This window comes from Puma concolor, chromosome A3, assembly GCF_028749965.1.
Source record: "Puma concolor isolate L17-30 chromosome A3, mPumCon1.1.hap2, whole genome shotgun sequence".
Lineage (NCBI taxonomy): Eukaryota > Metazoa > Chordata > Mammalia > Carnivora > Felidae > Puma > Puma concolor.
Window position 1 is genome coordinate 113577539 of NC_141669.1, and position 132175 is coordinate 113709713.

The following is a 132175-nucleotide window of genomic DNA, read 5'->3' on the forward strand; positions in this document are numbered from 1 at the left end:
TCGTCCACTGGGGCGACTCGTCAGCTGGGTGAAGTGCGGGAAACATAGGGACCGCCATCTTAGCTTGGGGCAAACCAACTGTACACGTACGGGAGTTTCGTCTTCTTTCTGTCGTCAGTTCCTAACAGGTGCTGAGACAAAACGCGCTTAATCGCTGCAAATCTCGTTAGTATGCTTTCTGGCGACAGTTTCTCCCACGTTGCGCCCCCAGTCCGGAACGGCACCTGCAGGCACTCCTTAGCACATCCCAGCATGGCCGCACTCAGCCGGATTCTGCGGGGGGCGGAGTCGGAAGCGGTCCCGCCCCGCCTCCTGGTAGGAAGGGGGTTTCCGCTTCCGGCAGCGGCGGCTGCAGCCTCGCTCTGGTCCCTGCGGCTGGCGGCCGAGCCGTGTGTCTCCTCCTCCGCCGCCGCCATATTGTCTGTGTGAGGAGAGGGGAGAGCGGCCGCCGCCGCTGCCGCTTCCACCACAGGTACTGTGGGAGCCGCCAGGCGAGGTCGTTGGTGTGTGGAGGTGGGCCCGGGATAGGACAACGGGTCGCGGTCGGCCCTCGCGCTCCCAGCGGACTCCCAAACGGCCCATCGCCTTCCCCTGCCCCCCCCCCCCCCTTACACACACCAGCCGAGGCCCCTGCAGCCCATCGGGGAGGCCTGGGGCCACCCTTCAGGACCGCGAGCGAGGCTTGCGGGGCGGAGGCTGATGGGAGGGTGGGAACTGGCTTTCTGGAGTCCCGCTTGTGGCGGGGGAGAGGGCTGGACTGGGGCGGGGACTAGGGGGCAACTTGGAGGAGGGGGTCGCCCGAGGGGGAAGGGAGCTTGAGGGGTGGGGCCACAGGGGGATGCTGGGGGAGGGTGCCTAGGGGAGTGATGCTTGATGGGTAGGGTGGGGTGAACCCTCCCGGGAAGCGGAGCAGCTGGAGTGGGGGCCTTCCAAGGGTCCCTGTGGGCCGGGCCGGGCTTCCCACCTGCAGACTGGGGTGCAAACAGGAGGGAACCCCGCGCGAGGTCGCTGGGAAGAAAGGGGGGAAGGGACCGCGAAGTGGGGCAGAATGGGTGGAGTTGGGAGTTCAGCGTTAGTTGGGAGCCTGGGTGGTAGAGAAGTATGTAGAATGGAAGGTTGGCCAGCAGTGTCCAGCCTAGTTTGTGACCTTTCGAAAGAGTAGGACTTCTATTTTGTTTTTTTTTTTTTTTGCTGCTGCTGTTGTTGTTGTTTGTTGTTTTGCAGCGTCGGAACGTTTCTAGTCTAAGCAGGTGATGGGTGGAGCTTCGGTAGTTTGTTTTTGGGAAGCGAAGTCAGGGTGGGAAGAAGTCGCTTCTTGACTCTTGGCTATTGTGGGGAGGGAAGAGTTCCGAAACGAAGGTGGTGCATTGACTTGGGAAGGACTCGGTTGTCTTGAAGCTGCTGAGGTCTGTGGGAAGGGGGGCACGGGGAGAAGACGTGCAAAGAAAACGGGAAGGGGACGATTTCAGCAGGAGTTAGGAGGCTGCATTACACCTAAGGAGTGGCGGTGTCGGCCAGGGCTAAGGAGCCAGAGGGCCTGGGTTCTCAAATGTCTGTGCCTTTGCTACTTAGCTGTGCGCCCTGATCTCTGTAAGCCTTGGTTTTCCTATCTGTAAAGTGCGGGCCGTAGTATTTCCTAGGTCGTACGTTTGCGGTGAGCGGTAAAAAGGATACTTTGTGTCGAGTGCTTACCACAGTACCTGGCAGGTAGTAAGCGCTTGATAGGTTAAAGGGACCAGCTGCTATATTTAGGGGTCCTCTGTTCTACGTAAAATGTGTGGTCGGGAACCAAACGGTGGGCGAGACTTCAGAATATTACCCTTGTGGAAATTGCTGCAGTGTTTTGTTTCGTTGTAAGTCGATTTGGCGTAACTGGCTTGGTGGGCCCTTGAAAGACCAGGGCCAATAGCAGGTCTCCCTCGTGCCATTTAAAAAGCCAAAAACCAAAAAACGTCAACTGCTGTTTGACCTGGGCACCCTCATCCTTCTGTGACTTTGAAATACTTGACTTTCATTTGCTATTGGGGGAGGGTGTACAACTTGAAGAAAGAAAAGATTTGAAGTTTGCTTGGGTTGATTTATCCACTGATTACAAAGTTAGGTCACCCTGGGGCAACTTTTTTTCTTTTTTTTTTTTTAAACCCCGACATGCCCGGTTATGTCCTCCTGTATGGAATACAGTAGCGAAGAGAAGCACACGTTGAAGGGGAACGTTAGGTTAGTTTCTGTGTAATGGGTTTCTTGCCTTGCTGTTTGGGGATGAAACAAGTGGCAGCTTCTTTTCCACAGTGTATTTTTAGTTCTCCTGTTGCCTAGCCACTGTTACAGGCTGAGTCTTTGATTTTACTGTTGTCTCTGTCTCTGAACAGATACCTTTACTTCACATACTCCTTTGGAGAAAGGGGAAATTTTCTCCAGGAACTGAGTTGAAAGCCTTCCCTTAGGGTTTGGGTGTGGGGTAGACAGAATGATACCCTCCCCAACAAAGATGTCCATACTCTAATTCCCAGAATCTGTGAATGTGTTACGTGGTAAAAGGGACTTTGCAGATCTCCTTAGAGTCAAGAATCTGAAAATAGGAAGATGATTCTGCATTTCATGGATGGACCCAATCTACTGACACAAGACGTTGAAAGCAGAGAACTTGACCCCACCTGGGAGTCAAGGGAGGGCAGAAGGGTGAACACAGAGATTGCGACCGTGAGAAGGACTCCGTTTGCTGTTGCTAGAGGGGGCCACAGGGAAAGCATGAGAAGGAATATGGTCGGCTCCAGTGGCAAAGACCAGCCCCAGCTGACAGCCGGCACTAGGAAATGGAGACCTCAGTCCTACAACCACCAGAAACTGATTGTGACCAACAGCCAGAATGAGCTAGGAAGTGGATTCTTCCCCTAGAGTTTCCAGCAAGGAATATACCTTGATTCTGGCCTCGTGCCCTAAGCAGAAGACTTAGCCAGAGCCCGCGTAACTTCTGACCTACAGAAACTTCTGTGACCTGAGATAATAAATTTCTGTTGTTTGAAGCCACTCCTGTTTGTGGCAGTTTGTTACCGCGGCAGTAGAACATTGTATCGACTTTTGGTACCTGGAGTGGGGTACTGTTACCTAAAAATGTGGAAGTGGATGAAGGCCAGAAAATTTTTGAGGAGCATGGTAGAAAAGACCTACAACAGATGGTAGAAATATGGATGTTGACTCCTAGTGAGGGCTCAGGGGGAAATGAGGCAGGTATTAGAAACTGGAGGAAAGAGGATCCTTGTTACTTAGTGGCAAGTAAGTTTAGAATTGTATCCTGTGGTTATGTGGAAAAGAGAACTAGTAAGTCATAAACCTGGCTATCCAGTGGAGATTTCCAAGCAAAGTGTGGAAGGTGGAGCCTGATGTATTTGTGCCTGTGAGTCTGACTAACAACAGGGAACCCCTATGAAATTTACGTAAAGTCCATGAGGTCCTTGAGGATTTTATACTGACAGAAACGATGCCAGCTTGGATTGAAAGACATAGTATGAAAGTTAAAGAGGTCTGTTAAAACCCCCCAGAGTCTAGGCAGGAAACGGGCTGGAAAACTCAGGTGTGAGTGTGCTGCTTTTTGTTAAAATGTGGGTGACTCAGAAGCTGGAACCAAGAGCCCGGAGAGGTGGAGCTGAAAGCTACAGAGGGTTTTTCCCTGCCTTTGAAATGGAATGGAGTTTGTCCAGATTTTGAAACTGCTTTGGACCAATGGATCTGTTTTCTCTTCCATTTTCCTTTTTTGGACTGGGAATTCTATAACTGTTGCCCTATACCTGTCCCACCCTTGTGTATTGGAAGCAAGTAGCTTGGTTTTTGTTTTCAGAAATTGTGCCCCAGGAGTTCTTATTGTATTATACACAAAGCCTCATCCACATCTGATTTAGATGATGAGATTTGGGACTTTTTAATTGATGACCTTTAGGTGAGATTTTTGGATTTTGAGTTGATGCTATAACGGAATGAGACCTTAGGATGCGATGGATGTATTTTGCATTTGGGAAAGATATGAATCAATGGAGGTCAGAGGGTGGGCTGTGGTAGATGAAATGACCTGCCTTCCCTCTCCCCCCAAAGGTGTCTGTACCTTAATCCTGGAATCTGAATATGTTAACATTATATGGCAAAAGGGACTTTGCAAATGTAATTATGGTTTAAGTATCTTAAGATAGGAAGATTATCCTGGATTTTCTGAGTGGGGCCAATCTAACATGAAGGCAAAGAACTTTCTCCAGCTGGAGTCAGAGAGATGGGTCAGAAGTTAGAGATTTGAAACATGAGGGGAACTCAACCCGCCATTACTGGAGGGGGCGTCATGGAAAGCATGTGGACAGCCCCTTGCTGACCGCTAGCAAGGAAATGGGGGCATCCATCATAACAACCACAAGAAACTGAACTCAGCCAGCAGTCTAAATGAGCTTGGAAGCAGATTCCTGTCCCTGCCCCAAGTGTCAGCAAGGAACAGAGCAAGGTGGACATCTTGAGGGTTTTTTTTTTTTTTTTTGTTTTTTCTTTTGGTCTTGGGAGACCCTAAGCAGAAGATCCAGCCAAGTGCACCTGATTTCTGGCCTATAGAAACTGTGAGATAATAAATTTGTGTTGTTTTATGTTTGTGGTAATTTGTACAGCAACAGTAGAAAACAAATAGAGGCCTTTTGCTGGTTTTATTTAAAACTTTCGGGGGGATAGGGGTGCCTGGGTGGCTCAGTTGGTTGAGGGTCTGACTTCCACACAGGTCATGATCTCACAGTTGTGAGTTCGAGCCCCACTTTGGGCTCTGTGCTGACATCTCAGAGCCTGGAGCCTGCTTCCAATTCTGTGTCTCCCTTTCTTTCTGCCTCTCCCCACTCATGCTCTGTTTCTCTCTCACAAATAAATAAACATTAAAAAAATAAATAAAAAAAGAAAATTTCAGGGGGATTTTCTAAAGAACAGAAGTAGCAAAGATTATTCTGCAAAGTGATTCGGTTCTAGAAGACTTCACAGAGTAATTGTGTTGAGTAGAACCTATGCCTTTTCCTTAGTGTTTAAATATCCTGTTACTGCCCTTAAATACAATTGGAATTGGCTAGATGACTAGCATTGAAAAATGTGGATTCTAGAGCTCTAGGCCATTTTGGTAGGATTTCTATAAATTGATGACTTTTCCTTGCCTATAATAAATGTCTTGAATAAATGACATAATTTCTTCATTAATTTTTATTGGCTGAATAAAGCAATAAGTTTATATGACAGCCTTTTAAAGACTTACTTCTAACTTTTTAGAGGAGATGGAAATGGGTGATCTTTTTTTGTGAATTGATAACCACCTATACACAGTAGTCTGTTCTTTTTACCCTTCCTACCCCAACCCGAAGTTGTTGTAACGTCTTTTCTCCCTGTCTTTGTCATTTGAGGTTAAGAGTCACATTTGGGAATTATAATTGCAGTATGGAGTTCTAACTTTTAAGAAAGGCTGTCCTGCCGCAGTATCCTGCTGATTTGATTCATAAAATGTAGACTCTCAACTTTAGTGGGGACTTCAGAGGATGGAGGAAAGGAGACCACTTCTTTTCAATTTAGTTACCTGAATAGAAAGATGATTACAAAATTAGAACATTTCAGGGTATGAAGGCCTTTTTAAGATTATGTATTTGACTTTTGGGTTTAGAGTAAAGGAAATTGGGCCACATGAAGGTTAAGTAGCTCAACCTGGTATCAGCCCTGGAGCTGGCCTAGAATCCTGGTCCAGGCAGTGGAGATACATGGCTTTTGAACTGTATTCCTTGTGCACTCCCTGCCTTGCCCTTTTTCTAGGTTTTACCTTGGACAGATTCTCTCTGCCTCACCTTCCTTGTGGAGTCATTGTGAGGATTGAGATAGTGTAACACATTTAACAGTACCTACCATATGAAGTGCCCCAAGGATGTTAACTGTTGTAACATTTATGATAGTTGTTTTGGCAACTATATGACAACTTCTGCATAATCCCGTTAGTTTGTATAAATTTAGAAACAGAACTGGTGAAGTTTAGCACTGGATTAGGTATAAGGTTTTAGCACTTTAAGGGAATGATAATGTTTGTGATACTTGATTTAAAATGAGAAACTGGTTGGGGTGCCTGGCTGGCTCAGCCGGTAGAGCATGCAACTCTTCATCTCAGGGTTGTGAGTTGGAGCTCCACATTGGGTGTAGCATACTTATAAATAAAATCTTAAAAAAAGAAATGAGAAACTGGATTTGATCCTTGGTCTGTTAAATTCATTGAGTGACCTGGGCCAAGTTTGTTTCCCAAGAGTATTAGTGTGTTTGTACACCTAAATTTTTTTGAACTCCTAAGATGGATAATTTCAAAAGTGGTATATATCATTTAGCTATTTTTTAATAGAAATCTGGGCCAGCTAGCTTTTCAAACAAAGAAATTCCTTCAGGATTAAGGAAAAGGAATTGCTGTCATTGTAACAAAGGGTATAGGGTTATAGACATTTGGTATAGTATTGGGTTATAGACAATTGGTAGTTTTTCTTAAATATTTGATATGCTCTGGGATAGATTTCAACAGACCTAGTTGTTGACCAGATACCCTTCTTTTCCCACATAGAAATCAAGGATTGAGTCTTTTTAAAAGTTTAAGGTGAAAGCATTCACAGAACCCTGCTAGGAGCGGTATTTCATTGGTTTCTACAAATTCTGTGTCATTCAGCCTTAGACATGAGAAGCCTGCTTAGCAACAGTTGCTATGGTGGGCAAGCTTTTTTTTTACATTAGTGGTAATAGTGTTTTCTTGCATAGAAGATACCGGGTTATCTGAAGTGAGGGTTTTAGCATTAAATACCAAGATACATTTAGAATAATCTTTTATAATTTATATGTGTCACATCTTAAATGCCCTTGTATTGGCTACTTTTTTCTTTTCCTTTTATACTTTCTGATCTTGTGGATTATTCTGACAGGTTTTTACTAGCTGAAACATTTTAATCTGCTTGGAAAAGTGAACACTTGGAATTTTTCTGAAGTTATGACTAATGCACTAATGGGCATTTCTCAGTTTAGCTATCTCATTAATGTGCTATAAATTTTAAGAAAGCAACCCTGTGAAAAATGAGTGGGTAAATTATTTTCCTAAAAAATTGAATCATGTCATATCAGAAAATATAAAATAGCCATTTTAGGCTATTGAATTTATAACCAGTGAAAAGGTGTTACTTGTTCAGCAGATCCTGAATGCCTGCTACATGTCTGGTAGGTGCTATCATAAGGATTTCTAAAATTAAAAAAAAAAAAAAAAACTTGAGTATTTTATTTATTTTTGAGAGAGAGACAGAGTGTGAGCAAGGGAGGGGCAGAGAGAGAGGGAGACACAATCCCAAGTAGGCTCCAGGCTTCAAGCTGTCAGCACAGAGCCCCATGTAGGGCTTGAACCCACAAACAGTGAAATCATGACCTGAGCCAAAGTCAGATGCTTAACCGACTGAGCCACCCACGTGCCCCTAAGAATTTCTAGATTGTCCCTGTTCCCAAGCTTACAGTTGAATGACATTTTGTAATCCTATATCATTCCACAATGTAGTACCTTTCTGAAATGTTTTCTTGTGAAAACTCCTACTGGCTTTGTGTCTTAGGTATAGACACAGAAATCTGGGTGGGGGAGGGATTGAGAATTTCTCATTCTTAATGGAATTCTTTAACTGAGACTGCTGGAGGGGGTGGGGGGGGCGCAACAGGATAGCTGGAAAGAACTCCATCTTTGGAGTGAGATGACCGTATTTGGAGGTTACTTAACCTCTCAAACCTGGATTTTGCTATCCAATTAGGGTAGCAGCTACCTTGAGCCATTTATTAACCTTCAGTTTTTTCATCTTTAAATGGGGGTTAGTAGTACTTACCTTAGATGTTCTTGTGAGGATTAATAACTAAAGTACCAGCTAATGTTTTCTCTGAGTTACTGTGAGGATGAAGAGTTATTTTATAAAATACTGGATGCCTGACTAATGTGAGTTCTTTCTCTTTGCTGTCAGTGAAGACCATGTGTTCATTGCAGTGCTACTGCTCTTTATTTTCATTTTCTGCTGCCAGGAGTTCTTATTTTTTAATGAGGCCTTTTGACCCGTACTTCCTGTTTCTGGTGTGTCCTGCTGGGTGAGTGAGGTACTGAATTGCTATTTAGGGGTGGGTCGGGTATGTAAGTTACACCCAGTGCAGATTGCCTCGGTTGCTCGGGTACAGCATACATTGCCAGAGTGGTTATCGGGTCTTGGTGAATCTAGGGTTCTCTTCTAGGTAGAGAAGTGAATCTGCCTAGGTCATACTCAGGCAAAGTTCAAGGTTTGCTCACCTGTAGCCTTGTGGACCTGGATCAGAGGTCTTATTCCCCAGTGGTTTGATCACGGTTTACTTGTACTTGCGTATTATGCGTTAGGAATATGTTTGGAGAACTTTTTCCCGTGTTAACATTTTCTCTATGTCCTATTCTCTCAGGTATGATCTTAACTTTCTTGTTTGCTCTGAATTTTGCAATCAGACACTTGGTAGGCAAAGCAGGAACCTATCTTTATCAGTACTTTAAAGTACATAAATCATTCTACGTATTTATGACTATATAGACTGAATATATATATATAGCCATCTGCTTTGGAGTTGGTCTTATATCTTCGAGCCGGAGAGAGGGAGAGAAAGAACCTTAAGATCTTAAGCGGGCTCCACACCCAGTGGAGAGCCTGACCCGAGGTTCCATCTCACGACCTGAGCCAAATCAAGAATTGGACACCTGACCGAGCCACCCAGGTGCCTCTTCCATCTTTTAAAACCCGATTTTTATACCATTGTCTCCTGGTGACCATCCCATTCAGATAAGAGACTAATGAAGGCTCCTGATTGTTAAAACTCACATCCTCCACCCTTCACCTTGCCTCCAAATTTAAAGCAACCCATTTCGTTGTAGTATGTATCGTAGGCTGTTATTAAATCAGTGTGCAGAATTAGGGAAATAGTGTTTAATTAGTGAAAATAACCTATTTACGCTTTGAATCCTAAACAGAGTAGGATTAAAATCTGGCCTCCTTCACCTAGTAATCCTTTGATCTTTGGCAGGTCATATAACCTCTGAACCTGTTTCTTTTTTCTTTCTTCTTCTTCTTCTTTTTTTTAATGTTTAATTATTTTTGAGAGAGCACAAGCAGGGAGGGGCAGGGGAGGGGGGCAGAGGATATGAAGCAGGCTCCGTGCTGACAGCAGAGAGCCCGATGTGGGGCTCAAACTCATGAACTGTGAGTTGGTGACCTGAGCCGAAGTCAGATGTTTAACCGACTGAGCCACCCAGGCACCCCTGAACCTGTTTATTTCTAAAATGGGAGTTAACATTTCCTCCCATGCTTGGTTTATAAGAGGCATTCAAATGGAAAGCAGTAGTTATTATTACATACATAAATGCTGGATTATACTTTAGATCTCAAATGAAGTTTTCTGTCTTTGGGTTCCAGAGGGTTGTGGCCAGTGGAACAAAGTTTCAGATTGTGACTTTATTTTGATTGTGTTGCCTAGTAAAATGATATACAGATGAAGACTTCTTTGCCCATCATTTATTCTGTATTATTGGAGACAGTACTGGACTTCAAATTTATGTCAGATGTTTGAGGTAGAGCTGCCTTAATTCAAGTAAGTCAAACTGCTTGGGTTTTCTTATGATACTTCCCTTCATTGGAAGACCTCCCACTGTTGCTATGTTATTTATGTAACATTGACACTTTGATTCTTTTTCTGGCTTAAAGGTAGAGAAATGAAATTCACACAGAGCCCAAATGCTAATGTTTTTTGTTATTTCATACTTGCTGGTTTGCTTTATGGGAAAGCTTGAGTGTGTTGCCTTTTAAAACAGAAATGTTGTAAATTTTGTAGATGGGAATAAAGACAGGAGGCCCCATACTGTGTTAGGATTGTAATGTCTTAAATATCCTGCAGGTTTATGTAAGCAATAACTATGTGAGTTATCGAGTATTATTGTGAATATTTATATTTCAAATTTGGATCCTTAACAGGGCCAGAAGAAACTTAGGCTGTTGACTTTGAATGGGTAGTTCTTGCTTATTCGGTGTGTACTTGGAGTCTTAGGATTTGAAGGTCAGAGTGGGTTAAGGGAACTGTCAAGGAGCTAATTGTTAACCTTGTGTATATTTCCCCCAATTTAAGAAACAAAACACCACTACTTATATGGCATTAGCTTGATAGATGAGAGAGAATATTGTCCATGACTTTGAGATAAGAAAGTAGAATCATTATAAAGTGGAGCTGGAAAGGTAACTTCATTTAATCTTACATTCATGTTTACCATTAACCTGTTTGTTTGTTTATTTTGGCTTATTCTTCCAAGTTAGGGTTATGAAGCTTACGTTATTTTATTTTATTTTATTTTATTAATCTCTGCACCCAGAATGGGGCTCAAACTCACAACTCTGAGTTCAAGAGTTGCACGCTCTTCTGACTGATCCAGCCAGGTGACTCAGATTAGGAGGTTTAGTTTGTGTTTGTTTTTGTTTTTTGTGCCAATGACCTACATACAAGTAGATGGTCTCTCAGAAGTCATTGTTCATTAATGGTTATATCTGGATTAAGAGGTTGGAAAAGATGATTATATGTATATCCCTTGAAACAAGGGGAGTTATGAAATAGTTTTTTTCAATTTACTGCATGGATTCTGACAGTTTCAGCTTGTGATCTCTGTATGTTATTTAAACTTGGATTTTTCAGCCAATGTGCTATATTAGCCTGTATTAGCGTGAGTTAACAGATGCGCTGAGGTACTGGTCCCCTCAGCCCTCTGGCCATTTGTGCAGGCTACATACAGGGCATCCAAGCCAATGTCTTTAGGTCCAAAAGTCTTGATCACTCATCCCAGTGTGCCATACAAATACTACTTTCTCTTGGTGTTTTGAATTTTAAAAAGGCAATAAGCACTGATTTAGAAGTTTGGTAATTGAGTTTTTTAACACTTTTAAGACGCAAAAGGCCGCCAATCTTAAGATAATCTTGGCTTTAAATTTAGAAAAGACTATTTTAAAGTATCTCTCAGATCTAAAGTAATTCTCTTTCCACATACAATTGAAGAGATACACTTTTAAAAGTTAGGGGTGCCTGGGTGGCTCCGTCTGTTAAGCATTTGACTACTGGTTTTGGCTCAGGTCATGAGCTCATGGTACGTGTGTCCCATGCGTTCTGGCCCCACCTTGGGCTCTGCACTGATAGCCTGCTTGGGATTCTCTCCCTCTCCTGCTGGCATACTTTTCTCTCTCTCTCTCTCTCTCTCTCTCTCTCTCTCTTTCTCTGAATGAATGAACAAATGAACAACCATAAACGATTCAAATTTAGACATTTGAAAGAAATTCAGGTTCTGGGGCACCTGGGTTAAGCTTCCGACTGAATTCAGCTCAGATCATGATCTCACGATTCGTGGGTTCAAGCCCCACATTGGACTCTGTGCTTACAGCTCAGACCCTGGAGCCTACTTGGAATTCTGTGTCTCCCTCTCTGCCCCTCCCCTGATTGCACTGTCTCTCAAAAATAAATAAACATTAAGAATTAAAAAAAAAAAAAATTCAGGTTCTTACTTTTTTATACAGTGAAGCGAAACTAAAGTGTCCTTGCTTAGAACTGTTGTCCTCACCTGACTCTGAATACCACCTTATCTTTTCTGAAACTGACAGTTTGTTAATCATTCATCAAGCATAGGTCTCCTGCTAGAACATAAATTGGAGCCTAGGATACATTGTCTTCCTCTCTCCCTTCAGGAAAGAGTGGGATAATATATTGTACTTAGTTTGAGAAATTTAATGGTTTAATACTTATGAAAATTATCAAGTTAACCTTTTTAAATGTATATTTTACAATGTTTAAAGGGGACATTACCTTTTGTCTCTGATTTTTTTTTTTTTTAAGTTTTATTTATTTATTTGAGAGACAGTGAGTAGGGGAGGGGCAGAGCAAGAGGGAGAGAGAGGATCCCAAGCTGATAGCACAGAGCCCTACATGGAGCTTGATGTCATGAACCGTGAGACCATGACCTGAGCCGAAATCAGGAGTCAGGACGCTCAACCCACTGAGCCACCCAGGGCCCCTAACTCAGAAATTATTAATTCTACTGGGGTTTACAGATTCCTCTGGGCCTGTGATAGAAACTACAGACCTTTTCTTCACAAAAATATACCTGCACATGCTATTTTGTATATACTTTTAGGAGTTTCATTTACCTCTGATCTCATTGATGGACTCCATTTTCAAGGCCATAATTTATGTAGCCCAAATAAGTTTTGCCTTTTCATTCATTATTTTTAGTACTGTAACCAATTAACCTGATTTATCATTTGTCACACTATTAGTCTTTCAACAAATATTTCTAGACCATATGTCAGCTTTAGTGTTAGATTCCTGAGGATACAGAAGCACTATTCTCTGCCCTTGGAGTTTTGTTTAGCTAAAAAGATGTGTACGATGACCATGCTAGATGGAAGGGGTAAGCAAAGAGTGCTGTTGAAGTGCAGAGGAAGGGCGTCGACCATTAGAATTTTTCTGTAAATCCATGTTTGGTTCTGCATTTCTTTTTTTCTTTTTTTTAATGTTTATTTTTGAAGTGGGGGTCAGAGAGGAGGGAGATGCAGAATTAGAAGCAGGCTCCAGGCTGGGGCGCCTGGGTGGCGCAGTCGGTTAAGTGTCCGACTTCAGCCAGGTCACGATCTCGCGGTCCGTGAGTTCGAGCCCCGCGTCAGGCTCTGGGCTGATGGCTCGGAGCCTGGAGCCTGTTTCCGATTCTGTGTCTCCCTCTCTCTCTGCCCCTCCCCTGTTCATGCTCTGTCTCTCTCTGTCCCAAAAATAAAAATAAAAACGTTGAAAAAAAAAAAAAAAAAAAAAGAAGCAGGCTCCAGGCTCTGAGCTGCCAGCACAGAGCCCAACATGGGGTTAGATCATGACCTGAACAGAAGTTGGGTGCTTAACCAACTGAGCCACCCAGGCGCCCTGGTTCTGCATTTCTTAATTGGCAAAAAGCGTCTCGTGAATTGGAATTCTAAATGGTCTGAAATTGAGAAAGTAAATGTGCTTGCCATTGCATGTAATAATGCTGAACGTTTTCTTTGTCTGTTCCCCCCCCCCCAGTTACCTTTGTAAAATACGTAGTATTAATTAATTTTCTAATCTTATATATGTATTTAGTATAGAGCAGGGATTGCTAACTCAAATTCCTACAGGAATCAGACCAGTAAGATAAATGAATAGAGTTGTCCAGGTTTACCTGTGGCATCTCTAATGGTTGGGTTTAGATCCCATTGTTGGATAATGTAGCTGAGGCAAGTGATTTTTTTTTTTTTTTAATTTTAAAAAATTATTTTTTATTTTTTTTTTTTAAATTTGTTTTTTTTCAACGTTTATTTTATTTTTGGGACAGAGAGAGACAGAGCATGAACGGGGGAGGGGCAGAGAGAGAGGGAGACACAGAATCGGAAACAGGCTCCAGGCTCCGAGCCATCAGCCCAGAGCCCGACGCGGGGCTCGAACTCACGGACCGCGAGATCGTGACCTGGCTGAAGTCGGACGCTTAACCGACTGCGCCACCCAGGCGCCCCTAAAAATTTTTAAAATTAAAAAAATTTTTAATTTTATTTATTTTTATTATTTATTTTTTTGAGAGAGAGAGACAGAAACTGAAGCAGGCTCCAGGCTCTGAGTTGTCAGCACAGAGTCTGACGTGGGACATGAACCCACTAACCGTGAGATCACGACCTAAGCCGAAGTCAGCTGCTTAACCGACTGAGCCATCCAAGCGTCGCTAGCCAAGTGATTTTATCAGCGCGGGAATACAGGATTATTGTTATCAGACAGATCTATCTACCTTTTCATCTTCCTTCTTTTGAGAAATTGAAGGTTAATGTGTGTGTGTGTGTGTGTGTGTGTGCGCGCGCGTGTGTTGGCAGTCAAGTCACACTTAAGTATTTATAATGAAAAATTTTAACACATACTTAAACTCGATAGCTAATTGCTTTTTTAAAACACTGTGTGAAAAACTTGCACATGAATGTTCATAGCAGCATTGTTCATAGTGGCCAAAAAGAGGAAACAACCCAAATGTCTATTAGCTGATAAATGGATAAACAAAATGTAGTGCTTCCATACGGTGGATTTAGCCATAAAAAGTAATAAATTACTATGACAGAAACTACAACATGGATGAACTTGGAAACATACTAAATGAAAGAAGCCAGACACATAAGATCCCATTATAGGATCAATTCCATTTATATGAAATGTCCAGGATAGGCAAATCCATAGAGATAGAAAACAGATTAGTTGGGAGGTGGGCATCAGGAATGACTGCTATGGGGTATTGGGTTTCTTTTTGATGTGATAGAAATGTTCTGCAATCAGATAGTAGTGATAGTTGCACATTGTGAATTTACTAAAAACCACTGAATTGTGCACTTTAAAATGGTGACCTTTGTCATGTGGATTTTATATCAGTTTTTAAAATTGGGGAAAAAAATACTGTGTGAGTCAAATGGGACATCGTTTGCTATAGAACAGAATGAGTAGGCTGTGAATCTAGACAATAAATCCCCATCTCTTTGTGACTTTATAGAGATTATTCTGACTTGCCTTCTGTAAAATGGGGAAGATATTACCTAGGTCTTGGACTTGTTAGGTTTAAAGTGACAAATATAAATTCCAAGAAACAGCATTCACATATCTTGAGAGTTGGAGGCCAGCCAGTGTTCTTCCTTACATTCTGCACCTTCCTTCCTGAAATTAGGTAAGTTAAATGATAGATCCAAGGTCATATTTAGTGTTAGTGGTTCCAGTGTTCTCGCTCTTTCTGTAACCTCATGGTGCCTTGTAAATCCATAGTTCGGGTCTTTCAGTAATAACTATTTCCATGGCTCCATCACAGATTGTCAGGCACTGTGCTCATCACATGGGTAACACACAGCCTCATAAAAGCTTGTGGTTCCAAAGAAACATCTCTCACACATGTTGACTGGTTTCATATCTCATTGGGAAATAATAGTATTACTATTTTACCTTTGGTGTTGGTGATGGATGTGATTTCTGTAAGACTAAAGAGCGTCTTTAAAATTAGCTGTAGCGGTGCCTGGGTCGCTCAGTCGGTTAAGTATCTGGCTCTTTTCTTCGGCTCAAGTCATGATGTTCGTGGGATCAAGCCCCATGGCAGGCTGTGTGCCGACAGCTTTGGACCTGCTTGGGATATATATATTCTCTCTTTTTCTCTCTCTCTCTCTCTTTCTCTGCCCTTCCCCCACTCACATGCTCTCTCTTCCTCTCTCTCAAAATAAATAAACAAACATTTAAAAAATAAAATTAGCTGTAGATCAGATACTCATATTTGATGAGCCAAACTTCTTTCCTCGATTTTGAGCATGAACAGGTCCATACGCAAGCAAAGTTGATTTTTGACAAAATATTGTTTGTTACTGTCCTAATATTCAGTCTGCCAAACATGTATGGAATACATTACTATGCTAGGCATTTTGATAAATATAAGGCGTATACCAAGAGAAATAAATTATGGTCTAGGTTCTTGGTTTTATAATTCGTTGAGGAGAGGGAATTGCGTAAACAAAACGTGATAATGTAATGAGTATATGGGGGTGCTTTGGTCAATAGAGGAACATTTGGCTTGTTTGGGAGAGGCATGGAAAGGCTTCATCGTGGATATAAAACTTGGCTGATTGTTGAAGGGTGAGTAGAGTTTCTCCTAGCCGGCATTATTGGAGGTCATAAAATTACAGGCACAGAGAAGGAGGAAAAAGCATATTCAGTACGCATTTGCTTAACATTTTTAAAGTTTTTTAACTTAAAAAAAATTTTTTTAACGTTTATTTATTATTGAAAGACAGAGTCAGAGTGTGAGCAGGGGAGGGGCAGAGGGAGAGGGAGACACAGAATCTGAAGCAGGCTCCAGGCTCTGAGCTGTCAGCACAGAGCCTGATGCGGGGCTCAAACTCATAAACCGCGAGATCATGACCTGAGCTGAAGTCGGCGCTCAAGTTTTTTTAACTTTTTAAAAGTGTTAGAAATGTTAAACAATAGTAAAAAAGACGTTAGAACAGAGGTTGTAAACTGATACCAGTTACAGTTACAGTACTGATTAAACTGGTTATGGAACTACTTGGGGTTTTCGTTTCTTCTTGTATTAGTTTTAGTAACTCTTTTTCCTCTAGAATTTCAAATTTACTGGCATAAAGTTGTTCATACTAATGCTATGTTAAATATTTTTTTAGTATACAGCATATGATATTTTACCCATTAAAAATTTTTATTTTTAATATCAGTATAAGTAAAATTGATCCCTTTTTGTGCATACAGTTTCAATGGATTTTAACACACACAGAGATTCAGGTAACCACCATCACAACCAAGACATAGAGCAGTTCTATCACTTCCGTCATGTACCCTCAGTAGTCACTCCCAGCCACCCCCCTGTATTCTCTGGCAGCCACTATTCTGTTCTCAGTCACTATAGTTTTATCTTCTCAGGAATGTTATATAAATGTATCTGTGTGGCTCAGTGGCTAAGCGTCCGACTTTGGCTCAGGTCATGATCTCATGGTTCATGAGTTCAAGCCCCATGTTGGGCTCTGTATTAACTGCTCAGAGCCTGGAGCCTACTTCAGATTCTGTGTCTCCTTCTCCCTCTATCCCTCCCCACTCATGCTCTGTCTCTCTCTTAAAAATAAACAAACATTTGTAAAAATTATTTTAAAAATTTAGAAAAGGAATGTTACATAAATGGAATCAAACAATGTATAATATTTTGAAACTGGATTATTTTGTTTGTTTGTTTTTTACACAACATTGTTGCTTTTGAGTTTCATTGAAGTTGGATCAATGGTTCCTTTCTGTTGCTGAGTAGTAGTATTCCATCGTATGGATGGACCACAGTTTATCCATTTAGTTAACATTTTTTGCTGATTATGAATAGAGCTGCTGTAAATGTACATGTATGGGCTATTATGACCATAAGTTTGTATTTATCTAGGGTAAATATCTATGATTGGGATTGGTGGGTCATCTGAAAAATGTAATTTTAACTTGATAAGAAACTGCCAAATAGTTTTCCGGAACAACTATACCATTTTGCATTCCCATCAGCATTTCTGAGAGTGGTTGTTTCACCTCCTTTCTAACATCAAGTATTGTCAGTATTTAACTTAAAAAAAAATTTTTTTTTAATGTTTATTTTTGAGAGAGAGAGAAACACACACACAGAGTATGAGCAGGGGAGGGACAGAGAGAGGGAGACACAGAAGCCGGAGGGGGGCTCCAGGCTCTGAGCTGTTAGCACAGAGCCCAGTGCGAGGCTCGAACTCACAAAAGGCGAGATCATGACCTGAGCTGAAGTCAGACGCCCAACCGACTGAGCCACCCAGGCACCCCAGTATTTAACTTTTTTGATTTTGAAATAATTTTAGATTTACAGAAGAGTTGCCAGTTCCCCCTAGTGTTAACATTTCACACAACTGTGACACTTTATTAAAACTAAGACGTTAACAAGGGGCACCTAGGTGGTTCAGTTGAGCAAGTGTCCAACTCTTGATTTTTGGCTAAGGTCATGATCTCATGATTCGTGAGATCAAGCCCTGTGTCAGGCTCCATGGTGCTTTGGGATTCTCTCTCTGCCTCTCCCTGTGCCCCTCCCTTGCTGGTGTATGCACACTCAAATAAATAAACTTAAAAAAATTAACTACAGTACAGTACTACTAACTAAACGACTTTATTTGGATTTTACCAGCTATGTGCTTTTTCTGTCCAGGATCCAATCCAGAATACCACATTACATTTAGTTGTCATGTCTCCTTAGTCTTCTCCAGTCTGTGACAGTTTTTCAGTCTTTCCTTGATTTTCAAGACTGACACTTTTGGAAAAGACTGGTAAAATTGTAGAATGTCCTTCAGTCTAGGTTTGACTAATGTTTTCTCATGATTAGATTATGGTTATGAATTTTTAAGAATACCACAGAGACGGCATGTCTTTCTTATCACATTGCATCAAGGTTATATGATGCCAGCGTAACTTATCTTTAGTGATGTTTATGTCGTGTCTGCCATGTTTCTCTACTCTAGAGTTATTATTTCTCCTTCTACATACTTCTTCATTAGAAGGTCTTTTCTAAGTCCAACCCAACTTCCAGGGGAGAAACATTAAGTTCCAGTTCTTTGAGGGAATATTTGTGGACTATGTTAAAACCACCAGAGAGATTAATGAGGAGGTACTTAGAGGCTATGCAGATAATCCTGTTTCTCCTAAAAGTTTTGCTCCCCAAGTTAAGCATCTGTCAGTGGATCTTGGCCGCAGTAATTACTGTTCCTGGTCCTAATGGTGATTTTCTATTTCTTCCTGAATGTATATGTAAGTTGGAATTCTTATGTAGGGAAGATTTTCAAAATTTATTTAATTATTTATATAGGGCGGACTCATGGATATTTATTTTACTCTTTAGGGTTATGATTGAATTCCATCGTTCTATCATTCAAGCTTTGGCAATGATGCTCTTTCACATTGGTTTTCATGTCCCTTCGACTACAAGATTTGCCAGGCTATCTTGTATTTTTCCTGCCCCATTCTTGAATCAGCCATTTCTCCAAGGAGCTGTCATTTCTTTTATTGGAGAAAATTATTGAGAAACCCAAGATTGGGCGTAGTCATTGTCATTGCTACTTGTTGACACTGCTTCTAGGTGCTGTCAGTGGACAGAGCTAGGAATTTGCATTCAGTATTCACTCTTTTGTGGTGTGCAGTTCGGTGGGTTTTGACAATGCTTAGAGCAATAAATCCACCTGTACAGTATTACAAAGAATAATTTTGTTGCTTGGGGCAATCACTGCTCTGTTCTCTGTCTTTATGGCTTGCCTTTTCTAGAATGCCCTACAAATGGAAATATATATTATGTAGCTTTTTGGATATGGCTTCTTCACATAGAAACATATATTTAAAATTCATCCATGTTGCTTAAATCATAGTTTGTTTTCCACTGTGTGCTTGTACCACCATTCGTTTATCCATTCACCTGTTAGACATCTTGGTTGTTTCAATTTTTTCGCAATTATGAATAAAGCTGCTATCAGCTTTTCACCTGTAGGTTTTTGTGTGAACATTGGTTTTCACTTGAATAAAATACCTAAGAGTGGGAATACCTAAGAGAATGTATGGTACGTGTTTAATTTTATAAGAAACAACCAAACTGTTTTCCCAAATGGCTATGTAGTGTGTTGTGTTCCCATCAGGAATGAATTAGTTTCTGTTATTCTGCATCCTCACCAGCTTTTGGTATTCTCAGTTTTTTATTTGAACCATTTTAGTAGGTCTGTAGTGTATTTAATTTTTACTTTAATTTGACTTTCCCTAATGACTAACAGTATTGTGTATCTTTTCATATGCTTATCCGTAGATCTTCTTTTGCAAAATGTCTGTTCAGATCTTTTGCCTGTTTGTTAATTGGGTTGTTCTCTTATTGTTGAATTCTTTATATATTATGCATATAAGTCCTTTGTCATATATGTGATTTGCAAATGTATTTTCCCCATCTGGCTTATTTTTCCATTAACAGTGCTTCTCACAGAGGAGAAATACTTTAATGTTAATAAAGTCCAGTTTATCAATTTTTATTTTTATGGGTTGTGTTTTGCTGTTACGTTTTAAGACCTCTGCCTAATCCTAATTCCTGGCCACTGGATCACAATATTTTCTTCTAAAGTTTTGAAAATGTTTCATTTTGTATTTAGATCCACCATCTATTATGAATTATTTTTAATGTTTATTTTTGAGAGAGTGAGCAAGTGCCCACAAACAGGGGAGGGGCAGAGAGGGAGGGAGACAGAGGATCTGAAGCAGGCTCTGCGTTATCATCACGAAGCCCTACCTGGAGCTCACCTGAGCCCAAGTCGGATGCTCAACCAACTGAGCCACTCGGGTGCCTTTATTATGAATTGTTTTTTGTATAAGGTGTGTGAGGTTTAGAGTCAAATTCATGATTTTGCATATGGATGTTAAAATGTTCTAAAACCTTTTAGAGAAAAGATTACCCTTTTCCCATTGACCTGCTTTTGTACCATTGTCAAAAGTCAATTGGCCATATTTGTAGGGATTTATTTCTGCACTTTCATTCTGCTCCACTGTTTTATCCTTTTGTCATTACCACACTTTTAATAACTGTAGCTTTGTAGTAAATAACTTAAATAGTGTGATTCCTCCAGCTTTATTTTTCTTTCTCAGAACTGTTTTCGTTATTCTAGTTCATTTGGATGTATTTTTTTTATTAGTCTGACAGTCTTTATTTTTTTCTGGATAATTTATTTCATTTATATTGAATATAATTAGTCATATTTCAGTTTAACTTTTCTCTGTTTATGTTCTGGGGTTTTTCTTCTTTTTTCTTCCCTTTTTTTTTTTTTTTTTTTTTTGGTTCTTTTTATCATTCCATTTCCCCCCTCTTTCTAGTTTTGAAATACATGGTATTTTTGTTATATAAGTAGATACCATTGTAGGTATTAAACTTGGAGCCATAATTGACCAAAGTCTAATATTAATAGTCAAAGGTTGCTTGAACTTTTTCATAGTTTTTCTCTTTTTTTGCTCTTTCTCCTTCAACACAGACCTTCCAAATGGGATGGATGTATGTATGTGTGTGTGTGTGTGTGTGTGTATATATATATGTATATATATATATATGTATATATATATATATACACACACACACACACACACACACACATATATATACTTATATATACCCATTTTTTTTTTTAACGTTTAATTTTGAGAGAGAGAGACAGAGCATGAGTCGGGAGGGGCAGAGAGAGAGGGAGACACAGAATCCCAAGCAGGCTCCAGGCTCCAAGCTGTAAACACAGTGCCCGACGCAGGGCACAAACTCATGAACTATGAGATCATGACCTGAGCCGAAGTTGGATGCTCAACCAACTGAGCCACGCGGACTTCCCGGGATTATTTTTTATCTTCTTTCTTTAGAGATCTTTGCTGGATGTAGAATTTTAATTTGGCAGATATTTTCCCTTAGGCACGCTGAAGGTATTAAACTGTCTTAGGCTTCATTGTTGCTTTTGGAAAATCAGCTGTTCTGCTGTTGCTTCTTTGAATGTAATCTAACGTCTCTGTTTGCTTTTCAGATTTGTCTTTGTCTTTGCTGTTTTATTATTGTATGTTTAGTTGTGGATTTCTTTTTATTTATTGTCTGGAATTTGTTGGCTTCTGGAGTGTGTTTGTGTCTGATTGCTTCTGGGAAATTTTCAGCTGTTACACCTCTTTCAAATATGTATTGCCCTTGCTGTCTCCCATTTTCTCAATTTCTTCTGGTACTGATCAAAAGTATATTAAACCATTTCACAGTATTATTCCTTTCTTGCTTTTCCATAGTTTTGACTTTTCTGCTATATTTTGGATAATTACTGGCCTATTTTCCAATTTCTTAGTTTTGTCTTCAACTTTGTTGAATTTACTCTTAATTCACTTGTTATTTTTTATTTCTTCCTAAACATTCTATTTTGTTCTTTTCACTTTTTGAAATCTGTTACTTTCTAGAGTATCCTGTTCCCTGCTAGCATTCTGAAGCTTATCTCATATTTCTATAAGCATAATCAACATGTTTTTTTAATTTTTAAAAAACTTTTTTTAATGTTTATTTTTGAGAGAGAGAACACGCAAGCAAGATGGAGGCAGAGAATCTGAAGCAAGCTTTGTGTGTTCAGTGCAAAGCCTGATGTGGGGCTCAAACTCATCATCAAACCGTGAGATCATCAACGTGGTTGGTTTGAGTTTGATAAGATCAGAAGTCTCTGTATGTCTTTTCTCGTTTTTTTTCTGCCAGGTCTTACCCTTGTAGTCTTTTCCGTCGATACCTAGTTATCTTTGAGTACAGGCTGTGTATTCTATTTGAAAAATTATTTGTAGGAATCATTCGAGGCCTATAATAGCAAGGTGCTTCCCCCCCCCACAGAGAGCTTGTTCATGTCAGGTATCTGGACATTACAGGTCCAGGAACCACCTGAAAACAATTTTTTTAATCTGATATTCCCTCCATAGAATTGTATTTCTTTCCTGGATCTTCCACTTCTCATTCACTCTCACCCTAAAGTTTTAATCCTCTGAAGTCAGCTTATTATGAAGGTCTCCTATTAGACTTCCACCCTTTGAGGGCCCTGTGCTCTGGTTCCTGTCAGAACAAAATTCTAATTTTCAGGGATCAACAAAGACCCTTTGGGCTTGCTTGCTTGCTTCTCTGGGTTCTCATTTTCTCTTCACTGTAGGCTATAATTGTTTATCTGTTTTATTTAAGAGAGAGAAAACAAGGATGTGTATATATATATATGTGTGTGTGAGAGAGAGAGAGTGTTTTGTGTGTGTGTTTAATCCGTTCTCTTTAGCTGTTCTCAGTGGAAAGATTGACCCAAATAACCTAGCCCACCATTACTGAAGACGGGGAAATTACCTGCAAAAATCTGGGTTTCTTACTTTGAGAAGCTCCAATTACACTTTCGTGGATCTACACCCGCTAGCTCTTTATTTGTCCTTTCTAGGCATTTTGCTTTGTGACCTCTGTAGTAGAACTTATTTGTATGAGTGGAGAAAGGAAGAGAATGAGATCTGAACTGCAGTGGTTATGAGTTAATAATTTTTTGTTAAGGCACACATAGTAATAGTCGAGTAGAGTGTTCTCTAGTGTTCTTCAAACCAGATATAAAAGGATTGCTGAGGGGTGCCTGGGTGGCTCAGTCAGTTGAGCATCCAACTCTTGATTTTGGCTCAGATCACTATCCCAGGGTCATGGAATCCAGCCCTGCGTTGGGCTGTGTTGGGCTCTGCGCTGAGTGTGGAGCTTGTTTAAGATTCATTTTCTCTCTCTCTCTCTCTCTCTCTCTTTCTCTCTCTCTCTTTCTTTCTCTCTCTCTCTTTCTTTCTCTCTCTCTCTCTCTCTCTCTGCCCTTCCCCCGCTCGCCCTCCCGCCCCCACCCCCACCCCCACCCCCAGAATAAATTAAAAAAAAAAAAGGAATGCCGATCTGGTGTGCTTCTTACAGGGAATGACAAGGTATGCCAGCCTTTGGTAATTTTAGGGTATAACGTTACAGGTCGTTAAAATTCTTAACTTGTTTAAAGTCTTGTGCTTTTCAATTTCTTGTTTTACTGTTTTTCATCTGAGTAATTTCTGTGCATCCTTTAAAACTAAGCTTAGATGTTATTTTTTCCCTGGCAGCTTTCCCCAGACTTTGAGGTACTCCATAAATATTTGTTGAATGAATGACACTGGGTTGGTGGGTGACTTAAATTCCCTTCAATTCCTGCAGAGCATCTTAGACTTCATTCTTTCAAGCACTAATTGCTTGAGAGTGTGATGGTCTGTTTTCTTGGTCAAGGGTAGAGATAGTTTCTCTTTATTCTCCAAGGCCTAGAGAAATAATCCCTTCCCAGCAATAGGCACACATTTCCTGATACATAAAAAGTGTTTAATAAATGCTTGCTGAGTGGACATTCTGCTCTTGATTTGAAAGGAAGAGAGAATGGGAAATTAAGGGGAACTATGGACATACGAAACAAGTAATTCCGATTGTATTAACTCCTGCTTTTTTGTGTTCATTTCATAGCCACTTTGAAAGGGGAAAAGGCAAGTTTCTATGATTGTTTGTCTTTGCTTCTGCAAGTCACAAGTATCTAGTTGTGTTCTTCCTGAGTTTGTTCCACAAATCATCTCTTTGCAGTGTATGCTGCCTGATTGCTAGGAAGAAGAGTTGATTCTCTGCAGCAGTGCTGAAAAGGTGTTGTTTTCCTTATACAACTGCTTTTCTTCTGAACAAGCATTCTTAAATCATGCAGTCAGTGCAATATAAGCACATTCCTCATTTTTTACCAAAGAAATCTTTGCCGTCTAGATGATTATGAGATATTACTCATTCACTATGGCTTATCTAGGGTTGGGAGGGTTTATTTTGTTTTGTTTTTAAGATGGAGACCCTCATAAACATTAGGGTTAAAAGAACTAGTGAAACTGTATTGAAGTTTGAAAATGGACTTAACTTTTTAAATTTAAGGTTCCAGAATAATCTTTTCCAGTTCTGCTGGGAAATTTATTTATAAAAATAACATTGGTACGATGATTAATCAGAAATGCAGTTTTCTGGTTTGGGATCATTTACTAAGCCTCCAGTTTTCTTTTTAGTTGCCAGATTGAAAAACAGAAATCACATGGAGTAGAAGAGATTAGAGGGAGAGATTGAGGAAGGCGAGAGGAGTTTTTAATAGAAATTAATTAGTTCTATATTCCATTTATGTTGATAAACCTATGATTTTGGCAGTACATGTTTTAGCCTCATAGTTAGATGGAGTTTTCATTGACTTGCATTTTATTAAAGAATAGGTCAAACAGAGCCATATAACTGGCTTTGGTTGTAGGTGTGGTCTGACTTTAATAGAGAAAATTTTACCAACAGGATAATTTTTCAGTTGATTAATTGGCTTCTGTTAGGCTAAGCATGAACAAACAAAACATAGCCATGTATTCAGAGTCATTCTGAAGGCTTTTTAGTCCTATGAAATTGTTATCAGCTAAAATTACACCTCCTTTTATGCAATCATATGAGACAGTAAGGATGAAGTTAGGTCATTTAAAATGGAATTATTAAGAAAGTTAATACTTTTTCTTCAAGTCAGATTTTCTTAGGATATGCTTGTATTATGAACACTAGGTAGGACGATTGATCATCAGGATATCTAGGACTCAGGTACTTTCACCAATTTCTAAACAAGCTGTTGTAAAAATTGCTAACATCAAGTTTCTCCAATATTCTCTTAATTTTAACTGTGGCCCTGTTATGAACAGAGGAAACTATAATACTGAGAGAGAGAGAACGTGCATGCAAAGGGAACAGCAACTCAGGAACCCTTGAGTTGGTCTCCCGATTCTCCTAGCTTTGTACCAGATAGCCAGAATGGGCTACCCTACCTTTTGGAGGCAAATTTCATTTTCATTACATTTCATTTTTTGAAAAGAAACAGCCTTGATTTGGTCAACAAATAATATTTCATGAACACCCTACAAAATGCAGAGCCTTGAACTGGCTACTGTAAAGTCAAAAGATAAATCAGACATGCATCTTGACTTCAGAGAGCTAAGTGTCTAATAAGGAAGTTAAGGTTTTTTTGTTTGTTTGTAATGTTTGTTTATTTTTGAAAGAGAGAGAGCTCAAGTGAGGTAGGAGCAGAGAGCGAGGGAGACACAGAATCTGAAGCAGGCTTCAGTCTCTGAGCTGTCAGCACAGAGCCCGACATGGGGCTCAAACCCACAAACTCTGAGATCATGATCTGAGCCAAAGTCAGATGCTTAAACGACTGAGCCACCCAGGTGCCCCAAGGAAGTTAAGGTTTGAAGACTATTGTATATGAGATACGAAGTGACCAGTTCTATGGGAATGAAAACACTTGAACCTTGTAGGTCGGCCACCTTCGCTTTGAATCCCAACTCTCCTGGATATTTATGGCCAAGCTACTAAACTTACTTAGGCTGTTTTCCTATCTGTAGATTAGGGAGAGAAATGCCTGCCTCATAGAATTGCTGGGAGGGTTAGATATTTAAAGCTGAGAGGCTCTTTTAGCTCCAGACTTGGAATATCTAATTGCTTGTTCAGTATCCTTTTTAATGTCTCCTCCATTTTAACCTTAAGTCCAAAACCTGATGAATGAGCTCTCTTCCAGAATGTTTTCTGTCTCCATAAGTGGTATCAACAGAAATCTAAAAGTCACCTCCCACTTTTTTTTTAATTTTTTTTTTTAACGTTTATTTATTTTTTTGGGACAGAGAGATACAGAGCATGAACGGGGGAGGGGCAGAGAGAGAGGGAGACACAGAATCGGAAACAGGCTCCAGGCTCTGAGCCATCAGCCCAGAGCTTGACGCGGGGCTCAAACTCACGGACCGCGAGATCGTGACCTGGCTGAAGTCGGACGCTTAACCGACTGCGCCACCCAGGTGCCCCACCCCCCACTTTTTACCCCATTATCTAGACGACCCTGAACTATTGATTTTACACCACAAATTTTGTTCCTCAAATTTGTGCACTTATCTCCATTGCTACCACAATTGGGCAAGCTTTCGTCATTGCTCCTGCATAAGTCACTGTTAACAGTCTTCTTTCTCCCTAAATCTGTTCCTCTGCTTGTCCCACATCCAGCCAGAGTGAACTCTTCAAAATGTACACATGGGTCACTTTTCTGCTTAAAACTCAACAGTGAGGGGTGTGTGGGTGGTTTGGTCAGTTAAATGTCTGACTCTTGATCTCAGCTTGGGTCTCGATCTTGGGGTCTTGAGTTCAGGTCCTGCATTGGGCATGAATGTAACCTACTTAAAAAACAACCCCTCAATGAGTTTCCATTATCCTTAGTTTGCAGATAAAATCTTAAAGGCATTTTTGTCTCACCCTTGTTCTTCCTTGCTTGTTATTCTATTTCCAAGGACTAGCAGGATGTTTTTTCATAGTTGATGCTCATATACTTAAGGGATGGACAAAGGAAGGAATGTATGAAAGAACCAATCAGTAATTGAGAAAATTAGGCTGTCCCTTTATTTCTTTCTTGTTAGGCTGTATATGAACATACATACATATTTACAGAGGTTGCAAGTGAAATACTATTTCTAAATAAAATGTTTATCTTTAATGAGCTCTCCTATCTTTTCACTTCCCCTCTGTATCCCCAGCCTGTCACTGATCTTCTGTCCCTCTTTGTGCCATTTTATTTATCTGAGGTTGCTGAGGTACAGTTCAAGGACTCTCTCTTTTCTTCTCCCTATATAGTTCATGAAAGCCAACCATTTGAAATTCCTGTGAATGACTGTCTTACTATAAACAGATTATTTGGTATGCATGATAGTAAAGTGAAGCACCTGTTCCCGGTGTTGCAAAACTGCAAGCAGTCCTCCCACTGGAGAATCAAGTCCGCCGTTTCATTAATTAGGTCCCAACTGATGAGGACAAAGCTGCAAGGGTCAGACAAGTACTTGAGAATCTCAGGAGTTTCATTAGTGAGTAGTCTTGCTCTCCTCTTCACAGAGAATGCCAAGGCCTTAAGAAAGCAGAGGAAGACTGGGTGATAAGACTGATAGATACATGGACTAGTAAATGGGAACTAGGGAATGTTTTCCACGTGACTCAGGTGATTTCCCAGAGAAAAAAATGAGGTCTCATTTTGTAATGTCATGTCCGCCCATGATTGGCCCTCTGAGGCTGGGAGTTAACTATACCTCCTGCAATTCTTGTATTTTTTTTTTAAAGAAAACATGGTTAAATTGGTAAATTTTATGTTATGTGTATTTTACCAGTTTTTATAAATCACGTTATTTCAACAAAAAACAAAAGTGGTACAAAGAACATCTGTATCCCCTTTACTCAGATTTACCTATTGTAATATTTTTTTACCCCATTTGCTTTATTATGTGACTGTACTCTTGTGCACACGTAATCTACCATCTAAATGTTTTTATCATTTGATTTCATAGTATTGTTTTTTTATACCATTTCTCCCGCTCCAGTACAGGATACAGTCTAGGGGTAGGACATTGTATATAGTCATGTCTCTTTAGCCTTCTTTTTTTTTTCTTTTATAGTATTGACATTTTTGAGGATATAGTGTATCTCCCCCTTTTTTTAAATTTTTTAAATATTTATTTTTGAGAAAGAGAGAGAGTGCAAGCAGGGGTGGGGCAGAGAGAGAGGGAGACACAGAATCCGAAGCAGGCTCCAGGTTCTGAGCTGTCAGTACAGAGCCTGACATGGGGCTCAAACTCAAGAACCCATCTCATGAACTGTGAGATCATGACCTGAGCTGAGCGGAAGTAAGGTGCTTAACCCACTGAGCCACCCAAGTGTTCCTCCCCCCACCTTTGTAAAGTAGGCTTCACGTCCAGCATGGGGCTTGAACGCATGACCCTGAAATCAAGAGTCTGACCCTTTACCAACTGAGCCATCCAGGTGCCCCATTCCCTCACTGCCCCTTTTTAATAGAAGCTTCCTCATTTTCGGTTTGTCCAATGTTTCCTTGTAGTTGAGTTGAGGTTACACAACCTTAGCCAGAAACTTACATAAGTGATACGTTCTCAGGTTATAAAATCTGGAGACTCAATACATTTTTAATTAAATGCAGAGTAAAGGGGATCAGCAAATGCTGTAGGATTCTCTGAAAAGATAAATAGATTGGAATGGTCAGGGGAAGACATCACAGTTTACCTATTATGTAGACTTAGTTTACTGATTTGGTAGAAAGCGTGTTTCTAAATGTTTACCACTTTTCCCTTTATGTCAAATTTTGCATTAGTTCAGGTAACATATATTACTGTCTTCTACCAGTTTCTATTAAGTTTCCTCCTGTGTTAAATAAATCAGGAGGAAATTATTTGTTTTAAAATTTTTTTTTTTAATTTTTTTTTAACGTTTATTTATTTTTGAGACAGAGAGAGACAGAGCATGAACGGGGGAGGGTCAGAGAGAGGGAGACACAGAATCTGAAACAGGCTCCAGTCTCCGAGCTGTCAGCACAGAGCCCGACATGGGGCTCGAACTCACGGACCGCGAGATCATGACCTGAGCCGAAGTCAGCCACCCAACCGACTGGGCCATGCAGGCGCCCCTATTTGTTTTTAAATTTAATGAAATCAGGTATGACTTTCAAATGGCACAATTTGAAGGATTAAGGATCTATAATTAAGGATCTACTGATTATTATGCAAGATTCCTGAATGATTTGGATTGTTACAAAAAGACATTGAACTTTGATGTATGTCTTTATTCCCTTCCTGGTTTCATAACCATTAGAGTCAGGCTAACAGTTGGTACTCCCGGCTTTGCCACTGTTCTATCTAGTCTTTTAGCACTCCTACTTGAGCTATGGAAAGCTACTCTTGCCAATGATTTCTGTGGAATGTATAAATGGTAGTAATGTTGATAGGTCTGTCCTCAATGCCATTTTTCCCTTCCAGGCTGTCTTATAAAGAGCATCCAGGGGCGCCTGGGTGGCGCAGTCGGTTAAGCGTCCGACTTCAGCCAGGTCACGATCTCGCGGTCCGTGAGTTCGAGCCCCGCGTCGGGCTCTGGGCTGATGGCTCAGAGCCTGGAGCCTGTTTCCGATTCTGTGTCTCCCTCTCTCTCTGTCCCTCCCCCGTTCATGCTCTGTCTCTCTCTGTCCCAAAAATAAATAAACGTTGAAAAAAAAATTAAAAAAAAAAAAAAAAAAAAAGAGCATCCAAACTTTAGATGATGCAGAATAGAATTAGGGCCAGCATGGTTTTAAGTATGTTTCTTGTTTTTTGTTTTTGTTTTCTTTCTCTTTTTTTCTTTTTCTTTTACTTTCTGGGTAATAGGAAACACTGTGGTTGACACAGTTGGGATCTAGTCATTGGTTAATAGGTAGAAGAGTCAGAGGTATATATTTTTTTTATTTTAGCTTGTATTTTTTATTTTTCTTTTAATTTACATCCAAATTAGCATATAGTGCCGCAATGATTTCAGGCATAGTTTCCCTTAGTGCCCCTTAACCATTTAGCCCATCCCCCCTCCCACAACCCCTCCCGTAACCCTCAGTTTGTTCTCCAGATTTATGAGTCTCTTCTGTTTTGTCCCCCTCTCTTTTTCTATATTATTTTTGTTTCCCTCCCCTTATGTTCATCTGTTTTGTCTCTTAAAGTCCTTATATGAGTGAAGTCATATGATTTTTGTCTTTCTCTGACCAATTTCACTTAGCATAATACCTATTCTCCAGTTCCATCCATGTAGTTGCAAATGGCAAGGTTTCATTCTTTTTGATGGCCGAGTAATACTCCATTGTGTGTGTGTGTGTGTGTGTGTGTGTGTGTGTGTGTGTGTGTACACACATACACATATATACCACATCTTCTTTATCCATTCATCCATCGATGGACATTTGGGCTCTTTCCATACTTTGGCTATTGTTGATAGTGCTACTATAAACATGGGGGTACACGTGTCCCTTCGAAACAGCACACCTACATCCCATGGATAAATGCCTAGTAGTGCAATTGCTGGGTCGTAGGGTAGTTCGATTTTTAGTGTTTTGAGGAACCGCCATACTGTTTTCCAGAGTGGCTGCACCAGCTTGCATTCCCAGAGTCAGAGGTATATTTGAGGCCATTATTATAACATGTTTTTTTTTTTTCTTCACACATGCTTTTTAAAAATAATTCCTTGGACTTTATGCATTTTGTGTTTGCAGTTTGAAGAAAACAGGTCTGAAACAAGGTCATACCCCCAGCTGCTTCTGAACACATTGACTGCCAGATCTCCAAACATCAAGTCCACCTTCATTCGCCAACCTGTCTGACATGTCGGGACCCGTGCCAAGCAGGGCCAGAGTTTACACAGATGTTAATACGCACAGACCCCGAGAGTACTGGGATTATGAGTCACATGTGGTGGAGTGGGGGTAATTATTTCCTCTTACTTCACTGTCCTCACTCATAGGGTTGATTCTTGTGTACTTGTTGAGTAATTTGTGTTAGGAATCCTTCCTGACTGCATTTATAAACCTCAAGATTAAAACCTGATTTGTGTTTTCTTTTGCAGTGAAGAAGCAACGTATTGCTTTGGCAAATTAACAGTTTTGTTGGGCTTACCATTTAAAAATTACTTCTGTCTCTTATTCTTTTCTTGGACTTACATATTCTGGATAAAAGGCTGGTAACAAAGAGTTACATGTCAGCTTGTCTCACCTAAGGGCTTTGTAGTTAGGTGAGAATTAATACTTGAGAGATTTTAAAAACCATACTCTTATGTAAAGTATTTTTGAGGTCAGAGAATGTTGTCCCATGATGATACTGAAGGATGAAACAGTTCTCCAGAAAGATGTCCTCTTTCTGATAGAAACAAAATTAAACCCTTATCAGCGTTTACTCTTACCATGAAGCAAGCCATGTGTAACGTGGATTTAAGCCCCAATTCCATTTTGAACAGTTGCAGTCTACCTCCGTAGTTGTGTTTGCCCCTATTCTCTCTGCAGTCTCATTTGGATGTTTGTATCTCTTGTCCCAACATGTAGGTATTTAACTGATCAGGTCATACTAACTGTGACAAAAGCATTTTGACATCCAGTGCAAAAGAAAGCAATTTGGAAATGCATAAAGCAGTAGCTCCCACATGCTACATTTTATATCTATTCACATGTGGTGTATATAACCTGTAAGTGGTTAAAGATAGTCTCCCAATATTGACATAAGGGGGTATGTAATCCTGATTGGGCCATGATTCTTAACAGTAAATGCATTGCCTGTGCACAAGGAGTTACAGTGTGCTTCATAGATACCATCAAGAACCAGTGGTACAATATCAGTAAATGTTGTTATTGATAACCGAACAATTCCTCACTTGTCACAGGCTTCAAATTCTAGGAATACTTGTGTTTTGCTAACAAAATTTGAACCACTGTCTTTGAATTGAGTGCTTTGCACTTAGTTCTGCTTAAATAACACTAAACAGCCCTTCCGAGGTTTGGCATGGCACTCTTGGCTCACATGCATTTGTTTTCTGTGTCTGCCACAGGAGAACTCCACCAGAATTAAGAGCCTCCTCCCCCAGACCTGCCTTAATACAGTGTCCCTTGTCCTTAGTACCATCTGCCTTGTCTGTTCATTTCACTTTCTTTTTGGCTGCTTGAGGACAATGGATGGCTAATTTGTTACATGTTGGATTTTCAGTGCCCCCAGCAGGAGTAAATAGAATTTTGACTTACTCTTTAAAGCAAAGTCATCTAAATTGTAATCAGAGGCAGGGATAAAATGTTGGCATTTCCCTTATTTTTTACCTCTGATGTTGCTAGTGGTCATGGAATATGGGTAAAAATAGAGGAAGGGGCCCCTAACTATGATTCATGATCTGTAGTGTGATTTGCAAACTTTTTACATGGACTGTCCTCAGAGTTTGCCTTGGAGGGCAAGTGGGAAGTCAAGCCTATATGTTTGAAAGCCACTTACCTGCAAAAAGGTCCATGAAAAATCTGCTTCTAATGTGTGGCTGAATTGAAATATTCTTACAACATGAATTGACTTCCTGCTAGGTGCCAACACCGGGCCAGGCACGAGAGGACAGAGATATATAAAAATTATCCTCCAAGGGAAAGCTGTCTGTTGTTGGATATAAACACATAACAAACCCTAATATAAGGTAGCTATGTGTGGCATGCCAGTAGAAATGTAAACAGTGTGGGATTTGAAAGAATAATTGAAAGGCTTAAACTTTTCTAATTCTAGGATTTAGAACACACATTTTTAATTAATGGCCCGATTTTTAAAATACAGAGAAACCAATTTGGGAATTATTTGAAATGCCTTTTATTTCTTTTACTCCTACTGGTAGTAGAGTTTTTAAAGTTAATTAGTGCCTTATAGTTTGAACTTTTAAAATCATTGTGACTTTGACTTTTTTTGTTCACAGTAATCAAGATGACTACCAACTCGTTCGAAAATTAGGCCGGGGTAAATACAGTGAAGTATTTGAAGCCATCAACATCACAAATAATGAAAAAGTTGTTGTTAAAATTCTCAAGGTGAGTATAAGAAGAAAGAGATGATAATTTCAGAAGTATTTGGGATTTAGATTTTTAAGTAATAGTGATACCTTTTTTTTAAAGTAGCGTTTGAAAAGGTTTTTGTAATGCTTTAACGCTTGTATACTGTATTCTCTGAAGTTGATAGACGAGGTTATCTGTTGTTGTTGTGAAAGAGGGCTCAAGTGAGCAAGAGGCAGAGAGGGAGAGAAAGAAGTGGGGCTCTCCCGAAGCGGGATTCGAACTCACTAACTGTGAGATCGTGACCTGACCTGAAGTCAGGTGCTTAACCAACTGAGCCACCCAGGCGCCCAGAAGAGGTTGTCTTTATTTGACAGATCAGGAAATTGAAGCAAAAGAAGCAATTTGGCTCAAGTCATACAGCTCAGCGAGTTTGTGTCAGAGGAAGGGAGTAAAGGTTCAATCTTCTCTCTCCTAGGTCTTGCCTAATACTGATTTCCTATATTTTCAGTTATATTCTATCCTTTTGTTTTCAATAAGTTGTTACCTTTTCTGTGTGAGGATAAGGAGTCCAAATGCAGGCCTTTAAATGGCAGGCAGTTGCCGTCTGTGCAGCTAGTGTGATGTAAGTGCCTGCGACGGGTACTGCTGTGTGTGCTCCAGCTCCGGCTGGTAATTACTTCGCAGTAGTGCAGGTCCAGTGTTGCTTTGATACTCTTCTCCAAAAAGAAAGTAAAACTTTGTATTTATATATGAATTCCCCTGATTTTTAAGTGTTGGCTCAAGAGTTTTTAAAAACACTACAGGAGTGCCTGGGTGGCTCAGTCGGTTAAGCATCTGACTCTTGATATTGGCTCAGGTCATGATCTCTTGGTCCGTGAGGTCGAGCTGACAGCACTGAGCCTGCTCGTTATTCTCTCTCTCCCTCTCTCTCTGCCCCTCCCCCACTTGCTCTTTTCCATTCTAAAATAAATATATAAACAAATACATACATACACACACTGTGTAGGCCAGGTTTGGCCAGTGGGCTACCAACATGCAACTTGGAAGTTACTTACGACTGTACTGTGCACTGTCATATGCCAGGAACTTAGCATATAGTTCCTTGCTATAGGAACTTTCCCATATTTGATACTAAGAAGCAAAGGTTCCCAGACTTCATCAATTTATAACCACCCATATTGTGTCAGTAACTTTTAAGTAGTTAAGTCCAAAAAACAAAAAAATGTTTAACTTGGGTGCCATTTCAAATGTTATACACTGGGGCACCTGGATGGTTCAGTCATTTAAGTGTCCAACTCTTGATTTCGGCTCAGGTTATGGTTTCACAGTTCATGAGATCAAGCCCCAAGTTAGGCTCTGCACTGACAGCACAGAGTCTGCTTGGGATTCTCTCCCTCTCTCTCACTCGAGCACATGTGCACACCCTGGCTCGCTCGCTCGCTCTCTCTGTAAGTAAATAAATAACTTTATAAAAATTTTAAAAACTAAACTGTTATACACAGAAATTGAAAGAAAATATAACTTATTTTATGCTTATATGACCATAATTGATGAGCTTTGGGATATATACATCTGTTGATCACTGCACAGCTTCTCGAATGTTGGAATCATTTGGACACTAATAGACTCATTTCCTTTCCAACATTGGTTTTTCTGTAGTACTTACTTTTTGTCACAGGAAGGGCTGAAAACCCAGCTTTGCAAAAATACACCATCAAAAGGAATGTAGTGCAATCTAATGTTGAAACTAAGAACAACCTCAGGTTGGTAGTATACTCTTTCCCTGGCGGATTTGGATATTAATTGATATTTCCCTCAAAACTTAAAAATCTCACAGAACCCCTATGAATTTGTGGGGGATGCCTTGGCATACCTTTTGGGAACCGGAAAGTTTATCTGTCTTATGTCACATGTAGGAACAGAACTAAGCCCGAAATTAGAACATGTGGATTCTAACCCAAACTCTAAAAGTAATTAACCTTGGTAATCCTTTTAACCTAAGATGTTTTGTTCATCTGTGCATATGAGATAATCTTGCTTTCTCTGTCTTTCTCAGTTGTTATGGGGATCAAATAAAAAATTATATAGAGGGTACTTGGGTGGCTCAGTAGGTTAAGTGTCCAACTCTTGGTTTTGGCTCAGGTCATGATCTCATGGTTTGTGCGTTTGAGCCCCGCATTGAGCTCTGCTGACAGTGCGGAGTCTGCTTGGGATTCTCTCTTCCCCTGTTTCTCTGCCCCTCCCCCCGTCTCAAAAATAAATAAGTAAACTTAAAAAAAAATTTGTATATAGAAATATACTTTAGAGGTTGAAATTCTGTGTAAATTGTAGGATGATATGTATGTGGAAAGGGATATGGTAAAATAAAGTGAGGTGTTATCTAGTGTCATAAAAGGCACAAATAGTTGGTCTCACAGTTCAGAAGAAGCTGGTGGTTAGGGAAAGCTCCCAGGAGCTGTTTTCAGGCTCTGAATGGGGGGAGGATTTGGATAGGTGTGGGTGGGAGTAGAGAAGGGAAGAATCCACAAGATAAGAAAAGAGGAAGAAATAAGTGAGAGAAATGTTTCCTGTGGAAGATGTTGAGTGACCATGCATGGAAGGTGAACTTGGAAAGGAAAGTTAAATTGGTGGTCAGCTGGAAAAGATAATCTCTGCATTTCCTTCAAGTCTTAAAAGGTAGCTCAGTAGGTTGGGCTTCAGACTCTTAATTTCCGCTAAGGCCATGATCTCACGGTCTTGGGATTGAGCCCTGCCTCAGGCTCCATGGAGCCTGCTTGGGATTCTCTCTCTCCCTTTGCCTCTCCTTCTGCCTCCTCCTCTGCTCCTGTGCATGCTCTCGCTCTTTCTTTAAAAAAAAAAAAAAAAAAAGGTAACGTGATTTTTCTCTCTTCTAGGTTGTTGGGAGTCATTGATGATTTTGAGTGAAGGGGGGTTTGGAAAGATTTTTTTTTTTTTTGTACTCCAGTCTTTTCCTAACTGTACTGTATATTTCACTGTAATTATATAGAAAGATGGTTGTAAATATAGATGAAGTTCGTTCATAAAGTCTATTTAAAATTTTTGATCTCTCCTACCTATTTATTAAGACAAAATAGTTGCATTGATCACATTAGAGTTTAAGTCACCCACCTGGTCTATCACAAACCAGCTGTGTAAGTTCACAGATTTTAAGGATTCTGTAGGAAAAAAATTTCATTAACCAGTAGCCTTAGCTATAAGTTTAGCTATAAGCCTTAGCTATAGCTGGCAGTTGGGAAATAGTGATTTAGTGGAAAACAGGTGATAGATTGATGGGTTAGTCCCTGGAAAGTAGATCTCCCAGATACTCTAGCAGATCACAAAGATCTGGTAGTTGAAGCAAAAAGAGGAAACTTCTGATCAGCTTGCTTCCCAGTCAGTGTACTGAGTTCTAACAGAAGCAAGGCTAAAAGCTGTGGATTGAATTAAATGTAGACCATGGGAGTCTCTACTAGTAACAGTTTCCGTATATTGTCTACTTTGCATTGGGCCCTATTCTATCTGTGATATTTACATTACAACAGTTCTACAAGGCAAGTTATAAATTCAGATACATTTGGGGTGCCTGGGTGGCTCAGTTGGTTAAGCATCCTACTTTGGCTTAGGTCGTGATCTCTAGGTTCGTGGGTTCGAGCCCCATGTGGGGCTCTGTGCTGACAGCTCGGAGCCTAGAACCAGCTTCAGATCTGTGTGTGTGTGTGTGTGTGTGTGTGTGTGTGTGTGTGTGTGTCTGTCTGTCTGTCTGTCTCTCTCTCTCTCTCTCTCTCTCTGCCCCTCCCCTGCTTGCACTCTGTCTCTCTCTCTCAAGAAGTAAATAAACATTAAAAAAAAAAAATTCAGATACATTTAAGTGCTTTTCCCAAAGCTGCATAACTACAAAGCTGGATTTTGAGGATGGTCTGTTTCCAAGACTTGCTTGTTTCTGTAGCTCCTGCTTAGAACTTAAGACAAGGTTAATTTACAGTATGGTTTGGTAGTTCCTAGACCTGGATTATCAACCTAGGAAGTATCTAAGAATAGCTCTCTAACTCCATTCTCAAGATTCTGATTCAGCAGATCTAAGTGGGACCTGGGAATCTGTATATTTAAGAACGCAGGTAACTATTAGGGACACCTGGGTGGCTCAGTCAGTTAAACGTCTGACTCTTGGGGCGCCTGGGTGGCTTGGTCGGTTAAGCGTCCGACTTCGGCTCAGGTCATGATCTCACGGTCCGTGGGTTCGAGCCCCGCGTCGGGCTGTGTGCTGACAGCTCAGAGCCTGGAGCCTGTTTCAGATTCTGTGTTTCCCTCTCTCTCTTCCCCTCCCCTGTTCATGCTCTGTCTCTCTCTGTCTCAAAAATAAATAAACGTTTAAAAAAAAAAAAAAAAAGTCTGACTCTTGATTTTGTCTCAGGTCACGATCTCCCCATTTGTGAGTTCGAGGCCCGTAATGGGCTCTGTGCTGGCAGTGCGGGGTCTCCTTGGGATTCTTTCTCCCTCTTTCCATCCCTCCTCTTCTTGCTCTCTTTCTCTCAAACTTAAAAAAAAAAAAAAATCCAGGTGACTGTTGATCATGAAGTTTGGTAACCACTGATCTTGTTGATGAAGAGACAAAACGTACTTAAAACAATTTCTAAGAATTCTATGCAGAATATTAATAGTCTGAGGTGACCGATGCCCTGCGAAAAACCTTGTGGTCCAGTGTAGCAGATACGGGCTACGTGTGGCTTTTGAGCATTTGAAATGTGGCTAGTACAAATGGAGATATGCTGTGAGGATAAAATATAATTGATTCCAGAGGTTTAGCACAAAAAAAATATAAATTATTTATTAGAATTTTTATGTTGATTTACAGGTTGAAATGATAAGATTTTGGATATATTTTGTTAAATATATTAAAATTAACGTGGTCTGTTTCTTTTTACTTTTTTAATGTGGGTACTAGAACATTTAAAATACACATGTGGCTTGTATTGTATTCCTTTTGGACTATCACTGTTTTAGACTATTTAGAAGGAAGGCTTTGTGGAGGAAGTGCAGTTGGACCAAAGCCCTCCCCAGAAAAATGAAAAGGATTTCTGTACGGGAACCGATGTAGAAATGATGGGTGAGGACAAAGGCACATGGGAGATATACTCAAGGGACTCTGCAGAGTGGTCTTTTTAAAATGGACGCAGCAGCTCATTTATAGGAATATGCGTGATAAAGCTAGGCAGATACTATGGGTTGTGTCCCAGCCATATTCTGAGATATGTGCTCTTGTCGATCATTTTTACCCATAATGAAAGGCTTACAGAACTTAGGTAATTTGCCCCTAGTCACACAGCCAGCAATGAATGTAAGATTCACGTTACGTAGTCTGATTCCAAGTCCCACATTTAACCATAAAGTTATGCTGCGCAAAGATGATTTGGTCATCCTTGCTGTTGGTCCTGACTTCCTCTCTGTAGGGTGGGGGAAGTCAATAGACTTAAAGGAAGGAATGGAAAGAGCCCATGTTTCATCCTAATTGTCAGAGACTTTTACAAGCTATGTCTTAGTATTACTAACAACTTACAGTCCTAGTTTGTATAGTTTTAAAAAGTTAACATGCGGGGCGCCTGGGTGGTTCAGTTGGTTGAGCGACCGACTTCGGCTCAGGTCATGGTTTCACAGTTTGTGAGTTCAAGCCCCGCGTCGGGCTCTGTGCTGACAGCTCAGAGCCTGAAACCTGCTTCAGATTCTGTGTCTCCCTCTCTCTCTGCCCCTTCCCTGCTCACACTCTGTCTCTCTCTCAAAATAAAATAAAAACATTAAAAAAAAATTTTTTTTTTTTAATTAAAAAAAATAAAAAGTTAACATGCTATGATTGATGACGAATTAAATGCTAGTTCTGCAGAGGTTTGCTCTTTGGGATGAACTCTTTTTTCTTTCAACTCAACATTTGCTGAGCCCCTGCAGAATCCCTGGCACAGGGCTAGGAGAAGGGGATTCAGAGAGGAGATGGACACATACCCTTTCCTTCAAAGAGCTCCTAAATAGCCATTTATGTATTACATTTGCATGTTGAAATACTCTGAAATAATTTCACTGATGTACTTTTACCCTTTCAGCCAGTAAAGAAGAAGAAAATCAAGCGTGAAATAAAGATTTTGGAGAATTTACGAGGCGGTCCCAATATCATCACACTGGCAGACATTGTAAAAGACCCTGTGGTGAGTATGGTAGGCGCTGGCAAGGCCCACCAGGGCTGAGGTGGTGTTTGACCTGGAGCACAACTGGCCTCTTTATTTTCCCCCTCTACCGTTAAGTCCTGCTTTAAAAGTGCTTAATCAGTTATACCATTTAACTAGCTTGGGTCTTTCTTTCAAAGAGACCTCCACCCACAGACTATTTCTTATTCTTCTAGGCTAAGAGACTGATAGCACTGGAAACTGAAATGTGTTAATCCATTTTGCAAACTCAGGTCCGATGCCGATGGGCGATGGGCGCATTGTCGGGCTGCCTAGAGCCTGGTGAGACTTCAGCTCCATGTCTTCTGTTTGAAATCCATCCCAAAAATGACCTAAGTGTGGTGGTGATCAGAGTGGGGAGGGCTCGTAGCAATAGAGGGTTTCCTACTACTGAGGCAAGGACTACCAAATTCACCACGTAGTATCTGCGAACATTGTGCCTACTAAAGCTGCCAGGGCTATTGCTAATGTGTGTTTTCTTTTTCTTTCCCCTAGTCACGAACCCCTGCCTTGGTTTTTGAACACGTAAACAACACAGACTTCAAGGTATAATATATAACCAACCATTTCAAGGTGTTGGGTTTTTAGACCACATAGAAAGCCTTTTAGCAATGTTACTATTAGAAGAGCTTCCTTCTAACATGCTTAAAAAGAGCTTTTCATCCTTACTTTAGAGAATTTATCCTTATTTTAAGATAGAGAAACTCACGTAGAAGCAATGTCTACTTTTCACATCTTGGTATTTCACTCTTTTGTTTGTTTTGTGCTCTTTTTAATTACCAATACATTTACTTCTCACCACCTTTACCATTCATTTGACAGTTTCTACAGATGTCAAACCTAATAAAAGCCACAGCACGTGTTCAGTCAGGATCTGGCTGTAGGGCATTTCACGTTAAAACAACTGTATTCAAGAAGGAATACATTGTATGTGTACAAGCAAGGACTGCTTATACATTGGGATCCCTCAGAAATTCTGGGCTATAGATCTTAAAAAGGGGGTGGGTAGAGAAGCGTGGTACAAACTCTGGTATAATACAGACCTCTACAACAGATCTCTGACTTCCAGCCCATCTGGTAGCCTCCTTATTTCAAACAGTTCTCAATTCGAGTACAGCAGAGGAATGTGGGCACTCTCTTGGGTTACAAGTGTAAAGGTACTTGACTTGCCTTTTCACAGTCCTGTAGTAAGAATGTTATGTATCAGTAAATGGGTGAATCCTGTGAACCCTTTGCTGGGAGGATGAAAAAAAGGAAAGTAAGTATTTTAGAAGCAGAATGATAACTTCAAGGAAAACTGTCGGGATATCACTAACAGCTGAATGATACGTAGATTTAAAAAAAAAAAATCTGCAGCTTCTTGGAACCTGGAAAGGATACACAACAGTTCAGAGTTTACTTTCAACTTGGGATGGGAATAGTTCTGTCAAATTGACAGATTTGGCGGGAAGCCATCTTGCATACCAGCTGGTGACCCATAGTGCCTATATAACTCTATACATCAAAGGTGGGTTAGTTCCCTACTAAGGAAGGTGTGTATTTGCCAAAATGCCTTATATTGGAAGGTCTGGAGGTAAATGCAAAGCAGACTAAACTTCAAATGTATGGTATCAGTGCATGTTACATATGTAAATTGGTACATTCCCAACAGTGGGTTATAGCTTAAGCAATACAAGTTTAACTAAGTCTTCACTTTTGCATATAGAGTTAAATACCCAAAGTATCTCTTTTAAAAAGTAAGTTTCTGTTGGAGAAGTAGAGACTGATGAACAGACACATCCCGGAACTGTAGCAAACGAGCCAAGTCTTGGTTTGAATTACTACAAACAAAGATGAGAAATTGCCTTCCTATCAGCATTATTTCACAGCTTATATGTTGCATTTGTCTTTAACAGCAATTGTACCAGACGTTAACAGACTATGATATTCGATTTTACATGTATGAGATTCTGAAGGTAAGGGAACCTGGGATACTAAATATCTTTAGTTTGCTCTTCCTTTTGTTAAATGGTCCAGTTAACTGTGGAGAAGCCAGTGAATTAACTTTGGAAAGTATGTTGAAAGAAGGGGCCTCTTCATGTAAGTGTTTAGTTAGTTAATAGCATCAGAACCCTGTGCTAATGAAAGCATTACGGAATAGAGTCTAGTAGGAACGTAATTTAGAATGCTTTGGAAATGGTATTTGGAAGTGAGCTGGGGCCCCTTTAAAAAATACTTGTAATCTCCATCGTACTCCTATGAAAGTTACAATTAGATTGTCAAAACTCAACAAAAATAACTTCTGATATGCTGGCTTGTGGTATACTTTATTTTACTTAAAATTCTACAAGTAAAACAGTAAACTTCAACTCAGCCCTCAAAGGGTCATCGTCCTAAGGATTATGTAAATCTCTGCTCAAAGATTGCTGATTTAGAGTGGACTTTGATTTCTAACATGAGATCACCAATTGTCTTGCTCCTAGTAAGCATTAAGATCATCTCTATAGATGAGAAAATTGTGAAGAGGTGGCTAAAGATTCTTACTAAATGAGGGTTGCTATAAAGCCTGCATTTGAATTTTAGTAGTACCCTAAAGAGGCTGTCCCAACAGAGATATTTGATCTCTCCATTGGCTCCTGCAGTATTGTGACAAGCGTGACTTCACAAAGTTAAAGGATATACTTGTCTAGCCCTGGAAACCATAGGAACCGAAGTTGCCCTTCAGGAAGGACAAGAACTTAGCCAATGACATCAGCTGGCTTAAAGGCTCGGATTAGCAAACCCCAAAGGTTATGCTACTCAGTTCACCTTAGTTTGAGATTGGACATGGTTTTCAAATCGGATTTGATGTAATAAATCAGGTACAGGACAAACAATAAAATTTTTGGCTTTGTGGGCCATAGGTTCTTTCTCACACTATCCCTGTGGTAACACAAAAGCAGCTAGAGATGACACATAAACAAATTGGTGTGGCCGTGTTCCAATAAAACATTCACGAAAAGAGGCAGCAGGCCGTATTTGGTCCGTGGGCTGTGATTTGCCAACCTCTGTTGTGTGCTCTTAGCTGCTAGAAGATTATTGTTCTTTGAATGAGAGGTTTGTAGAACAGACCGGTTTTCTTGTTTTGAGGGGTCTGTGTTTCTGAAAATGATCCAGCCTTTGGGTAAGGGGGAGATACTGGAAGTGTTGCAATTGGTATATACTTTTGGTGTTTTTCAACAGAAAGGATGTTGAAACAACAGTGTAGGGACAGAACTTGAAGTTCAGAGGCTCTGAGTTTTCTTGACTATGGGATCTTGGGGAAGTCTCTGAAGAAGAGCTGTGGGAGTGATTGTCCTGTTCTTGACTCACAGGGGTTTTGTGAGGCTACAAGGAAACCTCTGGTAAAAAAAGTAGACGACTTTAAGAAAGTCACTCTTAAGCAGGCTAACTCTTTCTTTCTTATCTGTTCCTCCTACAGGCCCTGGATTATTGTCACAGCATGGGAATTATGCACAGAGATGTGAAGCCCCATAATGTCATGATTGATCACGAGCACAGAAAGGTAAAGCGATAGACCAACAAGTCTTATTTATCAACATGATAGAGTTTAGGCACTTGATAAATGTTTGGTAAATGAATGAACTCATTAACAAATCATAATGTTGAAACCACTATCATATTCCTAAGAATACTATCAAGAAGGAAATAGATTTGGGGCGCCTGGCTGAGTCAGTAGGTGGAGCATGCAGTTCTTGATCTCAGGGTCGTGAGTTCAAACCCCATGTTGGGTGCAGAGATTACTTTTAAAAAAGGAGGGGGACGCCTGGGTGGCTCAGTCGGTTAAACGTCCGACTTTGGCTCAGGTCGTAATCTCATGGTTCATGGTTTTGGTCCTCATGGGGCTGTGTGCTGACAGCTCAGAGCCTGGAGCCTGCTTTGGATTCTGTGTCTCCCTCTCTCTCTGACCCTCCCCAGCTTGCACTCTGTCTTTCTATGTCTCAAAAAGAAATAAACATTAGAAAAACAACAACAACAGATTAGTGGGCAAAACATTAACTTTGGGCAGGGAAGCTGGCTTCTAGTTTCATTTATTAAATAATTAATCTCTTGGGAAACTCATTTACCTCCTTTTTCTTTTATAATGGGTATAATAATAATTGCTCTGCATGCCACTAGACGATTATGAGAGTTAAGTATACACGACTGTGACATAGATAAAATATTCAGAAAATGCTGCTGCTTATTAGCAAGTGTCATGAGGCCCCCGAACTTTACAAATGCTTTTAATGAGAGCTGCACTGACCACATGACTTTATAATCAGTTTCTTAAGGTGACCAAGCTCACCTTTTATAGGCAGTAATAGCTATCTGTTGTATACTTTGGGGACATAGTTGATTTATTCATTCAACTAATATTCATTTAGACTCACACTGTTTAATAAGTATTGTTCTAGAGGCTGGGGATATATGTGTGAGACAAATAGACAAAAAAATTCTTGTCTGTAGGGAGCTTGCATTTGCAGGAGGCTGGTGGGATAGAAAGTTAATAGTGATGTTCCTGGAAGAGGGACACCTGGGTGGCCCAGCTGGTGCTGACTTTGGCTCAGGTCATAATCTCACGGTTTAGTTCATGAGTTCGAGCCCTGCCTCAGGCTCACTACTTGTCAACGTAGAAACCGCTTCGGATCCTCTGTTTCCTCTGATCCTCTCTCTGCCCCTCCCCTGCTGATGGTCTCTGTGGTGATGTGGAAGAGAAATCATAAATAGGGAATCGTAAAGGGTGTTAGGGTTTTAAATAAGGTTGTAAAAGAGAAGGTTTCATTGGGAAGGTGACACTTGAATGACATTTGGAGGGAACAAGCCATGTAATCTCAAAAACAAATGTGTCCCAGATAGAGGAAATGGCAGGTGCAAAGGCCCTGAGGCAAGAATGTGCCTGGCATGTTGGATAGATAGAGCTAGATAGAATGAACAAGGGGGAGCGAAACAAAATGAGATCAAAGAGATAGAGAACCACATCATGTAAAACCTTAAAGATCGTTGTCAGGCCTTTTCTCTGAAGATGCAGAGCTTTTTTTGCAGGGTTTGAGCAGAGGGTTGACATGCTGTCACTTAAATTTTTAAAAATTCATTACACATCTTTTAGAACAATTAAAAATAGTGACAATACCACATGCTGGCAGGGATGCAGAGAAACTCCATCTCTAATGCACTGCCAGCAGGAACATGGAGTGGCCCAGCCATTTTGGAAAATATCAGACTATTGTTTCTTAGTTTGTTGGTTTCTTTTTTTTTTTTTTAACGTTTATTTATTTTTGAAAGAGTGCAAGCAGGGGAGGGGCAGAGAGAGGGGGACAGAGGATCTGAAGCAGGCTCTGCACTGACAGCAACAAGCCTGATGTGGGTCTTCAACTCACAAACTGCGAGATCATGACCTGAGCCGAAGTCGGCCACTCAACCAACTGAGCCAGCCAGATGCCCCTACTTTGCTGGTTTCTTAAAAAGCTAAACGTATGCCTACCAAACAGTCCGGGAGTATGGCGTTTATCCCAAAGAAACAAAAAACTTAGGTCCACCCAAAAACCTATATATGAACATAGCTTTATTTGTAATAGCTCAAAATGGAGAAAAACCCAAATGTCCTTCAGTGGGTGAATGGGTAATTGAACTGTGGCATTATGTGGTAGTATTACTAAATAGTATTCTTCAGCATTAAAAAGGAAAGAACTAGGCGCTCCTGGGGCTGGCTTAGTTGGTGGAGCATGTGACTCTTGGGCTCAGGGTTGTAAGTTCAAGCCCTGTGTTAGTTGTAGAGATTATTTAAAAATAAAATCTTTTTTAAAAAAAGGAAAGAACTACTGCTAATGCACCAACTTGGTGAATCTCATCCTGAGTGAAAAAAAGCAGTCACAAAAAGTTACATTAATGGGTCCATTTTCAAAATGACAAAATTGGAGCTTGAAAACAGGGGTTGCACCAGGGGTTAGGAAGTGAGGGGAAGGGATAGCACAAGGGATGTATGTGGTGATTAAACAGGTCAATGTCTTCTGGAAGTTACATGAATCTACATGTGATAAAATTGCAAGAACTACACACAAATGCATGTATATCAGACTGAAAAATAAGATCTTCCTGAATCATAATCATTTTTAAATGAAAAGCTTTTGCTCTTTCAAAAGTAGAGAACAGAGGCGCAGGGCAACAGTGAAAGCAAGGAGACCAGTTAGGAAAAGAGACTGTTCCAGGAAGTCAAACAAGAGATGGTCGTGGCAGTGGATGTGATGATCACGGTCAGAATATGCTAGAGCCATTTGTCAGATTTGCTGTGAGGTGTGAGGGAAACAAGAACGCAGGGTGAAAATTTTTGGCCTGAACGACAGGATGAATAGAATTACTTTTAACTGAGAGGGGAGAGGCTGTGGGTGAAGCGGGTTTTGCAGGGAGTGTTCAAGAGGTTTTGTTTGATATGTCTACTGGGTGGCTAAAAGAGTCAGTTGGCAGGAGGCACAGGCTGGGGAGTCTAGCGGGGAAAGACTGAGGTGCTGTGTGTGAAGCCATAGACCAGAAATGGTCATCTGGAAGTACTTGTTGATTTAAAAAAAAAAAAAAGGTCAAGGAGAGCTCTGAGGCACTAATGTTAAGGGGTTAAAAAGAAAAAGCGTAAAAAGGTTATGCTTTCTTTTGTACTTTTTATTACATTTCCACTCATTGCTGATACAAGGTAAACGCTGTACCTAGTTAACAGTGAACTTACGTGGACAGGGCCAGAGTGATCGGGCATTACTCAGGCCCTACTGCTTATACTTGAGATCATGGTCATGCTTTGCACAGTGAGCAAATAAGGTTGCCTCTTGGGCTTGCCTACTGCTTTTTCCATTTTGAGGATACAGTTTGGTCAGAATTGTTTGTGTGGCTTTTCCCTTACTTCGTTCACTCAGCAAATATTTTTTTTTTTTTTTTTTTTGTGTACTGGGCATTATGTTGCATTCTAAAAATTGCAGAAATGAATTACACAGTCTCTTCCCTTAAGGAGCTTACAGTGCATATTGAAAAAGAAAGATAGAAAATGAATATACAGTAAAGAGTTGTAGGTTCTATTAAAGAAATATATTTGGGGTTCAGGGGACTAAAGGCATGGGTTAGTTCTACTTGAATAATTAGAAAAGACTTCATTGAAGGGCTAACTTAAATATCTCAAAAAATAGGGATATGTTTAGTAGGAGTCTAGGTTGGATAGCAGAAGACATTCTAGTCAGAAGAGCAGTTTGAGAAATTGTGCAGAAATGCAGAATAGATGGTGTTTTTCGGAAACTAGAAGTCTCACTGGAGCACAGGAACTAGATCATGGAGAACCCTGTATGCCAAGCTAAGAAGTTTGATTTTCATTCTAAATGCTGTATAGAGGTAGTCACTGGAAAGGTTTCAGTAGTGACATGGCTGGTATTTTTAAGAGTATTCTTTTTTCCCCCAATTTATTTATTTATTATTATTATTTAACGTTTATTTATTATTGAGAGACAGAGAGAGACAGAGCATGAGCATGGGAGGGCCAGAGAGAGGAGGAGACATAGAATCCGAAGCTGGCTCCAGGCTCTGAGCTGTCAGCACAGAGCCCAACATGGGGCTCAAACCCACCAACTGCGAGATTATGACCTGAGCCAAGTCGGACACTTAACCGACTGAGCCACGCAGGCACCCCTTTTAAGAGTATTCTGATGGCAGTGTGTGGGGTAGCATGAAAGATAAAATTGCTCATGATTTATTCTTCCCTTTTTTTAAATTTCAGCTACGACTAATAGACTGGGGTTTGGCTGAGTTTTACCATCCTGGCCAAGAATACAATGTCAGAGTTGCTTCCCGATACTTCAAAGGTCCTGAGCTACTTGTAGACTATCAGGTGAGAAGAGAAGGGCGGATAAAATTTCGGTCCTGTGTTTTGCACATAATTTGTAAAAATGTCGTTTTGTGCATTTGAGTAGGCCGTTTATGCACATACATGGCTGTCCCTTTTATATGAATGTAAAACATGAATCACTTCAGTTCATCCATCATAACTTGTTCTTATTTTCATAACGTCAGGAGAATATGAATAGATCTGCATTTGATCCTAACTGAAGAGAAGGTACACCAGAGATACTTTTTGGAGTCAAATTGAGAATTGTAAGGTTTAACCAACCTTAAAATAAACTCAAAGATGTTCTCTTGTGATTTTCCTAAATTGTATTTTAAAGACCTTCCCCTTGACCAAAAAAGAACAAAAGCCCTCTTTCTCCTCACAGGAACAAAATCCTTGGGAGTACCTTTCATGCCCGCTCCTCGCAGGTGTTTTTATCAGACACATAGAGAAGTTCAAACTCTGTCCTAGAAATGGCTTTTCTGGGATCTTGAAGCTATAATGCAGAGCCCAAAACACATTTTATGCATAAAAATATTCTTCACAACATTGTTTATAATGGTGATGAAAAACAAAACACTATCTAATTATAGGAGAAATTAAAGATTAAATTCTGAAACATTTATGCACTAAAATAATGCTACACATTAAAAGGTTTCCATGGCCTGTAACAGTTTGGGAACTTCTTAGGTAAGTGAAAAGAGTAAATTCCAAATAGTATACAGATTGTTTTGAAATGGGGGTGGGGCAGGTATATAGAAAAAAGACTGAAAAGAAATACATAAAGGTGTCAACTGGTTTTTGGACTTTTGGACTTTGGGTCAGTGGAGTGATATATATTTTTAATAGTAAAGAGCAGTATTTTCTTTTGAATTACAAGATATTTCATGTATGATAACTAATTTTTTTTTTTACTTTAATGCAGATGTATGATTATAGTTTGGATATGTGGAGCTTGGGTTGTATGCTGGCAAGTATGATCTTCCGGAAGGAGCCATTTTTCCATGGACATGACAATTATGATCAGGTGATAATTTTGTTCCTATTAGGGAACTTACTGGTCTAACTTAATGATGGCTAGATCTGCCTACCCATTTAGAAACTACTACGGATCTTGCTAAAGTACAGATGACCAGCCCCCACTTGAGACTTGTTAAATCAGAATCTCCAAGGGGGGGCCCTACAATATTTTCAATTCATTGCTTATTCAGCCAAACTGACATTGATTTTCAGACTGGTGTTTTGGGAGCCTTTTGAAATCAGAGTTTTTCTCTTAGTCGTCTTAATTTGCAGTGCTTGCTTTATTGCAAGATATACGTGTAAATTTTTTATTTTTTTATTTTTATAAGTTTACTTATTTTGAGAGAGAGTGTGAACAGGGGAGGGGCAGAGAGAGAGAGAGAGAAAATCCCAAGTGGCCTCCAGGCTGTCAGCACAGAGCCCGACGCAGGACTCGAACTCATAAACCATGAGATTGTGACCTAAGCCGAAACCAAGAGTCAGATGCTTAACCGAATGAGCCACCCAGGTGCCCCTGAAAATTATTTTATAAAACATATACAATTAAAAGAATACTGGTTTGGGGCGCCTGGGTGGCGCAGTCGGTTAAGCGTCCGACCTCAGCCAGGTCACGATCTCGCGGTCCGTGAGTTCGAGCCCCGCATCGGGCTCTGGGCTGATGGCTCGGAGCCTGGAGGCTGTTTCCGATTCTGTGTCTCCCTCTCTCTCTGCCCCTCCCCCGTTCATGCTCTGTCTCTCTCTGTCCCAAAAATAAATAAAAGGGAAAAACGTTGAAAAAAAAATTAAAAAAAAAAAAAAAAAAAAAAAAAAGAATACTGGTTTAAGAAATAGAACATTACCTTAGAATCTCTTAGTGTAAGCTTTCATTCAAGAGTTGTTTCCCCCAACATGTTGGGAATGTTTCCTCCAACGTGTTGGGTTTATATGTAGTGTTTCTGTGATCCTTTTGTCTCTTTATACGGATTAAGTTGATGTTTGTAGATGATGTTTTTTATACTAGCTTCACTTCCCCATAAAGAACAAGGGGCCTTTTCTTTCAGAAGAACCTGGAATGATTCTAGGACATTGTGGAAGGTACTGTTGCCTTATTTGAGCACAATGACCATTTTTAATGAGTCAAAGAATACCACCTGAATTCAGTTAAAAATCAGTAACCCTATTCTCAGGACCATGCAGTCCAGGCAATACAGAAAAAAAGAATAGTCACTTCTCTCAAATAGTTCATAGTCTATCCAGTAAGGGAACTGAACATATAAGGAAATAAGTTACAGTCATAAATGTCAGAGTAGAATCATAGACCAGGTACAAAAGGCAGTTGTGGTGGGAGAGTGGTCTGAATGTACAAGAGCAGCTTCCCAGAAGAAGGGACATCTTCAGTTGGGCTGTGAGGCAGGACAGTGCTTGATCAAGGAGACATTTCAAGGGGAAGGAAGCAGGTTATAAGACCATTTGTTCGGGTGCCTGGGTGGCTGAGTCGTTAAGTGTCCGACTTCAGCTCAGGCCGTGGTCTCATGGTTTATGAGTTCAAGCCCCACATCGGGCTCTGTGCTAACAGCTCAGAGTCTGGAGTCTGCTTCGGATTCTGTGTCTCCCTCTGTCTCTGCTCCTACCCCGTTCACGCTCTGTGTCTCTCTATCCCTCAAAAATGAATAAACGTTAAAAAAAATTTTTTTTCTTGCTTTTTTCCTGACACCTTCACATTGAGTGATAATTTAGGGAATTTTGTATGGAAATCCATTCCTGCCATGCAAAGAAATTTGAAATACATTGTTAGAAGTTAGCATTCATACCTGTAGTCATGGTGACCCCTTTCTGTTAATTCAGTTAAAGCCGGTTGATTTAATTATGTAATGTGTTTGTGGTGTGGGTTTTTGTGTCTCTTCAATCCTAGTTGGTGAGGATAGCCAAGGTTCTGGGGACAGAAGATTTATATGACTATATTGACAAATACAACATTGAATTAGATCCACGTTTCAATGATATCTTGGGCAGGTAAGTCCTAAAACAAAATAGTTACATTTTCTTTGCCAACACACTTTTCTCTGCAAGTATGTCGGTGGTCTGGCCATGCAAGGTGCTGCATGAACGGGTCTGTTGTAAAAGGATTGCACCAAATGGCCTATTTCCCAGATTCACTTACCAGGAGTTTGAGTGTGGAGATTATGGTTACAGATTCCTGTCAAGTGAATGAAATGTTTAGAGTCAAAAACCAAAATCTCTTGATTTAGCTTGTTTCTCCAAATGACAAAAACCCTCTCTAAGGGAGAAATAGGAAAAGGAAATGCATGCTTCAAGACTGATTTGCAAACCGTGAGCGCTGACAATAGGAATTAGACACAATACGAATCGATTAGCCACTTAACTGGAGGAGGTGGACTTGCCTGATGAAAAAAGGCTTCTGCTGGCTAAGTGGCAGAGATGCCAGGAATTGCTGTGGGGGTGGGAAAGAGGCCTGGTGACCCAGCCACCTGACCTCTTTGCTACACAGGACAGGAGCCCTTAATCCTATCAAGTAACCTGAATTATGTTTTGTAGAATCGTGAGGACCCAGATTTCTCTTTTCTGCAACACTGCTATTTCCAGTCTCTCCAATTAGCTTTGTTGTCTCCCTAGTGGCAGAGGGTACATGACCTACTCTCTTGAGTTCTGATCTCTCTTTGCTATTGGCTGGGCTCCTAGCCACTAAAGAAAATGTAGGAGTGAAATGTTGGGCTTCTGTGCCCCTCGGTCTATTTCTCATTCCCACTTTGGCTCTACAGACACTCCCGTAAGCGATGGGAACGCTTTGTCCACAGTGAAAACCAGCACCTTGTCAGCCCCGAGGCCTTGGATTTCTTGGACAAGCTGCTGCGATATGACCACCAGTCACGGCTTACCGCAAGAGAGGCCATGGAGCACCCCTATTTCTGTGAGTCTAACTATCCAGTCCACAGAGCCTGTGCAGGCCCACCCAGGAGACTGTACAAGGCAGGGGAGAATATATGTTGTGAAGAAAGCTCTGGGCCCAATAATTGAAATCCCAACTGCCTGTAGCTTGCCTTCAAGTTACTTGACTCACAGTGAACCTCTGTTTCTTCAGATGGGGGACGGTAATGGCAACAGTCTTGCAGAATTGTTGGGAAGACCGTGGTTGTTTCACAGGCTACTTGACCCGTGATCACTCCTAAACAAACTGCTTTACTTCCTGTGTGGGAGATATTTCTCAGTGGCTAGTCTGGAGTAGTTGGATTAGAACGGCAGCCTTTTATCTGGCCTTGTCTGGCACTCGTTCACTGGAGAGAGTCAAGGAGGTTTGAGTATCTTATTGTATGAACATCTTGACCTGGGTTTGTGAGCATAGCTAACTGTGCTGTTCTGAATGTAAATGCCACTTAGTCCCACCCCATCCTCACTGTGACATTAGCCTTAACGTTGGATCACTCCTTGGGGATTGGTGGGATGGTTTTATAGTGAACTGATTATAATCTTGCCCACTCTTCTGTGCCTGACGCAAATGGACAGGCTGATTGAGGTGGAGAGTGAGGTCTGTGGTAATAGCATCAACCTGCACAAACCTGTAGCTTTTGCCCATTTGGCACCATGCTTGACCAGCTGAGCTGCGGACTGAAATAAAAGCAATTTACTCTGATAAAATATTACTGTCTTGGCCAGGTTAGATTGTATTGTCTCATTAAAACCTAACAAGATCCAAAAAAAAAACTAACAGGATCATTTTGTTTTAAATTAGCTTTTCTACGGATAATGACCACATCTTCCTTCCATTTGGTTTAAGAGTTGGCCTTTACCACAGTTTGATAGGAAAGATAATCCTATTTCATGTTAGTTGTTTAATTCATGGTGAAGGTTCTTGCCACTTTATGTTCTTCTGGGAATAACATAGACTATAAATAAAATACATACAGAGAATGAGGATGGCTGCTTTAAGGCCCCAGACCATTACCTTCAAGTGTGACAGAACTTAACCCTTTTTGTTTTCTCTAGATACTGTTGTGAAGGACCAGGCTCGAATGGGCTCATCTAGCATGCCGGGGGGCAGTACGCCTGTCAGCAGCGCCAATATGATGTCAGGTCAGTTCTCTGCTAACTTTCTGGGGGGGGGGGGGGGGGGGAGTAGAAATCAGTTATTTTTAGTTTTGCTCCCTCTTTGTGGCCTGATTTCTTATGGCCCTTCTCTTTTCTATAATGTTTATCTTCTTCTTGACAGTACTGACCTGTGTGGTCTCCTCACCAGGCTTCCAAATGCTTTTTTGACACCTGGTTATGTTAGTGACACTGCCTTGAGTAGGGTATCAACAGTCGCTTCTAGGCCAGAGTCCCAAAAATTTCTCACGGAGAGGCTTGAAAGTCCCAGTAAACTATGAAAAGTCAAAGGAGATCTTTGTCTCACAGTTTAGAGTGACGGTAGTTGCATGATTCCCAGAAACAAGATTAAGAAATTGAGGGTGGGGGTAAGGGTGTATAGATCTGTATGTGTACAAGGATGCTTCTCCAGTTTTCTCCCAGAGCATCTGTCATGTGCCTAGCAAATTGTAAAGGTTTGTATGAAATGATTTTTCATTATTGTTGAGTCTTCTTGATTGAAAGCAAGTTTGTGTGTAGAATACACACTTTTGTAAAAGAAACAATAGACTTATCCCCTGAGAATTCGACATGTAGGTAACATCCATATGGGTGTACTTGTAGTCAGGACATTTAGTCAGACACCCTCAAAGAACTGTTGTCACAATTCTTTTTTTAAAGAACTAGCTACCTTTTAGAACTCAAGGTATCTTGAGGTATCCTCAAGGTATCTTGCCTATGGGCAAAATGATATATATCCAAATCCAAGGCTGCTGATTGTAGCCTTATTTGTAAGAGCAAAACATTCCAGCTTTCAGTAGGGAACTAATAAAATGAATTATGGGATATCCATTCAGTGGAAAGCTATATGACCAGAGAAAAGAATAAATGTTTCATGTTCTTTTTTACCTCTAATTCCAAAATAGTCATGTGGAATAAAAACAAGATTCAGCACCATGTCCAAGGCCAGGAGTGGCAAGAATACATAATCACATTTTTATATGTGATTTTTATATGCACATTCTTACATAATTATATTCATATATATGCATAAAATATTTCTGGAAGGATGCACCCCAAAAATGGTACCATAAGTTGGCCAAGCAAAAGGGTAAGAGAAATTTTTCACTGCATACTCTTCTGCACTTTTGGTATTTTGAACCATGAGAATTTATTACCCGTTCTAGAAGTGTATCTGTAACAATTTGAAAATTAACTGGATGGTTGAGGAAGGCAATCTAACTGGTAATTCTGGTCATTAGATGAGTAGAAGAAACCAAATAAATTCTAAAACACCATTTTAGCATTTCCCCACCGAAAATGACTTTTGGTAATTTGGAAAGCTGCCAGCTAACTAGGCGTCATGATGTAAGAACACGTGAGCTTTGGCTCTAGCCTCGCGCTGTTCAGTAGAGCCGAGACTAGCCACATGTGGCTATTTAGATTAGTTAAAATTGAATACAGTTTAAAACACAGCTCCTTAGTTGCACTAGCCAGATTGCAAGTTCTCATTAGCCACTTGTGGCTAGTGACTACCATATTCACAGAGGTTACAGAGCAGAAAGTTTGGTTGGAAAGCGCTGCCCTGGAGACAGGCCTCAGTTTTCAATTCAAGGATAGTTGCCACTTACCAGCTGTGTACTTTGTACAAACTGCTTAAACTCCCCCAGCTAAGATTTCTTTACCTGTCTCTTCAATTGACTTAGAAGTTAATTGTAACTTGAAATTAGATTTAATTTGTAAAAATCTGGCTGTGTAGAGGCCTTCAGAAAAAAAAAAGAATTACTGGGGCACTTGGCTGGCTCGGTCAGAAGAACATGTGACTCTTGATCTCCGGGTCATAAGTTCAAGCCTCATGTTGGGTGTAGAGATTACTTAAAAAAGGGAAAAAGAGAATAACTGTTGTCACTCTTGAAACAGGTACTGTGAAAAACCGGTGACTAAGATTTCCATGGTTGGTGTCTGGCTCATTGTTAGCTGTTTTCTTTTAGGGATTTCTTCAGTGCCAACCCCTTCACCCCTTGGACCTCTGGCAGGCTCACCAGTGATTGCTGCTGCCAACCCCCTTGGGATGCCTGTTCCAGCTGCCGCTGGCGCTCAGCAGTAACGGCCCCTTCTGTCTCCTGATGCCTAAGCAGAGGTGGGGGAGTCGACGCTCTCCTTGATGCAGCTTGCGCCTGGCGGGGAGGGGTGAAATACTTCAGAAGCACCGTGTCTGAACCGTTGCTTGTGGATTTATAGTAGTTCAGTCATAAAAAAAAAAAATTATAATAGGCTGATTTTCTTTTTTTTTCCTTTTTTTTTTCCTTTTCTTTTTTTTTTTAACTCGAACTTTTCATAACTCAGGGGATTCCCTGAAAAATTACCTGCAGGTGGAATATTTCACGGACAAAATTTTTCCCCCCTTTTAAATTTAATTTCTCATCACTAAAGAACAAAGATGAACCAGCCTCAATCCCGGCTGCTGCATTTGGGTGGAGATCTCTTCCCATGTCCATCATTGCTCCCCCACCATCCCACACTTTGGGGGATTTATATCTCATGCTCTTCTCCAGAGATTATAAAAATGTAGCTTCTTCAAGGGAGGTGGGAAGGAAGAAGGAAGGGAGGACCCAACCTACAAGAGCGTTGTGCTGCTGGTCACTTTTATCACTTTACTCCAAGTGCTTCAGTGGGGTTGTCATGGTGAATCTAGTGGAAATATGTCTTAGTTTCATTGAGATGCTGAATATCACCTACCCAAAGTGCAGACAGGTCCTGAAAACTTCAATCTGAATCATGTCTTATTAACCGAGCCCTAAATCCAACTCACTTAGACTTCTAGTTTCAGTTTAGTTTAAAATGTTAATACCTTCCCTCCCAGTCTCCTTACCTTGGTCCTCTCCGCCTTCATCTCCCCACATGCTCTGTAGCTGGTGGGAGGGGGAGGCAAAATCTTTTCCAGTTTTCTTTGACTTGGCCATTTTGAATTCAGTTAGTTACTGGGCTTAACTTATTGCTTTTTGCAAAAGAAACAAACATTGTCTATATAGGTTTCATGCTAGCAACTCTTTCAGAGCTAATGGAAGATGTGGCCACACGGAGTTTCATTTTAAGCTTCCTGCCTTCTTTTCTTCCTTTCTTCCCCTTCCTTCACATGCCATCCAGTGAGAAGACCTGCCCCTCAGTCTTGTAAATGTATCTGAGAGGTAGGAGCAGAGCCACTATCTCCAGTGAAACTGAAATGGTAGACCTGTAATTGTGGGAAAACTATAAACTCTCTTGTTACAGCCCTGCCACCCCTTGCTGTGTGTATATATATAATACTTTGTCCTTCACATGTGAAAGATCCAGTGTTGGAATTCTTTGGTGTAAATAAACGTTTGGTTTTATTTATCAAGGTTAGATTTAAGTTCCCTGTGTAAAGGTCTCGCTGGGTGGGTGTCTCACGTTCACATCTGAGGGGCCTGCAGCCCTGTACCGTGGAGGCTTCCCAAGGCCCCCATTTTTATACACCCCTCATTGGACCCATGGTACCGGGCAGGGCAGAGAGGCCTTAAAAAAGCACCACAAGCCAAAGCGTCTCTGGGGATTAAGGATCCTTTGCCATAAAACTCATTTTGTGTCTCAGCAGTGCAGGGATTGGGGATGGAAAAGTCGCCAGTTTTTGTGTGTTTGTGTGTGTGTAAAGTGGATTTTCCACTGTAATCCAACCACCTAAGTTTATCAGGTGCTTCACTGAGGAAGCCTAGTTTTTTAAGCACAATAGCAAAACCATCAGCTCTGTATTTTCTCCTATTCTTTCATTACAGTAGCTGCTTGTGGGAACTAGGAAAAATTCTTCCAACATATTTTAAGGCCTAAAGTCTTAGTTCCCCTTTCTCCTACCTTTATAGATCATAAGCCTTTCTCGCCTGGGCGCCATAGACAAACATAATTGTTTCAGGAGTTGAATTTAATGAACTTATCTAACTTTATAACCCATCTTGGCTCTAGTAACTTTATCAAGGTGGTGGCTTTCGTGAATATAATGGTAAACTTTAGAGGAAGCTAAAGCCTCCTTTTATAATGCTTCTCGACCATAGGGAAAACATTCTGACAGTGTGGCAGGGTGATTTTCTTTCTTGTGGCCACTTACAGTGGATATTTATTGTTCTTGACCCTTTTATGCCCTAGAATGCTGTGGGGGTTACCATGTGGAATTTGTGCAGAAGCTAAAAGCACCGGATGTGCCAGAGATGCAATTTGTGATTACGTTTGCACTGGATTGTGATTTGAACAGGACACTTACGACTAATGAATTCTTTCTTTTGAGGTGGGGAGGAGGGTTGTAAATCGAGACTTCACATCCCACCCTTGTAGCTCAGAGAATCTAGTTGTGGCTGAGGCTGATGTGGGGAGCTGCAGACAGCTGGACCTCCTAACACGCATCAGGCCTTGCAAGAGACGGAAGGTGAATGCAGAGGACTCTGAAATGCCACCCAAGAGCCTTTTGAAATAAATAGAAGTTTTTAAAATGCTACTTAAGGAGTCACTGCAGAAGCATGAAAAAAAAGAAGACCCAGTTGGGCGGGTGGGTGGGGGGCAAGGGTTTACAGAGTAACAACTTCTGTGTTGTTGTAAATTACCTCATCTGTATACCTTGTACTGGGACACTTTATTTCTCAGCGCTGCCTGTGTCTGCAGTGACTAGATGGCAGGAAACGCAATGCCAGTATAAGACAGTTGTGTTGGCAATTACTCTGAAAGGTTTTTTAAGTAATTTTTAACTTTGTTTGAAGTGCCCCCCTCTTTTTTTTTTTTTTTTTTTTTTTTAAGTTTGAAGTCAGAAGCTCCCCCTCGTCCCCTTGATTTATTGGTTGTAATTGTATTGTAATTGGTATAACTAAAACATAACTGTGCTGGGAAGAAGTTGTGCCATGAAGGTCTTTAATTTTTTTTTTAAATAAAAACATTTAAACATGAAATGTCCCTGCAGCCTGAGCAATATGCTTCTCAAAAACCGACACCGTCTGTGTTAGATGGCTTAGGTCTCGTGTGTTTTGAATTTAATACTGGGTTGATGGAGATGTGAAATGGGATGGATTAAGATTGGTTGAGGAGCACTGAAGTCTGGAAGTTTTTGACATCAAGATTCAGTAAAGAGGGCGTGATGTTGTTGCTAAACAGGACTGGTTTCATTCTTGCCCTTGTCACATACTTGGCCACTTGGCAAGTTACTTAACTTCTGAATCTGTTTCATCATCTATGAAATGGGGCCACTGCTGCCTTGGGATTGAATGAGAGTAAATGTCAAGTATCTGGCACCTGTTACACCCTTGATAAACCTAGTTTCCCTGGCCCCCTGGTATGGAGGATTGGTCCTTGGTCCTGACCTTGCAAGTGACTCACAGTACTGTCCATCCTTGGGACCTCCCGGGACCTCTGTGTGTTCAGTCAGGGTGAGGTTGGGTGAGGTGTCTTCAGAGTTCCTTTTCAGCTCTAACACTGATTTTAGAAGGTTTGAGTGATGTTTTAAATAAAAATGTCCATGGAGACAGCTTGTTCATTAGCAGAAAAGATCGGTGTTGAGTGAATGGCAGTAAGCCCTGTGGAAGGTCGGCCTTGGAGATACCTTAGCCCTGGAGGCAACTTGCAGTCTTGGGGCCTGGAATGAAGATGTTTCTGGTGAGCTTACAGGAACATATTTGGCAGCTTAAGCAGAAACTACTCAAAGGGCTGGTAAAAGAGGTGAAATTTAGTTGACTTGCTTACCACTGCCCAATGAGTAAATTCTGTAAGATTATATATTTGAATTGCCATTCGATCTTTCTCATTTAACCACAACTTTAAAAAATTGAAATCAGAGGAAGTGCTGTTATCCCAAACTTCTAGTTTCCTTTAAATGTTCACTGCATACTATTTTATGACATCCACATGTCATTAATATTGGGCGTTGAAACGTGTGGTTTAGGTGAAAGGAACTATTGTGTAATACCTTGTATCTGAAATGTCTAACTTTCATGAACTTTATTTTATTTCCCCGAACTTCATTTCATGAATTTATTTCCATTTTATACAGGAGACAGGAAGACTAAATTGCTGGAGTGGGCCCGTTAGAGACAGAGCAATCTAGTTTTTAAAATTGTCTTCAGAGTATGGCTAATTACCATAGTCCTAAAATAGTTGAGAAAACTGGAGATTGGTTGACAGACTGGGGGATTTTAATTTCCTCTCAGTCTTTAAATTTCATCTTGCCTCACCTGTTGTCAAGTGTGGTTATAATTAGAACTGACCGTTGGACATCTCTTGGAAAAATCTAGCTGTTCACCACTGCCTGCAGATTCCCACCAGCAGATTCTCTCCCAAGATTAGGGTTGGGTTGGGTGATTGTGCAGTCACCAGTCCTCGCCTACCCCCCCTGCTGGTAATCCCCTCCTACCTTGTGCCGAAGCGATAGGGACTGTGGCTGATGGTCCCTGGTGACATGCTTGTTAGAGAGACTGTCTCCCCGGGGCCTTTTCCTGCTTAAGGAAAAAGTTAGTAACCAGAAGACTTTGAAGTAAAGAAGTCCCCGGTTCCCTCCTCAAAAAAAAGGTGTCTAAAAACCTTGATCTGAGCAGATGTTCCACCCTATCTCAAGTGCCCTCAGCCTGCTTCCCCCACTGCCATAACTATCCCCTTGCCCTTCTGCCTGGTTACACCTGAACGTTGATTGTATTGTTGTCTCTCTCGGCCTACACATAAACTCCCGCTGACCTTGTAGGTCTTACTAATCTGTGTATCCTCATAAAAACTTTTCAGAAAGTATGCCAATATCCCTGAGGATGGAAGAGGATTGAATAGAGTAGCACAAGGAAAATGCTTAGCACCATACCAGGCTCATAATAGATGCTCAGTAAATGGTAATTCCATCCTCGGCTCCCACTTCCACCTTCCCACACACATGCACACATTCCACCACACGTGTGTGCACGCGCACACACAGTAAGTAATGAAAGTACTACTGCATAAAGGGCATCTCAGATCAGAAGAATCTGGCCCTTAGGTTTGCAGCTGTAATTATAAGCCACAGGCCAGACTGAACTAACGTGACAAGAAAATGTTTATTTAATGAGGCCTTGGTGAAATCGTAAGTGGCTGAAGACTAAGCAGTGATCCTTACCAATTTAGTAGACTTGGGTGCTAAGAGAGTCCTGCTTTCCACCATTGTATATAGTAATAGGAAATTCAGGCTGTTCTCTGGGTAAAATAGATGTATAGTGGGTGTCACAAGATAGTCTGGCTCTGGAATCAATCTTCACGTATTCAAGTACTTTCTAGATTTTATACCTTACTATGGTGCTGTGCTAAATGTCAGAGAAATAACCTAGTAGAACTTAAGTGTCCTGGTTCTAAACAGAGTTCTGTCTGGGTGTATGGTTTGGGGTCAGTTAGTTAAATCTCTGAATCTTCACAAGTGATTTAAATTACCGTATAACACTTTGGACCTGTGCCAGTTACAAAGAAGCTGTAACACACCCGTGAGCCTACCGTTCAGGTTAGGTCTGCATTACCAATACAGATGAAGCCCCCTTTGCCCTTTATTTCCTGATCGTATCCTCCTCTCTTCCCCTCTGCCCCAGAAGTCCTAACGTTTTCTGCATCTGTAAAATTGAGGTCTAAATACCTGCTTCATAGGGTGGCGGTTCAGACTCAACAGTCAGTGCTTGGAAAGTGCCTGGCACACGCTGCAGGCGGACTCAATGCTCCTTTCCACTCTGAATTGTACAGTTGTGCAGATTCGTATGCAGAAAGACAACGTCACATGTATAGGGAGGCCATAGATTTGTGCATTCATCCCTACAGTTTCACAGTAGATGATTGTAAAGTGTCTTCTTTAAGGAAAAAAAAAAAAAAAAATCCAGGGCGCCTGGGTGGCTCAGTCGGTTAAGTGTCAGACTTCAGCTCAGGTCGTGATCTCATGGCTTGTGGGTTCGGGCCCCACGTCGGGCTCTGTGCTGACAGCTCAGAGCCTGGAGCCTGCTTCGGATTCTGTGTCTCCCTCTCTCTCTACCCTTCCCCTGTTCATGCTCGCTCGCTCTCTCTCTCAAAATAAAATAAACATTAAAAAAAAAATCCAGGGGCGCCTGGGTGGCACAGTCGGTTAAGCGTCCGACTTCAGCCAGGTCACGATCTCGCGGTCCGTGAGTTCGAGCCCCGCATCAGGCTCTGGGCTGATGGCTCAGAGCCTGGAGCCTGTTTCCGATTCTGTGTCTCCCTCTCTCTCTGCCCCTCCCCCGTTCATGCTCTGTCTCTCTCTGTCCCAAAAATAAATAAACGTTTGAAAAAAAAAAATTAAAAAAAAAAAATCCATGCATTAAACGTGACAGATTTTTAACAATGTAAGTCGTTTCTAATTAGCATGTAGGCCAGCATTACCTTGTCTGCGCCCACCCCATCTCACTCATTTCCCTCTAAGACTATCATTCTGTCGTCTTTGAATTTTTAATTAATCTTCTGAAAGCTAAATAATCTTGCAGTATAGCAAATTTCAGTGTGGGTTTGCCTCCCTGTGGCCATGATAATCACCAGGGATTCTTCGTGGTCTCGCTATAATGTCTCCAGATGGGAGTTTATAAAATGGCCAATCCATTTCTTGGAGAAGTTCCTGAGGGGATTGGGTATTTCTGAGTCAACTTCATTCTTGCATCACCCGCTTTGACGGAGTTTTCTTGCCTTCTCTAATGAGAAAAAGGAAAAGCAGCAGCAGCTGGTAAATGATTTCCTGGTCTCACCCTGTGAGTCAGTCTCAGCTACAGATTTGTAGACGTCCCCAGAAAGGGAGTACCTTGCTTCTTTCTGTATGAACAGTTCTGGGAACCCCACGGTGAATTTCCTACAAAGAAGCTTACATACCCACAGCTCTCCACACTCTGACAAATACTTTCTTCCGTTCCCTGCTCACCCACTCAGCTCCGTCCCCCTCAGCCCCGTGTCCTTTATACATTCACCTGATTGACTGGTCTTTCCAGACGTCATGTGTTTATATGAGAGGCCCTTCAGCAAACATTAGTTGGTGTTCATGAACCTGGCCCTGTGCTAAACAGTGGAGATTGAAAGAGATGAGACATAAGCCCAAGGGGAAATGTGTTCTTGTCAAACAGAAAAGTGGGAAACAAAACTGTGCAAATGGGGCACCTGTACTCAAAAGAAAATGTTTCCAGGAAAAATCACATTGCCAATCAACATAGTAGACCCAGCTAACTGCCTCCTGTTCTAAATACATGAAGATGCTGACTAAAATAACACTTTACTTTCAAGTACATAGCCAATTTCAAAGAAAGAAATGGAAATTCCCAGGTGGCAGAAGGGAAGACCATTCATTCTGAAGGTAAGTGGATATTGGAAGTCACAGTGACCCCCAAGACCCCAGGCATGGAGACAGATGGGCCACAGAGGCTAGGGGGTAGGGTTTGAATGCCCCCAGGGAGATAGGAGACAGCCTCAGGGCCTTTCAAGGTAGAAACTGAAACAGACTGCCCCTAAAAAATGATTGGAAGAAAATAAAATACTAGCTGTAGTCGCCTCTGGGAGGTGAGGTTCAGATAAATGTCAGAAAAACTCAATCTGCAGAAAGGAATCCTGAGCACTTGGGGCAGAGAGAACAGTCAAGGAAGCCTTCCCAGAGGTAGGGCTGCTGGAGCTGGTTAGGAAAGAGGCTCAGCCTGAGCAAGTTTGAGCTACCACGGCCTGCACCTGGGATCAGACCCCATGTCTCCCGGCCCAGTTCTTCCTGGACTGCCTTTCCATAGCTGCACTGCCAAGAATCTCTGTCCAGGTTTCTAGCCAGTCATTATAAACTCTTTCTTTCTCTCTTTTGCTCTCTGTTCCTTTCACCAAAAACACTAACTCTTCACACAGATCTCTAGGTCAACTATAACTATAGTTCAGCTGATCTAAACTGGATTCAGCCAAACAGCTCTGCTTCAGGTTAAGGCTGGGCTGGGCTCCTGTGTTTTTGGACTCTGGTTTGCTCCATGTGGTTCCTTTTGGGACCCATGCCGAAGCTACCCAGGGTATGCTCTTCTCACGGTGGGTTGTTGGAGCACAAGAGGCCAAATGAATTCATACAAGCAAGGAAATACTTGAAGAAATAAAGGTTGGGAATTTTCCAGTATTAAGGACAGACGCCAAGCCACAGATCCAAGAAGTTCAAAGAACACCAAACAAATCTATACACACACTAAGCATATCGAAAATGCTAAAACAAAGAATCTTAGAGGCCAGCCCAGAGGGAAAATAACTTATGATATACCGGGGAAGCCAGAAATTACCAAATGATGCAAGACAGAAGACAATGGAGTGACCAGTGCTGAAAGAAGAAAACCTATCAGCCCAGAGTCCCACACCCAGTGAAAATATCCTTGAAAATAAAGGACAAATAAAGCCTTTTCTAACTAAAAAAGAACTGGAGGAATACATTGAAGTTCTTCAGGCAGAAGGAATATGAAACCAGACAGAAATGTGAGCGAGCCTACCATGAAATAAAGAGTGCCGGAAATGGAATAAATGAAAGCAAAATTTCAAAATTTTGAATTGCCTTAAGTCTAAAGAGGTCAGCAAGCCTATAAAGGAGCAGGTAAATATTTTAGGTTTTGCGTGTCCTCTTGTAAGCACTCTAACGCTGTGGCGTGAAATGAGTCTTAGACAATAGGTAGATGTGCATGGCTGTGTTTCAATAAAACTGTGGACTCTGAGATTTGAGTTTCATGTAATGTTCATGTGCTACAAGTTAATGCTTTTGACTTTTTCCCCCAAATCATTTAAAATTGTTTTAAAGCCATTCTTGGCTCATGGGCCACCCTTTAGAATGTGTATTTATAGCATATGTAAAAATAAAAAATGTGTATACATGAATGGTGGCATATCTGTACAATGAAATACTGAGCAAGAAAAGGAATAACCTTATCCAATAACATGGATTGGTTTTGAAATAACTCTGAGTGAAAGCCAGACAAAAGTAGGTACTGTTTGAGTTCATCCATGTTAAATTCTAGAAAATGCAAACTAATCTCTAGTGACAGAATGTAGTTAAGTAGTTCTCTGCAAGTGCAGGGTGGGGGCCAGGGGTGGGAGAAGGGGAAGAGAAGGAAGGGATTTAAAGTAGTAAAGAACGGGGTGCCTGGGTGGCGCAGTCGGTTAAGCGTCCGACTTCAGCCAGGTCACGATCTCGCGGTCCGTGAGTTCGAGCCCCGCGTCAGGCTCTGGGCTGATGGCTCGGAGCCTGGAGCCTGTTTCCGATTCTGTGTCTCCCTCTCTCTCTGCCCCTCCCCCGTTCATGCTCTGTCTCTCTCTGTCCCAAAAATAAATAAAAAAATAAAGTAGTAAAGAACAGGAGCACCTGGGTGGCTCAGTCAGTGGCGCGTCTGACTTCGGCTCCGGTCATGATCTCTCGGTTCGTGAGTTTGAGCCCCGCGTCGGGCTCTGTGCTAACAGCTGGGAGCCTGGAGCCTGCTTCAGATTCTGTGTCCCCCTCTCTCTCTGCCCCTCCCCTCCTTGCACTCCGTCTCTGTCTTTAGAAAATGAATAAACATAATTTTATTTTTTTTTTTTTAAGGAATAGGGGCGCCTGGTGGCTCAGTCGGTTAAGCGGCCGACTTCAGCTCAGGTCATGATCTCGCGGCCCCACGTGGGGTTTGGGGCCCACATCGGGCTCTGTGCTGACAGGTCAGAGCCTGGAGCCCGCTTCGGATTCTGTGTCTCCCTCTCTCTCTCTGCCCCTCCCCCACTCATGCTCAGTCGCACGCTCTCTCTCTCTCAAAAATAAACATTAAAAAAAATTTTTTTAGTAATAAAGAATAAAGTATATGACCACAGCATGAAGAACAGAAGGGAAGAAATGGGAATCCACTTTTTTAAGGCCTTATACTGTACACGAAGCAGGATATCCTTTGAAGGCAAACTGGTTAAAGAGGTGTGTTGTAAATCCAAGGTCAATCACTAAAATTGGTCTCTCCATCTCTTTCCCACTCTCAGCCCCAGAGTTTGGTACAGGGTTCCACCCTGGCTTAGTGGTGGAGCAGGAGACTCAGGCCTAACCAATCAGCATGTAGAGGCCACAGTGACTGGTCCAGGCCCAGGCAGATGGCAGCACCAATGACACATGTTCTGGCTGTTCTCGGGAATTCGGGGACAAAGACAAATCCACTGTTATTTCACAGAGTCAGACGTAGAAGTACGTGAGACCCTGCCAGAGGCACTGCCAGAGCCCTGTTGTGACCCAAGACCTGTAGGTGAGTGCAGTCAACAGGAAGGGGCGAGCAGCTGAGAGATGGAGAGAGGACACAGAAGGGCAAGAACCTTTCAGTTCTGTGAGCCAATCAGGCTTTTGGCCTGAGTTTGTTTGGGCTGCGATTTTCAGTCACTTGCTGTGTAACAAAGTACCACAAATGTATTCTCTTTCCCACCCTCCGGCATCCGAGTGTGGGTTAGCTGGGTCCTTTGCCCTGGGTCTCACCAGTCTAAAATCAAGCTGTCCACCAAGTCTCTGGTCTCAAATGAGGCTCAGGGTCCTCTTCAAGCTTACTGTTGGCCAAATTCAGTTCCTTGTGGTGTGGAACGGAGCCCCTCCCTACCTAGAGGCTGCTCGCCTCCCTGCCATGTGTCCCTCTCCGCAGCATGGAAGTTTAAGTCTTCAAGGTGAACGAGAGAATGTCTCTGCTGCTTTGACTTTGTCCTGCAGGAAGGCCTGCACCTTCTTTTGAAAGACTTCTCTGATGAAGTCCACCCAGGCCAATTTCCCTTGTGACTACTTCAGAGTCAACTGATTTGGAACCTTCATCATGTCTGCATAATCCCTTTACCTTTGCCGTGTAACATTATGTATTCATGAGAGAAAAACCCATCATATCCACAAGTCCTGCCCACACTCAAAGGGAAGGGATTATTCAGCCACGTACACCATGAAGTGGGAGTCTTGGGGACCACTTTAGAATTCTGCATACCACAGACACCTGATGCCCTTGTGCCTTACACTCAGTCATGAATCAGTTTCTGGAATTTTCCACGTTCTACTAGACTTCAAGGTTGTTTCCTGTCTGACCTCTTTTCACTTGGCTTTACAATTACCTGGTTACTTGTCTCTCTTCCCCATCAGAAGCTAAAAAACCGAATGAATATTCGTCATTCTACATCCCAGCTCACAACCTGGCTCCATAAACATTTGTATGGATAAGTGGAGGTGATTCTTACACTGGGGATGAGGATTAATCTAGATGGCTTTAAGGACCACATTGATTGTGAAAATTCTTTAATCCCACCCTGCTGACTGCATCCAGTCCAAACTCAAGTATGGTTTAAGAGGTCCTACTGACTTGCCCCATGCACACTTCTCTGCCCTCACCACTGTCAAAGTCCACTTCCCTATCATACTATGCTGTAAGAAAGAACATTAAACCACTTCATTTCTAGGCTATGGTTTGCTTAGTTGTTTCCTTAGCCTAGAACGCTCTTCCCTACATCAACTGACTTAATCCTGCTGTTCATCATCTAAATAAACAGAAATCACCACCCCAGGAAATTTTTCTTCATCACCCTCTCCTGCCTCTGTGTGTGGCTGATGCCCCTCCTTGGGCTTCTATAACCCTCTAAGCTTCTTTCCCCCTTTCCTGGAACTTGTTATCTCTTGTAAGTTGAGTCCACCTCCCCTACCAACTTGAGCTGTCCTGGAGAGCAGAGAACAAAGCTTCGTTATTTGGGGTCCCAACACTGGCCTGGTCTGGGTAAGGACCACGAATAGTTGTTGGACAAAGAAATGCGTTCCATCTCTATTTTGTGATTTAGGGTCTTTCAAGATATTCATACTTCTCGGTGTCCTGGGCCCCGTGGCAGGCCAGCCTAGCAGGCCCTGGCTTACCTACAGGTTCCAAGCCCAGGCCACAGGGCAATGGGCATTGGCCATCACAATGTTCAAACGACGGGCTGGTTTCTATTGGCCCGGGAAGGCTTTTTAAACATTCTCGTTCACCACCTAGTGCTCCTTTCAAAAAGAGTAGGCATGGGGAATTATGAGGCTGGCATTCCTGGTCCTGCTCTCACTTAGAGCTTCACGGTGATGAACTGTAGTTACACAACGTGCTGCCCAGAGATGAGGAACCAGCCTGAGACAAGAACTGGTTACCTCCTCTGGGACCCCTTGTTCCAGTTGCTGAGCATTTGACAGTAGCTTTTCCCTTTCCCTTTTCCCTGAGAGCCAGCCACTCCCCTGTTTTACAGAGCATCAAAGTTGGCCCAAGCCTTGCTAGGGCCACACACTTTAGCCCTAGAGCTGTGTCGGGGAGGAGAGCCTGTCTCGGTCCCATCACTCCCGCAGGCAAGAATTGAGCTGTGTCCCTGTGCTCTACACTCAATCACGAGTCTCGGTTTCTGGGATTTTCTATATTCAAAGACCTGGTTAAGACAGTACTTTTATCATCATTATCATTTTACAGATAGGAAAAGCAAAAGAAATGACAAAATCTGGTCCCGTACACACCTACTCAAGTGTGCCGCGCGCTAGCTCGGCTAGAACTCCGGGGCGCGCGCTTCCTCTCGCCGCTTAGGGCGCCCGCGCGCGTGTCCCCCGACCGCCGTCGGCCTAGCGTAGCGGCTGGTCACGTGCAGGCGCGGGGGCGGGGCCCGCGCGGACGCCTGCGCGCCTGCGCGCTTGCGCGCCGCGGGCTGACCGATCCCTACCCTGTCCGGCGGAGCCGGCGCTGGGTCCCGCGGCCATAGCCGCGTCTTCTCTCGGCTCTGCCACCAGCCGGGGCTCGGGCCCGGGCCCGGGCCCCCGGGACATGGCCCTCCGGAGTGCGCAAGGCGACGGCCCCACCTCCAGCCGCTGGGACGGCGGCGCCGAGAAGACAGGTACGGAAGCCGGCGGGGGTGCCGAGGAGCGGCCTTCGGGGACGGCGCGAGGGGCAGGGGCGGCCCTGCGGGTGGAGAAGGGGGGAGGCAAGGAACAGCTGTCGGAGGAGCGGCCCCGGGCGCAGGCGGCGTCCAGGAGGGGCCCGAGGGACCGCGCGGGGTGCGCCCAGCGCCGCGGGCCGGGGTCGGGACGGCGTGAGAGGAAAAGGGTGATGGGCCCGGTCACGTCTGAAAGGGAAGCGATCCTGGAACTGGGGAGTCAGCGGATGCTGAGACCACAGGAACCCTGCTGGCAGACTCGCGTCCCCTGTGCGAAGGAAGGGCGGGGGAATCTGGTCCGGCTTCGTCACGTCTGGAGAGAATTGGGTCTCCCGGAGAACTGAGGCCAAGCCTCCACCCCCGGCCCGAGGCTGTCCGGCCACGTCCGCACGCTCCTGGTGCCTCCTCCCTAGTTGTAAGGCAAGTTTCCCAAACTTCATTCATCGCTCACCCGCTTGATTTACGCGGTGTACGTGTACCACCTATTTGTTTTAATTGCCATAAAAATCCAGCCTTTTAAAATGTCCAGTTCACTGGTTCTTAGCACATTTACAGTGTTGTGCAATCATAGCCGCTGTCTGATTCCAGGACGTTTCTAATTCCCAAAAGAAATCCATCACTCCCCATTCCCCAGTCTCCACAGCTCCTGGCAACCACTAATCTACTTTCTGCCTCAGTCCTGTGCCACCTATTTGAATGTTACTTAATTTTGTAGGAGAAAGCGATTCTCCCAAGTTTTCATAGTTTCATACCAAGCAGTAATTTCTGTGAAACCATGGTTTCATTGTGCACTGGTTTTGAATATGTTTTACGGACAGTTAAAATACGGCACTTAAAATTATTCACGTTTACTCTGTACCGAGTAAAATAATCTCTTTGTCCCCTAAGACTAAGGTAACTTTCCCATCTTTCCGTTCTCTGATGGGCGCTGCCCAGAATAGAACCAACCACGTATTCAACCCACATTTTTGGTGAAGCACCTGGTGTCCACACTTTGTTTCTCTGGGCTCATTTTCTGTTATTTTCTTTTTCTCCTGTTCTAATCCTGGATGGAAGTGGAGCTCACTCGTATTATTTCTTTGGGCTCTTTGGCCTTTGTAAACCCTTTGCTGGTGTTTTAGTATGACTGGCATCTGTCCTCATGGCGTAGTAGTGCCCCAAGTCGTATGGGTTTTGTGACCTGTTATATCGTGTGGCTGTGCCTAGGTTGTGAGACCTAGTTTCCTTGATGTTTTGCTTCTCTGATGAATGGGAGGAATTTAGAGATGAGAGTTTTTGTTTTTGTTAAATGTTTTTGTTCTGTTTTTAATCCTATTGGAGACTTGGTGGCAAAGTTACTAATACTGGAAGCCCCCCTTTGTAGACTTTACGATCAGAGTGGTTTACTCTCTAGAATATTTTTTCTTTATTGTTAGGGTAAAGCAGTCTTTCTTAATACATGCTTGTCTTCATGTTTCAGGTAGTTAATGGATCTCTGCTAATTTGGATACTGTTTGTTGAAACTAATTAGGACTTCCAGAAACAGAGGCTACTTTGTTTTCTTTTGTTTTTAATAGGAACCTTACTCCAAGTAAGGTAAGGTGTTCCTCTCCCACTGTCTTTATCTGGTACAGATATGAAGTTCAAACATAAAACTTTAAGTTATTTTCCAGTGTCAACATTAGGAGTTCAAGGGATGGGGCAGGGGCCTGTCTGTTTAGGGGGACTCTCTATCCCCTCTGGCCGGGTCTTCCATTGTTTTGATTAAGGCTAGTGTTGCTTGATTTGAGTTTGACTTCTGTTTAAAAACTGTCAAGCTTTCTCAGGGTGCCTGGCTAGCTCAGTCGGTAGAGCATGAGACTCTTGATCTCAAAGTCGTGAGTTTGAGGAGGCAGAGTTTACTTAGAAAAAAAAAAAAAAAAAGACTAAAGCATTCTTGATATACAAACTTAAACCGAATAATCGGTATGGAATTTTGTACTCTCACACAGATTTCGTTATTAAGTGTCTAGCATCATTTACCTCATCTAAGTCACTAGTATGTATTGTGCTGATATGGAAAAACTTTTAGAGGAAGCATAGCTAGTGTTTGTTTATCTTTTCTCATTGTCCTTTCCCTGTATATTAAGATATATCTTAATATACCATCTGTATATATCAGATGGTTTTGGGAGATACTTCTTGCTCAGAGGATCTTTACCTGGGTTCTGCAGCCAGAGTTGAGAGAGGTGTGAGAAAGTAATGGGTTCAGCCATCCTTCTCTGAACTGTTAAGAACCACTGTTTCAATTCTCTTATTAAAATAATTTTCACGGAGAACAGGTCAAATAGTACTTATATCATTGTTCCCCCTTTGTTGAGGGAATTTTCAGATATCAGGCTTTTTTTTTTTTTTTTTTTTTAATAGCAGTGTCTTACATTTTGCAGCCAGTTGTAGGATAGTTACTTCATTCTGTCATGGTTATGATAGCCAAGACCTCTACTGTAAAGGAATTTGGAAAGTATCCGCTTCGGAATATATATATAATACATCTCTCTCTTAAGTGGGGGCAAAACGAAACTGGAGAAGAAAGGATTCAAGGGACTTTGGATGACCTATATGCAGAAGTCTCAAGTGTAGCAATGTGTGTCTCACCCCAAAATCCATACATAAAATTTCTCTTGAAGTAGATCGTAGATGTTAAACCTCGGTGTTTTCCCGCACATCCCCAGAATAGGACTATGATTTTTCTCTCTGAGGTGAAATTAGCTGTTTAGCTGACACCACTAACCTTTTCTTCCTTGTTGTGTAGCTTAGCAGTTGACCTTATCACTCTGTGCTTTCTCCATCTGCAATTCACTTGAGTTTTCTCTTTTCTCCTTTTTTACATCACAACGAGAGCCTATATATTAGGTGCAGTAAATATTTGTTGAAGGAGGGGAGTGGCACACACAGGCGTGCCTTTGATATTGGACCCTGAACAGACAGCAGCTAAAGTCCACATTGGAGCAGTATCCTACTCTGGGAAGTACCAGTAACTTTAGAAAAAGGCCAAAGAGTCTAGAAACCTATGTAGAGTTGTGCAGTGAGCCCGTTCATAACAGGAGCATGGGGAAAAAGAATGTCATTTGCTGTAGGCCAGTTTTTCCAGAGGAGCAGTGGCTGAGCTAAATTATTTATTTTATTCTGCACGTATTTGTTGGGTTCCCACAGAGTGCCAAAAACCAAGAAGACAGGAGTGCATTTTGAAATGCAGGATTAAAAACAAAATCAGAGTAGAGTGTTAGGAGAGATAAGTGTTGGAGCTGTGGTTCCGAATTAGTTAAAGTTCTGGCAGATTATTTGCCAAAGCATAATGGGAATCTGGCCGATTGCAGACAGTGTTATTTCCCCCAAGTTGCTAGCAACGGTTTTCCTTTCCCTCAGATTGCCAAGCAGCTTACTTGGGAAGAGGGGTGATATGGATAGATATCTAAACAAATTGAGGAAATCTTTCCACACTCTTAACAAGTAGGTTAACAAGATTTCTAAAAGTCAGCTTACCTCAAGCAGTATTCAGTGTTATCATTCTAAGTGTTCTTCTTAGTTTGTGATGTGTGGAAAGTACAAGGGCACTCTAAATTGGGGGGGGGGGGGAATATATATATGTATGTATGTATGTATGAAATATCTGCTGCTTTTTCTTTCTCTGCCACAACTTAATCCAATCCCTGCCATATTTCGTCTCAGCCTATGTTGTTATATAAAAAGTCTTCTTTTCGGGGCACCTGGGTGTCTCAGTCGGTTAAGCATCTGGTTTCGGCTTAGGTCGTGATCACAGTTTGTGAGTTCGAACCCCACGTCGGGCTCCGTGCTGACATCTGGGAACCTGAAGCCTGCTTCAGATTTCTGTGTGTGTGTGTCTCTCTCTCCCTCTGCCCCTCCCCTGCTCACATTCTGTCTCTGTCTCTCTCTCAAAAATAAATATTTAGGGGCGCCTGGGTGGCTCAGTCGGTTAAGTGCAGACTTCAGCTCAGGTCATGATCTCACAGTCCGTGGGTTTGAGCCCCGCATCGGGCTCTGTGCTGGCAGCTCGGAGCCTGGAGCCTGTTTCAGATTCTGTGTCTCCCTCTTTCTCTGACCCTCCCCTGTTCATGCTCTCTCTCTGTCTCAAAAATAAATAAATGTTAAAAAAATTAAAAAATAATAAATAAATAAATATTTTTAAAAAATTTAAACATTAAAAAAAAAAGTCTTGGGGCTCCTGGGTGGCTCAGTCAGTTAAGCGTCTGGCTCTTGACTTCGGCTCAGGTCATGATCTCACAGTTCATGGGTCTGAGCCCCAGTTGGACACTGTGCTGGTGGTGCAGAGCCTGCTTGGGATTCTCTCTTCCCCCTCTCTCTGCCCCTGCCCTGCTTGTGTGTTCAGCCTCTCTCTCTCTCTCTCTCACTCAAAATAAATACATAAACTTAAAAAAAAAAAAAAAAAGTCTTCTTTTCTTCCACATGTCTACATGTCTTCTCCTCCAAAGGATGGCCCTTTGACCCGTAATTTAAAATTCCTTCCTTGTCTTCCTCTTGAGTGCAGGATAAAACCCAGACTCATTTATGACCCACATTTCCTGCAGTCCTCCCAGGTTCTGTTTTCTCTCTTTACCTAACACTTGAGCCTCACAGACTCTCTCTGTGTTTTCTGGACATGGTGTTTCTTTCATGTGATAAGGTCTTTGCACGTACTCTTTCCTCTGCCTGGAATGCTCTCCAGCACAGTCTTCCATGTGCAAAATTTGCTTTAAGAAGGTGGCAGGGGCGCCTGGGTGGCGCTGTCGGTTAAGCGTCCGACTTCAGCCAGGTCACGATCTCGCGGTCCATGAGTTCGAGCCCCGCATCAGGCTCTGGGCTGATGGCTCAGAGCCTGGAGCCTGTTTCCGATTCTGTGTCTCCCTCTCTCTCTGCTCCTCCCCCGTTCATGCTCTGTCTCTCTCTGTCCCAAAAATAAATAAACGTTGAAAAAAAAAAAAAATTTTTAAAAAGAAGGTGGCAGAATATATTTTCATTGAAGCCTTTCCTGATTGCCCCAGGAGTAGGCATTCTTTCCTCTGGATTTTCATAATTCGTCATGATTCTGTTCTATCATAATTGTGTTCCTCCCCAACGTGAGCCTCTCAAAGGCTGAGGGGTCATATTCATCTTTTTACCCCAGTGTGGTGCTTAACTACCAGTAGATGCTCATTAGGTGATGGACTGATACATGGATGGATAGACTAATGAGTGGCTGGGGAGACGGAAGGGAGGAAGGAAGGAGGGAAGGACGGACGGACGGACGGACACACACTCAAGCCAAGAACTTGAAGCACCTTATAAACAAACATCTGACTAGCTAGGTGCTCTGCTAACAGAGGGCATTGGGACTTGTTTTTTCATGATTTCTAGGTAGAGTAACCATTTAACTGAGCATCCAAACTGGGACGTTTCTGAGAGTGCAGCTGGCAGGAGGGATTTACGTGGATGATTATACTGGGACTCTAGGCGCAAACCAAGAATGTCTCAGACAAACAGGAGCAGACGGTCATCCTACTAGGTGAAAATAACAGTCTAGCCAGGAGGACGGGTTCCCCCAGGTGAAGAGTCACCTGTGTTGCATTTGTAGCTGCACCTCCGGTTGCATGTGACCGCAGTACAGTGATACCTGTTTATGTGGTTAGTGTGTCACAACTGTGGTAGGTAGGTAACCAGGACCACCTTTCATTGGTGTTAATAATGTGCGTCTTTGTCCTGGAAACAGTTTGTGGACTGTTGTCTCAGAATAAACTACTACTCAGGAAAGTTGCTTTGTGGCTCTTCTTTTGTTGTTTTAATTTTTATTTTATTTAAATGTTTATATTAGAGAGAGCACGCAAGCCGCAAGCCAGGAGGGCTAGAGAGAGAGGGAGACAGAATCCAAAGCAGACTCCAGGCTCCTGCGGTCAGCACAGAGCCTGACACAGGGCTCGAACTCTTGAGCTGTGAGATCATGACCTGAGCCGAAGTTGGATGCCTAACCGACTAAGCCACCCAGGCATCCCCCCCCCCCGCCTTTTTTTTTTTTTTAACGTTTATAGTTGAGAGAGAGCGGCTTTGTGGCCCTTCTAAAGCCTAACCGACTTCCAGCGTTCATCTTCTCTAAAGCCCAAACTTCCTTCCAGTGTTACCTTCCACTTACATTAAGTGTAGTGTCTTGCACCTCGTATTTGTACGTAAACATTTTTTAAGGAGTCGATTTACGTTAGATGGAAGGGACTTGTGTTTCTTATCTCTCGGCCTTTCTTCTCTCTACCCTGCCCCCTGCCTCTTGAAATCCTCCCTTTCCTTTTGAAATTGCACTCTCCGGTAATGCCTTCTCAAGTTAGCCTGACCTACAGCGGTCTCTTTGAGCTCTTGGTGTCCGCACATCCCTTTTTTGGGGCAATTATGGTACACTGCTTTGTAACATCTCTTTGGTATTGACTTGTTTAACTTGCGTTTGCAGTTCGCAGTTCCGAAAGTTAGGCATTCCACATTAAATTGTGAAAGCATGTTTTCTGCGTTATTTTCTTTTCCTTTTTTTTTTTTTTCTTTTAAGGAGATGGCTTATTTATTTATTTATTTATTTATTTTTAAGTTGATGTATTTATTTTTAAGTTGATGTATTTATTTTTGAGATAGAACACACCAGCAGGGGAGGAGCAGAGAAAGACAGAGGATATGAAGTGGGTTCTGTGCTGACAGCAGAGAGCCCAGCATGGGGCTTGAACTCATGAACCGTGAGATCATGACCTGAGCCCAAGTCGGATGCTTCCACTAAGCCACCCAGGTGTCCCTTGACATAATTTTCAATAGAAAAATTATAATATGATACACATCAACCACAAATCTCAGCCAATTTCCTAAAAAGGAATTTAAACACAGTAAAATGCCAGTGTATAAATAAACTATCACATAGGGATGTAAGATGCTTAGAACATCACCCTTACTTAATATGGTCATCAGGAAACAGTTGCTTTGTGTGCAGCTATCATGCCTGTCTTATCACCAGCCACGCTGGAGACCCAAGCATACCCTTTGATCTGTTTTTGAAAATATGTAGGGTCTCCTGTCTGGCTCAGTTAATAAACTGTGCAACTCTTGATCTCGGGGTCATGAGTTCAAGCCCCATATTGAGTGTGGAGCTTAAAAAAAAAAGAAAGGGGCGCCTGCATGGCTCCATTGGTTGAGCATTGGACTCTTGGTTTCAGCTCAGGTCATGATCTCATGGTTCGTGAGCTCGAGCCCTACATCGGGCTCTGCGCTGACAGTGTGGAACGTGCTTGGGGGCACTCTCTTTCCCCTGTCTCTGCCCATTCCCTACTCGCTCTCTCTGTCTCTTAAATAAACTTAGGGAAAAAAAAGAAAGAAAGAAAATGTCTCTGTGTAATTCTGAAATGTTACCAGTTGTATTAGCATGTAACTGGAAAATTTTTGTCTCGTGGTTCTATTTTAAAATGCAGTATTGAATTTTGGCGATATGCATATAAACAGGAAAAATTATTGTATAAAGAGATATATATGTTCTGTGAAGTTTGGGATTAAGAAAGAACAAGCATTGTATTCTATTCTGTCCTATCCTATCCTATCTTATACTATACTATCCTATTCTATCTTATCCTAAAACATTAACAGTAAATGTTAGATGTGCCTGAGTTTAATGAGCACTTACTGTAATTGTAATTCCTTGCTTGTTACTTACATGGTATATCTCCTTAGTGTTTTGCACATTATGTGCTAATTACATGTTTGTAGGTGGACTTTAAGAATATCTACCTGTACCCCAAATCAAATAAGGAGATTGAGCCCTGCGCAGAAAATGTACACATGCTGAATACGTGCCTAATGCCTTTTTCCCCTTTGTTTTGCAGACTTCACCGCCAAAAGGAAAAAGAAAGTGGCAGAGATTTACCAGGCTCTGAACAGTGATCCCACTGATGTGGCTGCCCTTAGACGCATGGCTATCAGTGAAGGAGGGCTCCTGACTGATGAGATCAGGCAGAAAGTGTGGCCCAAGCTCCTCAATGTCAATACCAGTGACCCACCTCCTATATCAGGTAATGGTGGGGAATGTTTGTGAGGGGAACTTGTCTAAGATGTGAGGACAAAAGAATTTCAGGATCTTTCATTCTTAATGCTCATTTTAAACCAGGTGTAGATGAGTAAATCTGAACCATTTTAGGGCCCACTCTAAAAATTGGGCCCACTCTGAAAATAAGGCCAAACTGATAAGACTTTTCTTCAAAAATGGAGTGAGCTTTTACGAGGTTGATAGGTAGCTTTTATCGGCTAAGTGGGGGAGTTTATATTCTGGTCTGTGTTCACTTAGAGGTGGGTTGTAGGAATCTGTATTTTAACAAGCACCCCAGCTGGTTCTGGTGCAAATGAACTCCATTTTGAGAAACTTTAGGCCATGGGGAGAGAGAATATTTCTCCGGTCCTTAAGAAAAACAAGGCCAAACGAAACTTTTTTGTTGGGAAATACTAAGATTCTTTTGAAAGCTCAAATTCTGTAACTGTATGAAAAGCTGTTCCTTAACTAGTTTGCAAGGCCCATGCAGTCGAAGGAGTTTCTTGGAATATAGCACAACCTACGAAGAAAGTACTGTGAAATAAAGAATCCCCTTTGTCATTCATTCATTCAACACTGGTGGCTTTCCTGCCGTGTATAGCAGAAGTCCAGGTGCTGGAGATTCTTCCACTCATTTGGCAGGTGGTCCTTGTGGTCCTGTTGTGCGCCAGGTACTAGAGATGATTAAAACAGCCTCTGCTGATCAAAAGCTCACAGTGTCACGGTGCACACTGCAGCCGAGTGGGTGTTAAGTCGCCTCTTGTTAGTCTCTTTGAAACCGGCTGCCTCGGAGCAGTCAGCTGTGGGTTGGAAGGAAGAGACATCACCGTATTCACACTCTTAACTCCTGAGATGAAGTCCTTCTCTCAGATCGCAAACTTCCCAGAGCTTTATAAGATGAAGTCTGTATGTGGGGATGTGTTACACCTGCTCCTCGGTAGCTTTCGGTTGTAGTTGTGATGGAAATGCGCACTTGTTACAGAACACTCGGTTCGGTTGAGGAAAGTGTGTGCTTGCTGCGTATATACAGCAGCTAGAGGCTGCCGCAGTATTTTCAGTGTTGGATTGGCAGCTGAACACAAGTACCCGCTCCTGTTTGCACCCAGTCCTAGAATTTCAGGGTCAAGAGAGGTGAGGTACTTCTTTGTGTGCGTTTATCTTAATACTCCTTTCTGAGCAGCTCAGTGCTCCCTAGGCTGTACAGATGTTTGAGTTTCTCCAGCAGTCTGTGGTTTCCCCATCCACGATCTCAACTGATCCTTGCAGTGACCTGAGAGGTGCATATGGAAGGAAATATCCCCATTTTACAGACGTGGACCTTGAAGTTCAGGGCCGTCCCCTGGTGACACACGGTAGCAGCCTCCAATAGGCCCCTGGCCTCCTGACTCCTCGTGCACTGCTCCTTCTGTCTCAGGGTTGCCTCCTGGGCAGTCCGTGTCCCTCCGCTTACAGTCACTTTAGCTTGAATGAAACGGCGGGTTTGGAGCTAACCTGGGGGTTCCTCTCCCCATGTTGTCTCTTGTGTCATATGTCCTCTTGAGGAAGAAGCTTAAGTGTGCCCTCCCGGCCTTTGGTGCCATAGCAGAATGTTCTTGTCCCTGCTCCGGCTTCTCAGACTTTGCTGCGGTAACGCGTTCCTTTTCCTCCCACAGGGAAGGACCTGCGGCAGGTGAGCAAGGACTACCAGCAAGTGCTGCTGGACGTCCGCCGGTCCTTACGGCGCTTCCCGCCCGGTGAGAAGCAAGTGCTCCCTCGGTCTTGCTGCCCCAGGAGCTCCCGCCCCAACTGCACCCAGCGGGACCCGGTCGGGGACCTTGTACTCACGACTGGGTCACCTTCAGACCCCGCACTGCCAAAGTCTGAGCCAGAAGTCCTTTCTCTTGGCCTAGAGGTGGTGGATGAAAACCCTAGGGGTTTTTCCCCCTTCAGAGCCACGGGAGAGACTCCGTAGGGACCGCTGTAGCCATTGTCTGGCTTTAAAGAGCAGCTTGGCTGACCAGTGGGCGCTAACAAGAGCCAGGCATACCTTCATCCGATTGGATTTCTAAGTAGGGATTTCTCCCACATGCCTCTGTTGGGTCCCTGGACTGGAAGGGAGGCCATTCCCTGCGTGGTTAAAGGGGCTGTTTGAGAAACTGCTTCCCACGCTGGGGAGAAGGAGAACGGTGGCCGGCTCTGGTCTCTGTCTTCACAACAGAGGAAGCTGGGCGACAGACCTTGTGCTTCTGATCCCGTCCTCTCCCTCTGGCAGCCTCGCCTTTGCGTAGGTCCGGGGAGGAAGGAGAATTGCTGCAGGGGACGAGAGCCTCTAAACCCATTGCCTCCCTCTTCCAAAACCGTGCTCTGGCTCAGATTTTGCCCATTAAAGCGCCTTCTTCGCCGCTTGCAGCCTTGCTCCAAGACAGTGACACTCGCCATCCCTGTGTGGCCGGTAGCTTTTAAGAACGTGTGCCCGTGGCCCAGTCCCCTTTCCCTGGGCTACAAGTCCACATCAGACCGCACGGGCCAAGGCCCCATTTCCCCCCAGCTAATCTTTTCCTTGGAACCCTTTCTGCTGCTTCCGTTTGTGGACCGATGGTGCGTGAGGCTCTTTGTATGGGCTGACCTTTCCACGTGCTTTCATATTCTTCTCGCGTCCGTGTTGTTCTGAGCTTAGCCGACCTCTCTTACTCTGAAACTTCAGAGTTTAGGTTAGTCTCTCCGCCTTGATTACTTTCCCTAACCATTGTAGCTGGTCTGCTCCATTTTCTTTTTGGCTTATCTTTTACAGTATGCCTCTTTTGAGAAGAGGTGGTGTAAACACGAGCAACAGATGAATTTGCTTTTACCTTAAACCCTTTGTTCAGGGTCGTTTGGGCGCTTCCATGAACTGTTTTCTCTCAATGTCTGTCATAACTGGAAGGGCTAATGGTGTGGGAGAGCAGTGCTGGGGCCACTCCTCCAAAGCAGCTCACAAGGCCACGTTTTGGCAGTTTCCTTCTTTCTTCCTTTCTCTCTCTCTCTTTCTTTCTTTCCTTTTTTTTATTTTTTTTTTAATTTTTTTTAATGTTTATTTTTGAGAGAGAGAGCAAGAGAGAGAGAGCAAGCAGGAGAGGGGCAGAGAGAGAGGGAGACCCAGAAGCAGGCTCCAGGCTCTGAGCTGTTAGCACAGAGCCCCACGCAAGGCTCGAAATCACGAACCGCGAGATCATGACCTGAGCTGAAATTGGAGGCTTAACCGACCCTGCTACCCAGACGCTTTTTTTGGCATTTTCATACTAAAAGCCACATGAGAGGCGCCTGGGTGGCTCAGTTGGTTAAAGGTCTGACTCTTGGTTTCGGCTGTGGTCACAATCTCATGGTTCTTGAGCCCCGACTCAGACTCTGAGCTAACAGCAGGGAGCCTGCTTGGGGATTCTCTCTCCTCCCCCCTCCTTCTCTGCCCCTCCCCAACTCATGCAAGCTCTCTCTCTCTCTCTCAAAATAAATAAACAAACTTCCGAAAAATAAAAAAATAAAAGTCACATGAGCAGAGGAGCCACACTGACCACTGCCAGAACCAGCTGCATTATCTGCGCTATCTCCTGAGGCAGGCGCCCCCGTTTCTGGAATCTCTTAGATCAAGATACAGTCCTGGGGGAGTGCCTGGGTGGCTAAGTTGGTCAGGTGTCGTGATTCTTGATTTCAGCTCAGGTCATGATCTCACGGTTCAGGAGTTCCAGCCCTGTGTCGGGCTCTGTGCCGACAGTGCAGAGCCTGCTTGGGATTTTCTCCCCCTCTCTCTAACTCTCCCTGCCTCACATGCATGCGTTCGTGCTCTCTCTCTCTCTCTCAAAAATAAACTTAAAAAAAAGGGCAGGGGGGCGCCTGGGTGGTTCAGTCGGTTGAGCGTCTGACTTCAGCGCAGGTCATGATTTCATGGTCTGTGAGTTCAAGCCCCGTGTCAGGCTCTGTGCTGACAGCTGGGAGCCTGGAGCCTGCTTCGGATTCTGTGTCTCCCTCTCTCTCTCTGCCCCTCCCCCATTCATGCTCTGTCTCTCTCTGTCTCAAAAATAAATAAACATTAAAAAAAATTTTTAAAAGAAAAAAGGTTAGATTCCTGTGATGCTTAGGTTGGCTTAAAGGGGAACACACAATTCTTAAATTTTTTATTTGTATGTAGTTTCATATCTATAGAAAAGTTGCAAAAATAAGACAAATGATTCCTCAGATAACTTTTACCCAGATTTCCTTATATGTTAGCATTTTACTATATCCGTTTTCATATGGCTTTGTGTCTTTCTTACACACACACACACACTTTTTTTTTCTGAACTATTTAGGAATAAATTACAGACCTGCTGCCCCTTTACCCCTAAATATTTCAAGGTGTGGTTCCTAAAACAAGGCCCTTACATAATCACAGTGCACTTATTAAAATCAGTAACACACTGAAAAATACTGCTTCTCGTGTATATTTTATTCAGGTCTCACCGTTTACTGCAATAATGTCCTTTACAGGAAAAGGAGATACAGATGCATTCATTTCCCATTTAGTCATTGTTTCTCTTTAGCCTTCTTTAACCTGGAATAGTTCCTTTGTGTTTTATGACTCAGTTATTTTTGTAAAATTTCCCTTGGTTTGGGCTTGTCTAGTATTTCCTTATGATTAGATTCAGGTTTATGTGCTTTTTTTGTTGTTGTTTATTTATTTTTGAGAGAGAGCACAAGTGAGGGAGGGGTGGACAGAGAGGGAGACACAGAATCCGAAGGCGGCTCCAGGCTCCGAGCTGTCGGCGCAGAGCCCGATGCGGGGCTCCAACTCCCGTGCCCTGAGATCCTGGCCCGAGCCGGTCGGACGCTCAGTCGACTGAGCCCCCAGGCACCCCAGGTTTATGCGCTCTCGATGGGAATTCCACGGAAGCGATCCTGTGTTCTCGGCGCGCACATCAGGAGGCTCATGCCGTCACATAGCCACACCCCTGGCAGTGTCCACTGCGGGGACCTGGTTAGGAAGGTGTCTGCGGGCTCACCCGCCGTGAGGTGGCTGCTCTCTGGCTCTTTCCCGTGTGCCAGGTGGTATCGATGGTGTGTGGATTCCAGCGTGTTGCCCAATTGTTCCTAATTCGGTTTTTTGTTTTTGTTTTTGTTTTTAATTAAACGCTTTGGAACTCCTTTGCTGCCCGTCCTAACCTCCTGGTTACCAGGCTGCTTGCTGTGTTCAAGTGCATCTCCCCTCCCCCCTCCGCAGGCATGCCAGAGGAACAGAGGGAGGGGCTGCAGGAGGAGCTGATCGACATCATCCTGCTCATCTTGGAGCGCAACCCCCAGCTGCACTACTATCAGGGCTACCATGACATCGTGGTCACGTTTCTGCTGGTGGTCGGCGAGGGGCTGGCGACATCTCTGGTAGAAAAATTGTCCACCCACCACCTCAGGTACTGGTGCAGAGGAACAGAGGAGGAAGGCGATCGCTGCTCGAGCCCCCCCCCGCCCCCGGGGAGAACTCCTCGGCCCAGTGTCCGCTCATTGTTTTCAGCGTGGGAGCCCCGTTCTGCCCCCTCAGCCCGGATCCGGGTGTCCGGTCGGACCGAGCTCAGTGCATTGTCTCCCTCTAGGGATTTCATGGACCCCACAATGGACAACACCAAGCACATATTAAACTGTCTGATGCCCATCATCGACCAGGTGAATCCAGAGCTTCACGACTTCATGCAGAGGTATATACGCCCCTCCGTGCATGCACAGACACACCCCTTGGGCTTTCTCCTGGCCTGTGTGTCTCCCCCGTGAGTCTGGCTCGGTGTCCCCATCATCGTATGTTGATGAGCGTTAAGTTCTTCCAGGTCGTCCTTTCTGTCTGCCAGCAACCTGGATAATCCAGTTCTGTACAGTCTGGGAGCATTTGGGGGGTACCATGCTCCTGTGGGGATACAAGAGATGTCACAGCACAGGCCCTTGAGGACTTTACATCTGGTGAGGAGAGGTCGGTGAGGTCCGCGTGCCGAGGTAGACTCTGAGGTTACTGCCACCAGAGAAGTACATAACTACTGTGGGATGCCCAGGCATGAAAGACAAAGTCAGCTGTGGGTTGTTTTACTCACCAGATACCAAGGAGAAGAAATATTTCTTTGCAAATCTCACGGGACTTTTTTCTCTTCTGTGTAATTGGCAATGTGTCTTTGACCGGCACCTCACCCTTTTTTTTTTTTTAAATAGTATCTGTGTCTTAAGGTGTTTCAGTGATCTCTTAACTGAACAGTTAATACAATTATGTCTTTAAGCCTGAGAATATATATATTGCCTGTGCCCCCAGATGGATATATGACTTTCTCAGAAGGAAAATGATGGTACATTGTGAAAACAGCTACTTCTTCCTGTATGACATTTTTTGGCCATTAAGAAAACAGCCAGTGAGATAAGGCAACCAGGACCCTATCATAGTATTAGTGTCATGAGGGTGGGTATGTTTTAAGGACTTTGTATTTTGTGAGAAGACGCTGAATTCCTCGGTGGCTGAATTTTCCAGAGAGTATCTTTCTCACATTCTTCTCATAAGCGCAGAGGACAAAGACGCCCCCGACAGTGGGAAGGGACAGCCCAGCAGGGAACCTAACATCTGGATTTCCTTGCCCCTAGTGCCGAGGTGGGAACCATCTTTGCCCTCAGCTGGCTCATCACCTGGTTTGGGCATGTCCTGTCTGACTTCAGGCACGTTGTGCGGTTATACGACTTCTTCCTCGCCTGCCACCCGCTGATGCCCATTTACTTTGCAGCCGTGGTAAGTACAGGCCGTGAGCCGGCAACTAGGTTCACCATCCATGATCATTTTCCCTCAAGGGAGACCTGGTGATGAGGGAAAGATGGGAAAAACAGCATTTCCCAGACTGACGTCCCTGGACACCGTTCCATGCATTGTTAATGGGACTGTCATGGGAAACGAAGGTTCTGTGTAAAATAGGCTTGATAAATGCTTGGTTGGACCAAGTGAAACCAGTCTGTTGACCGCATGTCTCCTCTGAACCTTTAAAACGCTCGCGTGCGTTAGGGATGGTCAGTGTTCCTGTTGACGTCTTCCAGAAGTGGTATAGACCGCAGCTCCAGACTCGGGAAGAGGCGAGGTGCAGTATGACGAGAGGACACTGACGTGGCTTGGTGGGGGCTCCAGTTAGGAGGGCCTGGATCGTGGAGGTCAGAGTGGAAGTGGGAGCACACGGGAACCCTTCGCTGTTTTGGGGAGGGGAGCAAGCCTGTTCTTTCTACTGCTTTGATCCATTTCTTCCGTGTTAGAGCTCCAGGGACCTCCCCGATACCCCTTTCCTCTTCTTCCCCCCGAAAGAACCTCGCTCATTTTATTGGTCAGCCTTCCACATCCTGGGGTGGGAGTTTGCCGGTTGTAGGAAAGATGAGCTCACCGGGAAAAGCACTCAGATACGTGCGTTATTGCTTCCTAGATGGACACGAGACTTTGTTGAAGGTGCAGGGCCAGCCCACTCTGTCACCAATTTAAATTCATCGCTAAGGAGAATGATGTGCCAGTGGCGAACGCCCCGTATGTTCTGGTCTCTGACGCAAGGCCTTGCTCCCCACAGATTGTGTTGCATCGAGAGCAGGAGGTCCTGGATTGCGACTGCGACATGGCCTCGGTCCACCACCTGTTGTCCCAGATCCCTCAGGACCTGCCCTACGAGACACTGATCAGTAGAGCCGGAGACCTGTTCGTTCAGTTTCCCCCGTCCAAGCTGGCTCTGGATGCAGCTGCCCAGCAGCAGGCCGAGAAGTGAGTGAGGCCAAGGCTCCGGTTGAACCGGGGGTGTTCGTACATGAGCAGGAGCGGTGAAGACCGTGTCTGCTGGGGACAGGGCTGGGCCGTGTTTCTAGAGATATAAGCTTACGCCAGCAGGAACCCCACTTTGGTCTTCGTGAGTCTTTATCAAGAAGAGCCTTCGAAGCAGTGGGTGGCTCTGCCCTCAGCCTCTTTCATAATCCAGTTTTTCTTTCCTTGTCTTGTTTCGAGCCATCTCGTTCTTTCCGTCTCCTTCCCTCTGCAGGACGGCAGCCTCTACCTTCAAAGACTTCGAGCTGGCGTCGGCCCAGCAGAGGCCTGACACGGTGCTGCGGCAGCGGTTTCGGGGCCTTCTGCGGCCTGAGGAGCGAACGAAAGACGTCCTGACCAAACCAAGGACCAACCACTTTGTGAAACTGGCGGTGATGGGGCTGACGGTGGCGCTCGGAGCGGCCGCCCTGGCCGTAGTGAAGAGCGCCCTGGAGTGGGCCCCGAAGTTTCAACTGCAGCTCTTCCCCTAGACGCCAGAGAGGACGCTTCCTCTTCCGTGACATTAAGGTCTCACCCTTCCATGGAAGGATTGGGAGGGGGTGGAATTTCCTTTATTAAAAGGGTTTCTGTCAAGGGTTTTCTATTCCTGCCGGCCCTCCCTCCCTGCCTGTGGTTTGCCTTTGCTTCAGAGGCCGAGAGGGGAGCCCGCCTGGCATCTGGCGCCGGCACTTGGAGGCCTGGCTGCGGACTCCTCTCCTTCCGGGGGGGTGACTCAGCGTCCGCCCCCCCCCCCCTCTACCCCCCCCCCCCCCCGCTGCCACCTCTCGTGTTGGAGGAACTGGGTTTCTTGAGCTGCCCACGGCTGTGGGAACCCGCTGGGCCTGGTGCCTGGGGACCCTCTCGGCTGCCCAGTGGTAAATAAGCTGGGCCACCGAGCGCCCGCCTCGCGGCTCCTCCGGTTCTGTCTGCGGCAGCCGGTCAGACACGGAGGGAGCCACTGCTGAGGAAGTCGGACCTTGGAGCAAAGGCGAGGACAGAGGCTGCCGGCCGGGACCAAGACCGGCCCCTCTCAAGAACAGCTCTGCTAGCTGGCGGAGCTGGTCAGAGATCAGACAGGCGTGAACTAGGTTCCTAGGTAAATCCTGCCTGTTTTCAACCTAGAAGGCACTTGGGCATCTCCAGTCGAACAGGAAGGGACGTCAAGTTGTAGGGCCCAGATACAAACTGGTTTTGCCTGCCTTGTTTCTTTTTTTCCTGTCTGTTCTCTTGCACACACCACATGATGTTGCTTTTAAAGGACACTTTTATTACTGTTTTTAGAATTACACATACCCAACGTGTAAAGTGCCCTCACTTTAAAAATGATAGTTCCTTCATGGGAAAAATAGTTCTCATCAGAAGGATGAGCTTCTAAGACCCTGAACTTCCTTTCTCCCCAGTTATTTGACACCTCACTTGAGCTCGAGTTGCTGTGTGCTAACCGCCCCGCTCCTCCGGAGTGCCCACGTGCCCAGCTTTCCTTCCTTCCTGTTTCCCTCAGACCACTTTCCTGCTCCCGTGTAGGCACCCGCTCGCCACGCTGGCTTCATCTGGGGGGGTTCAGTTTATGCCCTCGACTGCTGGTCTCTCCTTCCTGGTTGGAGATGTCACTGGAAACTTGTCAGCCACCAGAAAGGGACACGCTGCAGCCTGCAGAGGTTGGGGGAGGCCGAGAGCAGCCAGCTCCCGCCCTGAGCTTCTTGGGGACCCTCCAGGACTTAAGGGACAAGATGGATCGTTCGGTCCTTCCTGGACGGCTTTTCCCGTAAGCGAAGCCAAGTTTCTTTGAGATTAACTCTGGCTTGAAAACAAAGTGCCTTCTGCTGCTCTGAGGGGTTGAGGCATATGGTATGAAGCAGCAATGTCCTTTCATTTCCCTGGTCTCTGGGGCACTGTTCTCTTGGCAGGTGTTTTCTTAACGTGAACATGCCCGAAGTCCTCTCCCTTGGCGTACCCAGACCACAGAGTGGAGGGCATTCAGTGTGCCAGGCAGCCAGCGGGCCCAGAGCATTGGGGAGTGGTGTCTACGCCAAGTCACGTGAAGTGACACTAAGCACTTTAAAACAGAAGGTCAAAGTGATGGGTCATTCTCTGTGGCAGGAGCCCCACTTGGGGTGAGTGTAATGTGGGTGGGTTAATCTAGACAGCGGGGGATTCGTGAAGACCAAGGAAATTCTTCCAGGACCCTGAGGTGGTGATGTGACAGATAGTCCCAGTCTTCTCCCCCCAGCAAGTTTGTCCCCTGTCATCTTTACGGACAGATGGCAGCACGGGCGCCTCCTGCCCCGGCACTGGGGCCTGGAAGGAATTGATGGGGAAGAGGGAAGGAGGGCATGTGATCAGGGTCCCAGGGCCACGGCCTTCAGATGCCAGGAAGCAAGTGTCATATGCTCCCGCCGTGGCCTAAGGAGGGGGTTCGTTTGTTTTGTGGCTTTGCTGACATCAGGGTTCCCCCTGCCAATGAGAGGAAAGCATTATCCTTTACCTTCAGGTGGTTTACTGTTCTGTAAAGAATACATGTAAATATTTTGTACAGAGCCCTGTATAAAATAAATAGCCATACGTGGTTACTAATCAGTCTCCTGACATGGTGTCCTGCATACCACTTGTGGGGAGTAGACTCTGGCCTTACGCACCTGGCCTTGGGGCGCCCCCCTCTTCCACCTCGGGCCTGGGACTGCGCTGTAGTCTGCAGACTCTTGGTTGGCCTTGACTTGCCTGGGGAGCTTGGGGATTACCTGCCGCCGTTTCTCTTTCAGCCGCACACCAGGTGCTGCCTGGGGGTACTGGTCACCGCTGAGCAGCGCAGGCCACGTGGGGTATTAGTCTGGGGTCGTCTTGCCTATTCTCCACATATTTCTGGAGATGCCTTTGGCTCTAAAGGCAAGGCTGACATTTGGTTTGGGACCTTCATCGGAGTGATGTGAATGTAACTTTATTTCCACATGTGATTTCCAGCCACAGAGGAGCCATCGAGAGCTATTCTTGCCAAGTTCCTCCAACATCCTCAACACTCCCAGCCATTGGGTAGTGGGGGCCCAGGGCAGTGCCAGGTGCCTGTGGCCTCCACCTTGAGGATGGGGCCATCCTGGAGGAAGCATCTGAGTTGTCTGGGATGCTCGTTAGCGTTTCCCTGGCCCAGAGGGGAGGGGCACCCGAGACGGAGCAGGCACCGCTCAGCTCTTGGACCTTGCCCCACCACCGCGGGCCAGCTGCCCCTTGACCCGACGCGATGCGGAGCACGGGCTGGCTGGGAACCGCCCCGCCCGTGGGAGCTCAGGCACCAGACCGCTACATTGAACAAGCACCTTGTTTTGAGAGGCAGATTTGGTGTCCGTTTCATCAGAGTTGATGGTTAAATATAAAGAGGAGAATTTTGGTCCTTCCAACATTGAAGGAAGCGTATGTGTGGCATAAGAAGAAATAACTGCGTTTTGTCCCCTAAAAGCCTTGGAATTTCCCAATAGGAGCGTCTTTTGTTCACAGTGATTCCGTGAATCACAGGGGTGAGTTTCTGCTAATGAGGTGACGAGGTGGGATCACTAGAGTTTCCAGAATGGACAGGTTTGGAGGGTGGAACTTTTACCCTTCCCACTGACTTCCAAGGAGGTGAGGGGACTGGCGGGGGGGGGGGGGGGGGCCGCGGGGGGAGGGGGCGGTAGCTGGGGAGCCATGGCTATACCAGCTCCAGATTCAGAGATTCAGAAAACTTCTGGATGAACACCTCACAGTGCCAGGAGGCGATGCACCCAGAGGGTTTGGGGGCACTGCACCTCCCTCCCCTAAGCCTTGCCCCCTGCGTCTCTTCCATTTTCGTTTGGGGAGTTGTATCCTTTATAGTCGGTAAATGTAAGTAAAGTGTTCTGTGAGCCCTTCTAGCAAAGTATTGAACCCGAGGGGGTGTTGTAGAAACCCTTGAATTTGTGGTTGACCGGAGAGAAGTGTGGGCAGCCTGGGCGCCCCATTTGCGGCTGCATCTGAAGTGGGACCGAGTTAACCTGTGAGGTCTCCAGGTAGTGTCAGAATTGAGTTGTATTGTTGGGCCAGTTGGTGTTGGAGAACTGGAGAAGCGGTGTCAGAAAATGCCACGTGATAGGCGAGTAGAGGGGGAAATAGTGTAAAAATAGCCGCCGACTAAAGTGTGGGTGGGGGGCGCCTGGCTGACTCCGCTGGAGGACGTGCGTCTCTTGATCTCAGGGGTCGTGAGTTGGAGCCCCACATCGGGTGTAGAGCTTACTGGGGAAAAGTGTGGTGGTTTGATAGAGATGAAGTAGGTCATGCCAGTGGAAGGGGACTTGGGGTTCAGGCCAGGGACAGCTCTGAGCCCCAGAGAAGGGAGCTGGGACTGGGTGTGAGAGAGCTAATGGTGGCATGATGGCTGGTGTGTCACTTCCTGGCAGCGTGAGCTGCTCTGAGTTGCACCGTCCCTGAGACTCAATGTCAAGAACAGTAAAATAGGGATAGTCCCATCCCACATGGGCGGTTTAATGAGACGAGCTTTGTGGAAATGTACAAACTGTGAGGCGCTGGGAGTGTTTTAATTCGGTGGGGGTGAACGTTTATTGATCCATAAACGCCTTTAGCCAGCCCGGAGCTAGGACCCCCAAGTTCACCCAGGGAGCGGGCGGTGCCTGCAGGGAAGAACAGGCCGGAGGCTTTTGCCAAATCCGACCAAGAGACCATGGGGCCTGAGGCTCAGCCTGGCTTTATCTTCTTTCCCTGCCCGCCTTCTCCTGCAGCCTTCATTCCTGTCCTTACAAAGGCCCTCCAGTTGCTCGGAGTCTTTTCTCCACACTTCCATGTGCTGGGATCTGCCCAGCAGCCTTTGTGAGCCAGCAGGCCTGTGGGCTTGCCTCCAGCTTCCTGCCTTTTAAGCGAGTGGCTTTGATGCCCGCCCCAGACCCTCAAGGAAGATGTGTCGCCTCTGGCAGGGGCTGTGAAGCCCATCCTCCGCTTCCTGCCCATACCAGCAGCAGCTGCTCTTAGCAGCGGGCTTCCTCTTGTCTTCCCCTGCTCTGGGAGAGACAGGCTGTCCCGCAAGTCCCACAAGTCCACGGGGCCTCCTGCTGCTTCCCCGGGCAGGTGGCTCGAGTCCAAAGCCCATGGGGTTTGGTTGCAAGTCCGCCCTGGTGAGCTGGCACGGGGCTGTCTGTGGTCAGGGCCCCCGGAAATGGGCTGTCCCCTTGGGAGTAGAGGCATCTGCACTTGACCCACAGTAGGGAGCACTTGCAGCCTGCCCATCTAGGATCCTTCACCCGCTGGCACGGAAGGTGCTGGAGGCCAGAACCTGGGCCAGCCCCGCACCCCTCCATTTGTACTCCTGACCCTCTCTGCTTGGCTGCAGTCAGACTCTGCTCTGTGCACCCTTGCCACCCTGCAAACTGCCTGTCCAGTTGCGATTGGCCCAAGAGCATCCTGCCCCTCAAGGTGGGCACAGGGGCGCCTAGACGGAGCGAGGACCCCAATGCTCCGTCACGCCTTCGCTCCACCACTGACAGAGGCCAACCTATCAATTTCCCGCTGCAATTCCCAGATGGCTGGGGATCCCGCCTGCGTGTAGGGTCCCAGCCCACCGCCCTTTCACTCCCTCTCACGACATCATACTCATCCCTTCCTGAAAAGCCATTTTAATTAGCTTACACAGCAGCAAAGAGGGAGCTGTGGACGATGAACCTGATGGGCTGTGCTTTGGAAACCGCCAGGTCTCTCTCGGGGCTCTGAACAGGACTAGCAGCAGTTCTATAAGAGGCCCCAGGCCTCTGACCACAAAGGCAGGGAAAAGCCGGCCCCACAACGCCGCTGGCAAAGCGGTGGGCTACACGTGTTCAGCAGACGAGGGTGGTGGAAGCGAGTGTGGACTCACACGAGGCTCTCAGAGATTCCATCCTGCAAGACCTCTGGCCAGGGCCGTGTTTAAGTCTGGGTCAGGCAGAGTTCCGAAGAGCCACAGAGAAGAGCTGAGAGGTCTGGCCAGCAAGCCCCAGAGGGAGGGCAAAGGCACTGGGGCAGATGCAGCCAGGGACAACACGCACTGGGAGCTCAGGCTGCAACATCCCTTGCAAACAAAGCCATCCACGTAGCTTAGGGGCCTTGGTCTCCACAAGGCCTCCGTCTCAGCCAAGCACAACGGGCATCTCCCAGGCCACAAATGAGAGCCAAAGCACCAGCCCTGTCCCACAGCAGCATGGGGATGGATGGGGGGCTGGGTCAGCGTGGGGACGGGACCATCCTCAGCTAGTGGCAGTTCTGACAGCTGGGGTGGCAAGGAATCCCATTCACCCGGCAACGGCAGCCCCCACTGGTGTCTCCTGGGCCCTAGAGGATGGGGAGGAGAGAAGGTCATGGCAGTGAAAACAGTGCCCCGCCCCCGGCCCGCCCCGCTGCTCCATCACACCCTCAAAGCCCTGCACACCCCCACTCCGGCCCTTCGCTCGGGCAGGGCCGCCTGCCACGAATGGCCTTCTTGGCCTCAGCTACCTGGCGGAGGCAGTCAGTTAAGATCTTTCTGGGCTCCCGCAGCACCCCTAATTACAGGGTCCCAGTCTGTGCTCCCCTAGACCCAGAGCAGGCAAGGGACGTGATGGCTGTCTGCAAATCCTGGGTGGGTCAGCACATTGGCAGCTTGGGAGACGCTCCCTCTGCCTCCGTCCGTCCCGGGGTCCACCCGGATACAACTACGAGCCCCCGACCCCAGGAACTCAGCCCTGATAAACACAGCTGCCTTTGGCGGAGCCCTTCCCTTGCATGCTTTCATTTGGTTTTGAGGACAAGCCTGCAAGATGCCTGCCATCATCTCCATTTCACAGATGAAACTGAGGCTCAGAACAGCCTAACCACACAGCCGGCGTGCACCAGAGCCGGGGACCCGCTCTGCCTCCGGGCCCAGACTGAATCCTCACTCACTGCCCTCTAGGGTGCGGTCAGCAAACTTTTTCTGCAAAGTGCCGCTTCCATCAGGTGTCTGGGGCCATCGGGTCTCGGCCTTTGTAGTGCAAAAGCGGCCACGGACGGTACACAACGAATGCACGTGGCTGTGCTCCCAGAACACGCTGCTTGTGGACGTGAAACTCGCGTCTCGCATCATTTTCACGTGTCACACCAAACAACTTCTTTTCTCGATACTTTTCAACCGTTTAAAAAATGTAAAAACAGTCCTCACTTTACAAACTGGACGGATCCAGGCAGGGAGTTGGATTTGGCCCAGGGGCTGTTCCCCACTCTGGGGGGAGGCGCCCGGGCGCCTCCCCGTCATGCTCCCCAGCCTCTGCTTCCCCCCGCCCGCCCCCAAGACTCACCCCAGGCCCCCAGCGTGGGCCCTTGGTGACCCAGCAGATTTCGGTGTGGCAGACGGTGCAGCGGATCCAGTCACAGCCGTCCTTCTTCTGCACCACGATGCGGCACTGTGGGCAGTGCATGGCCTCGCCCTGCTGCAGCATGGACTGGGGCACGGCAGGTGCCAGCCTTCAGCCGGGCTGGGGCGGCTGCCGGCTGGAGCCCTCCCTGACCCCTGGCCCACCGCAGGGACAAACCGGCTGGCCCTCTGGGGGTGTGGGGTCACTCTCCTACGCTCTTCTGCCTTTTGTAGACGTGCTCCCCGCTGCTCACCCCGTGACCGCTTGTCCTAACCAGTCCCGCTTCTGGATGGCAGTGACCAGCCCTTTCTGAGAACTGAGAAGCCCCCAACCTGCGGACCGAACCCTCCCAGAACCCAAATCCCCAGGCCTCGGCCTTGACCCTGCCTCACCCTGAGCATCTCTGTTGTCTGCCTGGCGGCCACATCGTTCTGAGCCCGCAGGGCCAGGTCGTCCTGGTAATCCTTGCAGTTCATCTGCTCGTGGATGGCCTGTGGCGGGCGAGGGGCTCGATGTGAGAAGGCTCCAGACCAGTCTGGAGAGACCAGGGACGGGCATCGTCTCGTCTGGCCTCGAGACCAGTCTCATTAGGGGTCAACCACTGAGACGATGAGGGCGGGGAGCGGCCTGAGGTCAGGGTCCGGCAAGACTCAGTCTGGGTTTGGGGTCCGGGCTCAACTCAGGACAGGGGTTGAGCATCAGTCTGGGGCCAGGGGCGGGTTGGTGTGTGACTAGGAGGCCAGGGTCAGGGCTCAGTTTCGGGCCGAGGCTCAGGCTAGGCTGAGGTTCCACCGAGAGCCAGGGCTCGGTCCAAGGGTCAGGCTCAGTTTGGGGCCCGGACCAGGCCCCGCCATCGACGTACGGCTGTCCGTGGTGAAACGACCAGGCTGGGGTCACAGCTCCCTTGCCAGGAGAACAAGCACCGAGGTGCGGTGAGCTCCTGGCAGGACTAGGGTGACTGGACAGCGTGGGCCCCTGTCCCCACCTTACACAGCAGGCAGTTGACGTGGAAGCACACTGGGCAGGTAAACTCGTTGACATCATCCTCAAAGAAGCACCATCCCTTACAGTCCGGGGTCTTGCAGTGGTAGCTGAAGGCACTGCGGTTTTCCGCGATGGAGACGCCCAGGTCCAGAAATCGCTGGTAATCCTCGGGGGGCAGCAGCTGCCGAGAGGCCACAACCTTGTTTGCTCGGGGTTCAGAACAGCTGACGCGGGCCCGCCCAGCCACCAAATATCCTCCAGGAAGCCCTCGACCCATGAAGTCCAACCCAGCCCTGCTCAGTGTTTAAAAACTCCATTCAAGGGGCGCCTGGGTGGCTCAGTTGGTTAAACATCCAACTTTGGCTCGGGTCATGATCTCACGGTTCGTGGGTTTGAGCCCTGCATCGGGCTCTGTGCTGACAGCTCAGAGCCTGGAGCCTGCTTCGGATTCTGTGTCTCCCTCGCTCTCTCTCTGCCCTTCCCCTGCTGGCACTCTGTCTCTTTCTCTCTCAAAAATAAAAGCATTAAAAAAAAATTTTTTTTTTTAAATAAAAACTCTCATTCAAAAAGTGGGTTAGAAGTTCTGGAGATGGATGGTGGTGATAGGTGCACAATGTGAGTGTACTTAATGCCACAGACCTGTACACTTAACATGGTAAAAATGGGGGGAAAAAAAGAAAAGAAAAACGGTAAAAATGGGAAATTCTGTTATGCATATTCTACAATTTAAAAAAAAGGAAAAATAAACAAAAATAATAACCAGCAATGCTGGCGAAGATGTGGTTAAACTAGTATCCTGGTACATCACACTGGGAGACAGCCGTGTGGCAATTATGTGTCAACAAAACTTCTCTGACCCTTTAGGACTCACTCCCCATCTACAGGTTCATCCCAAGAAAATAATGTACAAGAAGAGACACCATTCAAAAAGTTCTTGAAGCATTCGTTACAAACTGAGAAACTGGAATTATTAAGAGAAGAGATATAAGCAGGATACATGCCATAGAGATTTATAATAATCCTCAGAAAAGTTCTATAGCAACATAGCAAAAGGTGTATCTATGCTGGTCACAAGTAAAAATCATGCCTACATTCCCCATGTTGATTGGGGGCTGATTACGAGAGTTACGTCTGTCAAAATTCACCCAACTGCATGCTTACAATGGGTGCTTTTTATTGCCTGCAAAGTTCACCTTAGTAAAGCTGATTTAAAACGGAATAAAATCATGTCTGCCCACAGACACCAAGGGAAACGGAAAAAATGTATCCGGGGATTTTCTGAGATGCGGGGGTTGTGGGTGACTTTTCTCTTTGATTTCTGTTCCGGTTCTATGTGGTGTAGCCATGTTTTTTGTAAAGATAAACTCCACTGCGTCACCCTGCTGATCTCTGCCCCTTTCTCCCTCTGCCACACCTGAGCATTCTGAGTCTTGGGTCAACTCCCAAGGCCTCTGGGGAAGCACGGGGCCCTGCGGCCCCCTGGAAGGAGCTCTGGCCCCATCACAATGCCCTTGGCAGGGGTGGACCTCAAGGGAAAAACCCCTGGATGATGACAATGGGTGCCGGGACATCTGGAAGGACTCTATGTCTGGGGGCCTTTCCAGGCCCGAGTGAGAAGGCCTCAGCAACCACCCAGAGCCGCCCTTCCCCGGTGCCCCACAGACAACAGATAAAAACGAGGCTGTTCTTGGATGTGGGGAGAAGTTCCCCAAGTTCTACCCTTTCTGCCTCCCCTTTTGGAGCAGAGGTAGACCCCTTGGGCTCCAGGAAATATTTGGTGCAGTCAGGGACGTTCTCGGAAGCAGGATCCTAAGGGAGAGGCAGGAGGTACAGAGGTCTCGCGGATGTGCCTGTTGGGGGGGGGGGGGGTCTCCCATTTGGACCCCAGCCACTTTGACCCTGCCTCCATGTTTTGGTCTGGGAACCCCAAGATGCCCAATTCTGAGAAGGCCAGTCCCGAGCAGTTTAAAAACCACGAATCAGGCCCAGCAGTCGATTTTCCAGGGGGGGAAATGGAGACTCCAAGAAGGGTGGGATCTTGATGATGATAATAATAGTAACAGCGAACACACTCGTGCAGACGTGTGCAACACCAGAATGGATTGCTGGAGAAAGGGCCCCGATTTATTCATGTCTCCCTGACGCCACACCCTTGGATGGTGCCCTCGCGGGGACTATGGGCTCGAGCATGCTCACTGGGATGGCAGCAAAAAGAGCAGACGCGTGGCAAAAGGACTCTTGCACTGGAGCTCCCTGCTGGCTGCTCCGGGACCCTGGAGGCCACCAGCCCGGGAGCAGGCCTCGACCAGCCTGCCGGTGGGTGACAGAGCAAAGCGGAAACAGGCCCAGCCGCCCCGCCATTGCAGATAAGGCCATCATAAATCAGCCCGTGACAGCTGATCCACCGGCTAAACCCACATGGGACCAGCCAGGCCCAGCTGGAGCTAGAAGAATCATCTGGCTAAGTCCAACCCCGATGACTCACTTGCAGATTCGTGAACTAAATAAACAGTGGTTGTTTGAAGACACTACGTCTGGGATAACTTGTCAGGCGGCAAAAGCAAACGGATGCGAGGGCTCACCCATTACTCTGAAGTCTTTTACACACACACTCTACTATATTCTTCGCAACCTTCGAAGAAGCTAACTGCGACCCTAGCTGAGATGAGAAAACCAAGGCACGGGGTGAGGATCTGACCGGAGGTCACCCAGGCCAACGGCCCCAGAATTTCCCCATTCTTAATGGCTCTGCTGTCTTTCCTTCCCAAGAGTGCTTTCTTTACCGCCTACTTCCCCCAAGTCCCGTCCTGTTCACTGCTTGGCCCTCAGCAGCCCACACAGAAGGCTCCGGATAAATGTGTGCTGAGACCGGTGCCCCCAACCCCACCCCCACCTGCCAGCTCAGGGTGCGCCCTCCGCCCCTGGCCTTACCGCCCGGATCTCCCTCTCCAGCAGCTTGCCCGAGCACGAGTACGTGTTGTCAATGAAGGGGCAGGAGACCTCGGCCTCCTGGCTGTTGCGGATGGTGCCCTGCAGACACTCCCTGGAGGGGGTGAAGGGCGGGAGGGGGAGGTTAGGGTCATCTGAACCCCATCCACCTGGATTCCACCCCTCACGTAGTGAGGCCTGACCCCAGGTGGGCTTCTCTTCAATTCCCCTCTTCCTTCATATCCCTCCCATAAACCCATCTCCAAAGCGTCCACTTCTGTGCACCCCACAGCCACCCCCCCATTGCTCTGGTCCAGGCCCCCATCACTCCTTGCCTGGAGCAGAGCAGAAGCATCCTTCCCGGGTTCCCTGGGCCCACCTCGCCCTCCGACACCATTCCCAACACACTGGCCTCACAGTCCCCAGCAGCCCCCCATCCGGATCCGCCCAGAACAAACCTGCTCGCCTCACTACGGCTCACAAGAGCCCTGAGGACTTGCCCTCTCTAACTAATCTCTCGGTCCATCTCTGCTCCAGCCACACTGACGCCTGCTTGGCCACAGACAGGCCAGGCACACCGCTGCAGCAGACCCTCGGGTCTCTGCTCAAATGCTACCCCCTTAGGGGCTCTCCTGACCCGCTCCTGGAGCAGGGCCCCTGTTCTTTGATCAGAATCCACTAATCACAATCCGCTGGTGCTTAGCATTTGACACAATTTACAATTCCATCAGCGATTATTCGATTAATATCAGACTCTCTCCACCGGAACGTAAACTCCAAGGAGGCAGGAACTGAGCTTCTTTGTTCCCTCCTGGATCCCCAGGCCTGGCACAGTCCCTGGCACCCAGGGGCCGTGCGAATGTCCGCTGTGGTGAAGGCGGACATGGTCTGCACAGCCCAGGACCGGTGGCCTGGCGGAGCCTCAGAGAAGGACGGTCTGCCCACCAGCCAGGCAGAGAGCGGGGCTGGCTCAGTCTGCCGGCGCTAGGGCCTCAGTGCCCTTGGCTGGGCCCGCTGCAGAGAGCGGCAAAGGGCGCAGGCTCTGGAACCAGAATGCCTGAGCAGTGTGGCCTTGAGCAAGCGGCTGGCCTCCGAACCTCACATTCCCCCTCTGCAAAATGGGGAGACAGCGCCTACCTCGCAGGTTTTTGTGAGCGTCCAATGAGATGTAAGCGCACAGGCCCCACCCACTCTCAGCCCTCCGGTAATCGGCGGCTGCGACAAACGCTGCGTTGCTGGGGGTGGGGTTGGGGGCCGCACCTGCAGAAGGCGTGCAGACACTCACGCAGCACCACGGCATCGCCGGGCGCCAGCACCAAGTAGCACACGGGGCACTCGGTGGGCTCGGTGTTCAGCACCAGGCTCCTCTGATCCAGCTGGACGTGTTGCAGGTAGTTTCCCTCCTGCTGCTGCTGCTTCCGCTGGGCACACGGGGCGGGGCCGCGGGGCGGGTCAGGGTCTCGGGGGAGGGTCAGACCAGGAAGGGGGCAGGACCAGGGGGCCAGGTCAGACCCCGGAGGCGGGGCAAAGCTGGGGGAGAGTCAGGATCCCTGGGTGGGGGTGGAGGTGGCCTGGCAGTGGGCGGGAGACGAGATGATGGGAAGGATGGGGCCAGGGCAGGAGGGGAGGCGGGGAAGCCAATGACAGGAGGCGGGCCAGGCAGAGGCAGGTTGGAGCTGCAACCAGGGGTCAAGCCACGAGAGGGAGTGATGGCAATAGTGAAGGGAAGGAGTCTGAGGGGGTAGTCTGGGGGTCTTAAGAGGGTTCACATCCCCGCCCAGAAGCAGGGCGGGGGGTGGTGGAGTCGGAGCCCGTCAAGGTCACAGAGTGGGTCAGGGGTATGGGGGTGGTGATAAAGCTAGAGAGCAAAGCAAGACCGGAGAGAGGACGGGGTCTGGGCCAAGGTTGTAGGTAAGACCACGAATGAGGTCATGGCTGGGGTGGGGCACGGGCAGCACTGGGTCCGAGGAGAAAGCAGGTGGGGGGCATCCAATCAGAATGGGGGACACTCAGGGTCTGGCATCTGTGTAATCAGGGCTTGTGTCAGGATCGGGGGGGCATAACTACGGAAGGGGCAGGACAGAGGGCGGGGCCAATCTTACAGGGAGCAGTGAAGGGCACGGTCCAGGCTCCTAGGAAGTCAGGGGTGAACCCCAACGGGGAGGGAGGGGGTCGGGAGTAGCAGGGTCCAGGGTGAGGTCATGTCTAAGTGGAGCAGTAACTATCACAGGTGGATAAGGGGAAGGTGGATACGAGCGTGGTCGGAAACAGGGTGAGGGAGTCACAGCCTGGGGCAGTCGTGTGCACAGTGGGTGTGTGTCAAAGCTAGGGGCGGAGCCACAGCCGAAGTGGGGGCAGGGCATGTGATCACAGCCTGGGAGCAGGGTCTCAGCACTTAAGACCTCCAGGAGAGGGCGGGCCACAGTCAAGTGCGGGGTCAACAGCAGCGGGGGGGTCAGGAGGGGGCAAGGCAGCCACGGGGTTGGAGCGGCAATGCGGAGGTGCCTCCCGTCCCACCGTACGCCTCCCCGCCCGGTCCACAGGTGTTTGGTCCGAGGCCGCCGCGCCCACCTGCTGGTACTGGCGCAGCGCCTCCTCCTCGCCCGCCAGGCGCGCTCTCTCCTCCTCGTCCGGCTGGTACGAGGCGGGAACCTGGTAGGCCTCAGGCCGCGCCCGGCAGCACATCTCGCAGCCAGGCCTCGTGGGCTTGTTAATGAAGGTGCAGCCGGGGCACTGCCAGCCCACCTGGGGGCAGAGTCGGAGGGTGTGGGGCTGAGCACGGCGCGGGGAGGGGTCCGGGAGCGTGGAGGCGGAGTCGGGGGCGGGGCGCGCGGTCAAGGGCGCGCTTGGAGGTGGGGGCGGCTTACCGGCGGGGGTTCGGGCGCGGCTTCGGGCTGGCCCCGCCCCGGCTCCTGGGGGGCTCCGGGCTTGGTGGGGGCTGGCTCCAGGGGGCCCCGGGGCTGAAGCGTGAGGTCCTTGAAGCCCAGATCTAGGGAGGAGGATTTAGGGGGTGGCAGATCCACGCAGCCCACTTGGCGCACATTCTGTGTCAGCCGCGCGCCCCGCACAGCTCCGCTCCTTCGTCTTCTCCCTCCTCCCTGGGGGAGTCTCCAGCTCGGTTCCCCAGGTGAGCCCAGACCTGGCTGAGTGTCGGGCTCCCACAAAGTCAGAGTCCCTCCTCCACCCGTGAATGCTCCCGCGTGCTCCCGGCTTAAAACCCCTCCACCTAAAGACAGGCCTCCTATGCTCAAGTTATGCACCTAGAGGGACAAACACTTCTGTCCTGCTCCTGCCAAATCCTGAATCTGCAACCATTCATGAAGGGCCATCGGACAGAAAAGCGGGGAAAAAAAAAACAAAAAAAAAAACTGGCTGGAGTCTTCAAGTATCAGGACAGTCACCGGAAGACTAGGGCACCAAAGACTGAAAGACCCTGGGAGACACGACGCCATGGCCAGGTCTCCTACTATAAAGGACATTAGTGAGACAACTGGTCAAATCTGGGTAACATGTGTGGATTAGATAACAGTACTTTATCATTGTTGGTTTCCTAAATTTGGTAGCTGTATGTGGTAATGTAAGAAAATGACCCTATTTTAAAGAAAATGCACGCTGAAATTTTTAGGGGAGAGGGATACATCATGTTTGCACTTCAGAACCGTTCAGAAAACAGAAGTATTTATGCATATAAAAACAGTTGTGTATAGAGAAATGATAAAGCAAAGCAGTTGTGGTGAAATGTTAATATTTGGGGGAATACACGCGAAAGGTCCTTGGGAATTTGTTATGCAATTCTTTGTACAACTTTGCAACTTTTCTGTCTGTCTGAACTATTTCCAGATAAAAATTTTAAAAATTGAGAATAAATGCTATTATTATCATGGTATCCAATTTACAGATTTAGAAACTGAGGAGTGGAGACAGGAAGGGACTGGCCCAAGGTCACACAGCTGATAAATGCTGGGGCTGGGGGCTGGACTCAGCCCCTCTCCCCCAGACCACCGGCTCCAGAAATGGCTCCCTCCGGGGGGGTGTCCTTTGTGCACTATGGATAAGGTCCTCCTGGTGAGAGTTCCTGACCAAAAGTCCACGGACTCTGCTCCCTCTTGCCCTGCGACCTCAGATGAGTCCCGTGCCACTCAGAGGCAGAGTCTCACCTTCCAGCATCCGCAACTGCCTCTCCCGCTGCAGCTCCTGAGGGTTAAGTGAGGTGTTGCAGGCTGACAGCAGGTAGAGGTAGGCGCTGTCCCCATTCCGCCGCACCCCATGGGAGTGCAGGGTTTCCTGGTCCCGGGCCAGCCGCTGCCCAATGACCCACTGCTGTAGGACGGGTGGAAAGCCGTAGTCCAGGAATACCTGGTGGGGACATGGAGAGAGGGAGAGGGGAAAGGGAGGACCAGAGTAAAGAGAAGTGGACATAAAATGGGAAGCGTCTGCCCTGATGTTTCCCTTTCCTGTACCCCCTCCACTTCCGCCTGCACCCCCCCCTCCCCCCAACTCACCATGTCCTTGAGGGAAGCCACTGTCATGTCCGGACGCACTGTGAGCCAGATGGTGACTGTGTGCATCTGAGCATCCTCCACACTCACCCACAGCCTGCGGAGAAGGTCACAGGTCCAACCTCAGCCACCAGCTGCTGGCACGTACCTGTCTGCACGCTTGTGCACGCAGCTGCACGTGTACATATACACGCGCACGCGCCCACAGACGCCCAGTCTGGGTTAGGGGGCCTTTCCTGGATTCCCGCAGCCCTGTGCTTCCTCCTGAATCAGAACCCGCTGCTTAAACCCCTGCGGTGGCTCTACGCTCTTCTGAGAATCCAATCCGGACTCACTGCGGCACGAGGGCCTCCGTGATCCGGGCCCCTCCCTACTCTCCAGCCTCCTGTCATTCCCTCCTCTGCTCTTTAGCCAAACCACCAATCGTTGTTATTTACTATATGCCACGATGCTTCAAAGCACTTAATATGTTTCTTTTTTAAATTTTTTTAAACATTTATTTATTATTGAGAGACAGAGCATGAGCAGGGGAGGGGCAGAGAAAGGAGGAGACACAGAATCAGAAGCAGGCTCCGGGCTCTGAGCTGTCAGCACAGAACCCGATGGGGGGCTTGAACGCACAAACCGCGAGATCGTGACCTGAGTCCAAGTCGGACGCTTAACCGACTGAGCCACCCAGGCACCCCAGCACTTAGTATGTTTTAGCCCGTTTAATCCTCTCCACAAACCCAGGAGGCAGATACTGTTGTCACTGCTGTTTTACAGATAAAAACACGAGGCACGGACAGGTTACGCTGAGGCTACCAAGTAACACTGAGACTGTGAGAGGCAGGACTTCAACCCAGTGTTATTCCAGAGAAACACCAGCTTTCTCAAGGAAGGACCCTTCAACATTTCTGGAAGATCAAAAGCACGAAAGGGAAGGGCTGCGATGAAAAAAACCAGAACTGGATCCCAAAGGACACAGACACATCAGAGCACAGAACAAGAACAGCAAGAAATAATCAGTAAATGAGGACGAGTTCCTGGAAATGTACAAAGTGACTCCAGACTAACCTAACCTTTAGATCCAACTACAAGTTCACAAGAAAAACTGGAGATACTTAAATGACACCCCGAGGTGGCAGTTAATAAATCCAGCATGTGGGGGAATCCTGGAGGTCCAAGACCAAGGTTCTTAAATTAATGGCATAAAAATAAAGAGGAGGAATTAAAAAGACAAGATTAAGAAAGGATACATGTCGGGGCGCCTGGGTGGCTCAGTCGGTTGAGCGTCCAACTCCGGCTCAGGTCATGGTCTCGCAGTTCATGAGTTCGAGCCCCGCATCGGGCTCTGTGCTAACAAACAGCTCAGAGCCTGGAGCCTGCTTCGGATTCTGTGTCTCCCTCTCTCTCTCCCCCTCCCCTGCTCATGCTCTGTCTCTCAAAAATAAAGAAATGTTTAAAAAAAAAAAAAAAAAAGAAAGGACCCGTGTAGATCTTCTCTGGCTCCTAATTGGAATAACCCAACTATAAAAACTGTCAATGAGATAATCAGGGAAATTATACCATAAACTGTGTTAGGGGATTTTAAGGGATTATTCTTAATTTTTTAGATGTGATAATGGTATTGAGGTTAATAAGCAAGTCACAGGGAGGTAATGTACAGGCATGGTGACTATCGTTAACATTTCTGCCTCATGTATCTGAATACTGCAGGCAATAAATCCTAAAAGCTCTCATTGCAAAAAAAAAAAAAAATAAGGGCGGCTGGCTGGCTCCATTGGTAGAGCATGTGACTCTCGATCCCAGGGTGGTGAGTTCAAACCCCATGTGGGGTACAGAGAATACTTAAAAAAATAATACGTAAGTATGTGAGGCAATGGATGTTAACTTGCTGTGTTCATCACTGCACAATTACATACATGTACCAAGTCATTATGTCGTGCATCTAAACTGGTTCCGAGACTCGATTTCCAACGTGTGGATGGGAAAAGGGAGGCTCCTGCAATTCTCAGGCACCAGCAGGGCGTCCTCCATTTCAACTCAATTCTGACCCGATCTACCCCGAAACAGCAGCAGTGTCCACAGCTTGAGGGCTCAGTCCTACGAGACCGCCCCCTCTCAAATGGCAGTCGTAAGCCGGTACTGAGTCATCGGATACAGAATCGGGAGTTCCAACAGCCCACTCCTGGGATTCCATTAATCTGCTAGAGCAGTTCACGGAACTCAAACATTTTCCTTACGAGACCACTGGTTTGTTATGGAAGGACATAATTCGGGGACAGCCCGATGGAAGAATCTGGAAGAGATGCACAGTGCGAGGCACACCATCCGGGAAAGGGTGGTAGCTTCCCTGCCCTCTGGAGTGCTCTAGCGTCCCCAGATCTCCACGTGTTCACCAACCCAGAAGCTCTGTTTTCAGTTTTTATGAAAATCTCATTACATAGGCGTGACTGATGAGACCACTGCCACTGGGGACTGATTCTACCTCCAGTCCCCGTCCCCTCCCAGGAGGTCAGGGGGATGGGACTGAACACTCCAACCCTCTAATCACACTGGCTGGTTTCTCCGGTGAGCAGCGGCCCCCATCCTTAGGTGATCTAGGGAGGTTCCAAAGGTCACCTCATTTGCACAACAAAAGGCACCTTTACCATTCGAAAAACGTAAAGTTCCAAGGAGCTCTGTGCCAGGAAAGGACAAAGACCAAGAAAATATTCCTTATTATAATTCACAAGATCACAACACCTTAAACTAATACAATGTCCTGTGTCCATTACAGCTCGGTAAAACTCAAAAAGAAGATTGGGCACGAATGTTCACAGCATCATTATTCACGTTAGCCCCCAAGCGGGAAAACCCCAAATGTCCATCAAATGATTAACAGAGAAAATGTGGTATATTCGTACAATAGATTATCATCGAGCAACAGAAAGGAATAAAGTTCTGATACGCGCCACCACACGGATGAATCGAGAAAACAGGATGCTAAGTGAAAGAAGCCGGACACAAGAGGCCACATGCGGTATGATTCCATTTCTGCGAAATGTCCAGACCAGGCAAGTCCCTGGAGATAAAAGTAGATTCGCGGCTGCCTAAGCCTGGGGTTGGGGAAAGGGAGGGAGATGAGCAGAGACTACAAATAAAAGCACGGACCGGTGTCCTTTACAAGGCAATAGAAAGTTACTAGGCAGCAATGAAAAAGCAGGTTGGGGGGGAAGATAAGCACCACGATTCACTGAGTGAGTGACATGTGCCAGGCATTGTGCTAAGCATTCCGAGAGCAATTCAGTCTCCTGGGGAAAGATGACCCGCCTCCCTTCTCCCTTGCCTCTACTTGCTAACAGAAACCCTGAGTTCTAGTTGGATGCCTGGTCGTGTTTCGCAGCCTCCCTTCAAGCCGAGCATGGCTGTGAGAATACCTTCTGGTCCACAGGAATTGATTGGAAGAAGTGTGTGCAACTCTCTGACCTGTGCCCTCAAGGGTGGGAGCGGGGGTCCCTCTTCCCTTCTGCAGAGGCCGCTTTTGGCCAACAGGCTTGAACGGCAACTTGAGTAAGACAGACAGAAGGGGCCACAGCGACCATCACCGCGCTGAATGCAAACAGGCTCATTAAGCGACCCACCTGGAAATATCCCTAAGCCCCCGCTGACAAAGGGGTCACTCACACCAGGCACAGTGGCCAAAAAAGGGGAAACTCCAAACGTCCCCATATTCTCTCATTCTCCCCTGTAGCTCTAGCCGCCCACAGACAGTCCCTGCTTTGCTGTCCTGCCCACCGCTCCCTGGTGGTGTCTTCAATAGAGTTCTCTTTTGTTCTGCACCTGCACAGCCAGCTTCTACCCAATTGGGCCGCCCCACATTTGGGGGCCCCCATCTGGCTGGGAGACACCACACCTTCCTCCCTATCGGCAAGAATGCTGATGGGATGGCCGGAGCTGGAACAGCCATTTTAGACCATGAAGCGAACTGCAGAATGGAGCCCATGAATGTCAGAGCAACAAGACAGAAGCCTGAGGCTCCGGGGACTTACAGGAAGCACAGCCCCCACATACAGACTGCCTGCCATCAAATTTATTTATGCCACCGTTACTATGTTTTTTCTGTTATATGAGGACTAACATTCTATATGTGTTGTTTTTTTTTTAATGTTTACTTATTTTTGGAAAAACAGAGAGAGACAGAGCACGAGCAGGGGAAGGGCAGAGAGACAGGGAGACACAGAATACCCAGCAGGCTCCAGGCTCTGAGCTGTCAGCACAGAACCCAACACCGGGCTCGAACTCGCAAACCACGAGATCGTGACGTGAGCTGAAGTCGGACACTTAACCGACTGAGCCACCCGGGCGCCCCGAGGACTAACATTCTAATACACCTTCTAACAATCCTATGAGATGGCTTACTATTATTGCCTCATTTTTAAAATCAAAAAACCTCTGAAAATTCTGAGAGGTGAAGTGACTTGCTATAGATCTCACAGTGGATGACAGACAGGGCTCGGGTTTAAAGCTAGGTCTCCTGACACCAGAACCTGCCATTAAGAATAACTGGCTAGGGGCGCCTGGGTGGCGCAGTCGGTTAAGCGTCCGACTTCAGCCAGGTCACGATCTTGCCGTCCGCGAGTTCGAGCCCCGCGTCAGGCTCTGGGCTGATGGCTCAGAGCCTGGAGCCTGTTTCCGATTCTGTGTCTCCCTCTCTCTCTGCCCCTCCCCCGTTCATGCTCTGTCTCTCTCTGTCGCAAAAATAAATAAACGTTGAAAAAAAAAAATTTAAAAGAATAACTGGCGAGAGGGGTGCCTGGGTGGCTCAGTCGGTTGAGCGTCCGACTTCGGCTCGGGTCATGATCTCGCGGTCCGTGAGTTCGAGCCCCGCGTCGGGCTCTGTGGTGACAGCTCGGAGCCTGGAGCCTGCTTCGGATACCGCGTCTCCGTCTCTCTCTGCCCCTCCCCCGCTCATGCTCTGTCTCTCAAAGATGAATAAACATTAAAAAAATTTTTTAAAGGAGAATAACCGGCAAGAATATACTGCGGCCCACTGGGTTCCAGGAAGCCCTAAGACTTAGGCCAGTCGTGCCCTCCTCACCTGATGTCCTGTGTTGGGGAGACCTCAGGCTTCAGTTGCACACTCAGGGGCACCCGTTGCTCTGCCAGCCAGATGGCACACTGCACTGCCATGTGTTCATCCCCGCCTGCCACTGCTCGGGTGAGTCTCAGGGCCATCTCCTCGGCTGAAATCCAGTACAATGGAAGCAGGTTAGCACACGGTTTATTTTCCAGGAGCTGGGGGAGAGGGAGGTGGTGGTCCCTTGCACCTACTGCTTCCTCTGTCTCCCTGGTGAACTCCTACATATCCTTCAGCACCCAGCTTAAAAATCCCTTTCTCTGATACTCCCCATTCCCCCTCCCTGTTCATGTAGTTCTATTTGTCCTTCAGCCTCCCAGGCCCCCAAACTTCCATTCATTTATGTGACAAGGATTTACTGAGCTCCTACTGTGTACCAGCCGCTGTCCCAGAAACTGGGATTCGGCAGTGAATAAGATAAACGGGTCCCTGTGCTGACAGACCTCCCGGCCCAGCAAGGAGATAGACAGCAGAAAAAAATTCAGGTTGTGATCCACGCTGGCAAGGAAATAAACAGCATAAGGAGATCAGGGAAGGCCTCTAGGAGGAGGGGACACTGAAGCTGAGACCAGGAGAAGCTAGATGTGTCCAAACCCAGTTAGGGAAGAGTATTCCAGGTGGAGAGAAAGGTCAGGGCAAAGGTCTTGAGCCAGAAATGATTGGATGGGAACAGAAAGAAGCCAGTGGGGCTCCATCAGAATGAACAAGGGGGTGAATGGGGTAAGACTGTGAGGTCAGTGAAGCCAGAAGGGAACTGTGGGCTAACCGAGGGCTCTGGCCTAAGAACACAGAGGGACACGGGGTGGGTTTTGAGCAGGGTGATGACATGATCTGACATGTTCTACAGTGCTAGGTGGAGGGGGCAAGAGGGGGCGCAAGGAACCCCGGTATTTAGGTCAACTGAGATCTGTCTCCTGCACCAGCCTGAGAGATCTCCTGTGTTCTCTGGGAGCTCTCCACCCCCATCACAACACAGTGCTGGCTCGTGGGGGCCTCAGGGACACGCCATAGTTGAAGGACCAGCCCCTAGAAGCAACCAGGCCCCAAAGAAGGAAACTGAGGGGCAGGTGGATAGAGGGAGGGTGCGGTTAAAGCCACCTCTCCCACCCTTCAGGGCAGGGGAGGCCAGGTCCTGCCGGGGCCCACCGCCTAAAGGAAGTTTCCCAGCCGCTTCCAGGCTGTGCCCACCTTTCTTGGTCTTCTCGTCCATCTGGCGTGGTTGCGCCCATGCCCCCAGGCGGGGGCAGCAGCTCCGGAGAAATGCTATCCCTGGGTCACCTGGGAGAGGGCGGATGACCACAAGTAATTCAGTCCCGGCCGGTGGCCTCCGGCCCGGCCCGAACCCTCTTTATGCCTTGGTGTCCCCGGATGGAATCAGGTAACATCACAAGCACCGGAGACCGGGTATGGGAACGGGCTGGGACCCTGCGTGGGAGGTGAAAGGGCAAAGGGCACCGAGCCAAGCCCACAATGGGCGACAGAGGAAGCGGGACAGACCTGGTGCAGGGATGAGGGTGACGCCGCACAGCCGGGCGCTGTTAGTCCCTGGGGAGGGCCCTCCCCCCAACTTCTCGCTTCTGGGAACACCCCTGGCGCCGGGGATTGCAGCCACACTCCCTCCTCTGCGGGGCGGCCCCAGACAGTCGGGAGGGGAGGGGAGCAGCTACAGCGAAAGGGAAAGTGAAAGTGGAGGCCCCGGAAGTGGGGCAGCAGACTGTCGGGACATCCGGACACCCTCCCCCCCAACCGCCCGGCACACCCGGCGGCGACTGGCACCTACGCAGTCCCCGGCGGCGCCCGCCCTGCGCCGGGGTCGCGGTGGTCCGGGGTGCTCAAGGACCTTGACCGGGGTGACCCCTGTTGGGCTGATCCGGGACTCCCCGACCCTCACTCACCCGGCAGGCCGCGCCAGCACGGCCGCGGGAAGGGGCGGGGGGCGGGTCTGGAGGGGAGGGGCGGGGCAGTGGCCGCCGGGGGCGGGGATTGGACGGGATGGGGGCGGGGCTCATCCCTGCATACTCACCGGCACCCGGGAGGGTCAGCCCCATCCTCAGCTCCGTTTGCGAAACACAAACCGAGGCTCTATCCCCATTAGGCTCCTTGCTTCTCCTTTTGGCCCCAACAGGGCCCCAGCCCGCTGCCAGACAGTCCCTAGAGTGTAAATCAAACCGCGTCACTCCTCAAAACACTCCCGGTTCTTCCCAACACTCTCCTAGCAAAGTAAAAGCCGAGATCCTCTCCACAGCTGCAAACTGCCTCCCCTCCTCTTACTACTTTAAGCCTAAAAAATAAAATAGCCAGTTATTTTCCAAAAAAAAAAAAAAAAGGGGGGGGGCGGTTTATTCAGGAATAGCCAAGAGTTGCAATTTGGGACATTCAAGCTGTGAAAAACCATGGGCAAATCTAACAACGCATAGAAACATTACTGAGATGGAGGGAATTGGGAGGCATGTTTTGAGCCAAAGTCCATTGGAGAAAAGCAAGAGTTCAGGGTGATGACACTTTCTCATTGGCTGAGTTACAGAGGTAGTGAATTTCTTGTAGGAGATCCAATGCACCTCTTTTCCCTGTTGGGCTTGTAGTTGAGTCTTTCCTGTTGAGGACTCTGTTGGGGTATGTAATTGACAATTCTTCCCGTAATAGACCTCCGCAGTGGTACCTGTCAGAGCTCCCCTTCCTGGATTCCCCACTCCATTTCCGGGAGGAATGTTCAACCCATGGCTCACCCCACTCAAATCCACCGGCCTCCTAGGTCCTGGAATAAGGCAGACACACTCCACCTCTGGATCTTTGCATGTGCCATAACCCCAGTATCGTCATGGCTTGCTCTCTCCCTTTAGTTTAGTCGTTACCCAAAACTCTTCCCTGTTCACTCTATCTGAAATTTCATACACCCACATACATCCAGCATTTAATTTTTTTAATGTTTATTTCCTGAGAGAGACAGACAGAAAGATAGAGTGTGAGCGGGGAGGAGCAGAGAGAGAGGAAGACACAGAATCCGAAGCAGGTTCCAGAATCCGAATCTGAGTTGTCAGCACAGAGCCCAATGTGGGGCTCAAACCCACCAGCCACAAGATTGTGACCTGAGTCGAAGCTGGACACTTAACCGACTGAGCCACCCAGATTCCCCTTTCCAGCATTTTATATCCTCCTTCCTGGCTTCATTTTTTTTTTTTTTTTTTTTTTTTCTAAAGCATATACTACTGGGGTGCCTGGGTGCCTCACTTGGTTGAGTGGCTGACTCTTGATTTCGCTTAACCAACTGAGCCACCCAGGTGCCCCTGATCTGTGTCTGGTAATATTGCCATCTGAACTCTGAGTGTCTGTTTCTGCTGATTTTCACTTCTGTTGCCTTGTTTTCCTCTGGTGACCATTGCTGGTTTTTGACAGTCGTGGTCCCTTCAGCCCTGAGGTTACCTGCACAAATGTGTATTGAGGGCAGATATTTTCTTTCAGGTGTTCTTGTCCTACCCTTGGGCCTTCAAGGGCAGAGCTGGCAGTCACTTTGGACATCCTTCAGCCCCGTGGGGAGACTCTTTGATCATTCAAAACTGGGTTCAGCCCCGCTGTTCATGATGTACGTGACCCTGGACAAGATCCCCCCTCTCTGGGCCTTAGCTTCCTCCTCTGTACAATGGTGATCACGATGGTCCCTCCTTCGTAAGGCTCTTTTGACGATCTGTCTCAGTTCCTGGTTATTGATGTCTAACAAGTTACCCCAAAATTTAGGGGCTCAGAACAACAACAAACATGTAGATCTCACACAGTTTCCGGGGTTTAAGAATTCAGGAGCTTCTTAGGTGGTTTTGGTGCAAAGTCTCTCAGCGGTTTTAGTGAAGATGTTAGCTGAGGCTTCAGTCATCTGAAGGCTTGACCAGGGTGGAAGATCAGCCTTCGAGAAAGCTACTCCTATACCTGGTTGGCGCTGCTTTGCGGGATGTCTAAATTCCTTGCCACCTGTGCCTCCCGGAAGGGCTACTTGAGTGTCCTTGAAACATGGCTGCTGGCTTTCCCAAGAGCAGATGATCCTGGAGAGCAAGGCAGGAGCCATGGTATGTTTTATGGCCCAGCCTCCCTCCTTCAGACGGACAGTGGTCCCCACGACCGGGGAGGGCAGAGTGACCCCTGTGCGGGACTGAGGCATTGCCGCAACCCTGGGCCACGAGTTCCGGGATCTGACACGGGTGCAGCACGTGACCACCTACAGCCTTGTTGCCCTGCGAGCACCGCCTTCCCGCACCACTTCTGCAAGGCCATCCCCAGCATGCGGTGCCACACTCGGGCATGCATCCTGGATGTCGTGCCGCCATTTGTAGCGTTTTATCCTGTCTACACACGGGGGACCCAGGAGTTTGTGAAAGCCAAGCGGAAGAATCCGGCTGCTTATGAGAATGACAAACGAGCCACTCATCTGGGTGATGGCTCCCTGGGCCGGAAAGATCCTTCTCTGGGAGAAGAGCCTACATTGTAGTGTCTTGAAGACATAATACACTTCTTGTGGGAAGCAAAAAAAAAAAAAAAAAGAAAGAAAAAGAAAAAAGCCATATTCCTTCATTTTCATAATATCCTATTTGTTACACCTATCGACCCGGCTCAGGATGGGAGGGAACTACACAAAGGCAAGGATTCCATGTGTCAAGGATCATAGGAGGCCATCTTGGAGGCCAGCCATCACATGTCAAATGAGATAATGCGGGTAAAGCGCTTAGAACCATGCCTGACACGTGATGTGACCTCAGTAAACACTAACCATCCCTAACAAGTGCCCTGCTTTGTTCGGGGCATATAGCAACCGCTTTCATTTAGTCATTCAACAAACATTTATTGAGCAGCTCCGTGCACCAGGCACTGTTCTAGGAGCCGGGGAGACTGCGGTGAACAAAACATAGCCCCTGGCCTCATGAAAGTCCCATAGAGTGTCCTGCCATGTGGGGCTAAGTGCTATGACGACTGGCCTCACAGGCAGGTGGGACTTCGACCCATTTTATACCTGGGCCCGGGGTCAAACAAGCTCTGCAAGGAGCCGAAATGAGCTCTGAGTCCCCAAGGAGTTCAGGATTTCACCAAACACAGAGGTTCTCCAAATTGGCTGCTCAGTCGCATCGCCCCGGGGAGCTTGTTAAGGCGCACACCCGAGGCAGTCTGACTCACAGGTCAGGAGAGAGTTTGGGGATCTGCCTTGTAAACAAGCACCCCAGGGGACCGATGCAGGCGACTGACCCACCACCTCTGAGACTGTTCTGCGTGAGTCAGTGATGCAGGGCAGGGCCAGTCCTGCTCCAAGGAGGGTCCAGCCTCCAAGGAGGGGCAGGGCTTAGCCACACAGAGAGGAGGGGAACAGGCTGGAGCCCAGAGACACGGAGCAATTTGTCCAGGGACACACAGCCTGCAGAGGCAGTTTGAAGCACACGGCGGTCGGCTTAGTTAGTTGATCAAGTATATCCCGTGTTGTGTATTTAAATCAATCCATCAATCAATAGCCATAAATTCTTTTCAGGGACTCCCAGCAAGAGGGAGAATCTATTTTCCCACCTCCCGAATCTGGCTTCGGGGCACGCTTTGGCCAATGGGACATTTGCTGATGCGACACAAGCACAAGCACCTTGGCCCCTGCCCTCTCTTGTTTTTTGAAACCCAAGAGCAAGACAGGAGGGGGCCCGGGGCTAAGCCTGTTGGAGGCTGAGACTTCCTGGAGCAGAGGTGACCCACCCAGGTGGGCGTCCCTACAGCCTGCTGACTGACAGACAACGGGGCTGTGAGTGAGCCTGGGCACCCCTCTAAGCAGCAGCTGCCTGGGGAGCCTGGGTGGCTCAGTTGGTTACGTGTTCGGCTCAGGTCATGATCTCATTGTGAGATCGAACCCCATGTCAGGCTGCGCTGAGCATGAGCCTGCTTGGGATTCTCTCTCTGCCCCTCCCCTGCTCTCTCTCTCTCTCTCTCTCAAAATAAAATAAATGTCTGTTTGTTTTTTAAAAACATTGGCGGCCTGCCACAGTGCGAGTGAGCCAGCTGAGCCCAGCCCAAACTGCTGAGCCAGAGAATCAGGGACCATTAAGTTTTGGGGTTTGCAATGCAGCAAAGACCTGCTACAGCCTAGTTATGGGGCGGGGGGGGGGGGGGGGGGGGAGGGGCGCGGGGGAAATTTCCTCCCTTCACTTGGGGCAAACTGTCCTTAGTAGCGGTCATTAACACTAACTGCCCAACAAACTCCAGATCACCAAGATCTCACACAGGAAGCCTCGTGTGTTGCTCAGTAAAATCCAGTGTGGATCTGGTGGTCCTCCTCCAACTTGTAGCTAAGGGCACCAGGGCCTCGAGGTGGCCTGCGTTAGGGACAAGAGGGGCGGAGGCTCATCAGCTCTCAGCGCCCTCACAGTGGGCGTTTCCAAGCACGCACAGCCTCCCATTGGTCAGAACTGGTCACATGATTGTAAGGTGGGGCAGGGCAGCTAGGGGAGCCCTTGAAGTACTGGGGACGCCCACCGCCCTACCTTAGCCACAAAGAACTCACTAACCGCAGATGTCATTAGTATTTTATTTGTGTGGTTACTTGTTTCACAGCTGGCTTCTCCATTAGACTGAGTCCATCTGGCATGACGCCCGGCCTAAGCCACCATCCATAAGAGTGGTTGAATGGCGGGCTAAGCGAGCGAATACATGGTAGGGCAGGCCGCAATACTGTCGTTTGTATTTAGCCCCCAGTTATAGAGAAAATCCCCAGTTAGATTTCCTAGAGCCCCTCACTCGCGATATACTCAGAATATACTTGCACTACGTTTGATTCTGTAAAAGTTTTATGATGATCATTATCTGGGTATAAATGGAACGTGGAAGTGCTCTGTAATCGCGGCCATGTGCGTTACTTGGGGAGAGTGGATTTTACATTTTTACCTGTCCGTTGACTGAGCAGCCTTGTCGAAAAGTTCCTGCTTCGGGGCGCCTGGGTGGCTCAGTCGGTTAAGCGGCCGACTTCAGCTCAGGTCACGATCTCGCGGTCCGTGAGTTCGAGCCCCGCGTCGGGCTCTGGGCTGATGGCTCAGAGCCTGGAGCCTGTTTCAGATTCTGTATCTCCCTCTCTCTGCCCCTCCCCCGTTCACGCTCTGTCTCTCTCTGTCTCAAAAATAAATAACACGTTAAAAAAAATTAAAAAATAAAATAAAAAAAAAAGAAAGAAAAGTTCCTGCTTCGCGGCAAAACCAGGTGAATCTTTTTGTCTGTTGTGTCGTCTTGGACGAGTCTTCTGCTCTCTAAACCACATTTTTCTTACCTGTAAAGTGACCGGCGCATTTACCTTACAGGGTCGTCCTGAGAATTAAAGGGGGTCTCTAGGTGTAAGCCGGGAGGGGAAAGAGGAAAGCTTGGGGGACTGCCTGCCCCATGAGACCCGAAACACAGCTGGGCCCTGCCCCGGGGAATGCTGGCTGCACACAGATGAGGCTGACGTCTCCCAGTCTATCAGTTAGCTTTCGCCGCCTAACATAACACCCCAAAACTCAGAGGCTTAAAACAACGATCACTGGGGCGCCTGGGTGGCGCAGTCGGCTAAGCGTCCGACTTCAGCCAGGTCACGATCTCGCGGTCCGTGAGTTCGAGCCCCGCGTCGGGCTCTGGGCTGATGGCTCAGAGCCTGGAGCCTGTTTCCGATTCTGTGTCTCCCTCTCTCTCTGCCCCTCCCCCGTTCATGCTCTGTCTCTCTCTGTCCCAAAAATAAATAAACGTTGAAAAAAAAAAAAACAAACAAAAAACAACGATCACTTTATTTAACTCATGATTCTGTGGGTCAGCTGAACAAGTCTTCCGGCCTCCATCGGCCTGACCGATCTCTGCATTTGCGGACTGGTGGCCGGGTGATCCCGGGATGGCTTTCGTGACATGTCTGCAGCCAGCAGGCTATTGACCCTCAGTGCTCGTGCTTTCTCCCACTATCTCCCCTCCCACGTGTAGCGTGAGCCTCGGGGACGCTGTACCCACCTACAGCTGGGGGACTGGCGTGGTTAATTAGCGGGACTGCATTTCCCTTGCTGGTGATTGGTCAGGAAAGGGCAGGTGACCCAGCTCTGGCCAATGAGCTATGTGGGAAAGTCTGTTAGGCGCGCTTCTGGGAAAACTTTGCCCGTCGGGAGAGAGAGCTGTGGGGCTCATAGGAACAGCTAACTCTTATGGAGGGTTTAAGTGCTTTACGTGAAATAACTCATTGAACTCCCGTGAGTTAGGCACTGTTGCCCTCATGGCAGAGATGAATCATCTCAGGCATAGAATAGGGTGGTTAAGAAACAGAGGGTCAAACAGCCAGCGAGCGCGGGAGCCAGGATTTAATTCCAGGGAACCTGACTCCAGAATACTGAGTTGTTCGGTACTACGGTGCCACCCTCCTGCCTCCTCTGGTCGTGGATCGCTTGTGTGACACCTGGGACTTGCTGTGGCCATTGTGCCAGTAGTCACCAGGGACAACAGAGCAGAGACGGAATGAGCCTGGAGAACCAGAGTCTTTGCTGACAGTCCTGAGAGCTGAATCAACCAGCCCAGAAGCCCATCCCATCTCCTGACTTCTCGCTTTGTGTGAAATACATTTCCTTCTTTTATTTTTATTATTTTTTTGTGTTTATTTTTGAGAGAGAGATAGAAAGACAGAGCATAAGCAGGGGAGGGGCAGAGAGAGAGGGAGACACAAAATCCGAAGCAGGCTGCAGGCTCTCAGCTGTCAGCACAGAGCCCAACGCAGGGCTTGAACTCACGAACCATGAGATTGGGACCTGAGCTGAAGTGAGACACTTAACCCACTGAGCCCCCAGGTGCTCCCTTCCTTTATTTATTTATTTTTTGAAGTTTATTTATTTATTTTAAAAAATTGTTTTTTAACGTTTTATTTATTTTTGAGACAGAGAGAGACAGAGCATGAACGGGGGAGGGTCAGAGAGAGAGGGAGACACAGAATCTGAAACAGGCTCCAGGCTCTGAGCCATCAGCCCAGAGCCTGACACGGGGCTCGAACTCACGGACTGTGAGATCATGACCTGAGCCGAAGTCAGACGCTCCACCGACTGAGCCACCCAGGCGCCCCTGAAGTTTATTTATTTTGAGACAGGGAGAGAGAGAGAGTATGTGCACGAGTGAGTGGGGGAGGGGCAGAGAGGAGAGGGAGAGAGAGAGAGAGAGAGAAAGAGAATCCCAAACAGGCTCCCCACCGTCAGTGCAGAGCCTGACTCGCGACTGGAACTCACGTACTCGGGGCTGGATCATGACCTGAGCCGAGACGTTAAGAGCCCAACGCTCCACCAACTGAACCACCCAGGTGCCGCCATTCCATGAGAGGCTAGAAGGAATGTCCCGGAGAAATTAAACTATCTCACCACTCCTTTATTAGGCACAAGGTAAAAATAGATTCTTCTGGCATCCAAAACCCATAGTATTGGTCCAAAACCCAGAACAGGGCTTGGGACGTTCCAGGAGGCCAGGGGGAGACGACCGTGCCCCCTCCATCCCCCAACTCTGGTGCTCAGGCCAGAGGTGGACAGGCGCGGGCCCTCGCTCCAAACCGCTCCTTGAGTTAGGCGAGGACCAGCCTCATAGTCTGAACTGGGGCTCCTCCAGCCCAGTCCTTGGCTCGGAGAAGAGAGCGGCTGGGAGCCCAATTCCCAGCACGGCCTGGGCTCTGGAGTCCTGAGTTGCAAGGGAGAGGCCAGCAGCCTTTGTTTGGCACAGGGATTTGTGAGAGGCACTGTCCCAGGTCGGAAGTGCCTGGGCACCAGCACGAGTGGATGCGGACACCTGTGCTGAGAGGGCCCAGTGTGGACACTGACCGTGGGCTGGAGATGTGTCGTCCGCAGGAGCTTCGTCTTTTGTTCACTGCGGCGCTCCCAGCACCGAGAACAGGGCTCGGCGCGCAGTGAGCTCCCAGGATTTGTTAAATGTGCAAGCCTGTGTGCACAGGTGTGCGGAACCACACAGGTGTGCATACAGCACACTCCACACATGCGTCCTTTCTCCCTTCTAGAAGGCACTAAGGTTTGGCTCAGTGCAAAAACAAAAAAAGGCAGGAGAGAGCTTGGAGATACCCCAAACTCAATTCCACTGCTGCAGCTGCGAGTCTAGGGCTACCTAGCCATATAGACCAGCTTCTCTTACCCCCTCCTCTTCCTCGGCCTCCTCCAACCCCGGCCCTTCAGGGACCACCTGATCGGCCTCCCAGAGGTGGGATCGGGGTGGAGCTGAGGGGATCAGCTTCTCCCGCAGCCAGGGATGCAGCAGGATGCCCGTGGCCGTGAGGCGTTCGGCTGGCTCCCGTCGAAGGAGACAGCGGACCAGGCAGCGAGCGGGAGCCGAGAGGCCCTCCGGCAGGGCAAAGGCACCGCGGCGGATCTTGCCAAAGAGCAGGGCAGGCTCTGAGTCTTGGAAGGGGTAGTGGCCAGCCAGCATGGTGAAGAGCGCCACGCCCAGGCTCCACACATCGGCCGCCTTGCCTGAGTAGGATGCCCGGGAGCTGAGGATTTCAGGTCCCACGTAGGCCGGGCACGCGTGTTTGTCCCACAGGGAGTCGTCGGGCCCGTTCAGCACACAGGCATCCTCCAGGTTCTCCAGCACCAGCTTAGTCCTGTGACAGGTGGAGAGACAGAAGGGTCACCTCCTATTGGGCCCCCCGTGCCCCCACATGCCCCCACGCTGTCACCCTTAATGGCACCCACTTCCTGAGTGCCTGCTGGCATTTGGTAGAATTGAGCCAGTCTTGGGTCGCCCGGGTGGCTCATTTGGTTAAATGGCAGACTCTTGACCTCGGCTCAGGTCGTGAGCTCATGGTTCGTGAGCTCGAGCCCCGCGTCGGGCTCTGTGCTGATGGCATGGAGCCTGCTTGAGATTCTCCCTCCCTGCCCCTATCCCACTCATGCTGTCTCTCTCAAAATAAATACATTTAAAAAAATATGGGGCGCCTGGGTGGCGCAGTCGGTTGAGCGTCCGACTTCAGGCAGGTCACGATCTCGCGGTCCGTGAGTTCGAGCCCCGCGTCAGGCTCTGGGCTGATGGCTCGGAGCCTGGAGCCTGTTTCCGATTCTGTGTCTCCCTCTCTCTCTGCCCCTCCCCCGTTCATGCTCTGTCTATCTCTGTCCCAAAAAAAATAAATAAAAAAACGTTGAAAAAAAAAATTAAAAAAAAATAATAGTAATAAATAAAAATAAAAAAGAATTGAGCCAGTCCTGTGAGGCTGGTTGACTGACCTCATTTTACACATGAGGAAGCCCAGGCTCAGAGACATTAGTCATTTCTCAAGGCCACAGAGCAATTCAGTTCGAACTAGGACTCTGAGAGGAGCACATTTCCCAGTAGTCCCTTGGAGAGGGGGCTGAGATGGGTGGGGGCCTTAAGACTCTTCTAAATATTTATTTATTTATTTATTTGTTTGTTTGTTTATTTATTTTAATGTTTATTTATTTTTGTTTTTTTTTTAATTTTTTTTTTCAACGTTTATTTATTTTTGGGACAGAGAGAGACAGAGCATGAACGGGGGAGGGGCAGAGAGAGAGGGAGACACAGAATCGGAAACAGGCTCCAGGCTCTGAGCCATCAGCCCAGAGCCTGACGCGGGGCTCGAACTCACGGACCGCGAGATCGTGACCTGGCTGAAGTCGGACGCTCAACCGACTGCGCCACCCAGGCGACCCTATGTTTATTTATTTTTGAAGGAGAGCGAGAGAGAGACAGAGCATGAGCGCAGGAGGGACAGAGAGGGAGGGAAACACAGAATCCGAAGCGGGCTCCAGGCTCTGAGCTGTCAGCACAGAGCCCGACGCGGGGCTCGAACTCACGAACCGCGAGATCATGACCTGAGCGGAAGTCGGGCACTTAACTGACTGAGCCACCCAGGAGCCCCCTGACTGGTACTCTTGTAAAGTGTCAAGGTCAAGGAAGACAAGGAAAGACTGAGGAACAGTTTCAGACTGGGGGAGACTAAGGAGTATGACAACTGAATGCAAGCTGGGCTCCTGGACTGGATGCCAGACAGGAAATGAGTATTAGTGGGAAACTAGCGAAATTGACATCAATCCGTGGTTCAGTGAATAGGTACTAGACCCAGGTTAATTTCTTAGTTTTGATGGCTGTTCTGTGGTTGAGAAGTTAATATTAGGGGAAACTGGGTGAAAACAATATGAAAACTCTTGGCACTATTTTTGCAACTTTTCTGCAAGTCTAAAACTATTTCAAAAAGTTTAAAGGGTACGATGGGGTCACCCTCCTTCCCCCCACTCCCCCCCCCCAAAAAAAATCTTGAAATGAAATTCATGCTCCTGATGGATGTTTGCATGCACCTGATTGGCTTGGCATGCTCCCTGACATGTCCTGCACACCCCCCGGGGGAGTCTAGGGGAGGGGACAGAATGCCAGGACCCTTTCTGTTCCCTCCCTCCAAAAATCACTGATCCTCAGCGTCACAGAAATAGTTCCCATGTGAGGAGCTTCAGGGCCTGTTTTGGCTTGTTGTCTGTGGCCCTGACATCCTGGAAGCATCTTGACAACCTGGCCCTTTCCCCTACCAGTGGGGAAACTGAGGCCCAGAGACTCCGGGTCACCCAGAGTCAGCAGGTAAGGCCAGCCAGACTCCCGCCTCTCAAGTTTAAGGTGAATTAGGACCTCTCTGGAGTCACCTCTGGGGTCAGTTCCCAGCTCTGCTATATACTTAGCTGTGGGGTCTTGGGCCTTACTTGACTTCTCTGGGCCTGTTTTGTCCCCTGACCTAGGGGAAGCAATACTAGCCCTGCCTCCTATTCGTAAGGATCCCAGCCAAGTCAGACAGGGCAGCCAAGCTCCTCATCGCCATTGGCTACTGTGACTGTCACAGAGGCAATGCTCCACCTCAGGGGTTTCGCATTCGGTCTGGGTCAACCTTTTCCTGGGACCCGGGCGGAGGTGCTGGTCCAGGCTTCTCCATTCCTTGCGTAAGTTACTTTACCCTCCTGGGCCTCGGTTCCCCAGCATGGCTCACCTCTCAGGCGTGTCTGTGCGCAGGGTCTCTGTGCCCACACTCACCTCTCCTCGTTGGTGAAGACAAAGCGCCGCAGCTTGAGATCGCGCAGGACCAGGCCGTGCTGGTGACAGTGCGCCAGGGCGGCGGCCATCTGGCGGAAGAGCGCGGCGGCTTCGGGCTCGGGGAGGCGGCGGCGGCGGCGCACCAGGCTGTGCATGTCCCCGTGGGGCCGTGGGAAAAAGGTGTAGAGGTGGCGGGGGCCCGCCACGACGTCGGCCGGCCGCGCCACGTGTCCCCGCGGGGGCAGCCGCGAGTAGGGCTCCAGCACCGCCTGGGCCTCGCGGGCCGGGTACACCTGTGGGCGGGGCGGGGCGTGAGCGCAGGTGGGGGCCGCCCCGCGGAGCCCGGCCTGGCCTTGGAAGCAGTCAGGGCCAACCATTCAGGCACTGTGTGCTCGGCACTGTGCCAGGCGCTCCAGCAAGCCGCTCCACCGGGACGAAGCTGAGAGGCCGCACAGCCAGCGGGTGGCAGGCCTGAGACCTGAATCCGTGCTCCACGGTCTGTGCCCTCAACTGCTACCTTAGACGCCCTTAAACTTCAGGCAACTGGGAAATGACAGGGAACCCAAACGGAAATAGCCCAAGGCCGTGGAAATGCAGAAGAGTAGATAGCCCACGAGTCACTTTACGCATAGCATCCCGTGCTCATAGCTATACCGTTCCCTAGGATGCACTGCCTGCCCGCCCTCTCATTCACTGCACAAGGAGACACTGGCGGCTGCCTGTGCCGGCCTTGGGGATCCAACCTGGCTGATGGCCGTGGCCCCTACCCTCCTGATGCCCACGGTCCAATACAGGAGACAAGGAAACAAGCCAACAGACAACATATTTACAAATTCTCATGAGCATCCTCCAGAAAGATGCTGGAGGAGAGAATATTTTGGAAGGGGGCACCTACCCGGAAAGGTGTGGTCTAAAAGGGACTCTGGGGAAGTGACCTGAATGATTCAGAGATGCCCACGGGATAAGCTTTCCAGGTGGGGGACATGGGCAATGCAAGGGCCCTGAGGCAAGAAAGTGTTTGAGCCACTTCAGAAAAACCAGCCCAAGATCAGTTCAGCTGGAGTGGGGCAGGGGAGGGAAGGGGGCAGTGGTGAGTGTGGTGAGGGTGTTGGAAAATGTGCCCGGGGCTCTACGGACATCAGATGGAAACCTCCCCACAGCCCTGAAAGGTGTGTTCCATTTTACCGACGGTGAAACTGATGTTCAGAGAAGGAAGGTCACCTGTCGGAAGCCATACAGCTGACCAGAGGCGGAGCTGGTATACTGACTTTGTCTGCCTTTAAACCCTTCCCATGTTATTTTGGCCATGCCCACACAGAAAATAAAAATAAATAAAGCGCATACATATTTAATTCATGAAAAAAAAAAAGTAAGCATATGTTTAAAAAAAAAAAAAAAGAAAAGAAAAGAAAACCAAACAGCTGGGTGGCACGGAAGAAAGAATTCAAAAAACAGAGACTACTTTTTTTTAAGTCAGGGTAAACATGCCTGCCTCTGTGCATTTGAACTTGCCTGTCCTGCCGCCGGAATGCTCTTTCCTAGAGACCCACAGGGCTGGCCCCCGCCCCCCCCATTCACGTAAGGCACTGCTTGAATGTCACGTCCTCGGAGAGGTCTTCCTGGACTAAAATCACCTGCTCCCCCATAATCCCTGTCCCCCTCTCTTTCAGCTCCCAGCTTTCTCTCCAAAGCACTTACGATCCCCTGGTACATATTTTACTTATTCTCTTGTTTACTGTCCATGTCCTCCACTTAAGCATCGGCTTGATGAGAGCAGGACTCGGTCTATGTTAGAGCCACAGCAGGGTGCATGGCACGCAGGGTGCTCAGTGAAGGTTTGTTGAATGAATGAATAGGTGATCCTCTACAGACAGGCCGATGATCCTTCTACACACTGGCCAGAAAAGCCTAGGCGATGGGGAAAGCTGGAGGCTCACTGGCTGCTTCCCCAACAAACACAGGAATAAAGTAATATAAGGACCCCTCAGCCCTGGCAATCCTCTAGAGCCAAGGCCCTTTCCAAGCCCCCTGTGATGCTGGGGGAGAATGACCCTGGGGGAACGTACCTTGCAGGTGTACTCGGTGCCTGAGGGGCAGTGCAGGGCCCAATAGGCCCGGCCACCCTCCTCAGGCTCCAGGAGGACATAGGGCCCAAGACGGGAGGCAGTGGTCCCAGCACAGGCATGGGCTGGAGCAGGAAGTGGGCTCGGGGGCAGCGGCGAGGAGGGCAGCCTGGGCTGGGGCCCGATTCGCGCTTGTTTCCGGATGGGACACTCGGTGTCTAGGTCATTGTCCAACTCCCACCGCTTCCTCCTGGAGGGGGCACCCGCAGCAGCAGCCAGAGGGGTGGCTCGCATCTGCGAAGAAGGGAAAAAGCACTGAAGTGAGGCTGTTTGGTGGCCCCCCCCCTCTTCCCTAGCCTTTATGGAGGAGGACTTGGCAGTGTGCATCAAAGTGACAAACGCCCTTAACCTTGACTGTGTGTCCCGCTTCTGGGGATTTATCCTCCAATTAAAATGCCCACCAAAAAATTAAACATGTCAAGGGCTGTTCATCAGAACCTTGCATCCAATAGCAAAAGGCAGTAAACACTCCCAAGCGTCCAGCAGTATGGGGCTGGTTAAACGTCATGATACAAGCCACATGGTGGAATATTATACAGCCCCGGAAAGGGACCAGCAAGCCCTGTACACACCGATATAATGATGTCGGTATACAGTTATCCTGCACCCACGTGATAGAAACCACTAAATGTCCATCATTGGGGAACTGGTTAAATCAATTCTATGTCATCCGTACACGAAAAAACTGTAGCCATTTATGATTAAGAAAACTCTTTAGGGGCACCTGGCTGGCTCAGTCAGTAGAGCATGAGACTTTTTTTTTTTTTTCAGTTTATTTCTTTATTTTGAGAGAGAGAGAGAGAGAGGCAGAGAGAAAGAGAGAGACTCTCAAGCAGGCTCCGTGCTGTCAGTATAGAGGCCAACATGGGGGTCCATCTCCTAAACCATGAGATCATGACCTGAACCAAATCCAAGAGTCGGACGCTTAACCGACCAAGCCACCCAAGTGTCCTGCATGTGACTCTTGATCTCAGGGTCATAAATTCAAGACCTAAAATTTTAAAAGCTTACTGAGAGAAAGAAAGAAAGAAAGAAAGAAAGAAAGAAAGAAAGAAAGAAAGAGGAAGGAAGGAAGGAAGGAAGGAAGGAAGGAAGGAAGGAAAGAAAGAAAGAAAGAAAGAAAGAAAGAAAGAAAGAAAGAAAGAGAGGAAGGAAGGAAGGAAGGAAGGAAGGAAGGAAGGAAGGAAGGAAAGAAAGAAAGAAAGAAAGAAAGAAAGAAAGAAAGAAAGAAGAGAGAGGGGCACCTGGGTGGCTCAGTCGGTTAAGTGTCCGACTCTTGATTTCAGCTCAGGTCATGATCTCATAGTTTGTGAGTTCGAGCCCCGCATCAGGCTCCACGCTGACCGTGCAGAGCCTGCTTGGGATTCTCTCTTTCTCTCTGCCCCTCCCCAACTTGTGCTCACGCTCTTTCTCAAAAATAAAATAAATAAACCTAAAAAAAAGAAAGAAAGAGAAACTCCTTATGTGCTGATTAGAAAAACCTCCAGAGTGAACGGTTAAGTGGAATTTAAAAAAAGCAAAGTGGAGAATTGGCCTTGGCGGTGAGAGGAAGAGAGACTTTGCACTCTATCTGCTGAGTGGTGTAGTGCAGGGGGCTGTTACCTGGGGCAGGGAGGGAGGGATGATGAATGAATGAGGAAGGTATGAATGTACATATGAATGAGGAAGGTATGAATGTACATATGAATGCGGGCTCTGGAATGGATATGTTGTCCAGTGCACAAAGCAAGCTGCTACAGGACAGGTATACCCTGAGATGATTGAGACGATATCATTCATGTAAAAAACGCCACCAGCATATCAAAAAAATATCTCCATACTTGCTTATAGGTCGGTATGTAAATGCACAAGTTTTGGAAGGACCCAGACTAAACCGGCCACAGTAGCTCCTGGCCTCCTGGGAGGCCCAAGAGAGGAAGGGATTTGGTAGAAAGGCAAGGGCATTTTCAATTTCAGTATTTTTATTTATTTTTATTTATTCATTTATTATTATTTCTTATTTTATTCTTTAACATTTATTTATTTTTGAGAAGAGAGAGACAGAGCACGAGCCGGGGAGGCGAGAGAAAGAGGGAGACACAGAATCTGAAACAGGCTCCAGGCTCTGAGCTGTCAGCACAGAGCCGGACGCGGGGCTCGAACTCACGGACCGCGAGATCATGACCTGAGCCCAAGTCGGAGGCTCCACCGACTGAGCCACCCAGGCGCCCCTCAAGTTCAGTATTTTAAAATAAAGATCCTGCACTCATTTATGGCTTGAGTATTTAAAAAATGAGTGTATTTCTTTTTTTGTTTTTTCAAATGTGAACTTTACTATTGCCTGATGACTCAAAGCTATCAGAATCACAGGTCCAGAGTTAGTCAACAATAGACAGTGCAGTTTCACCATCAGGTAAGAAGTAAGGCAAGGAGGGGATGTCTCTCAAAGGCGGTAAGATTCATTCATTCAGTTATGGAGGAAGCCACCCCTCCCCTCCGGGGCGGCGGGGGGGGGGGGGGGGGGGAGGGGGTGGCGGGGGACGCAGCTGTATAACTGTGTGGTGGGTGGAGGAGAGGGCAATGGCATGCGATTGCAGGGAGGTTCTCTCCTGGATCTATCTGCCTACCCATTCCGGCTCCAGATGAGGGACACGGAGCCAAGGTATAAGACATTAGAGGGAGATCGACTTCAGCCCCGGTAAAGACCTTCCCGAAGGTCTGAGCCAGGATCAATGGGGAAACATCACTCAGAGTCAGTTCTCAGACTGAGGACCACCTACTCCCAAGTCCGAGCGAGCGGTGGGCTGCCTTGGGAGGGAGGCAGGGAGACCTCAAATGGCGTGCAAGGCCATAATCCCAACGTAGTAAGAATGCAACAGCGGGTGGCTGTAGTCGGACATTCCCAGGTTCGAATCCTGGCCCAGACCCGGCCTGGCAGGGGTAGCCCTGGGCAATGGAGGCGGCCCTTAACACCTACCTCTTGCTGTTCCCTGACGCCTCTGGCGGAATAAGGGCAGGTCATACCAAACACACACTCACAGAACCCAGAGCAGACAGCTGTACACACGCGCCTCAAAAACACGGTTTGTCCAAGCCGGCCAGCTGCGACACCACATCCAGGGCAGAGAGGGGCACACACATCATTAAGGGACACACACCTCGTCGTCCTTGGGCAAGTGGGCAGGCATACACACGCAGAGCCCTCCCAACTCTCCCACTCACCACTGACCGATACCTGTAAGGTCACAGGCAAGGTCTGACACGAGCCCCACCCCCTAGACGGCCCCGCCCGGCCTGCCGCCGCCGGGCTCCTCCCGTGGGAGCGGAAGCGGCGGGCCGCGGGTGTCCCGAGGCAGAAGATTCAGCGGAAACCGAGCCCCGGGAGGGGGAGAGGCGAGGAAAGGAGGCTGGGCCCCAGGGCTGTGAGAAGGGGCGGACCGGGACCCTCCTCGCTCCTCACGCCCCAGAGTCTGCAGGGACAAAACGCAAGCGCGCGGTGCAACCCGCAACCCGCAGCCGCAGCGCCAGGTGCATACCTGCGGCCGACGCCCAGCACGCTCCGGGGGTCCCGCACCCCGCGCGCTGCATCCTCGCTCCCTCTCCCCCTGCACGTGCCCCCAAGGTACCCGAGCCCGGCCCCAGCACAGCCCACACCTGCCACTGGCTCCTCGCGGCTCTGACCGTGCGCCGAGACACATCCCCTCCAACCCCGCAGGCCCACGCGGATCCCGCACACACACCCCAGAGGGACACAGACCCAACGCGGTCCCCAGCGTCCCCCGCGGGCCCCTCACACACACGCCTCCCCCGCCCCACGCTCACCTCCCGGGGCCACACGCCCGCACCTCTGTCCCCTGCTCCCTCCGCCCCCAGGATATGCTCTACCTTCGCGGGTCCGCACCCTCCAACCCGTCCGCCCCCGACCCCCGGCCCGACCCCTCTCCGGCCCCGCAGGGTACCTTGCCCGGGCGTGCGGCTGGATCCTGAGTCTCCAGGGCACTCCCACGTGGCCGGGGGCCCTCTGCGACGCGGCTGCGCTCGGGACCCCGGACCCCGCAGCCGGACACGTGTGGAGCCGCCGCCGCTTCCGCTGCGAGCGTCTCCCGGCTCCAGAGCCGGCTCCGGCCCGGGCCCGGGTGATGCAAACCTGCGCTAATCCGCCGTCGCCTGATGCGCTCCAGCCCGGGATTGCAACATCCCGCGCGCTCCGCCCCCTGGGGGAGGGGGGGTCACCGCCCCGGCGCGCCCCGCCCCCCACGGGTGTCTCGGCCCCACCCCCTCCCCCACCTGCCCCGCGCAGACACCAGCCACTGGCTCTCCCTCCTTCCCTGGAAAGAGCATTTTGCTTTTCTGAGCCTCAGTCTCCCCATATGCGAAATGGGGAGAACGTCCTTCCTTCTCAGGATGCAGAGGAGAAAAAGAGCAAACCGTGACAGTTCCCCGGGTGCTTTCCTGTTTTATAAAGTACCTTCCTACCAATGCTTTATTAACCTTTAGGAGGACTCTGGGCAGGCAGGAAGCTCCGCTCGCCCCATCCCAGCCCGAGGCCCAGGCATGGGAAAGCAGCCCGGGAGTTTTGCAAAGACCTCAGACTTTAGGATCTGAGTCGCGGGGCTCAGAAGAACCGATGTGGTCCCCCGGGGAGGCCTGGGGTCGGGCAGACGTCACAGCGTCCACTGGATACAGGCAGCGCAGCCTAACGATTAAGAGCCAGCGCCCTAGACCCAACCTGCCTAAGAGCGCACCCCACCTTTGCGCCGACGCACTGTGCAACCTCAGGAAAGTTACTTAAAACCCCGCTAGAGCCGAAAATTCCTCCTCTGTAAAATGGGCTTATAGGAGTACTCACTTCATAAGGCTTTCGCTTGGACAAAATGCTTAGAACTAGATGGCACAGCCTAAGTGTTCAATAAATAGAATAGAGGCTCGGGGAGGGGAAGTCACCCATAACAGGACTGACACCCCAAGCCTGAGAGACCCTGGTGCCCCTTCCTATTTGGTGAAGCATCCCCGTGCAGCCCCAGGGATCCAGTACCTTTCTTGGAAATCCCTTTTAGGTCTTGATGTCTCTGAACGCACCAGTGTCAAAAAATAGCTTCTCCAGGAAGAGGTTGGATGGCGTTGGAAAGGTGGGTGAAGCTACCTTTGTTGCTCAGGTTCCAGAACCCCAGGGACCAGCTCACCTGTGTTTCAGGAACTTCAGGGCACACCAGGGGGACTCTGGGATCTCATTTAACCCTGGAGACTCCCCTGCCAGGGAGGAACTAGTGAACTCATTTTCTACCCCCCCCCCCCCCCCCCCCGGGAAGTCTAGACTCAGGTCGAAAACCCCTCAGCAGTAAGGGACAAAGAAAAGTGGAATTGGTTGTTTTCTCTGTGCAGCCAGCACTGTGCTGGGTTTGCTCATACATTCCTTACTTTGTTCATGCTGTGTCAGACCCTGTTCTAAGTGCTGGGGACTCAGCAGTGAGAAGAGTGACCCATCCCTGCCCTCACAGTTCTTATAAATCAGTGGGAAGACAGACCATGATCAAGAAAATAAAATCAATAACCAAGATCATTTAAAATTCAGGATAAATGTCATGTGTTTTCTTGAATAAACAAAGAGGATAGATATGTCTTGGAGCACAGACGACTGAGGGGTGGCTATTTTCATTAAGGCTCATCAAGAAGGTGATGTTTAAACTAAGATCCTACGGAAGAGATGGGCTGAGGATGCAAAGATATGAGGGGACATAGAAAAAGTAACCGCAAAGACCCCGAGGCACCTAATGAACCATGAGATGAACACTATGACCTCTATTCTACAGATGAGTGACGGTGAGAGGTTTACCCAAAAGCACCTACCCTGTGGTATGAAGCAGATTTGAGATTTGAACCTGGGGCAGCGAATGCCAATGCTTATACCGTCCAGGGACATTTTACAAGCTTTGCCACCCGGCAGCCTCCACCTGGACCAGCGGATATGGCTCCTGGAACTGCACCCTGGGAATGACTCTCCAGGTTTAGGAGGGCCTTGTCACATTTGGGGGGGGGGTGTCAAATCCTGGTTTTCTAGACCAATGGAACATAAAATATAAGCCACATAATGTAGGATTAAATTTTCTAGTCATGCATTAAAGAATACAAAGAGGGGCACCTGGGTGGTTCTGTTGGTTAAGCATCTGACTCTTGATTTTGGCTCAGGTCATGATCCCCGGGGTGGAGGGATTGGGGCCCCCCTCCCCCTGCCGCAGGAGCCCTGCTTTGAGCCCCACCTCCAGCTCCCTCAGCTGATAATGGAGCCTTCCTTAGATTCTCTCTTTCTCTGCCCCTCTCTCCCTGCTCTCTCTCTCTCTCTCTCTCAAATAATTTTTTTTTAATTTAAAGAAGAATAAAAAGAAACAGGTGAGGGGCACCCGGATGGCTCAGTCAGTGGAATTTGTGACTCTTGATCTCAAGGTTGTAAGTTCGAGTCTCATGTTGGGCGTAGAGATTGCTTAAAAAAAAAAAAAATCTTAAAAAAAAAAACAGGTGAAACTAACATTAATAATATATTCAATTATCCAATATATCTAGCATGTGATCATCTCAACAAATAATTACGGAATTATTAATGATATACTCTAAAATTTTTTTTCCCCCGCTAATGTCTTCAATATCCAGTGTTTTATACTTTGGAAACAAATCGGAACAGAAGCTAAATTGTGAGGGCTTAAAGTAAAATGCTGTGGGGCGCCTGGGTGGCTCAGTCAGTTAAGCGGCCGACTTCGGCTCAGGTCATGATCTCACAGTCCGTGAGTTCGAGCCCCGCGTCGGGCTCTGTGCTGACAGCTCAGAGCCTGGAGCCTGTTTCAGATTCTGTGTCTCCCTCTCTCTGACCCTCCCCCGTTCTTACTCTGTCTCTCCCTGTCTCAAAAATAAATAAATAAATAAATAAAAAAAGTAAAATGCTGTTCTACCAAGACAATTAAATTGTGTTTAGGGGACAACATGTTTTACTTGCTTTAAAATTAAAGTTAAATCACGTGCAAATTTTCAGCCTCTTAGCCATATTTTAAATGCTCAATAGCTTCGTGTAGTAAACGGCTACCATATTGAGTAGCACCCTAGAGCAAGAACTCCTGGTGCATGATCCAGGGAGAATAGCAAAGAAGTTAAGACCTGTTGGGTTTACAGCATAGGTGCCAAATAGCCTTGAGCCTCAGTTTCCACGCCTATAAAGTGGGAGTAATTACACCTTTCCTAGCATGGTAGTCCTCCGGATTAAATGCACTAAGGCACCCTCAAGTCAGATCCCATTTCCCGGGTTCAAATCTCACCACTTCCAAGTGATGAGATTTTAGGTAAATGACTTAAGCTCTCTGTGCCTCAGGTTCCTCATCCACAAAATGGGGATAATAATAGCACCTACTTCATAGGTTCGTCATGAGAATCACATGACTTAATACCTGTGAAGTGTCTGGAATATAAATGCTGTCTAAGTATTCGTTAAAATGTAAAGAAAATAGGGGCGCCTGGGTGGCGCAGTCGGTTGAGCGTCCGACTTCAGCCAGGTCACGATCTCGCGGTCCGGGAGTTCGAGCCCCGCGTCGGGCTCTGGGCTGATGGCTCAGAGCCTGGAGCCTGTTTCCAACTCTGTGTCTCCCTCTCTCTCTGCCCCTCCCCCGTTCATGCTCTGTCTCTCTCTGTCCCAAAAATAAATAAACGTTGAAAAAAAAAATTAAAAAAAAAAAAAAAAGAAAAGAAAATAAATGGTGACCGGCTCCCCTCCCCAGTTAAATGCAAACCATGGGCACTTTCCTAGAGAGAGAATTTGGCTTTCGTGAATTTCCTTCTCTCCAGGCTTAGAACATCCCGCTACCCTGGTTTCTCAGCCCAGCTGGTTGTGTTTCTTTCTTTTCTAAGGTTTTTTTAATTGTTATTTATTTTGAGAGGGAGAGAGAGATCACCAGCTGAGGAGGAGCAGAGAGAGAGAGAGAGAGAGGGAATCCCAAGCAAGCTCCACACTGTCAGCACAGAGCTGGACACGGGATTCAATCCCACCAACAGTGAGATCATGGCCTGAACTGAAACCAAGAGTCGGATGGTCAACCTACTGAGCCCCCCAGACGCCCCAAGGAGGCTGCGTTTCTATTTGCTGTAATTCTGCCGGCCCTCAGCTCTGGGCGCAGGGACACAGAGGCTGTGCTCCAAGGGAGAAGAGGCGTGGGGGTCCAAGGGCCAATGACAGCAGCTGCTGGCCTCCTTCCTTTCCACCCCAGCTGGCTGGTGCCCGCCACATGCCTGAAATCCCACCACAGGCGTCCTTAAAGCTTCCATCTTGATAAGTTCCTCCCACAGAAGCGGACAAATGCCTTAGAGCGCTGGTTGGATCCCAGGTCTGGCTAAAGCCACCGACCCCGATCCCGTGAGATGGTGGGCAAGTCACATCCCCTTTGGCGGTCTTACTGTTCTTCCCTGGGAAATAGGAAAAGAGAGTTGGATCAGGTCAGTGTTTTCCAAAACATAAAACGTACACCAATGGGGTTTTAGGGTCTCAAGACTCTGTGACATAACACCGACTATCGCAATATAGGCATTTCCTTTTGATTTTCTTCCTGTTCCTCCAATTACTGGGGAGAAAGTCTCATGTAACGGCTTCTATGTCTTTGACGCCTCACTTGTTAAGGAAAGGACTCCTCTGGGCTCCGTCCAGAGCCTTCAGCAAGAGACAGGACTTAGCTAGAATCTAAGAATCTTCTTCTTGCTTGTTCTTATATTCAGTTTTACGGTCACTTTCTCTTCATGGAAACTGATAGCGTCTTTCCATTTGAGGTTAGTGATTAAAATTTTCCATTTGAAAGAAATTTCCCTAAGTTTGTATTTTATTTTTTTTTCATTTTTATTTTATTTATTTTTAGTTTAGTTTTTCACGTGAAACTTATTGCCAAATTGGTTTCCATACGTCCCTAAGTTTTTAAAAATGAGCTGACTGCAAGAAAAACCTTACAGAACCCATAATACAAATGGGTAAACGGATCTGGGCCAACGGGTTTGGGAACGACGGTGGCTGATTCAAGGGTTGCAGCTCTCAGCTCTGCTGGGGGAGCCCTTAGGAGACGACTGGGCACCTCCTTCTTCTCTGGGGCTTTGCAGAGATCCTTCATCATCTGAATCTCTCTCAGGCCGGGCCCCAGGAAAGGCTGGAAGGTCGGTGCCTGGGCACAACATCAGCCCAGCAGGGGTCCACTGACAGTCAGAGCCCTGCTGGGCCATCCGGCTCTGTCCTCTGAGCTTGGGAGTGTGATTCTTTGCCCTTGGATGGAGCGTGGCCCTGTGTGGATGCTCCCCTTCCATCATCTTACTGCACCCTGAAACTTCCCCACCCAGTTCTTGTTTTCATGCCTGGAGGCGGATGAGGAAACTGGGGCTCGGAGAGGTGACATCACTAGTCTACGGAGGTAGTGAGATTAGGAGCCAGTCAGTCTGGCTCAAAGCCCGGGTGTCCTTTGTCTACGGCTCTGTGCCTTCTCCTTGGCCTTCTCCCTACCCGTACGACCCTGGGCAAGTCATTTAGCCACTGAGACCCGGAGCCCTCGTCTATAAAATGGAATTGACATCTATCCTCCTGAGAGGGGTGTTGAACAGCATCTTGCAGCTGGGAACTGTTACTGGACTCAGTGGAGGGTTAAATGAGTTAATACAAGGTGCTTAGAAGAGTTCCTGGCACAGGGTAAGCACTTGATGGTAAGTGGCTAACTTACCGCAAAGTGGTAGTTTCCACAAAGCCTAAGATGCCATCTCTTAACCCCTCCCCCCCCCCAACACACACCCTTGGAGAGCTGAGGGTAACGGGAGCATTTCCTGAGCATCCCCCATGTGGCCGGCCTGGGCTGTGCCGTTCTTCTGCTTTCTCATACAATCCAGACCACAACCCGGTGAGCTAAGGACGAATTTATGCTCTTTTGACAAGTGAGAAAACCAGGCGTCAGAGAGGAGAAGTAACCAGCCCCGGATCACACAGCAAGCCAGAGGGGTTTGAGCCCAGGTCTGTATGGTTCCAAAGCCCTCGCCGTCGGCTGTTTCAGGAGCCTCCACCAGATCAGTCAGAAGTTCCTGGGGAAGTCCCATGCCTCCCTCAAAGGGTGAAGGGTCCTCTCCCCCAATTGGTGGTAGGAGGAGCCAGAGACGGCAGGAGGAAGGCTGGGTTGCAGTTCTGACCTTGCAGCTGCCGGTTGGATGACCTTAGGCAGCCTCCAGTCCCTCTCCGGGCTCAGCCACATAATTACGGCTTTGTGTGTATTGGAGGTGGGGCTCTGGAACCTTCCAGAGATCCTCATTCTCTTCTTTGCCTTCCCGCTGGGAGGAGGAGGGAGCCCCAGATCCGAGTCCTCCCAATACTGGAGTCTTTGCTGAGTCATCCCATCCCTGCCCTGCCTTCCTTCCCCCCTGCCTGCTTCCTGCTGGCTCTGAAGCCGTCAGGGCCAGGAAGGAAAGGGATCGTGTGTTTGAATCAGGCCACTGTCCAGCCCTTCCGTTTCTGGGAAAAGCTTGAGGAGCGGGGTGGGGAGCAGGAGGGGGTACTGAGGTGTTCAGCCAGCCGCCAGTTGCATCAGAAAGCCTTGCGCAAGGTGCCCTCCAGGTCGGGCACAGAGCCCTGCCCCATAGCCCCTACACCGACCCTGGTCTCCTGGGTGCCAGAATGAGGACTGCTAGGCCTTGTGGGGACACTGAGCCAGGCCTGGCCCGCATGGAGTGACGGGAGGGAAGACAGGGTTCGGGGCAGGTGCTACTCATCTACCTGGATGATGGCACTTTAGACTGGTCCGGAGCCGACCCATCCACTTTGTCCCTGGAGAAAGCCAAGACTAGGCCAGTGCCCTGGATACTGACTGAGCCCTGATCCTTGACTCTGGTCATAGACTGAGCCCTGTTCCAGACTTTACACTCTTACTGAACTCTGACCTAAAAACTTGGACGGAGACTGAGCCCCCATCACTGCTGACAGCCACAGCTAAATCCTGACCCTGGCCCCAAACCAAGCACTGACTTGGTCACTGAAGAGGCACCCACTTTTTCCGATCCTGACCCTTGACCTAAATTGCAATTCCTGCTCGTGACTGAGTTGCAATCCTCCAGGCAGACTTAGCTCTAATCCTTTACCCCTGACTCCAGTGCCCCCAGATAACCCCCCAACTGGAGCCCTAGGCCTGGTCTGTCTAAGAATCAAGAGTGGTGCTCAGGCCCAGAAGTCAAGAGCTTGGCACTTGGGTGCCTGGGGGGCTCGGTTGGTTGGCGTCCCGCTCTTGGTTTCGGCTCAGGTCATGATCTCACGGCTCATGCGTTTGAGCCCCGCGTTGGGCTGGAGCCTGCTCAGGATTCACTCTGTCTCCCCCTCTCTCACTGCCCCTCCCCTACTCTCACTCTGTCTCTCAAAATAAATAAACAAACTTAAAAGAAAAAAAGAGCTTGGCACTTGCTGGCCTCCCTTCTGGCAGTCTCACCACCACATCCCCTCCCCGCACCCCCCCCCCCGCCAGCCCCCCTGCAAGGTTGAGGACGGCCAAAGGGCTGGATTGAACCACAAACCACAGCTCCATGGAGGTGTCCTCTGAGTAGCCCGAGACTGTGACTCAGCAGGGTGGGGGCAAGACGTGGAGTCAAGCAGGGCCACAGGGGATGGGCTAGGGCAGGTGCCGTGTCGGTACAGGGAGAGAGAGGACAGTCTCTCCGAGATTAGAGCTGCAGGTGAAGCGTGGGGAGACCCCCGGGGTCTGGAGATGGATGGTGCGTGTGGCCGGCCAGGACCACTGAGGCAAAGCAGCCCGGTCTAAGTCCTCTCCACCCCCAGCTACCCATTTTTCCATCCCTCGTCCATATCATTCTTTCTCAGAACATCCTTTATTCCCTTCATAACACACAATAGAATTTGGAATTTCACGTGTATTTAATTATACATAATCATTATATATTAATATTAAATCTATTAATTAGATACCATTGCATATATATATATTACATATATATGTTTGTCTCCCCCATGAAACTGTAAGCTCCTTTAGGGCAGGCACCTGCTGGTTGGGCTCACCAGCATATTGGTAAGTGCTCAGTAAATTGTAGCGAAATGGATTAAATCCCTCCACCTATCTATACATCCCTCATCCGTCCATCTACCATGTATTTATGACCTATTCCTCACCATCTATCCATTCAACTTTCTCCTACCATTACTCCATCCTTCCATCTAGCCTCCATTTGATCATCATTCATCCATCCATCCATCCATCCATTCATCCATCCACCAGCTATATATCTTTCCAGCATCAATCAAACCATTTATATATTCATTCATTCATTCAACAAATATGTATTGAATACCCACCTCTATGTCAGGCCCTGTTCTAAAGGCTGGGGATATTTCAGTGAAAATAACAGACAAAAACGGTGCTTATCTCCCAGTAGAAAGAAAATGTGCAAGGAATAATTAACACGATAAATGCTTACACGATAGGGCATGTTGGAAGGTGCTAGGTGCTAGGGGAGAATCGTGGGTAAAGAGGATCCTGAGGATCTTAATCAGTAAGGTGGTCCCCTGGATGCCATGAGACTATCTGGAGGACAAGTTGTTCAGGCCAGGGAATCACTTCTGCAAAGCTTTCAAGGGAAGTCTCGACTGGTTTGCTGAGGCCAAAGGGGGTCAGTGTGGCTGGAGCGGAACAGGTGAGGGGAGGTGGTGGTAGATGACGTCATCGCTAATACAGATTTAGACCATCTGGAGCTTTGAAGGCCTTCGAAAAGACTCTGGGGAGAAAGGAGCAGATGTTGCAATAATTCTGTTGGGAAACGCTGGTGGCTCAGAGCAGAGCAGGGGTGAGATGAGATTGGACTCTGGATATATGTAAAAGGTGGGGACAGCAGGGTCGCTGATGTCTCAGATACGGAGAGGGAACGAGAGTTATCAAGGGTGCCTCCGAGGTTCCTGGGCCTGAACACCTGCAAGTGTGAATTTGCCATCCGAGGAACGGGGCAAGGTGGTGGATCGGAAGGTCAGCTTTGAGTTTGAGTCTGAGATGTCGTCCCAACGTCTTCAAGGAGATGTTGGGCAGGCCATCGGATGTGTGCACTGGAGTTCAGGGGAGAGGACTAGGCTGACGATGTACATCTGGAGCCACGGGCAGGAAGGAGCGAACGGGGAAGTAGGGGGACAGCCATCAGACTGTGGCGTTCCGGACACCAAGCGAAGAGAGGTGTATCGGGGAGCAGGAAGGGGTCAACTATCAAAAGCTGTCGATCAGGGGCGCCTGAGTGGCGCAGTCGGTTAAGCGTCCGACTTCAGCCGGGTCGCGATCCCGCGGTCCGTGAGTTCGAGCCCCGCGTCGGGCTCTGGGCTGACGGCTCAGAGCCTGGAGCCTGTTTCCGATTCTGTCTCTCCCTCTCTCTCTGCCCCTCCCCCGTTCATGCTCTGTCTCTCTCTGTCCCAAAAATAAATAAACGTTGAAAAAAAAATTAAAAAAAAAAAAAAAAGCTGTCGATCAGTCGAGAAGATGAAGGCCGAGAATTGAGTGTTGAATTTTGAATCATGGTACCCTTGACAACTGCCGTTTCAATGGGTGTGGGATGGGGTGGGCAGGTAGCCACATGATTGAGGTGGATTGAAGAAAGAAGAGGAATTAGAGACAGTGAGAGGATAGACACTTTTTCAAAGACCTTTGCTGCCAAAAGGGGGCTAAAAAAAATGAATGGTAGCTGTGGGGAGGGCTGTAGGATCAAGTGAAGGCCATTGTCTTGAAGATCCATCCACTTGCGACTCAGCCATGAAT

The 132175-nt window shown here is 47.0% G+C and overlaps 4 protein-coding genes, 1 long non-coding RNA gene and 1 pseudogene across 12 annotated transcripts; 3 read left to right on the forward strand and 3 right to left on the reverse strand.

Moving 5' to 3' along the window:
- The first annotated feature begins 334 nt into the window (after positions 1-334).
- On the forward strand, positions 335-55080 carry CSNK2A1 (casein kinase 2 alpha 1). The gene is made up of 13 exons (XM_025931924.2): positions 335-472; positions 30270-30479; positions 32483-32594; positions 38648-38749; positions 39263-39313; positions 40663-40722; positions 42207-42290; positions 46515-46625; positions 47548-47649; positions 49534-49634; positions 50402-50550; positions 51624-51710; positions 53693-55080. The coding sequence occupies exons 2-13, from the start codon at positions 30379-30381 to the stop codon at positions 53806-53808; spliced, it is 1176 nt and encodes a 391-aa protein (XP_025787709.1). The 5' UTR covers positions 335-472; positions 30270-30378; the 3' UTR covers positions 53809-55080.
- A 1386-nt stretch (positions 55081-56466) lies between these two features.
- Positions 56467-59775, reverse strand: LOC147582692 (uncharacterized). The gene is made up of 2 exons (XR_015249424.1): positions 58102-59775; positions 56467-57327 (listed from the first exon to the last, which is right to left on the reverse strand). It is a non-coding gene; the product is annotated as an uncharacterized LOC147582692 (long non-coding RNA).
- A 6563-nt stretch (positions 59776-66338) lies between these two features.
- On the forward strand, positions 66339-84982 carry TBC1D20 (TBC1 domain family member 20). 3 transcript variants are annotated; one of them, XM_086701895.1, is made up of 10 exons: positions 66387-66545; positions 66781-67008; positions 68048-68159; positions 74435-74620; positions 76287-76367; positions 79844-80030; positions 80211-80312; positions 81232-81373; positions 82185-82372; positions 82644-84982. In XM_086701895.1, exons 4-10 carry the CDS (start codon positions 74521-74523, stop codon positions 82897-82899), a joined length of 1056 nt encoding a protein of 351 aa, XP_086558021.1. In that variant the 5' UTR covers positions 66387-66545; positions 66781-67008; positions 68048-68159; positions 74435-74520; the 3' UTR covers positions 82900-84982. The 3 variants fall into 3 exon arrangements, with proteins under 3 accessions (XP_025788071.2, XP_086558021.1, XP_086558020.1); XM_086701894.1 differs by lacking the exon at positions 68048-68159 and having other exon boundaries at positions 66781-67004; XM_025932286.2 differs by lacking the exons at positions 66781-67008; positions 68048-68159 and having other exon boundaries at positions 66339-66545.
- Positions 84983-88019: 3037 nt separating this feature from the next.
- RBCK1 (RANBP2-type and C3HC4-type zinc finger containing 1) lies at positions 88020-105203 on the reverse strand. Of its 6 annotated transcripts, none has more exons than XM_086701899.1 (13): positions 105168-105203; positions 104461-104550; positions 103234-103378; positions 98175-98268; positions 97830-98028; positions 96540-96661; positions 96244-96417; positions 94933-95093; positions 93676-93787; positions 90746-90925; positions 90153-90251; positions 89704-89847; positions 88020-88723 (listed from the first exon to the last, which is right to left on the reverse strand). In XM_086701899.1, the coding sequence occupies exons 2-13, from the start codon at positions 104480-104482 to the stop codon at positions 88643-88645; spliced, it is 1533 nt and encodes a 510-aa protein (XP_086558025.1). In that variant the 5' UTR covers positions 104483-104550; positions 105168-105203; the 3' UTR covers positions 88020-88642. The 6 variants fall into 6 exon arrangements, with proteins under 6 accessions (XP_086558025.1, XP_086558026.1, XP_086558022.1 ...); XM_086701900.1 differs by having other exon boundaries at positions 89704-89808; positions 105053-105190; XM_086701896.1 differs by having other exon boundaries at positions 105053-105190.
- A 2009-nt stretch (positions 105204-107212) lies between these two features.
- LOC147582693 (cytochrome b-c1 complex subunit 8 pseudogene) lies at positions 107213-107746 on the forward strand (annotated as a pseudogene).
- Positions 107747-112611: 4865 nt separating this feature from the next.
- Positions 112612-122567, reverse strand: TRIB3 (tribbles pseudokinase 3). Its single transcript, XM_086701903.1, has 4 exons — positions 122354-122567; positions 118359-118649; positions 116293-116585; positions 112612-113866 (listed from the first exon to the last, which is right to left on the reverse strand). The coding sequence occupies exons 2-4, from the start codon at positions 118647-118649 to the stop codon at positions 113374-113376; spliced, it is 1077 nt and encodes a 358-aa protein (XP_086558029.1). The 5' UTR covers positions 122354-122567; the 3' UTR covers positions 112612-113373.
- Positions 122568-132175: the final 9608 nt, after the last annotated feature.

What these genes read in the sequence shown, in the direction of transcription:
- CSNK2A1 (XM_025931924.2), top strand. Translation starts at nt 30,379, where the DNA reads ATGTCGGGACCCGTGCCAAGCAGGGCCAGAGTTTACACAGATGTTAAT. An exon ending in CATGGAGCACCCCTATTTCT is followed by an intron (nt 50,551 to 51,623) that starts GTGAGTCTAACT and finishes TGTTTTCTCTAG; the next exon opens with ATACTGTTGTGAAGGACCAG. An exon ending in CAGCGCCAATATGATGTCAG is followed by an intron (nt 51,711 to 53,692) that starts GTCAGTTCTCTG and finishes GTTTTCTTTTAG; the next exon opens with GGATTTCTTCAGTGCCAACC.
- TBC1D20 (XM_025932286.2), top strand. Translation starts at nt 66,476, where the DNA reads ATGGCCCTCCGGAGTGCGCAAGGCGACGGCCCCACCTCCAGCCGCTGG. An exon ending in TTGTCCACCCACCACCTCAG is followed by an intron (nt 80,031 to 80,210) that starts GTACTGGTGCAG and finishes GTCTCCCTCTAG; the next exon opens with GGATTTCATGGACCCCACAA. An exon ending in CTTCACGACTTCATGCAGAG is followed by an intron (nt 80,313 to 81,231) that starts GTATATACGCCC and finishes CCTTGCCCCTAG; the next exon opens with TGCCGAGGTGGGAACCATCT.
- RBCK1 (XM_086701899.1), bottom strand. Translation starts at nt 104,482, where the DNA reads ATGGACGAGAAGACCAAGAAAG. An exon ending in TGGCTTCCCTCAAGGACATG is followed by an intron (nt 98,029 to 98,174) that starts GTGAGTTGGGGG and finishes TGTCCCCACCAG; the next exon opens with GTATTCCTGGACTACGGCTT. An exon ending in CGCTGCGCCAGTACCAGCAG is followed by an intron (nt 95,094 to 96,243) that starts GTGGGCGCGGCG and finishes CCGTGTGCCCAG; the next exon opens with CGGAAGCAGCAGCAGCAGGA.
- TRIB3 (XM_086701903.1), bottom strand. Translation starts at nt 118,649, where the DNA reads ATGCGAGCCACCCCTCTGGCTGCTGCTGCGGGTGCCCCCTCCAGGAGG. An exon ending in GCACCGAGTACACCTGCAAG is followed by an intron (nt 116,586 to 118,358) that starts GTACGTTCCCCC and finishes CCCCGCCCACAG; the next exon opens with GTGTACCCGGCCCGCGAGGC. An exon ending in GTCTTCACCAACGAGGAGAG is followed by an intron (nt 113,867 to 116,292) that starts GTGAGTGTGGGC and finishes CACCTGTCACAG; the next exon opens with GACTAAGCTGGTGCTGGAGA.